Source organism: Nilaparvata lugens, chromosome X, assembly GCF_014356525.2.
Source record: "Nilaparvata lugens isolate BPH chromosome X, ASM1435652v1, whole genome shotgun sequence".
Lineage (NCBI taxonomy): Eukaryota > Metazoa > Arthropoda > Insecta > Hemiptera > Delphacidae > Nilaparvata > Nilaparvata lugens.
This window is the reverse complement of record NC_052518.1, coordinates 6,452,246-6,596,424: the sequence shown is the minus strand read 5'-3', so window position 1 is coordinate 6,596,424 and position 144,179 is coordinate 6,452,246. Positions and strand designations below refer to the sequence as shown.

Here is a 144,179-nt window from a genome sequence, read left to right as displayed (position 1 = left end):
TATCCTTCTGGTGTCATTCCATACCCGGAAGAGCATCCTTGGAAAACATCATCGCTGATAGCAACATTGGTAATGGATGATTGGGGATCGTCTGCTACGGCCACTGTGCTGTTTGTATCCATGTTAGAGGTGGAAGGTGCATCGTTATCACGCGCGTCCTGAGGAGTAGGCCTAGCGGTCTCTCCTCTTGCTGCCAAGAATGCGTTTAAAAGACTGATGATGCGAATATAGTAGGGAAGAATCATTCGCAGTGCATAGGTATGGGGGGATTCATAGATGGCTAGATCAGATTCAATTTGGATAGAAGTATCCTGCCCATTTCTGCCGGCCATATCGTACACCGTAAGATCTTCATATACCAGTTCTTCATCTTGTAGAGAGGAATCACTGACGGTACCTTGGGCTTGGGTAGCACTAGCACTGTCGTAAATAAGACGTTCGTAAGTACCATCATCGTAGGTAGAATTATCGTCTCTTTTACCGGCTGATTCAGTTCCATACTTTACTGATTGAGTTTCCGGATCGTCATGCTCTTCGATAATCACCTTGGATGAGGTGGTTTGTGTTTGAGCCTCAGCAGTCTTCAACTGGTTAGCAATTCTCACCATGGTCTCCTCTTCAATTTTCTCCATTTTTTTCATAACCTTCTTCCTTTTTCCCTGGATATCGTCTAAAACGTTATTTCCGATTTTTGAAAGAGACATCCTCCTCGGATTGAATTCGAAAGTGTTCGGTGAACTCGAAGATATTTTGCGACTGGCCGGTGAATGAAGTGCGGAGCAGAGCAGATGTGTTGCACGAACTGATAAGGAGTACCGGCTGATAAGCGCGTTGGAGTCACACTAGCGATATAAGAATTTAGCCTGCACTGAAACGGAAATCATAAAATTAATTATGTAGAGCAGTGATGCCAATTTTTAAAAATTCCCAATCCATGATTATCAATCCGTCAACGAATAATTTGTTTTCTGTTTAATCGTATGAATTGTTCTTCCATAAATGTTGGATCGATAAAATTTAATAAAAATATTTATTGTTAACGGTTGACAAGTTCTCATACTTCAATAATTTATGAAAGCAGCACAGTCGATATCCATTATCACCATTTCCGATGGCTTTTGAAGATTCATGCCTAACCTCTCTCAAATTTTATTCGTATTTCCAAGTTTTAATCTATTTCATAACAATCGATAAGACTTGTGATGAAATGTTTCTGAAATGTGAACTAATATATTTTTATATAATGTCACTTCAATCTCTTCATATGTTATTAAAAGTAATACAGTAATCGCAACCAAACGATTCTTAATTATTAGTAATACAAAATGCAATCAAATTCGAACGCCATTTTGATAATTATTTTCGTTAACGCGGGTTGATTGAAAGTGTTCGAATCTGAGCTTCAGGATTGTTGGAATCTATTAGTGATTGTAATGATTCTCTGCCATGTAACATAAGCTTTCAATTCAATGATAACTAACAATAGTGCTACTGTATCAACCAACAATAATTGTTACAGCTTTGATGAATCAGTATTCTTAACTTGAGATATCTTATTAGAGATGGAATTGGTTTCACCTGGACCAATCGGATCTCACCTCACGTTCATAAATCGACGTAGAATTTTAAATCTGCGTACTTTATTTATCTACCTAGTAGAATGTTTGCTGATTTATACATTTTTGAATTAGCCGAAACAAAAACTTATTCGATTGTCAGCGAGGATAGCCGAGACGAGAATGTGTTGCACCCTTCAGTCCCCTAGCAGTACATGGTCGCGGGTTCGAATCCCGTGGATAGGCATGGAAGTTTGATCATCTAATCAACTTACCCTTGCACTTTTCATTACTTATAAGCACAAGCAAGAAGCTCATGTGGACATCTGCCGCAATAAAAATATTATATCACAATGTTTTCCTCAATTGATTCTACAGATTAAGACGGGAGTTGCATTGTATTTGGAATCTTACTGATTTAATAATAATTATTATTTATAATAATTGACTAAATTATTTATAGGTTATTTAACTTAATTACAATTATTATTATTCATAATTATTATCAATTATTTATAATTACTCGGAGAAAGACTAGTGAACCCCTTGCGCTACAAAACTCGCTCATGAAGTATTGTACTGATTTTGTAATCCACAACTTGTAATTATTTATGTGGATATAATTCAATATATATAATAATATTATAATTTGATATTGAAAATAATGTTATAATTATAATAATTTATAAATTTAATTCAAGACGTTTGAAATCACGTATCTGCTCATAAAGGACAGACAATCTGTTTGATATCTCCCAAAAAACAAATGACCAGTCAGCTGGACGACAAGTCACTATTTTTTTTCTCATGCACTTTCAATGCTATCCTTTTTTATTCTCAATGAGGACAAAGGAATTTCGTTGGCCAATGATCTCGATCTGTGAACTAGTTCCAAGAATATGTGTTGAAAATTATAATTTGATTGATGAAACCAATAAAAAATTATCGTCGAACATACAAACCCACAAATAGACAACGACTTGAGTCTCTGATCATCAGTAAGAACACGCTACGCTCGTTCAATTATGAAGCTGTTGGGTCCGTGATTGCGCTGATAAGTTATCGCACCATGAATATTACATTCAAAGATTTAATACTATATGCTTCATTTTTCCTAGTTTAAATAGAAACAGTTGAAGTTTAATAAAAAAATATTCATTGTTAATAGTTATTCAATATGATTTAATACCAAATACAACCTATAAATATAAAATTTATAAAACAAAACTAACAGTAGTTAGAAGACAGCTCATTTATATAAGTACAAGATTCATAAATGAATTGCCATTTGATCTGGAAGCAAAAATTAATTACAAAATACTAAAAAATTGGATAAGAGAAAACTATTTCTTTTCAATTGAAGGCATAATCTATTTTTTTAAAGCATATTTTAAAGCGTGGATTATTTCTTTCTCTATTATTGTATAAAACTAGGAAACAACCAATGTAACTAGCTTGATTCCTTTTGCTGGTGATGCCGGATTACCATTAAGAATCTAATTATGATTTTGGTATTATTTATGCTTAATTTTTATTTTAATTATTTTATACTTTTGATTATAAAATTATGTATTTTCTTTTATTATGTTTTGAATATGTATTTATTGTATGGCAAATAAATTATTTGATTTGATTTGATTTGATTCACTAATATATTCATGAATATCTACGAGGATCATTTTTTTCATCCTCCAATCGTATACCATAATCCCTTTATACCATAGGCCCTTTGCACTCTGGGCCACCATGGAAGCGTTGTCTCTTATCTGTCACTGCACACTAGAGCCACCAGCCACCAGCCACCAGCCAAGCTTCCAGGAATGTGGTGGCTCGAGCCGCCGATTTTGTGTCGCCACCAGACTGTCGCGCCACCAAGTCATACCATTGAGTATCATCTGTCATTGCACACTAGAGCCACCAGAAAATAATCTCCAGTTCAGTTTCAATTCAAATCAGGTTCAGTATAGTTGTCTGTTGAAGTAGTCGTAATGAACAGTGAACAATTTGATACAGAAAGGTTCATTCTTGAAGTTGAAAGCAGACCAGCTGTATGGAACATGTCTTCAAAATTATATGCAGACCGGGATGTGAAGAAAAATTCTTGGAGGGAGCTGGTAAATCTGTTGATTGAAAAATAGAACCTCACAGAAAATGAACAAAATGAACTTGGTGAGTTATAAAACACTTTTCTTGAGCATTATTCATTATATTATTCAACATAAGCCAATAGTCCTGCTTCTTCCACTGATCATGAATTAACTAGTGAACTGAATTTATGATTAATGATGTTGTGCGTAGTGTCGGAAAATGAAGATGTCAGTCGAAATGACTAGAATCGTGATCCATGACAACTCGCCTCACAGACTGGTGCAATCAAACGGCTTCTCCAACAAATCAAATGAGATAGTTTCGATCACCTGCCATATAAACATGATTTTGCCACTATAGTGAGGTCCACGTTATAATGACAGTATTTGATCAACTTTGGTTTTACTATCCTTGTCTATCATTCGACAAAGCCGGTGGTACTATCCTTTTCTAGGTCCACAACCATGCCAATTATGTTTTTGACAGTGTAGAAATATAATTAATCAATGCAGAGAATCGGCATCGCTATTCTCCTATCTTTATCTACTGCCATTATAACGTGGACCTCACTATAGCTACTTATACCTTTTCCTCAAACTCACAACACGACTTTGAGGGCAGAGCTTCCAAACTAACGAGGAGATCCAATTCAGCATCATAGCCCATTTAAATATAAAGAAAATAAAAATCTCAGTACCCTTTTTTGAAATATTTTATCACAACATGTTTCGGACATTTATGCCATTTTCAAGTGGCATTTCAAGATTTATGCCATTTTCAAGTGATCTTGAAAATGGCATAAATGTCCGGAACATGTTGTGATAAAATATTTCAGAAAAGGGTACTGAGATTTTTCTTTATATTTATATTACAAGTAGCCCTATACAGAGAAAAAAGATAGCCCATTTAAACTGTTTTTTAGTCGGCAGCATTTTATGAAGAAGATTTTGGTAGGATTGTCCACTGATATTTCAAATCTTTCAATCTTCACGGCAGATATGTTAAAGAATAATCTGGAGTAACTTTCAGTGAAAAAGATATTCTCTCATATACATCCGTTTTCTATTATGACCAATCGGAGTTTGAAAAAATGACCCTCGCATATAATATTATCAAGGAAGGAATTGGCTCATATATGTACGGTATAGGAAATACACGTTTGACGCATCATTACTTCTGAACTACTGACCTGATTAACTTGAAATTCTGTATTAAGATTTTACAAACATTAACTCTATTAAAATTATATTAGGATGATTATAGGCTCATTTTCATTCTTATTGATAAATCTATTTTTATTATATAATTAAAACAAATTTATTCGATTTTTGGAGTTTACCCAATGAGGCAGAATTTTCTTCAAGTGATTTCGTGGATCCCATCGCCCAGTTGCTTCATGCAACTGCAGACACCCACTCCGGAGCCCTTCTTCCCAAATCCCTTCTTCTCTTCCTTTTGCTCTGGAGACCTTTCATCCTAGGGCGGCTGTTTTTCCATTGACTTTGCCTTTGAGCCGCCCTCTCCTATGTGCGTGACTTGTCGGATGGTGGGGGGCGCCCCGCGTTTTACCCACCATCCAAAGAGTCACGCACAAACTTTCTTTCCTATCTGTCTTCCTTGACAAACTCTTCGTTTTCCTAATTTTCTCTAAAAATTGCTGCCTTGCAGAAGGGTTCAGTGGAACACCAAAGGCTAAGGGAGCCAACCCTGAAAGAAAATCAGCCTGCTTGAAGGCTTTAGATAGCAGCCCTATCATTGAGATCGGAAGCCGAGGGCCAATAACCCGCACTTCTTAAACAACAATTATTAAAGAAACTGAAACGAATAGCAAATGGACGGAGTTACGGAACACGACTTTTGGCTTGAAACATAAAACGAGAATTGAAACAGGTTGCACAGGAAATGAGAAATTATAAGCTAGAAATATTGGGACTTAGTGAGGTGAGATGGTTTGATTTTGGAGAGTTGAAAACTAGTGATGGTATGATCTTTTTGTATTCTGGTTTGCCAGAGGAGAGTGAAGCGGTTCACAGGGATGGGGTGGGAATTCTTCTCACTGCAAAAGCAAAACAGAGTCTAATGGATTGAAAGCCTGTCTTTGAAAGGATTATTACTGCGCGATTCAATAGCAAAATTCGAAATATTACTGTTATACAATGCTATGCTCCGACAGAGGTATCTGAGATGGAGAAAAAAGAAGAGTTCTATGCTTTGCTAGTTGAAATTGTCAAAAAATCTCCCAAAAGAGATCTTATTATTATAATGGGTGATCTAAATGCTGAGGTTGGTTCAATCAATGAAGGTGTAAAGAATATCATGGAAATCCATGGTGAAGGTCAAGTAAATGATAATGGTGAAAGGCTTATCAACTTCTGTGATGAATATGATCTTGTCACTGGAGGTACAATTTTCCCTCACAGAAGATGCCATAAGGTCTCATGGGTTTTCCCAGATAACGCAACAGAGAACCAAATCGACCACATAGAAATTAGCAGAAAATTTAGAGGATGTCTTACAAATGTTTGTAACAAGCGAGGAGTAGATGCAGGAAGTGATCATCATCTGATGGTGGCAGAATTTTGCATGAAAACTATGACATGTGCTCAGAAATTTGCGAAAAGAGGAAGTAAGTTTGACCTTGGAAAGCTACGAGAGGACAGAAATAGAAATGATTTTCGACTACAACATCAAAATCGCTCTGAGGCCCTACAGATGACACCCGATGTAGATGCAGCATGAGGAGATATATAGGAGATATTCACCAAAACCAGTAAGAAGTTCTTGGTTTTAAGGACCCAACAAAAAAGGAATGGATGTCAGAAGATACTTGGAGGGAAATTGCAAGGCGAAAAGAACTGAAAGCAAAGATCAACCAAAGCAAAACCAGGTAGCAAAAGTCCCAGGCACAGAGAGACTATTCTATATCAATGAGGAATGTAAAGAGGAAAGCCAGGAGGGATCAGAGAGATTGGATAAACAAGCAAGCGCAGAAAGCAGAAATGCTGCCAGGAGAGAAGATCTAAAGGAGCTGTACAGTACCACCAGACAGCTGGGAAAGAATGGCTTTTGCAAGAAGAGACCCATTAAAGATAAGCAAGGTGTGTTACTTTCATCACAAGAGGAACAAATGAAAAGATGGGAGGAGCACTTTGAAGAAGTATTGAACAGAGGAAATGCAGGTGCGGAGCAGGGTTTTGCTCAAAATGAAAATATAGCTCTTGAGATAAGTGTAGATCCTCCAACAAGGAATCAGATCATTGAAGCAATTAAGGCATTGAAAGCTGGAAAAGCAGCTGGAATTGACAATCTCCCACCAGAAGTGTTCAAACTAGACCCAGAACTGACAGCAGAGATTTTGGAACCCCTTTTGAAGATGATTTGGGTAGGGGAAGTAATTCCCGAGCAGTGGAAAAAAGGTATAATTGTGAAAATTCCAAAAAAGGGAACATCACTAAATGTGACAACTGGAGAGGCATTACCCTACTGTCTATTGTGAGCAAGGTGCTGGCCAGAATAATCCTTGGTAGAATAAAACCTTCAATTGAACTACAGCTGAGAAAAGAACAGGCTGGATTTAGAGAAAACCGTAGCTGCATTGATCTCATTAACACTCTGAGAATCATCATTGAACAGAGTGCAGAATGGCAGAGCCCCCTATATTTAGCTTTTATCAACTTTGAGAAAGCATTTGATTCCATTGACAGAGAATGCATGTGGAGGATTTTGGAAATATATGGCATTCCACCAAAGATCTTGAATCTAATAAGGACTTATATGATGGTTACAGATGTCAAATAAATCATGATGGTGTGTTATCAAACCCAATTGATGTAACATCTGGTGTAAAGAATTTTGTCACCTATCCTCTTTGTTACTGTGCTAGACATGGTTATGAAAACATCACTGAACAGAAGGAAATGGGGGATGCAAAACAGACTTGACGACTTGGATTTTGCAGATGACCTTTGTCTTCTGGCACAAAGACACAGTGACATGAGAGAAAAGCTGCTGGCACTGAGTGAGGTTGCTAAAAATGTAGGCCTGAAGATTAATGAGGCGAAAACGAAGGAGATGGTAGTCAATGTTCATGGAGGGGAAAGTTTTGAAATAAATGGGAGGAGAATAGAGAGGGTGGAATCATTTGTTTATTTGGGCAGCATGGTAAATCCTGAGGGAGGTGCCAAGGATGATGTCAAAACTCGCATTAGAAAAGCAAATGGGGTCTTTTCACAGCTGTATACAGTATGGAGGAACAATAAAATCTCGAAACTGACGAAGCTACGAATTATCAATTCAAATGTGAAGTCGGTCCTCCTCTACGGTTGCGAGACATGGAAGGTAACAGCTGAAATCCGTAAAAGACTCCAAGTCTTCATCAATCGGTGCCTGCGAAAGATTGAGTGCATGTGGTGGCCAGATATGATTTCAAATGAAGAGCTCTGGCACAATACAGGACAGATGCCCATAGACATTGACATCAGGAAGACGAAATGGAGGTGGATAGGCCATACTTTGAGGAAAAGAGATGGAGCAATAGAAAAGGATGCTTTGCAGTGGAATCCTCAGGGGAGAAGAAAAAAAGGAAGGCCAAGGATTTCATGGAGGCGAACAGTGGAGAAAGAGCTTGACAAGGTGGGAAAGACATGGCGAGAGGTGAGAAGGATGGCAGATGATAGAGAGGGATGGCGGCTATTTGTGGATGCCCTATGCTCCAACTGGAGTTACAGGAATTAAGTCAAGTAAGATTTCGTGGCGTAATTGGTAACACGAGTGACTCATGAATAAGAAGTTCCAATTTCAAGACCAAACTCTTTATTTCATTTGCTGAGAATCTTGAACTCTTGAATCTTGAAGATTATCGAAGTAATTTCAACAAAATAATAAATAATTATTCTATTTTAATAAAAACAATATAAAAACTTTTAGAAACCTTTATTATTAGAAACTTTGAGATATTTTAATGACCAGTTTCGACCATAGGTCATTTTCAATTTAAAATGTAGAAAATTCTACATTTTGAAAGTAAAATTTGAACTACATTTTGAACTTGAAAATGACCTGTGGTCGAGAATAGTCGTTAAAATATTTTAATAATAATAAAAGGTACTACAAGTTCTTATTAATTTGTACAAAAGTAGCCCATATAAGTGAAGTGTTTTTATTCTTTTTTTATGTTTCCTGTACATAAGGATATTGCATTTTACAACCAACATTTTTCTCGGTGCAAGCACGGGTAACCTGCTACCCGTTGTATTATAAATAAATAGAGTGGCCTTAAAGTAATAGAGAAACTGTTCAGTTTATCAGAGATTGACAATGGTGTAATAACCGAAACCGGTCTTTCTAAGTATCATTAAATCTGTGGTTTAACAATGTGTTTTGACAATTTCTTAGTCTTTTTCATTCAATTAAAGTAATAACATTTTGAGCTAAGTAGTTCTTGAAGTTTTGTAACTGTAACAACGCATTGAAAACACGAAGGAAAGCTATAGAAACACCGATTCCTGACGTAATTTTTGAGTTAGAACTAGATATTATGAAATAATATACTTCTACTTGCGTTACAGTTGACTCGAGTCACGGAAGCGCTTCGAAGAATGATATTCATTATTCATCTCCAGCCATTCAGGTGATTCTTGACTATCATACATAGTATGATAGTATCATACATCATACCTAATTACAAATCACACTGTCGTGGGTCAATCGCCAAATAACCTAAAAGGTTTATTAATGTTTCAAGGGTAAAAGGATGGATTAGGGGATTGAGTTGTTCTTTTTTATGCTGAGGGTGCTTGTGCGTGGTTAATGAGGCGGATGATAATGAGAGATGAATCAACCTACAGTTTTAGGTGGGTTCTGAACAATATGTGGGCTTTAAAAGGCAATATACTGGTACAATATTATTTGTAATGTTTTGATAAATTTAGTTAATGAACACAGAGAACGAAAACTTAGACGTTAACTGCGCATGTGCATTTTTGTCGGTAAATTCGCTTGTAATCACACACCCTCCTCAACATCATACCCTGAGATCCACCTCCTATACAGCAGCCTTTCCCCTCTTCAAACTTGGAAGGGTTAAGGTGTAATTCCTTTCGAGGCGTCTCGAGACGCGCGGCTATGAGGAGATGTCATGAGAGGCGTCTGAGGAATTGGACCATAAAACATATATGTGTCGTGAATTCTCTACACCATGTCTATCTCAAATCTCAAAGTACTAGGCCCCCTGAGGGTTGGGGGAGCTTTGAGTCGAACATCGTACTCAAGAATGTGTTGAAAACCAGAGTTCACCCACAGTATCCCTGCTTGTCGTAGGAGGCGACTAAAAGGGACCCCAAGGGAACTCCAGAAGTTGCCTTGCCTTCAAACCCACGGGATCTGCCCCATCAGGGCAGTTTCGGTGGGGCAAAAAGAAAAACCTAAGAGACCAGAGATGGGTGAAACTCTAGGCACAAATGTACATCAAGAGGCTGCGTCGAGGGTAACCAGGTGCCCTAGAGGCAATTTGGCGACACCTCCTTCAGCGGAAGAACCTACAAAAAAGCCAGGAGTGGAACTCCTTGGGTGGAGAGGCCAAAACTCACCACTGCTCAAAGAAGGGCGGCCACAATAAGCTTCGGTTGACAGGGGTTCTTTGAACCTTTGGATCCTTGAATCCATCCCTTCAAAAATCATAATCATAATCATCATATGTGAGTTCCATCCCTGGTCTTTTTGTAGGTTCTTTCACTGAGGAATGGGACACCAAACTGCCTCTAGGGCGCCCGGTGCCCGGCCACCCTCGACTCAGCCTCTTGACTCACATTTGGGCCTGTAGTTTCACCCATCTCTGGTCTCTTGAGTTTTTCTTTTGCCCATCCAAAACTTTGCAGGCTTAAAGGCCTCACCTCTCTCAAGAGGTTTTGCCAGAATGCCGCCCTTCCCTGAGCAGTGGTGAGGTTTGGTCTCTCCACCCACAAACTCATGATCTACGTGAGTTCCAATCCTGGCCTTTTTTGTAGGTCCTTCCACTTAAGGAGGGGTTGCCAAATAACCTCTAGGGCACCTGGTCACCCTCGACTCAGCCTCTTGACGTACATTTGTGCCTGGAGTTTCACTCATCTCTGTTTTGGGTTTTTCTTTTTGCCCCTCCAAAACTTTGCAGGATCAAAAGCCTCACTCCTCCCAAGAAGTTTTGCCTGAATGGCCGTCCATCTGAGAGCAGTGGTCTGAGAAGCTCAACCTTCCTCTCTAGTTGGGATGATGTAATTGAGCTTACATCATACATGTCGTGATCGGTAGAAGCCTTCTCAATGTTGATAGCCTCTACATAAGAGTGCAACGGAACCTGCACTGATGGGGCAGATCCCGTGGGTTTGAATGCAAGGCAACTTCTGGAGGTGCCTTGCGGTTTGGTTTGTTCATGTGGTTGCCACGAACAGCTAGGGAAGTGGAGTCAACCCAGACAGAGCCCCTGTGGAGTCAACAGGGCCAATGAAGGCCAAGATTTAGAAAAAGAAAGAAAGGAAGAATGGCACAAAGTAGAACCAACTAGGCTAGGATCAAGGTTAGTATATAGCTGTATACTATCCTTGGGCTAGGAAGAGCTTGAAATTACAACATAGAACATTAGTTACAATTACTTAAATTGAACTGGAATTAATACCGTGATAATTGAAATTTAATTCTATGATGCCATCGATCCCACTAGTAGTGAGGGTAATGGATAAAGCAGAAGATAACATTATTGTTGAAGCATTTCAATTGATAGAAAATTCAATCCTTCTAATCCTCACTATTCACATAAATTAATATTGGATCCATACTGAAAACGATAGGGTTACAGGTTGAAATTGACATTTTTGTTTGTTTTTAATATTTTAGGTTAGGTTTGAAAGGTTACAGCTCGGTAATGAGGTCCACGTTATAATGGTAGTGTTTGATTAGCAATGGTATTGCTATCCTTGTCTATCATTCAACAAAGCGGATAGCGCCATCTCTCTCTGGCTTTGCTCTGTTGCTAGATCGTCTTTTAACAATGTAGAATGAATAATTAAATAACAAAATAATTCATCTCAATTATAAAAATTCATTATTAAATTATTGAAAAATATAATTTCTTGCTCAATAAAATATAATTGATTATTTTGAACGAGAATGAACAGTTAATATTACATTAATCAGTATCAGCTACCCTCCATAGAAGGCAAGACAGGATCGGCAACGTTTTTCTCCTATTTTTCTCCACTGCCGCTATAACGTGCACTTCACTATAGTTTAAGTTTGAAAGTTCAAGGTGTTGGTTGGTTTGTAGTGGGAATCCTTCAACAATATCAATATTTAGTTCTGGAGTGAATTTGACCTTATTCAACTAGCAGTCCAACAAAAATATTCTCAACTCCTATTTGGAACAATCTCTTCGAAATTATTAAAAAACGGCTACTCTCTTTTCGAGCAATTTTAAATTTTTAAAACGTTGCAATCAGAGGGGCTCGGAATATTCGAGCTCACAGTCTCATTTTTAGCATTTGAAGTACTTCAGTAAGTATTGAGAATTATCGTTTCCAATTTATTCTCATCAGATATACTATCAATCAATTATTTTTGGGCATTCTGAATGATTATTCCAGGTTGTTGAAAAAAATTCTTTGGAAACTTCTGGGTAATTTTATCCATAGCCATTGGCAACACTCTTGTGCTCTTGTATCCGTTCTTCCGACTTCCATTCGTGTGTTGCTGTTGCAGTGAGCAGTGTTTTGTGATTTGTTTAGAACACACATGTTTTACAAATGTTTTTCCCTTTTGCATGAGATAATTTTAGTAAGATTCATCTTTGAATTTTGTATAGCTCCTTTCCTTTTTATTTAATTAAAATTATTGTGATTGTAAAGTTCATTTTTGTAAAACTTTTAACAAGATTAGGCATTTTGTTATCAGTTTCAGCTCAGTGTTTAGCCTATAGCTACCGTTTATAGTCGAGTGCCCAGGTAAGCAATGTTACTTTTTAGTTTATATATATTCGATTGGATTTACATTTTAATTAGGGTATTTGGGTTTTATTGATAAAAAGAGGTAGTCAAGACTAGTTCTACATTATACCACATTGCTGATTCCGAAGTACGGTATAGAACAAAAATGGCGAAAATTTGAATTTTTCTATTCTTATTTTTAATATATTTTTTATTCACAATAGGTTTTTAAAATATCTTGGTAGGTAGTTAATCCTGTCGATCCTATGTAAAATTTGACAAGGAATCAATTGAAACCGGTTTCATGTTTGTATCTTCACTACCTAGTTCTTGAGATATTAAAAAAATTGTACATTTTTAAAAGAGGTTAATTCAATTACTTTGTGATTATTAGGTATTTAAAACTATTGCATTTTGTAGAATAATAAATTCTGAAGAAAAAATGACCAGTCACTTGATATTTGGACATAGAATAATGTAAAATAATTTTTATCAGCTTGATCATATTTTTTTCAAGCTTTGAATTTATATATTTGGGGAGAGAATGTTTTTATCTAATGAATGATAACGTTTCATTCATTTGAGAATAAAGAATATTTATCATGTCTACACGTGTTTTCCTAAAATGTGTTGGAGGTGAGTAGGCCAAATTTTCATACATGACCAGTGTCAACTTGCTAGATTCCATCAAGGCGTCTTCCTAAAATGTTGTAACCTCCATTACTTGGTCACCTCAAAAAACTGATCATAAGCTCTTATTGATGAGAAATGAATTCTACAGGATGAATTTCTGTTAAAACGATTACCAAGCAATGATCAAAGCTCATATTCAAAATTAAGATTATGATTGTGTGTATACATACCATTTAAGGCTTTGCGCCACACTTTTGGAAACTACATAGTATTTTGATTTAAATTCTATCAAGAGACCTAAATGAATCATATTTCCAAGGAAAAACTTTTTAATAATATTCACGTTTGATATGTTAGGCACTTTGAAAGCGCCTAATGTTCAAATCTCGGGGGAGATCCATCCTCAAATTTTCATAATAAATTTGCTATCATTTATGTCATGAATCTCCCCCAAGATCTGATCTTTAGACTTCCAAAGCGCCTAATATAGGAGATAAAGCACACACCAAAACCTACTTTAACTCATGTTGAAAATAGATACATATTTTTTTGTTAAATAATTGGCGTGGCTAGAGAAATGAATCCTGTGCTCTAATAAGGTTAAAAACATTAGTACAATAGGCCTAATAATGAAAGTACTTTGATTTAAAGGGAAAAGTCTTGGTCGTTTTTGTGAAATATTCATAAATGCAAATCCTGTCTTTTTTGTAACATACGGTAATTATTTTGTAATTTCAGAATTGGAGAAATTTTACTGTAGCCTACCTATCTATATATTATGGATTCATGAACAACTCTTTGAAATCATTCAAATCAATCTTTTACATCGAAGGTTTGAAAAATACAAAGGATTTCACATCTACTCCTGTATCAAATCCTGGATTACATCAAATTTTAATTTCACATGATTATCATTAGGATGACATCTATTCGTGTAGTGGTGTTGCAGGTAAGTAAGCCTAATTTTCTTATTTTATTAAAATTGTTTGTGAAAAAAATTTGTAAGTCGCGAATTAATGAGTTGGTTGTTACAGTCACAGATTCACCTTGCAATTTTATGGGGAGGGTTAATCTTTATTGTGCAGTAGGCCTATCTTATTATAGGAGTGAGTACAAGTTAATCATCTAGATTAGGTATTGATGTGAATGAGGCTTTACATTAATATTCTCAACAGAAGGGTGAATCACAAAAATTTCTGACATTGCACTAATTTGGGGGAATGTTTCAGGTTTTGGTTGGTGGTGGAACTATTATACCACTTGGGAACTGGTGATAATGATTATTTCAGGCTTGGCAACAATGATCGTTGATGTGATTACTATTGATAGTCGTTGTTAGGTTGGTGGCAGTGTTAGAGTTTTTTAATTGTAGCTTCTAGTTCTCGGCTAATACTGGAACCTTTGTTGATTATTCTCGTGAAGTATGAAGTATGGGTTTGCTTATACTGGCCACCCTTAGTGTTAGTGGATTATTCTGGTGAAGGATAGATGTCGACTGCTCATGCAGCCTGCTGCACACAGGGACAGTAGCGTCCACTAGTTCTACATTTCCGTACATATCAGCACATTCCTCGTTCCCGTAGCAGCTGTAGTAGCCGCTACTAATGTCCCTGTGTGCAGCGTCCTCAAGGCTGTAACACAAACAGAAAATAAATTGATAAGAAATAAAAGACAAAAAAAAAACAATCAAATAGTTCGGAACAAACATTTTGAATGGAAAGTTACACAAAAATAAGAATAAAAGAGAGCAGTTGGTTAGCCTACTTTGAGAAAAAGACAGAACATTTAGAATAGAATAGAAGTTTATTTCATCAAGACAATTTTAAAATACAATAGTTACCGTACACTTTTCATCAATTAAATGACAATAGAAAGTACCAAACAATAATTACAATATTTTTATTATGGCAATACTATATGATGGAAGTCTCTGTAAACAGTGAACCACAAAAAAAGTTACCTCATAGTACGTTTGTTGACTATAGTACAATAGTTCAACAAAACTTTCTAAATAAGCAAAATTCTAGCATTAGATTACATTAGATTATTATTAATCTTGATTTCCTATGATCAGTTCCACTTCAAACTGTCGCTTGTGAATAAAACCAGCTATGAAAGTTTAGAGTGAATATGACTTATTATAAAATAAACTTTTATATCCTTCTCTATAATATTTTATTTCGCTCTAATTTGAATAATTGCTACATTTACTTAATTCATTTTCATGATTTATTGATGTGATTACTTGAACCAAATGGAATATTCTCATTGTAGATTGTCAATCATGTTCAACTTTTGTCTTGTGTTTGCAGGATGCAAAAGTATGGCCAAAATTCAAAAAGTATGGTCAGGATTCAAAAGTTTGAAGAATATGTCGGGTTCTGCTGATATATGTGGATATGGATTCCACAAGTAATGCAGCTGCAGAGCTGCTTTTACACAAGCTGAAATCCAGGAGGACACACCTGGAAATGCCCAAAGATATTGGGCAAATAAAGATTGGTGAGCTAAAACAATTATATGACAAGCGCTATCACACAGGAGCAATGCTTATAAGATTTTGAAGAATATCAGTTAAAACTTTATACAAAGTGGTGCAAAGGAAACACATGTTTTTCGAACCGCTAGTACTCGGCGTCGAGAGGGGATATTGACCTTGAACGAATGTTGGCAGACGGCCCATACTATGCCGTTTTAGTCGCTAAGGAGCATTGGAACGTACAACAGCCTGTGTTTTCTGTCGAGCAGTTTTATAGAATCAATGAATCTGTAGTCACAGTGCAATTCTTTTACGTCAATATTTTAGAGTTGGGCGTTGAGGTGTAATGCCTGATCGAAATACTGTACTCTGATGGGTTTCAGCGTTTAGAAGTACTGATTCTGTGATGAAAAAGGAAACCACCTGGTCCTCCGCGTTCATTTCTTACTCCAGAAATTATTGACAGAGACAGAGTCTATTCCTTGTCGTCTAGTCTATCGTCTAGGACTAGTAACAACTGCCGTTCTGACTCGGTCTACATTTTCCGGGGTATAAACTGAACCGGGAAGACCAGGTGGTTTATTTTTTCATTACAGATCCACTACTTCTAAACGCTGCAACCCATCGGAGTGAAGTATTTTGATCAGGCACTGCACCCCGACGTCCACCTCTGAATTATTGACGAAAAAGCATTGTACTGTGTCAAAAGATCCATTGTTTCATAAAAAAAACTGGCCAACAGGGAACTCAAGATGTTGCACGTTCCAACGCTCCATAGGTGATGAAGATTTAAAAGATCTTATTGATTATACAATCAATAAACTCTTACAAATACCGTAGAGGACTCTTCAATTTTTGTACAGCCCCGACAGTTGAGGACTCTTTAATTTTTGCACAGCCCCGACAGTTGAGGACTGCGACCGTAGAGGACTGAAAATCAGTCCTCAAATGTCGCAGTCCTCGACTGTCGCATCCCCATCTTTTTCACTATAGTCTTGCCTGCAATAGTCATAATTAATTTTTTTGTATTTCTCCACAATTTCAACAAAATTTCACGTTGAATGATAACTTATCGGACATTTTAATTTGTCTGACAACCATCTGTGAATGGGGTATACTGATTCGTCAATTATATTTTTAGTTAACAAGCTTCAAGTCAATTTTTGTATTTCATAATGCAAAAAGAATTCGCTTCATAAACAAGATAATGTTTTAAATATTTTCAATAAGAAGCGATCGAGAACATATGAAGCAGGCGTTTAGGCAACATGGGTTAAATGTTACCTTTCAGCAAGTTTGTCATATCGCAAGAGACACTGTTCTCCACAGGTGACAGCGATGTCATCGATTGATCTAGTTTGTGATTGAAAAATCACGGTTAGAAGAAATGATGCCAGTTGAGTATTGTTGATTGCTTGTTGTGGTGAGCATTTTTTCACAAGGAGGAGAGCAGAGTCTCGGCGTCATGATAAGTATGACGTCATGGATACATATATCGATATCCATAGCTTAGAATCGATAATTTAGTTACATAATTCAATGTTTTTACAGAATACTGTATGTACTTCGTGGTTTAGTAGCCTAGTTGGCAGAGCGACTGTTATGAATTTCTGATATTTTAATTAAAAAGCTTGAAATCATATTCATTTAAATTAGCTTACTTTTTATAGTAAAGTCACTACCGTATCGATCTTTTAGTCTTGTACAACACTGACAGATCATTTAAAAGGACAATAATTATTTGAAGCTTTAAATCTTTGTTCTTTTAAAGTTAACTCACTAGTTTAGGCCCGGTTGCACAACAGCCGGTTACATTTAATCGTGATTAATCTCACGATAAAAATATCATTTTTACATAACCTTTATACTGTGTATTTCAAATGTAGGTTTAGAACAGTTTTGGCCGAATGCCAGTTGTTTCTACCTGGATTTTATTTGTATTTATGAATAAATAAATAAATGTTTCGAACCAAATGCCACTTCATGGTCTCTCAATTTAACAACTTCGTTGTTTAATGTTTTACAATTTACATAACGCATTATTATTATTAATACATTTTCAGCACCATAACATAAACATAACCAACTCTTGCAACATGCAACTGCCAATGTGCCAATCAACAATTATCAATGTATAGTTGTCAAATCAACAAACTATAGATTCTAAGCAACTTGGATATCGATATAAGTATCCATGACGTCATTTTATGATGACGTCGAGACTCTCCTCCTTGTTCACCGCTTGTTGCATTGAGAGTTGCCCTATCAATCACATTATGTAATAAATGACTGAACATGCAAAAACAACTTCATCCATACGTGAAAATCAGCTGTTGCATTCGCTGGTGAAAAAATGCTCGTGTAGTCGTGCACTAATGTTGCTTATTGCTTGCTGCGAGCCGCCTTCATAACACATACGAGTAATGTGAGAAAAGTAATGAGTATAATAAAGTATTTAGTGGATTTGAACGTATTAAGGAGGGAGAGAGTGATAGATTGATTGACAAGCGACTGAGAATACTGCTTGTTTTTGCTAGAGACTAGGCTTTTGCTCTTATCTGGCTGGTAATTTGATGAGCGGTCTTTCTGTTTCTATCTATAGATATAGACTCGCGTAAATTGTATACTTGGTAGCCGGAGTTTTTGGTTATTTTGACAACGGAATGTTAGTAACTTTTGATTCCGAAACAGCTAATCTGAACTGACCTACGCCAACGATAACTACGGTAAACCGGCCGCGCCAATACTTAAATATACGCACCGGGTCACTTTCTCTTCGTATTAATTTACTTAATCGGAAAAGAATTTCAATTTTGCTTATTTTTTGCGTGTGATTGTCTGCTACTATCCTTGGTCTTTTCCAACTCTTTCCTTCCACGGGCTTCCAAATTGTTTCCTGCCTTGAAGGCCCTCTTGGCGCTGTTAATCTCCTTTGACTCACTCTTCCTTGACTATTTTGATAAGCATAATCAAAATTCTATTGTTTTTCCTTGTATGCGAATTAGCTCTATACGATTGAAACAAATAAACAGTCAATGAATGTGAAATCGAGTAAGATTAATATGAAATCGACAATAGAAAAGAGCAAAACGTCAAAGGGCAACCCTGCTATTTTATATAATAATGTTAAATTTAGAAAAGGATCTTGCACAAGTAAAGGTGATATTACCTGGCGTTGCCTTGTCAAAAACTGTTCTGTATCGATAAAGACAAATAGCAGTGCATCTATTATTCGAGAAATTAATGGGTCGCATACACATGATAGTCTGGCTATATCATCTATTGAAACCGACGAGGAGTCGCTGCTATTATCTCCGTCTAATGTTGGCAAAGAGATCAATTTCAATGATTCTAATATTTGTGATAAGTCTCAAACAACCCATGAATCTGCCTTGGAGCTTGAGAATCTACAGTTGAGAGATAGGATAAAAGTTCTCGAGGAGCAATGGAGTGCGGCGATCAATCGTTCGATGGAGCTCGACTTTCGACTGATGGAGGTGTCGGCGAGTGAATCGCGAGTGCGGGCTGCGGGAGTTGAGAGTGAGGAGACGTCTTCTCGTGAGGCTACACTTATGGATCGGATTAGTCATTTTCTTAAAAATGAACTTCTGACTGATACGGATATGGACTGTTATTGTAACTATTTAATTGATTCTTTTTCAGGTAAAAATTATGTTGTTCTACCAGCGATAACTAGCATGATAATTAATGATAAAAACGCAGATTTTTTAAAACGAAGCTTTTTGAACTGGAGGCTATTATAAATAAAAGGGAAGTTGAGGTAATCTGCCTGAGTGAGCACTGGCTAAGAGAGGAGGAAATTTGCTTCTATGTTCATCAAAATTTTGTTTTGGCTAGCTTCTATTGTCGACGTTCTCCTTATGGGGGTTCTTCGATCTTAGTTAGAGAAGGGCTAGATTTTAAACACATTGACATATCATCTTATTGTTGTGAGACTAGTTGTGAGGCGTCAGCTATTAGGCTTAACAAATGGAATGCCCTAGTAATAAGTCTTTATCGTACTCCAAGCTCTAATTTTGAAGAGTTTATCACTAATTTAGAGCGGCTATTAACATTTGTTACCAATAGGATTAAAGGCTTCAAATACCTAATACTGGCAGGCGATTTCAATGTTGATATAATAAAAACCCTAGAACCTAGTACTCAACATTTCTTGAATTGTTGAGATCATTCGATTATATTGTGCAAACTCTTCTCCAACTAGGTTCAAATCATGTCTGGATAATGTAATTAGTAATGTTTCTGCTGCATACGTTCAAGTCTCTCAATTAGAACAGGGTTTGATATCGGACCATGCGGGTGTTTGTGTATCTTTTAATCTAGAAAATAAGCTACCATCTCCAAATAAGTGCAATGAAATTGATGAAAGCCCTGGAAAAACAATTTCTATCAGGTATTTTCGGAGAAAAAGTTGGATAATTTGAAACAGTCTCTTGTGAATGTTTGTTGGAAAAAAGTTTACAAATCCAATAATAATGTAAATGAGGCAGCTGAAGCTCTTTTAAGTATTGTAGTGGAGTGTTTGAATAGCAGCTGTCCTAGATTGTCATTCGAAAGTAGAAGCAAGAAAAAATCTGTGACAAACTGGTACACACCTGAACTTGGAAAATTACACATTTTACTGTTGACATCCTACAGTAAATTTAAAAATACTTTAAATGAAGATGATAGAAAAATTTATAAGAATGTAAGAAAGCTTTACCGAAAAAAGTTGATAGAAGCCAAAATAATAAATAATAGTAAATTTATCGAAAAAGCAAACAATAAATGTAAAGCTGCATGGTCGATTGTAAAAAAAGAAACTTATACTGAAACCTTCAAGAAGCCAATTACAATCCCTCCTGACGTTTTGAATGAGCATTTTTCTAATATATCGAATACAATGCAAAATGAGGTTCAGGAACAAAGTGAAGCATCATTTTTAGAATTTTTGATCAAAGCTCCTAAATCGAAATATAACTTTAAATTGAAGACAGTGGATATGATTTCTGTTAAAGCAATTGTGAATAGAATGAGTAACTCCCGTAGTGAAGATTTCTATGGAATTTCTAATTATTTAATTAAAGAGATAACTGACGTTATTCTGCTTCCCCTCACGTTTATTATAAACCTGATTATTGTCATGGGATGCTTCCTGATTGTCTGAAGTTGTCCAAAGTCACACCTGTTTTAAAGAAAGGAGATCATAATGACCCTTCGAACTACAGACCGATTTCTCTCATACCTATTATCAGTAAAATTATAGAATTTTGCCTGCTTATACAATTATATGAATATTTCATGAATAACAGCTTATTGTATCCCTACCAGTATGGTTTCCGACCTAATCACTCCACAATTGATGCGGTGAAAAAATTGTGGACCTAATCTTGCAATGCTTTGAGGAGAAATGTATGGTAGGATCCAGTCTAATAGACCTGAGCAAGGCCTTTGATTTGGTTTCGCATGAGATATTATGTAAAAAACTTGAATATTATGGTATTGTAGGCAAGGAGCTAAGTCTCCTAAGAAGTTATCTTCAGGGTAGGAAGCAAAGGGTTATCATAGATGGTAAATGTTCCAATTTCTTGAATATATATGCTGGTGTTCCACAAGGATCGGTACTTGGACCGTTTCTCTTTTTGGTATTTGTAAACGATTTTAGCTTCAATGTCTTTCTGTGATGTATGCTGATGACACCACCTTAATTCAGTCAGATGTGAGCATAGAAAATATCAATAAGAAGCTTGATGGATCTTTGGTACAAGCTAAAACATGGTATTCAACCAATAAGCTTAAGATAAATGAAGAGAAAACGGAGAAAATAATATTTCAATTGGGACACTCAGCAGGTCTTGACAAAGAAGTTTTGAAACCAGTGAAACTTTTGGGTATAATCTTGGATGCTAAACTCAATTGGGAGGAGCATGTTGATGGTCTATGTAAACGCTTAGCCAGAGTAGTATATCTTCTGAGGCGACTGAAAAATTCTGTAAGCTCTGATACAGTAATGATGACATATTATGGTCTTTTTCACTCTCATTTGGCTTATGGTGTTAGAATGTGGGGGAACTCGACAACACACAAGAGAGTCTTCATATGGCAAAAAAAAGCTATTAGGGCTATCCTAGACCTTCCCCAGAGAGAATCATGTAAGCCACACTTCATTAAACATGGTATTCTGACCTTGCCATCTTTATATATTCTATATAATGTTATGCATGTGAAAAAAAGATTACAGAACTTTCCCAGACACAGTGATTACCATACCTATAATACAAGGAATAAAGAAAACATTGTTACCCCTAAAATAAGACTGACCAAGAGTTTGAAAAGTCACATGTTTTTACAATTCGCTTTGTTTAATAAGTTGCCAGTAAATGTTAAAACCCTGCCTGTTAATAGATTTAAAAATGCAGTTAGTTTGATTTTAAAACAGAATGGTTACTATTCGGTCGACGAATATTTAAAATCATGATGATGTTTGGTGCTTTGAAATGTAGTAAATGTTAGTGTATAATCAGTAACAGTGTGGTTTTCCAGGTGTTTATCAAGTACCATACAAAAATAATAATAATACAATAGCCTGCTTTTTTATAATATTTTATTGAATTTTTAAATATTTTGATAGTATTGTATTATAATGTTTCCTGACTTATATTTATTATTAAGTATATTTGAATATGACTTTTTATGTGTATGTTTGTATTCTAAAGCTTTACTGCATATTGACACTGCCTATTGCGATTAATTTTGTTCAACGGCAATAAAGAATTCTTATTCTTATTCTTATTCTTATTCTTGCTTATTGCTTGCTGCGAGCCGCCTTCATAACACATACGAGTAATGTGAGAAAAGTAATGAGTATAATGAAGTATTTAGTGGATTTGAACGTATTTAGGGTAGGGCCACACGAGCGCACAAAGTGCGTCCGTTGCAACTTACTTTTTGACGTCCGTTGTAGAAATACAAGTGAATTGGTGACAACACACGAGGTACGAGCGTACCAGGTAAAGGAAGTCGTAACGGACGGTGATTTTTGAACTGCGCAGAAATGCTACAACGCACGTCGAGACATGCAAAAGTTATTGCTTCGTCTGGTTCAATTGCGTAAAGCCAACTGATGTTGACGCACCACACTCAACGCTCGTGTGGTGTCATTGGCGTCGGCCACAAAAAGTAAGTTGCAACGGACGCGCTATGTGCGCTCGTGTGGCCCTAGCCTTACTAGAATATTACATACAATAATAATGAAAGTACTTACATAAAAAGAGTGAAAATGGCTTTGTCGTTTTTGTGCAGTATTCATATGCGTATCATTTTCCTTTCTTTTTTGTAACATAATTCTTTTGTAATTTCAGAATTGGAGGAATTTTAGATTATGAATGAAAAACTTTATGACAAGGAATTCACTCAAAGATTTTGAAACATGTAGTGGTGGACACATGTCTACATGTGTGTTGGTGTTGGAGGTGAGTAGGACAAATTTTCATAGAATAGAATGCTCAGTAGTGACTATGTGACTATATGTATTTAATTATATAAAAACAAAGCCTCTATATGAGAATACAAAATAAAGTCCATGATTGAAAAGTCGAATTATTCATGCAAACCACTGGAAACACTCCTCCATGGTATAGGGTGCAGCTTGAACCAATATCTCCTTCAACTTCCACCTGAACCGTCTCACGTCAGCGATGTTTCTGAGCTCAGCCGGCAATGTATTGTAGACTGTCAATCCACTGTAGAGCGGTCTGCACCCTCTTCAGAGCGCTGGTTGTGTGATGTGGATATTGCAGAGCTCCTCGATGTCTTGTATTGTAACCATGCTGCAACTGATTATCCTGTAGTTTTTTCACATATTTCTTCGTAAACACGGCCAGTTTCACAAAATAGACAGCAAGTACAGTGAGAATGTTGTGCTTTGTGTCATACACGACAATTGTCAACTTGCTAGATTCCATCAAGGTGTCTATCTGTCGATTTGTAACCTCCTTTAAATGGTCACCTCAAAAACTGGGTTTTTACAGTGATAGTCTATTGGGGTGACCAGATTTTCGGGCAACACCTAGACTTCCTAAACCGATATTATGTCTTGGTTCTGTAGGTATTTATTACTGAGTATCTCTGGCTGCAGCTCAATCATAGGTGTGCGGCTTGAAAATGTCAGAACTAGACAATGTCAAAGAATGATTTGAAGATAGCTGAGTTACACATACTGTCATCATTGTTGACAGTGGTAGGTGTCACCACTGTCAACAATACCGAAAGACAGTCTCAAATGTGAAAATTTTTTTATAAATGCCAATGGAAGAAAGATGATCAAAATTGAAGCATCGTTTTCTTTTATTTTAGATGGGATCAAGTTTTAAGCTTGAACTTTCTTGTGATCTTCCAATCAGATTTCTTTGATTCTTACAAATTTCTTCATCCACAAAAAATAGTTGAAAATATATGCCAGCAAAAAATACCTACACATGCAACAGTTGAAGCTTTCCTCTACACTTGCTAGGACGCAGAGAATGTACAGCTATTTAGATGTAAAAATGTTCAATGCTCTATCATCTGAAGTTAGAAATATGAACAGTAGAAGATGTAACGAAATGATTGAAGGAGAGAGCATTCTACTCGGTTGAAGAAATTTTGTACTGCAATGCCTATCCATAATATTATTGTTCTCAATTGCTTCAACTCTGGTCTGTTTTCAGTTTATGGCAATAATAAGCGGGCTAGAAGTCCAGAACATGTAGCAGCCCACACTATCTGACCATTTATGAACTTCTTTGCATATGCAAGGAAGAAAAACTTCCTAAGTACAATTAAAAAATCATGTGAAGCCAGGCTGTGCGCCAACGAGGAAAAGGTTAGTACAATCTGATGTATGCCTATAGTGAGGTCCACGTTATAATGGCAGTGTTTGATTAGCAATGGTATTTTATTTTTTAAGTTTGTTATTTTAAGTTTGTGTACATGTGTTATTAATTTATGTATTTAAGTTATTAATTTATGTAGCATACAAATGTAAAAAACACATGTACACAAACTTAAAAAATAAAATACCATTGCTAATCAAACACTGCCATAATGGCAAACCACAACTTTCGTACAATCTAATCAAGGCAAGATTATCGAATAAATTGTTCAACAAATTGCATTTAGGGCGTAGTTGACGCATTGAACTTCTAGCCCCCGTTGAGATATCAATTTCTTCATAATCGCCCGTCCCAAAATGATAGATGAGAATTGAGTTTCCAACAAAAATATGTATCGTTTGTATCGAACACACAAAATATGTATCGAACACACTGTAGTCACCACTGTGATATGAGTAGATTAATTGTTTTAGATCATTCTTTCGATGCATTTGAATGAAAATGTTATAGTTTAGTTTAGTTTAATTTTTGTCATGTAACACTACATAATCAAGCAAAGCTTGGTAGTATATGACACGTCAAAAAGTATTGAGTATAATACTGAAAAAAAGTAAGAGAAAAAAAGAAGAAAATCAGAATATACAAAGTAGTTGAAAATATATGCCAGCAAAAAATACCTACACGCACCAACAGTTGAAGCTTTCCTCTACACTGTTTTGAGATGCATCGATCAATTTAGCTTTTATTGCATTCTTAAACCTTTTTGGGCACTCAATACATTTTATTTCAATAGGAAGAGTAAATAAAGAAATAAATAATCCCATCAATCTAAAAAATTCTATGAGTAGCTTAACATCAAATTACAAATATTCTCAAACTCATAACCATACTTACTACATACTTACATACCGTTACTATTTTACGAAAAAAAAACCCGTGAGGAGAAGTATGCAATTGCTATCAATAGAATTAGATTTAATTCAAGGGTGACCGCTGAAAGTATATCAATGATTCAAGAGCTGCGAGCAATGGATTTCAATATGAATGATTATAAGCACAAGAGAATATGCGAGGTTGAGTATGATAGAACTGGAACAAGATATTTTTCTATTGTATCTGAAAGAATTATTAATGACTTTAAAATCTCAATAGATGTAACATGTACAAATTCTGCTCAATCAATTGAACTTGGAGTCTCATTGAATTGTGACAATTCATTTATTAATAGCTTTTCTTGTACATATACAAAAGTTATAATTATAAACTCAAAATTCAGAGCACTTTCTGTGAGAAATTGCAATTATGTATTTCTCCAGAATCAGAATGAATGCGTTGAGCAAGTTCTAAATTTGCAATATGATTGGGATATCAAATTTAATAGCACCAATGTCATTCCCATTATATCTGTTTTTGTACAGAAACAGTAAGATACAGATAAAGTATTGCATCAGCTGATGAAAAGTGAAATGCGTGCGTTGAGACAAACGTATGACAATTTTGGATTCTATCTATAATCAAAGTGCTGGTTGCACAAAAGTCGGTTAAACTTTAACCGTGATTAATTCCACGAGAACCAATCAGAGAAGCCGTCTTTTTAAAAACGCCTTCTCTAATTGTTTCTCGTGGAATTAATCACGGTTAAAATTTAACTTGTGCAACCGGACCAAAGTGTTTAGATAGCATCCCCACTCTTTCGCCAGTGAGATACTGATATAATAAGTGTTGCATCAGCTGATGAAAAGTGAAATGCGCGCGCTGAGATAAACGCATGACAATCTTGGATTTCGATCTGTAATCAAAGTTGAGCATCTCCACTCTTTCTCCCTTCTCCTTCTCTTTTTTGGAGATAACAGCTGATAGGTAACAGTTTTGGATAATTGAAAGTTAGTAGGAGTGGAACTCCTCTTGTGACAGAAGACTTGTTTATCAAATCTACAATTATCAACTTCCCATAATTAACAACCGCCTAAATGTTGTGTAATCTGCAGTGAAGTACATAAATTATATTCATGTCCAATTTATACTACTTTGAGCAAATAATGGAGGCCATCCATGAAAGAAAAAGAGGAAGTGGTCGTCCAAGGACAGTGTTATTGCAGCAGGTTTGAAGAGAGGCAAAAATTAGAGTGAGATGAGAAGATTGGCCGGCGACAGGAGAGAATGAGAAGATGGTCCAAGCTACACCCGACGCTGTGAGGCACCAAGTGTTAGGGAAAGAAGAGGAAGATGTTTGTCTGAAACAGAAATTGGATCACTAGATCTAAGAGCAATATATTTTATCTCAACAATATTATGTTGTTTTATATTTTATCTGGAACCTGTTCTCAGCAATACTGAGATTACGTCGCTCTGTTTTTAGTCTAGGGAATTATAAATCTCATTATTATAATTCGGTTGACTTAAGCTCAACTCACACTTACGCGACTCAGGTCGAGAAGAGACTCGACTCTAGTCGAGAGCATGTGTTTTCAAATGGTGACGTCGCGGAAACTAGAATCGACTGGTCTAAGTGTCACCATTTGAATACACATGCTCTCGACTAGAGTCGAGTCTCTTCTCGACCTAAGTCGTGTAAGTGTGAGTTGAGCCTTATTCCAAAACTTGAGAATGTATGGAACACCACTTTTATTTATTATTTTTCACCCCATTAAATCATATATTGGGAATACTCATATTTGATAGGTGATTTGTCGAATAATTGCATCCTTAGAACTAAGTAAGATTTTTAACAAGTGTAATAAAACAGTATCAGTATATAAAAAATTATACAACAAAGTGTAGCCTATATTAAGTCTATCATTATTCCAACTCAAGTCCTAGAATAGAACAAATGTGAGAATTTTATAAATAAAAATATAAATCTTAGTACTCTTATAATAATTAAATAATTTAAAAGGGTACTGAGATTTATATTTTTATTTATATTAGAAAATGCCCTAAAGAAAAAAGACAATCAAGTGAGCATTTTTCTTTGTTAAGAGTGTCATTTAGTTTGCAGGATTTATGAAATAAATAATAAAGAATTGTGTATTGTTTGTGTTATCTAGGGCGTCCTTCAGGTAGATCAAGGATTCAGGAAGGATCAAGGATGACCTCTCTCCAGCTCAGAGCTAATCAAATAGAGATGGATGGCCTAAAAATGTTCTCTCCGAGATTGGTTGACTCACAAATTTTGGTATTTCATCTCAGTAACGACTGAAGCAACAATAATTGTTCACGTTATGCTGCTCTACTATGACGTATCAGTAGCCTCTTGTCAGTTGACAGGAACCATACAGGTCAAGTGTCAACTTGTTAGATTCCATCTAATTTTGGTATTCGATCTCAGTAACAACCGAATCAACAGTTATGGTGTGTGTATACTATCATTCCCAGGTACTGAAGCATGCGCGAATGTGCTCATTGAACCTAACAGAAAATGGAATTTCCTGTGAAGGCCTCAAATATTTGGCAGAGGGTCTCAGGTAGCATCACCCAATTTATCCTATAATTCTATTGAAGAAAAAGGCTTTGCATATTTGACAGAAAGTTGTAGTCTCTCCAACCATTGAAGTTGACCTGACAGGCAATCCAAGGGAGATCAGCTAGAAAGATTTATCAAAGAGCTGGCAAACATATTGTTCTAGTTACCATGAAAAATAGGCGCTCTTCTGCTATTACAATAGTCTACCTTCAAGAATAGAAATTGCGTTATCAGGATCACTATGTCACAGACCAGTTCAAAAAGAGAATCAGATGATGATTATCAGGACTTTGAAAGAAAATGTATTACAAAACTAATTTTTCTGATGGATTACGGAATGTTACTAATTTGAAAAATGTATTTCAAAACGTAAACATCACTGAAATAGAAATTTGTGGTGACGTAGTTTGTGCTCGAAAACAACAATTTTGCCAAAAGAGTCCTAAATGGATCATCTTTCCAAGGAAAAACTTTCTGCGTTTGTATTTGTTATCATTTACTATATACTTCATTTAGTGTAATTTTTTTTATTTGTTAGTTTGTGCTCGAAAACAACAATTTTGCCAAAAGAGTCTTAAATGGATCATCTTTCCAAGGAAAAACTTTTGTGTTTGTATTTGTTATTATTTACTATATACTTTATTTAGTGTAATTTTTTTTTATTTGTTAGTTGTAATTTTAAGTGTGAATTAATAAAAACAATATAAAAACTTGTAGTACCCTTTATTAAAATATTTCAACGACTAGTTTCGACCATAGGTCATTTTCAAGTTCATATAAGTGAAGTGATTTTAAGATTAAATATTCTACAGATGAAATTACTTGGATATTTCATTTAACGAATAACAATGGGATATTGCATTAACGAATTAATAATAATTAATTGATCGAAAATCCAAATTGAATGCTGCAAATCACTACGAAGACTTCTGCAACTGCAAGTAATGACAACAGCTATATGGAAATTCGACGCGCTACACGTCATTCCCGGGCTGACAAATAATTTTTGAATAGTAGCGCTCATCGAATTTCCATCTAGCTGTTTACCCTGTTGTCAATATTTGCCGTTGCAAATATTTTCTCACTATTAATATAGTCTGCAAGCATTTTGAAATGGATAGAGAATTTCAAGACAGTAAATAAGTGCTAGCTGAGGTTATTTTGAATAAAATCTGTGAATAATTCTGCTTTTTAGTGTTTTTTTTTTTCATATAATCATAAATTTCACAAGATTGGAATCTATAGTGAGGTCCATGTTGTAATGGTAGTATTTTTTGTGTCGACCTCACTATAGCTACGCATTTTGAGTGGTAAATGAGGTCTAGTCCGAGATGTAGAGGCAATGAATGCTTAAAAAATGAAAAGTTTGGAAGACAATTTTTGACCTCGCAGTTCTGTTAAGTGTAGTAAGGAGGTAAGCATAACATCAAAAGTTCAAGATTTCTATACGTTTCAAGGTCACCTAAGTAAAAAAGAAAGAAATGTTTTATAGTCTGTGTTCTCAATATCTTTTCATTCCTAATACTAACGGATTGGGTTGAAATTTTTAACTTCAAGTTCTTATAATTGTATATAGTGAATATAGACTTAAAACGTCAAAATTCCACTTCAATTAAATAAAAATTAATATTTAAGTCTATTCAATTATGGAAAAGTTCCACAACATCAACATTCACACTACAAACTTAATTCAAGTTCTTATACCATGAGGGCTCACTCGAAGAAATTCAATAAAATGGTAGATAATGAGTCAAAAATTATGTTTATTTTTAAACAATTTTTATTAATTACAGCTGTTGAAAAATCTTATACCAAATTTTTGAGAATGAATCCCTCTAATTCCCTTTGTAATTGTTAATCTATATAAATAAAAATCGAGCATCAAATTTTGACATTCAATAACATTTTTATGTGTGCACCGAATTTGATGATTTTTTTTCTTAGTTGTGTTTGTTATGTGTTCAGGAGCAGGTTTATGGCCTATAAAATTTATGATTCGACTTCAGGACTCTTTCCTACGGTCCTTCAAAGTTTATATGTAATCCTAATGGGAGAAAATGTGTTAGCTGGCCACACACAGAAATAAAAATCAGCTGGTACATGGAATGTGAGAACATTACTCCAGAGTGGAAAACTGAAAAACTTACTCATGGAAATGGAAAGAATGGAATTAGACGTGTTAGGCGTGGCAGAGATGAGGTGGCCCCAGCCTGGAGATTTCTGGAGTGGAAATTATAGGATAATTCATTCAGGCACAGCAGACGATCGGCCTGGCTATGGTGGGGTAGGCATAGTACTGAATAAAAAACTTGGAAATAGGGTAAAGGGATTTGTGCAATATAATGAACGATTGATCTCAGTACGGATTGAAACCAAACCAAGGGATACTGTGATAGTGCAGGTGTACATGCCAACAACTGATGAAGAAGACGAGGCTGTTGAGAAATGCTATGAGGACATAAACGAGTTGATTGGGAAACTGAAGAGTGAAGAAAATCTTATTGTACTTGGAGACTGGAATGCAACAGTTGGAGAAGGAGCTGAAGGAAACACAGTTGGGAAGTATGGTTTGGGACAAAGGAATGCAAGAGGAGAAAGACTGATAGAATTCTGTTCACAGTACAAGTTAGTGGTGACAAACACAATATTCCAGCACCATCCAAGGAGGAGATATACCTGGAAAGCCCCTGGGGATGTAAGAAGAGCTCAAATAGACTATATATTGGTGAGAGAAAGGTACAAAAACCAAGTAAAAAACAGTAGAAGTTACCCAGGAGCAGACGTTAACAGTGACCACAATCTTGTTATGATGCACTGTGAACTGAAATTCAAAGCTCTGAAGATGAGAAAAAGCAAACAATGGGATATGACCAGACTTAAAGATGATCTCACTCAAACGAAATACGTGGAGAAAACAAACAGGACCATGGAAGAAACAGAAAATCAGATGGGAGTGGAGCAGGAATGGAACAAAATAAAGAAGAGTATCAAACTTTCGGCAGAAGAGGTTTTAGGAAGGAAAAAGCAGGAGAACAGAAAGGAATGGATAAGCCAAGATATTGTTGAAATGATTAATGAAAGACGAAAGTACAAGAATTCTCAAGATGAAGAAGGATTAAGGAAATACAGGAGTCTGAGGAACAAGATTATTCGAAAGGCAAAGCAAGACAAAGAAGAATATTTAAGAGAAATTTGCAAGAACATAAACAATTGCATGAAAACAGGGCAGATGGATATAGCTTACAGAGAGGTGAAAAGATTCTTTGAAACAAGGAAAGTGAGAACAATGAGTATTGTAGACAAAAATGGAGAATTAAAGTATGATTCAGAGAGTATAGCAAAACATTGGAAAGAATATCTGGAGCAGCTGTACTGTGGAGAGGACAATGAGAATCTGCACTTGGAAAGAGAAGACGAGATAGAACTACAGGAATTGGGGGCACCAATGTTGATGGAAGAGTTTGAAAAAGCACTGCGAGACCTAAAAGAAAGGAAGGCACCAGGAATAGATGATATACAAGGAGAGCTCTTGAAAAAGTCTGGTGGAATGTTAAAGAGAGCACTGTATAATCTTGTAAATAGTATATATATGACTGGAGAGTTACCTGACGATTTTGTAAAGTGTATTATAGTACCTATACCAAAGAAATCAAATGCAAGATCATGTGAAGAGTACCGTACGCTGAGCTTAGTGAGTCATGCATCGAAAATAGTTACCAGAATTATCCTCAGGAGAATAGAAAAACGAATTGATGAACAATTGTCTGAAGATCAGTTTGGCTTTAGAAAGGGTGTAGGGACAAGAGAAGCAATTCTGGCGCTGAGACAGGTGATAGAGAAGCAGATGAAGATAGGGAAACGCACATGCATAGCCTTTATTGACATTGAAAAAGCATTTGACAATGTAAGTTGGAACATCCTATTCAACATTCTTCGCCAAATTGGGATAGACTACAGAGACCGAAGACTGATCTACAACATCTATAAACAAGAAATTGGAGTTATTAGGAGTGGAAATGAAGAGGAATCTGCACACATTCAAAAAGGGGTACGACAAGGATGCGCGCTATCCCCATACTTGTTCAATGTGTATATTCAAAAGGCAATCGACAGAGTGAGAGAAAAAGTTTGTACAGGAGTGAAAATTCATGGGGAAACGGTAGATATGCTTCGTTTTGCGGATGATATAGCAGTAATGGCAGAAAGTGAAGAGGAACTACAGAAAACACTGAATGAAATGGACAGAATAATGGAGGAAGAGTTTAGATTGAAAATAAACATCCGAAAGACCAAAGTGCTAATATGTTGCAGGACAGGAGAGAACAGCTCAGCAGTAAAGCTAAGGAATGAGGTAGTAAATGAAGTGAAGGAGTTCAATTACCTGGGTAGCAAAATCACAAGTGATGGAAGAAGCTGCAAGGACATTGCCAGCAGAATTGCCCAGGCTAAGATTGCCTTCAATAAGAAGAAAAATCTATTCACCTCAAAAAACATAAGTCTCGACGTAAGAAAAAACATGTTGAAAACGTATGTATGGAGTACTGCAACATATGGAAGTGAGGCGTGGACAATGGGGGTGAGAGAGGAAAGAAGATTGGCTGCATTCGAGGCATGGTGCTACAGAAGAATGATGAAGATCAGTTGGAGAGATATGATTACAAATGAGCAAGTTTTTGAAAGAGTGGGAGAGAACCGGAACTTCTTGAAGTGGATCAAGCAAAGAAGAGCACAGCTGATTGGCCACATCATCAGACGTGACACTCTACTGACAAGGATAATGGAGGGAATGGTTGAGGGAAGGAATATGAGAGGAAGACCTAGGCTGGAGTATATGAAACAATTGCTACGGGATATGAGATGTGGATCATACTACGAACTGAAGCGGAAAGCGGACGACAGAAAAGCATGGAGAGCTGCTGCCAACCAGCCCTACGGCTGTTAACCCAAGAGAGAGAGAGAGAATCAGCAGGAAGGAGATATACCATTCAATTTCCCAGCAAGCTGCATTCATCTATATCTAAAAATACAAACTGCTGCACAACTAACTAAGCACATAGGAAGTCCATATTGAGATATAAATACTAATTGGTGGATAATTTTCATAAAAATATAGTACATCACATTAAGCTAAGGTTAAGCACACCTGAGGAGGCGCGGCTTGGTTATCTTATGGAGATTGCCTTATCACACCGTTCCATGCAATGCCCGATTCAGTGTGTGTGAGTTCTTCCATTCAAACCAATAGCAAGAAGCACCTAGATGCAAAATGTCGCATCGCGCCCAGTGGCGGTTCTAGACATAAAAAACTGGGTAGGCAAAACTTATCATACTGTAGGTCTATTCATAGACCTAGGGTAGGGCTACTTAAGTAATTCATGTTAAAAAGACGTCAAAGCATATAGGTATTAAATGAAGATGTATTAATAAATATAAAAATTGTTAATACTCATATTTAATTGTTCAATTCGACACTATTTTGCTAAAAGGCCAACCATAATTTTGCTGTTTTAATCATTCTTTCAAATAATATTTCAATTTGATAGGCTGTTTATTTGGAATATCGAAGGAAATTTCTGAAATAAATACACATTTTAGTATTCATGAAATCAACGGTTTATTACACTTTAACATTATTTAGAACATAGAGTAATACATTTTATATTTACAACTGTAGTCTTCTTTGCCCAACATTGCTGAACGCCTCTAAGATTTTTTCAGGGTTCTTAATCAGCCTTTCACTTTCCTCTCGTTCAATAGATAAAATTGAAAGATTAGTTAGACGCTGTGTTGTCATTGTAGACCTGAGGTATGTTTTCCCCGTTTTAAGCATAGAAAGCCCTGCGTTCACGCACTGCAAATGTGGCATAGTAATAGAATAGAATAAAAACAATTTTCTGTTGAATCATCTAAAATATAACTCATGACTATAAACATTTAAATATACTTCCAAAATTTATTTTTCTATTTAACATTTTTAGGTTTACATGAAAAATTTTTAAAAAATCTCATAAAAACTGGGTAGGCGGCCTACTCAGCCTAGGCCTAGAACCGCCACTGATCGCGCCTCCTCAGGTGTGCATCCAGCTAAAGTTAGTCATAAGATGCATTAACTATTTGGTGGAAGTTCGCCGGGCCAGCTAGTTACTAATATTATTTATAACAAGAATTTAAAGTATTCTTTTTCAAAATTTAGGAGAGGGAGACTTTCGTGCTGAAACCCTTCAGGGTATTCAATGAGGGTAAAGCCTTCAATGAATAAGCTATCTATTATTGCAGTTTGAGAAAAATATAATCATGGCAAGTATGAGTGTGCCACACCAGATTTCTCAAATTATATGCTGGCATAATATGTGGTCACACCTCACATAAAGATCGCATCACACACAATAAAAAGTCTTGGGGCCGGTTTCCGAGCTCGAGATTTAGCTAAGTTCTAGACTATAAACAGCTGGAGTCAGAAAATTGGCTTTCCGAAACGGGGTGTAGTCGCAGTCCACGTTTAAATTAAATTTCAAAAAACTAGAAAATTGAACACAAGAGAAAATAGGTAGTGTAATGTTTCAACTATATTAAATTATTTAGAAATAATTCATTTCGTCAAGGAAAAACGTTTCCAATTATAGAAATGAAAAAATAAAGATTTATTTTGCTGCAACTACTTAGGGTGACACCCCGTTTTGAAAAGCCAATTTTCTGACTCCAGCTGTTTAATGTCTAGAATTACCTTAATCCCGAGCTCGGAAGCCAGCCCTTAATCTTCTCTTGATTCAACTGCCGAGTGTTGAGATTTTGTGAGGGAAATGTCACAAAGGTGATCTATGTGACCTATGCAGGGCTATACTATATTGCACTATTCAGTAGCGGCATAGTCCAAACTTTTGTCGAATTGAAACGACTTCCTTAAAATCTACTTGCAGGGATATGCGGAGCAGAGAAAAGTAGGGATACAGCGGCAGCGATGTTGCCATGCTATTGCAGCCAGCGTTCTGTAGTCTAGGTCTAGTGAGTGTTCAACACCTACGCATATCTATACTCTTTACAAAATAACTTCTAACTTGGGAGGTACATGCGCAGCAGAGAAGGGATACAAAGGCGGCGAAGTTGCCGTTCTGCACCGGCCAACATTCTCAATTTTTCTCATTGCATCTCTCTGAAATGCATCATTCATGACAAATTGTTATTTCGTTCTCTTATGAGAAAAAACAAACCTCAAACTGACAAGTTACAATAACAATGTGTGAGATTTTAATGTGTTTTAGTTCTAAATACCGCCAATTCAGCTACGATAATAAGCCAAAAAAGTTGCCACCTATTGAGTGCTAAATAAAAAAAAAACATTTCTTCATTTATTGTGCTGCTATGTTGTGATTTGGAAATATATTTATTTGGCAATACATAATATTGGTCAAAAATATCTACAGAAAGGAAGAATTACACGTTATTTCTGTTCTGGAGAAGACTAATATTTGAGGTAGGTAGATCAGAAATTCGGCGACCCGCCAACATTCAAATTTGATAATCGATTATAATCTTTTGTTATGAGTTAAATTAATGGTAGTATAGCTTATTTGAAACTAAGATCATTATTATATTACATAATAATTATCATACACTTCTAAACTTTTTATTTTTGTATGATTTCGTAGGATTTTCCGATCTATGAATTAGTAAACCAACCGTGAACTAGCAGCGTACAAACAAGCTATGCAATTATTTTTTCTAACAATTAAATGTTTTGATAAAAATATAGTCTGCAATTGTATATTAGTGAATTCCAAGCTAGTATGCTTATCTACTATTCTACTCTTATTTCTTTGAATGGTGTGCAAGTCCCTTTTATTCAAGACTGTCAATAAAATATAAACACTGAAAAAAGTTACAAAATTTGGGTGTTTTTAAGAAGGGTGAAGCCGCTCACTGGCGTGTCAGCGAATTTCATATTATTCGAATTCAGCGTCCCAATATAATAAAACCGATGAGAAAATTTAATTCGGGCTTGTTTCCCAAAAAAATGATCTGACTTTGAGCCTATGAAAAAAACTGGAAAGTTAGAGTGTTAGAGCCACAATGAGGCAAGGGGCATTGACAAACTGCAAATTATGTGTTTTCACTCCCATGAGAACCAACAATATTCATTTTGTGCCCAGAAGAACAGATATTCATTGAAATGAGCGCTGCTATCCAGAGATTGTTAGTGAGGGTGAACACACCTGACTAGCAATTTAGGGTTCGATTCCCGGACTGGCAAATAATTTCTGGATAGTAGCTCTTATAGAATGTCATGAGCTGTTCACCCTGTTGTCAATATTTGCAATGGAAGAAGTCTTCGGGTTATTTTACAGCATTTAGCTTGGGATTTTCGTTCAATAATGATTATTTTCTCATTAGCATTTGATCAAATGCAATTTCTCATAATTTCTTTCCGTCGGAAACGTTTGTAGGGCTTTAGATAGGTAACATTTCTCTCTGCATGGCTGTACAACAGATACTGCACTCTGTAGGCAGTACGTTCTACCAACTGAGTAGTAGTTGGTTGAGCTAGCCACCAGGATGATCCCAATCCCACATATTAGATACGCACGTGCATCCAGTTCTCCCTTAGTAGAATAGCTGCTCCCCTTCAACCTTCATTAACATATAGGCGTCGAAGGGAGGAGGGCAATAGCCAGCTTGTGTGTGAAGCCTTCAAGCGAAATGAACAGAATAAACAATATTCATTATTGATCCTTTTTTATCTTAATATTGTTCTATTATCCAATATTTTTTTAAATGGTGAAAACATTTTCCTGGTACCTATTAAACTATATAATTATAATATTATTACAATATTATTACCAGTCAACATCTCAAAAAAGCGATTGGGCCTACTGAGAACTAGGAGAAAAAAATGATCAAACAAGATACAAACTCAATAGATAATAATATAAAAATACATCAGGGGATGAAAAGCCCAATGACCAACACCCTCCTCCAATTCCAGCAGAATCATGTTAACCACTATCGTCTTTGACTTTTGAGACCCTTCCCTCCAAGATTTGTTTGGAACCCTCAAGAAGAATTTTTATTTTACAGTTGTAATATGTGTATGTAGCTTACTGTACTGTTTTTCAAAGAATAATCAATATAATTCAGTACTATAGTAAGCCGCCCGAGGCTGGATAACTAGCTGAAAATGTATCTGTCATCAAATTTATCTATTATTATAACTTGGTAACTCTTTTATCTTGATCACATTGCATGGAAGCTGGAATTGGATATGATACAGGGTATAAAGTAATTGATCTTTCTGAATTTTTTACTAAATTTTTGATAAACTATTTCTCTTGAAAAGTTCAATCAGGCTTTACTGAGTTCAATCAAGTTTTCTTGTAGAGAAAATAGTGGCTCCAAATCTACTAATTCAGTAGCTAAGAAAATAGACTAATAACAAATAAGGATGCGGTAAGGTTGTTTATCCAAGTATCTGTTATATAACTGCTCTTTTCTGTGTATTATTGAAGACATGCCATACATCGATTGATTTGTTGAAATAAGTATAAAATACTGTTAAATTTATTTTCTCAATTTACTCGATTCGAATCATGTATTATTTTAAATAATAAGAATTAATCCCATTGAATATGTTCTGTGCAGACCTTTCCACATTCAAAATCAAACATTTATAATTGAGAGCATGATTTCACTTTTTCAGGAATGAAATTCTTTTCAAATGAACTGGAAAAGGGTAGATATCATGACTAAAATCATTTTATTTGGAAGGAATGTATTTCGAAAATCACAATTTTCAGTCTTTAATTAATTATAATTTCAATTATATTACAATATAATCAGCCTCTAATGAGGATTTGCTTCCTTCCAATATGAATAAAAACAGATCATGAAAGGAATTGAACTAATGTACCGTAATACAACTAGGTATTGATCAATACTAACGAAAAGAGTTCAATAAAAGAGAATATAAAAAATTATTTACCATACTGAAATGATATTATTTAACGTGTGGAATGGGCTATACTGTAATACATCAAAGTTTTCATCATTATTAATGAAAAATGATCGATAATAAATTATATACTGAAATGTAAAAATTAATCAAGAAACAAGATACTTATACCTAGGAATCAGAACACAAATAAATATATATTATATAATTTTATTTATATAGCCTCCTTGGAGCCTGGATGAGTATGCAAAATAAAATTATCATATTGTAACAAATTTTACATAGGACGGCGTGGCCAATCCTTCAAACAAAGATTTACAGATCACATCCAGGCTTTAGAAACAACAGAATCATCTTTTGCAACCCATTTGGATGAAAATGGGAAGACCTATTTAAATATTAATGCCAATAAACTCATCATAATACATAGAGCAAGTGAACGATATGAACTGAATAATACATTAAACAAATGAACGAGATATGAACTTAATACAAAATACATTAAACAAGTGAACGATATGAACTTTATCTAATTTTTCTTCTGGTCCTCCTCCTTCTCTTTCTCTACTCCCTCCTTCTTCCCCTCCTCACAGACCTCGAAACTAACGCCGTCTGTAAAACAATAAATAAATCATTTACTTTTTCAAATAAATGACTGCAGTCTGCACATGAATGATTGGTATTTTAATAACAAAATATTGTGTTCATATTTATAATAGTAAATAATATAATAATAATGCAATATTATAGTATGTTATGGCGTGAATGATTTTAAATTCATATTTTCAATAAAAAAAATTACTTATATGGGCTACTTTTGAACCAATTAATAAAAACAATATGAAACTTGTAGTACCCTTTATTATTAAAAACTTTAAAATTTTAACTTAAAGTTTCTAATAATAAAGGGTAGTATACAAGTTTTATATTGTTGTTATTAATTTTTTTTCAATAACAAATAACCCAATACTGCATTTATGATGAAAACATTAATTACCGTATCTATTGTTGTAGTTGATAATTACTCTCTACCGTTCATTTTATTATTATCGTTTTTGAAATTTCTAATTACATTATTATTATTACAATTTAGTTGCGTAAAGCCACACATTATTGAGCAAGGCTCAAGTGGCATGCAACATGTCAAGTGTTGACATTACTTCACTTCTACATTATTTCACATATGTAGACCTATTGCAACATGTTTCTACATTGTCTTGGAATTATGTCACATAAACTTCAATATTTGATATGAATAACTGTCGTATGTTTGTTTTGTAGAATAAGGAAGAACTTTGATTGAATAAGTTACCTGGATTCCCAAAGACGTATAACAATTTCCCAAAATAACAGGGTAGCATAAATGTGCATGATATGTATAACGATAAAATAGCCATCTTGCATTTGCTGGCGAATGTATTTCGGGTTTGAAGAAATCGGATCCGCAAATGGCTGCAAACAGTACACACATTTCTTCATCAATCACATTTTATTCAATTTCAAATGCAATTAAAGAAAAAAAGAAATCTGAAGGAAATATACAATCATTGTACTTGGGCTAATGCCCAAGACTGTCCCTCTTATCTATTACTGCTGGAATAGTGAAGTAGGTCTAATGTTTTGTTGATATCAACCGTGTATGATATTACATATTGTATAGAAAAAAATTAACTAAGAAATGTTCTAATGAATAGAATAGAATTAGGGTGATGTCGTATAACACCATTCTATCCATTTATCTATTGGTAGAGGTATGAATAATAAATTAATCAGGAAAGAACAATAAGTTCTTCCAAAACTGTTCCTCTCCTGAATTTTTATATATTAACATAAATATATAAGAAAATCAGTGTTGTATTCCTCTTTTATGAATTAGAGTTCAATCTCAGTCCAAAAAAATCTGGTGTGGTACACTCACACAACTTTCCTTGCTCATTAAACTGTGAGCCTCATTCTTAAACATTCTTAAACGAGAATAATTTAGGGGAATAACATAATGACGATTGGCGGCAACATCTTTGCAACTACGATCAGACCACTGTATATGTGTATATATAATTGTTTTCAGAGTACTTTTTCATTGTGTAAATTGTGAAATTCGATGATTTTTTTTAAGTCGTCAAAACAGCTGTTCTACAGATGAAATATCTCGACTATGTGTTCTTTTTTAAACTGCTCTACCTACCTACCTACCTCATGCACGAGAAGGAGGTTACAAAGTCCATTTTTCAAGGATGGGGTGGACCCCCCATTAGTTTACCAGGAAAAAGACTCATGCCAGTTGATAGAGCTAGTAAATAGCTATACAGGGTATGAATTTGAAAAAAATCGGTCGAGTCATTTTTGAGAAAATCGTGAAAAACATGGTTTTTTGGTGATTATTTGCCATTTTTCTCAAAAATATTAAGGAGCTCCTGCAATTTTCCCAGAAATGAGACTCATGTCAGTTGATAGGGCTTATGAATAGCTATCCATGGTATAAATTTGAAGAAAATCGTTAGAGCCGTTTTTGAGAAAACCGTGAAAAACATGGTTTTTTAGTCATTATTCGCCATTTTTCTCAAGAATATTACGGAGCTCCTGAAATTTTCCCAGAAATGAGACTCATGTCAATTGATAGAGCTTATAAATAGCTATTCATGGTATAAATTTGAAGAAAATCGTTGGAGCCGTTTTCGAGAAAAACGTGATAAACATGGTTTTTTAGTAATTATCCACCATTTTTTCCAATGAAATTCAGTTGAATTTTATTGAATTTCTTGTTGTCAGATCCTCGTCGTATAAGGACCTTAAGTTTAACATTTCAAGTCAATCGGTTAATTAGGAATGGAGATATCGTGTTCACAGACATACACACATACACACAGACCAATACCCAAAAAACCATGTTTTTGGACTCAGGGGAAATGAATACTCCACTTTAAGTGAATGATTCTTATTAACTATATTTATTATAATAATTATTATTCGGTGTGAAAATTAATAAAGGCATAACCTACATTTGGACGAATTAAGACTAAATTAAGAAATAGAAGAAGTTCTGGGCTATAGCCTGTTTTTCATTTTCTGACTATATTGTACTGTTTGCTCTTTCCAATAGATAAATAAATTATTATTTTCGAAGTTACCCTGAATTCATATTTCTTTAAATTCATAGTTAAATTAATTTCATTTTAGATTTATGTAATAAAATTTCAAATTAAAGTTCATTTATTTGCCAAAAAGTAAGGTAATTACAAATTAATAAAAAAAGTATTATCAATTATTACAATACTGGCAAAGAACATTTTCTGCGCCGGCAATGAGGCCGAACAAGACTAATTTATTATTTATTTATCTATGAATACATGGAAGCAAACAAAACTATGATAGCCCAAACAAATACTTTATAATTCAATTCAATTCAATTCTTTATTGCCAGAATTCAACAATGCAACAAATAGAGGTTAATAAATCAACACTATAATATATGCATAATACTGATGATAATCATATAATTCACCCGACTAAATACCGTTTAAATTTGTTATACGGTATATTTTGTAGGGAAAATTAGACTACATTTTGGTGTGTAGTTGTGATTATTGAAACAGTTTTATATAGTTCCTATATCCTATCAGCTAGCTCTGAATAACAAAATGGATAAAACATAATTAGACTTTTGCAAACAATGTAGAAAACATTATTGTCGATGTATTATCGACAATTGGTCAGCAACATGATGCTTTGGAAGATATAGGTATAGCTGCTACAACACCATTACGTTGCAATATTTTAAATAATATAATAATTATATTAGCAATTTGTAGAGTACCGGTAATAAGTTTCAAAAATCATAGAATTATTTTATTTCAATGAAAATATTATTATAATATGGCTACTCACCAAATATTGATAGAAATGAATCGGCAGGACCACAATCGCATACATTAGCAACAATTCCTTATAGGTGACCAAATTATCCATTAATTGTAAGGAAGCATAGAACTGTAAATGAAAGAGTTTTGAATTTTGATGAGGATCAACATTTCTATGAACTTATTTTAATATAATGCATGGCCAAATTTTCAAGGATTTTGTCTAAAATTAAAGTACATTTTGATTTTGCAGGAATTTTGTTTGTTCGGAATACTTGATATAAGTATTATTCGTCTAAGATTGGTTTCCAGTTTATGTTATTAAATTTCGTAATGAAAATGAACATCACTTAAATTTCAGCTCTTCTGTAATATTTCATTGTTATGAAATGACAGTACAGAAATTGGAGTTGAATAAGTAGCCTATACACTTTTTCATGAATAAAATCTTTATAATAGTTTTACTTACTACTTAATTCCTGTAACTCCAGTTGAAGCATAGGGCATCCACAAATAGCCGCCATCCCTCTCTATCATCTGCCATCCTTCTCACCTCTCGCCATGTCTTTCCCACCTTGCCAAGCTCTTTATTCACTGTTTGCCTCCATGAAATCCTTGGCCTTCCCTTTTTTCTTCTCCCCTGAGGATTCCACTGCAAAGCATCCTTTTCTATTGCTCCATCTCTTTTCCTCAAAGTATGGCCTATCCACCTTCATTTCGTCTTCCTGATCTCAATGTCTATGGGCATCTGTCCTGTATTGTGCCAGAGCTCTTCATTTGAAATCATATCTGGCCACCACACGCACTCAATCTTTCGCAGGCACCGATCGATGAAGACTTGGAGTCTTTTACGGATTTCAGCTGTTACCTTCCATGTCTCACAACCGTAGAGGAGGACAGATTTTACATTTGAGTTGAAAATTCGTATCTTCGTCTGTTTCGATATTTTATTGTTCCTCCATACTGTATACAGCTGTGAAAAGACCCCATTTGCCTTTCTGATGCGAGTTTTTGACATCATCCTCGGCACCTCCCTCAGGATTTACCATGCTGCCCAAATAAACAAAAAATGAGTCTACCCTCTCTATTCTCATCCCATTTATTTCAAAACTTTCCCCTCAATGAACATTGACTACCATCTCTTTCATTTTTGCCTCATTAATCTTCAGGCCTACATTTTTAGCAATCTCACTCAGTGCCAGCAGCTTTTCTCTCATGTCACTGTGTCTTTGTGCCAGAAGACAAAGGTCATCTGCAAAATGCAAGTCTTCAAGTCTGTTTTGCAGAATACCCATTGAATACCTCTTCTCCTTCTGTTCAGTGATGTTTTCATAACCATGTCTAGCACAATAACAAATAGGTTAAGTGACAGAATGCAGCCCTGCTTTACACCATCATGAATTATTTGACATTTCTAACCATCATGCAAGCCCTCAATTAGATTCAAGATCTTTGGTGGAATGCCATATATTTCCAAAATCCTCCACATGCATTCTCTGTCAATGGAATCAAAAGCTTTCTCAAAGTCGATGAAAGCTAAATATATAGGGGGTTCTGCCATTCTGCACTCTGTTCAATGATGATTCTCAGAGTGTTAATGAGATCAATGCAGGCAGCTACGGTTTTCTCTAAATCCAGCCTGTTCTTTTCTCAGTTGCAGTTCAATTGAAGGTTTTATTCTACTAATAAAAACTTTATAATAGCATTGAAACATAATAAATTATGATTCAAAATGAAAGTCACAATTTCAAACAATTATATTTATTTTGAGAAACTGAGCATACAAACCAATTTCACATAAAATTACTCTCAGAGGCATCAAGTTTATGGTGTTATATGTGCTCTCCTTTTGTGACTCGCTGAAAATTAGGGTCCATAAACGATGGTTTGTGAAAATGCACAAAAAACGTTCAATTGGGCAAATTTCATTATTCATGCTCCATTGTTTGATTGAGGGTTTTTGCTTCCCCATACGCTGACTTATTATGTCAATTGAATTGACTTTATAAGTCAGAATTGACTGATTTTCAGCTTATATCGCTGTCAGCTTAAAATAGATATAATTTCTGGAAGTGAGAGATTCATTTTGAATCGTCCTGCATATGACTGTACAAGCTTGAAAGGCCTCAAAGTTTTATAAATATTGGCCTGTTATTATGTCTAATGAGTCGAGTTTACTTTCCGCTCCAGCTTTTAAAAATCAAATTTAATAATATGATGTTCATTAGAGCCTTGCTTTTTAGAGATATTCCACTTGAAAAATGGCTTCAATGAGTAGAAGTAGCATGATGTGAATAATATACGGTAAGTAAATAAGTAAGTACTGTGTAATAAGTGGGTAAGTTCGTATGGCTTTTTGAGTCCCTTACAGGAAGGTCCCACCTAGCCTGAATGAATATATAATATTTGAACCGTCAATGAGCATTACGATAGTCGATACTTCAGCCGGGACCGCAATTTTAACGTGGACAATAAAACATAGGAATGGTACTTCAGGGCTTTTATTCAATTTCAATTATTGTAGACGCCAAGGAAAAGTGACTAAAAGATAACAATTAGAATGAGCGCAATTACATGAAAAAGAGTGAGAGTGTACTATCACTCTCATAGGCTACCTACTCAAAACAGTATGAGAGATTTTTGTGAGTAAATTAACATGCACTTCTTCAACTAACTTATGAGAAAGAGTTAAAATTATACTAAATAAGTTTACAAAACGAGGCATTTTGAACTATAGATAGCACACCTTTGAGTTGATAGGTACCATGACATTGTGAAGTTGAACCTAACTTTGAATACGGTACCCGTACGATAATGATAAATTCAGTTGCGAAAATAAGAATAGCTAGGCTATATTCAAATGATTAGGTATTGTCAAGCATAGTTTATTACAACTAGGCCAATTTCAGTAGGGTACAGTTTGATCGTATAATGTTGTAAATTTGTCTACTTACGAAGCAGAAGATTTGTAATATATGCTTCAAAGCATCCTCTTCTCTAGGGTATGTTCCTACAAAGTAAACGAAGTAACCTAATAGCATTGAATAGTAGAATTTTCTACGGAAGAGCTTCATCAAATATTCATCCATGTTGATTATTTCTTTAATTCAATAAACAAATAAAATTCAGACCGAAATGTGTGATAATTTGTATCACTCTTGCTTGCGTTTGAGAGTTGAGTTCTGAAACCCGCCAATTCTGTTGTGGAAAAAATACAGAGACCATAGAGTGTGAGGACCTTAGAGTGTTGAAACCTTAGACCAGTTATAGAATAGACACGGCCTATTGTATATTTATACTGAAAGTCGATGAAGCCAACATCTACTGCCATATCTCCAAATCGTGACGTCAGCATCAGAAAACTTTTCTGTAGTTTGTTTACATTGTTTTCCATAGCAGATTGTTCTATTTCAGCGGGAGCGCAGCTGGAGTTTACCATTTTTATGAATAATAATTTACATCCTTCTGAAATAGCCACAATCTGAAAGTTTTCTATCCGATGATGACGTCACGATTTGGAGATATGGCAGTAGATGTCGGCTTCAAAGGCTAGACTTCCCAGCGTGTCTATTCTATAACTGGTCTAAGGTTGAAACAAAGTAATAATTTCTTTGGTGGCCGTAAAATTTCTCCGTCAAAAACTTTGACAGCTTTACCAGCTGCTCGAAACAGATAGTAGAACGGTATTGAATGAAGGCCAACAAATTTCATTATCTCATTTCGAATCAGTTGTCATTCTCTTATTATTATTCTTATCCCCTTATATCTCTTATTCTGGTGTTTCAGCTCATATCCCTTCTTGTCTTCACCAATGACTGCTTCATGTCACTGATGATATAAGGTTAGCTATGGACCAAAGAAAATGTACCATCCTCACCCTATTTGATTTTTCTAAAGCATTCGATACTGTTGATCATACAGTCCTTTTGAATAAGATGGCTATTCTTGGTTTCAGTCACAACTCGTTAGTTTGGTTCAAATCCTATCTGTTAGGTAGGAAACAATGTGTATCTGTCGGTGACAAAAAGTCAACTTGGAAAAACGTTATAAATGGAGTACCACAAGGTTCAATTTAGGCCCTCTCCTCTTCACTTTGTATGCTAATGACCTTTCTCCCATTATCAAATTCTCCAGTTTCCATACTTATGAAGACGACCTTCAAGTCTATTTAAGCTGTCCCATAACAAAAATTAATGAAACAGTTGGAATAATGAATCAGGATATCAATTCGATAGTGGAATGGACAAAGAAAAATGGCCTTAAGCCTAATCCCATCAAAACACAACCCATTATAATTGGATATTCTCGTCTTATAAACAATATTGACATTGAATCGATTCACAAAATTAGTGTATATAGTAATGACATTCCTTACTGTAGCTCAGTTAAAAATTTAGGCATTATTATGAATAATACTCTTGACTGTTCAGAACAAGTGAACAAAACTTGTAAAAAGGTATTCTCAGCCATGCATGCATTGAAGAAAATGCACGATATCCTTCCTAGAAACATTAAATTATTATTGGTTCAATCTCTCATCTTCCCACATTTAATGTATTGTAATTCTGTTATTAAAGATATGCAAGTCACTCTGAAATGATAAACTACAGCATTGCCAAAATTATTGTCTACGTTTCGTCTACTCTCTCCAACGCCATGATCATATCACCCCAGCCCACATTGCTAGTTAAGATTCTACTGTACACCTCTGAAATTTCGTATTTTAGTTCCGCCACTTCCCACTATGACAGATTCAGCGCTGGAGAGAGTTCGTTTGGAGGAGTAAAGACATATTGGAAGTCTAGAAGTGTCTCCCCCACCAATTGACCATTGCTACAAGTGAGCAACAAAAAGGAGGGAGAAAGAAAGACAAAAACCTCTGTCTCCATTCATGATTTCTGGTTCTGGAACAATGAGTCACGCTCCAACCAAGACACGACAAAGTATATTTGGCTACTACGTTATTGAATGCTAGAAAAGGGACAAAGCTATTCTCATGAGTGCTGCTCGTATCTTGAAATGCAACATTCCAACCTATTTCACACCAATTTGAACAAAATCATTGCTAGATTCTCTATTATATCAGTAGGCCTATAACTGTTATACAGTATGTATAAATCTGTTATACAAAAATAATTATTTATATTGATGACTCTTGGCCTTGTAAATGAGCGAGTAACGAAAAATCTTTCATAACAGGCATTTGTAAATTTAAAAATAAGCTAAGTTCTTGTCAGGTTCTGAATTGAAAAAAAACAAATTCAAATTCAAATAAAATTTATTTCCGTAAAATAATACATTGAAAAAATTATTAGTTTTGTAATCTACAATCAATTGTACAATTCAAGTCAAATCTAAATCGAATTTTTAGCATTATAGCATAGGCTACAGTTTACAATAAATCAAACTTGCATTAACAATAAATCAATAACAAATAAATATACAAATAAAATGAAATAATTGGAAATAACCCATAGGTTACAGAACCTGTTTGGGAAGAATGAAATTGTTCTTTTGAACAAGATGATTACAGTATGGAAAAGGTTAGAACAAAAAAGATTATAGTAATGGATAAATAAATAAAATTGAAAATATATAAATAAAATAAATAGAAAAAAGAATAAAAATAACAGTTAAACATTTTCTTGGAACATTAAAGCCTCTAGAAGTGCTGCATTCGCCAGCTATTTTTAATCAATTTAGACGGATTTGTTGGAAAAATTGTGTAGCTTCAAGTAAACATGCTAGATAATGTAAATTAGTTTTATAGAATAGGATTAATTATTAATTTACATTGATAAACTACAATAAGTCAGAAGATAATTGAATTATATCCTAAAGGTAGTCAGCCCAGGAATTCAATATCACATAAATATACACTATACTGTTACTAGAACTACTATTACACTAGAAACTGAAGCTACTATTATACCCTACAACTTCAAATTTATCAATATCAGAAGAAAACTTTTCTTTGTGAGTTTTCTCAAACACAAAATGTGTGCGAGAAGTACAAACTCATTACTTGTTTTAAAATGGAAAAATTAATCTAAAAAAGTATTATTAATAATAAAAAAATAATATAAAAGAAGTAATTGAAAATATATTTCTATGTATTTTAAATATATATTTCAGCGGAAGTTGAGACAGATAAGACGATAAAATATTTTGATGGTCTTCAAACAATATTACTTTAATTTTGAGAAATAATAAGCCTTACTTCTTCTTGTTCTCCTTCTTCACCTTCTCCTCTTTCTTCTCCTATTCCTCCTTCTTCACCTTCTCCTCCTTCTTTTTAATCTTTTTCTCATTCCTCCTTCACCTTCTCCTCCTTCTTTTCCCCTTATTCTTCTTCTCCCTCTTTTCCATCCACTTCTCCTCACTCTTTCCGTTCTAAATCTTCTCATTCTCCTCCTCGCTCTCACTCGTTTCTTTCTCTTTTTCTCTCTGCACAAATGCCCTTACCGGTGCAATGAACAATGAAAAATGACTTTGTTAAAAATGAAAATATTGAAATTTTGCAAAATTGAAGACACAAATATCGAATTGAACACAAACCATAACTACTACTATAAAAGGAGAAAAGGAAGAATAGTTATGTTTGTATAATTGATTGTGTTTGAGGAGATGTTGTGGTATTTCTCCATAATGGAAAATAAAAACAAATATTGTCACATACCACTTATTTATTATTAAAACTTACATTAAAGTAATGTAAGCCTAGGCCATTATGAAACCTAGGTACATTACTTTAATGTAAGTTTACTTTAATAAAGTATTACTTTAATAATACTTTAATGTAAGTTTTAATAATAAATAAGTGGTATGTGACAATATTTGTTTTTATTTTCCAGTTATGTTTGTGTCATCATTATTTCTTCTTACGTGCTTCTTGCGCCTCAATAATCCAATCTGGATTTCGAATTGGCATTGAACGCGTGTGTCGAGGATCAACAAGTTCCGGCAATACACAGTCCATATAAAATTTTTTCACTTGTTCAAGAATCTTCGAACTCCAGAACTGCTCATCTTTGTATACAGTAACAACTTCTGTCCCCTTTGGCGACCATATACAAAATAAGCAGTACTGACGTTTCGTAATGTGGAGTTGTCCCTGTATTTGATAGTAGTAGTTATGGTTTGTGTTCAATTCGATATTTGTATCTTCAATTTTGCAAAATTTCAATATTTTCAACTTTGCTGCTTCCCTTGGGAGTAGGTCCTTTATTGTCTGAGGGCATTTGACCTCCACAATACCATGCCCATCTTCTAATAATCCATCCGGCGATGCTGCCAGAAATGGAAAATCGGCATCAATGAATAGCCCACATTTCAAAATTTTTTGTCCAGCTATCTCACTAACTTTTTTTAGAGCAGCCTCCTCGTTAAACCTATTTTTCTCAATGACAAGTTCTTTTTCACTGATGTCAGGGCGTTGAGCATTCGGTCCGTAATCATGGTCAACTGTTGTTTTTTGGATGGCTGTAGAGAAAAGTGATTTTCTTGATGATATATTTTTCCTTCTTCTGTCCTGTTCTATCTTTTTTCTACGTTTAACCTGGACTGACTTATAGAATCTTCCAGGACTTGAAGAATTGCACATAGTTTTATGCAAGTTGTACAGGGCCATTCCCGTATTGTGCTGAACAACAGCTCCCTCACACCTTGCCTGGTAGCTTCCGCGAGATGTGAAATTTATTCTCTTTCCACCGACAAATTTAGCAACTGCGTGGTTGTAGTGCTCCACGTAGTTGCTGTCGACATCTTCGAGTAAACTAGAGGCATGTAGACTCAAAAAACGAGCAGCATTTTTGACTCGCTGAAAAAGCCAACTGCTTCTAGACTAGGCACTAAATTTGGTAAGTTGCGTAGGTCTGTACCACTGCAAAATAATTTTTGCAGTTTCCATGGTCCCCAAAAACGTGATTCGGTCCATTCAAAATGTCCTCTTTCAACATTTCGATCCTTTCAATTTTGTTAGGATTTTTCTGATGGTATATCACTGCTCTTGTAACTCCGTATCTTAGTGTTAGTAGCCTGTCACCTATCTTCTTGCGTAACGTAATAGGGCCTTGCCTTGTCCTTTATCGCTTGTCAGAGCAATCTCTCTGATTTTATTGCAGTAGTTTCGTAAAAGATGGTTTCTACACTCAATTTTAAGTATAGTAGTATTCTTATAGGGCCTCCGATCAAGCAACGTTTTATAGACTGTTCAAAATTATAAACGTTCAAATGACTGGATGAACTGTCACTGTCACGTTTCAACGAACTAATAAGTCACACATGGCATGGATATGGCAAAAGCTAGCTGGAATTGAGAGACAGAGAGAGTGTAACAGACTTCCCATCTATTCCCCTCCCATTCCCACTCTTTCTTGTGGTCATTCATTCAATTCATTCATTGATACACTGCTGGGCAGTCTTAGTATGTAAGTAGTAGGTGGTGGGGGTTACGTTTCAACAGTAGAGCTCTCTGGAGAATAACCCTCGAACTAGGTTGGCAATGTAACGGTTCATTTTTGGTTCAAATTTGCAATTAACGACTCAGTTTATTGCAAAACTATTAGGAATTTGAACAAAATTCAAACGGATTTAGATTTGTGTTGTTATTCTAAAGGTCACTGTATTTTCAAATTCGTTTCTCGATGCTTCTTTTCCAAAATAGCAAATTCATGTTTAAATAGCTAAAATAAGAAAAACTTGAAGAAATAATGAAATTATGAAAAGCGTATGCTCTCTGTAAAAGCATATAGTTGAGTCCTACGAACTTTCAAGGAAATAGTTCAATCCATTCTTGAGGTATGAGTGTAAGCAATATGCTTACTTTTCAGCTTGTTAGGTGGGTGTGCAGTAGAATCTTAAACATTAAAGCTTCCCGATCAAAGGCTTTTTCGAATAGTCAAGCTTGTTAGATATATATATATATATTAAATGTTCAATAAAAATGAAAAATAAATTCCATTCAAGTTCAATTCTACAATTCCTTTCTCCAATTTTAGTCTAATTCTTTTTTCATTTCTAATTTTAAATCTCCTCTTTTCCATCAATTCATAAGCTACACCTTTCCTTATTCATAACTCACTCAAATCTTAAATATCCCGTTTGTAACAGCCACCTAAATACCCCATAATGTCCCCTAAATCTGTACCCTTTTTCTCTCCATCCGTCTGCACCGCGTAATCTGTGGTCTCTGCTGCTACAATTGAGTCTACATGCATACTCTGTAGTCACACGACCGTTGGATTCAAAACTGCAGTCTTCTCGGTTGAGAAAGGAGACTCAGTCTTCCAAAATTTCCCCCATTTCTAATGTAAGTTTTTAAGTGTTTTCAATCTATTTATATCGTGTCTGCTGTTTTAATTTATAATATGTTATTTTAATTATCCACTGCATACTGCTGTATATTACTGAAGGTTGATTACCCTGATCTACTTTCAGCCTACTCCATTTTAATAATTAATGATTTGATCTTACTTACTTATAGAATTATTTTACTTTATTAATTCAGTTTTTTTCTCAAATCTTCATACTAATTAAAAATTTTACAATATTTTCATTTTTAAACAAATCCTTAGTTGAATTAATGAAATTAACGTTTTTGTAGAGAGTTAGTGGGAAGGATACTTTGAATATTCTTTCTGAAGAATGGACATTGATATGTCCAAAGCTCTGCCAATTTATGTAGATGCATAACAATATTATTCATTTTATCTATAGTTATTACAAATTGTTTTTTTTTATATCATATACAGCTCAATAATTATTTTCTTAATTTATATTTTGTAAATTCATCTATAATTTTGCTGTATTGTAAGCTATTGTATATAAGTGTATAAGCCAGTATATATTGTAATCTACATAAATAAAGTACTCAATCAATCAATCAACCAATGTTTTACTATGACATTTCATTTCCACCATTCTAGGCCCAGTTGATCGAAAGCCGGTTAAATTTCAACCATGGTTAATTCCACAAGAACCAATCAGAGAAGGCCTCCTTGATAAGATGGCTTATCAAAAAGGCCTTCTCTAATTGGTTCTTGTGAAACTAATCACGGTTGAAATTTAATTGGCTTTCGTGCAACCGGCACTTATTCTATTTTCATGGCATGATCTCATGGGCCAGCTTTCACTCCCGTACAGCAAGATATATTGGTCCAGTTATTGATCTGTATACTCGGTTCTTTATCCTCTTACTGATCAATTTTTTTCCAAATACACAGTACAGAATAGTAAACCAGTGAACCTTTCCTCACCCTGTTCAGCACATCCACATAAATGTTTCCATCTTCAGAGAACCCCGCACCCGAATACTAATTTTTCAACACTTGGACAAGCAGCTCTCACTCAACACTAATTTCCATATTTTCCCCTCATACCTTTGAGATCACCATCACTTTGCTCTTCCTTTCATTAAAAACCATTCCTTTCTCTTTCAGTTCTTCTGACCATTCTGTCCCAGCTTGCTATGGTAGAGTTTTTCTGAAGACTCAGAGATCAGGTCTATATCATCAGCATATAGGAGTGCTCTTGTTGCAATTGGTTTTATATTCCCAAATATTCCACTACCATGTTCTGTGTCCTCCTCTTGCACATCTTATGTACATTATCCATCACTAGGATGAATAGAAGAGGGCTGAGACTGTCTCCCTGTTTCACACCCTTCTCAATTGGAAATTCTTGACACATCTCCTCCAATTCTTACTTTGGCTTATATTCCCTCATCTACACTTCTGATGGCCTTCTCACAAGTCTGGAAGGAACTCTTATTGGTGGCATGCCAAATGACCATTTGGTCGAAATTATTATTTTGTTGCAAAAGATCGAAAATTGAAGAATCCCAAATGGTAGAATTGAAACTTGTACTTTCCCAAATGGTCGAATCCAAAATGATCAAAAAGTTTTGATAGTAATCCCATTTGGCCGAAAATCTCAGCTGTCGCAAAAGGTCGAAGATTTGATTTTCCCATCAGACCGATTTTCAAACAGTCAAATTCCATTTGATAGAAAAATGGTGTTCGAAAACTAGGGATGGGTATCGATACATCGATGTTTAAAAACATCGATGTTTCAACATCAAACATCGATGTTTTTAACATCGATGTTTACTGTTCGATGTTTTTCACTTATCGATGGTTTTACCTACACATCGGTCATCCGATGTTTTTCCCAACTAAAAAGTAAAAACAATTCTAATTTTTTAATTTGATTCAAGTTTTTTTTTATATTTTTGTTTGAAGAGGATTATCTTGAGAGCAATAAGCAATAGTAACAGAAATATAATAATTATCTTTATCATATTTAGTGTAGTATTCTGTTAAGTGTTTTTCGTGAATATAGATCACTCTTGTGAAAGATCTCGCATAAGTTTTGATTTCCTGCAGATTGCTATTCTTATTTTTCAATCAGGCTCTCTGTATTTTTATGTGAGACTGTTGGATACTCTTGAAGATTTACATTACTTCTGTGGTCCGTGTCAAGGTTAGATAGTTAGTTATTTAGAACTGAATAAGAGGTCGGATTCTTCGTTTCTTAGGACAACATGTGTTTAACACTAATTTATCTAGCTCTGGAAAAGAGGTCCTCGTATTGTAAGGAGTGCAGATATCAATATAAAAAAACTTAATCCATTTCCTAAAAAATCTATCATTTATTGAATGAATACGATATGAGTATCAATGATTGCTAAAATTAGCTTTGGGTGAAATTTCAAGACCGAATCCTCAAGGATATCCCGAGAGGTTTCAGACTAGACCATGAAAATGACAAATCTTGTGAACTAGAGTTGATGTATCTTTCTAGTCACAACCTGACTTCAATTATTCGAAAGACTGTTACTTGAATACCACAAGTCCAAAATTGCTGTGATTCCAGTTAGTAACTGTTGAAATATTGGAACAATAGCTCCAGATAAAATTGTAGTCACTTTAGAAGATCTTTTTTTGCTCTACAATCTGAGATCAGGTAGAGCGCTCTATCTCATATTCCAGATACACCTGACAACAATGCTCCTTGTATTGTGAAAAACACCTAGTTTTCAGCTTCAAGCATCATCACCAACTACATTGTCCTCACATTGGTATTTTGCACAACGACATAAGTTCTTGAGATTATGTTCTATGAGAATCACCCGTAAGATACACTTCATTTCAGTATTTCCTAGTGGAGAGGCGCGCTTAAGGACACCTCAAGGATCAAAATCTCAAACACATAACTATTGACACAATGCTCAGATTTCATCAGACTTCATCCTTCTCGGCTCGTCACGACGGTTCAAAATCATGCATAATAAGTCAAATTCGAAAAATGGAAAATTTATTGTTGAGTGTACTTAAGCCCATATTCCAATACACAAAAAATGACCAATTTCTATATTCAAAGTTGCATGTCTTGTGAAATACTTCTGATAAAATTTCCAAATCTAGTGAGAATGTAAAAATTGTCCCCCTCTACCCACTTCAATGAATAATACTTTCGATTCCAAAACAATTTGGAAGTTAAGATTTTTGAAATGGCGATTTCAGTTTTTACATTTTTTTTGTAATTTTACTGTTGATCAAAAGTTTCTAAAACGAGTCTGATAAATCATAAAAACTCACGATTGATTACAAATTGTAGATAAATATTCATCCTCTACGAGCTCAGTTGCCTAAAATCCATCTTGAATCACTTTTCGCTATCATAGAACTGCCAAAACCGTTAATATGAGAAAAATATCTACAATTTCCGGATTTTTTTCAACAATCAAATCTCACTTCAAGAACATATTTTTCCATGAATTGCTTATAGCAGATGAAATAGAAAATTCTATTGTACATTTCAAGATCATGTAATAATTTTTAATAAGGGGTTACCGAGATACATAGCTTTGAATATAGAAATTGGCCATTTCTTATTAATTGAATATGGGCTTAAGTACCTACACTCAACAATAAATTTTCTATTTTTTGACCGAATTTGACTGTTGATGCATGATTTTGAACCGCCTCGGCGAGCCGAGAAGAATGAAGTGTAGTACGATGAAATCTGAGCATTGTGTCAAAAGTAAATTATAAGTGTTTGAAATTTTGATTTTTGAGGTGTCCTTAACCGTGTCTCTGCTAGGAAATACTGAAATGAAGTGCATCTAATGGGTGATTCTTACCCATGAACTTATGTCATTGTGCGAAATATCAATGTGAGGACAAAGTAGATGGTGATGATGGTTGAAGCTGAAAATTAGGTGTTTTTCACAATACAAGGAGCATTGTTGTCAGGTGTACCTGGAAATCTATATGACATAGAGCGCTCTACCTGATCTCAGATTGTATAGCACAAAAATACGCCTAGAGGGATTTTGAAATATACATCTAAATTGTAACAATCGGAAGATATTGTTGATCAAAAACTAAAATTCATCAAAATTGATTTTTTCTTCAAATTTTAATCATTTTTGAAAAATAATAACTAAGTACTCATTGGAGATAGAGAGTTCCGAGTGATCTCATTTTTTCAGATTTTTATAATCTGGGAGAGATTTGGCAGAAATAGCTGAAAACTGGAAAATGAGCCAAAAATACGAGATTTTAGGGCTATCCTGTATCTAGCACAAGGAAATCTTGCATGAAGAAATTGGTTCTGGACTCCTCTTATGTACCCAAATAATATATTAAAAAATCAGAACTGCAATATAAATTGCAAGCACACCCCCTTTTTTATGTATCATCCATAAAAATGTAGGGCAATAAACGATGTTTAAAAACATCGATGTTCAAAAACATCGATGTTTACTGTTTGATGTTTTTCACTTATTGATGTTAGGATGAAAAAAACATTGATGTTCAAAACATCGATGTTTTATTTTTCGATACCCATCCCTATCGAAAACTATTGGGTGTTTTGGTCAGGTTCAGGGTGGGACGAAATCTGGGAATAGACAGGTTCTTGCTTCCGGGCTGCCTTTTCGTTGATTCTGCGTTCAACTTGCAGGTTATGCACTGTGTTCCGAACAAATCTCAAACTGGATTCTTTATAAATTCAAATCCGATTCAAATTAATTCAATTAAATACTATTTATGCTGTTATATTCATAATTCACACACATGACACTCAAACAATTTACAAGAAATTTCCGATCGAAAATTACATGACAGACAAACACAAATTTGGTCTTGCAAAAAAATGGGCCGACGAAACAAGACAGAGAAGACAAAAACATCCACAATGCCAAGCAGCAGGACGGTCTGCGCCGGCGCAAACACAAGCCTGCTATTGGCAGTACTACAGTCTGGCATTCTGGTGCTACAATCCGAGTTCTCTGGCCAGACCAAAAAAACTATTTTTCAGCCAAGTTACAAAACTGAAAAAACCAAGGAAAGGAAAAATCCAGACATGTCAAAAAGAACAAAACACCAACACCAAAAAACAACACAAAAGAAAAAATGCAACAATCACAACAACTATTGAGTTGGGAGTGGATATAATTTTGTTACTGGTCTTTTATAAATACCAGTTTTTAGGCGAACACTTGCCACTCGAACCTCGCCGTCACTTCCCAGAAACACTTGTTCAATGACACCCAGTGGCCACTGCAATGGAGGTGTGTTTGGTTGGTCAACTACCACAACCGTTCCCACACCGATAGAAGTGGGTGATTTCAACCATTTTTTACGACTTTGAAGTTCATGCAGGTACTCTCTTCTCTATCGGTTCCAGAACGATTGAATAAGTTGACTGACCAATTCATACCTGGTGAGACGATTCACAGGGACACTGTCCACGTCCCACATGGGAAATGATTTCAACGGTGTTAGAGTCAAAAAGTGCACTGGTGTTAAAGCCAGCGGTTCACACGGATCCTCACTCTGTACACACAGCGGGTGGGAATTCAGGACACCTTCAATCTGCACCAAAACAGTGTTCAGTTCCTCATAGGTGAGAAGTTGATTGCCAATTACTCGGAACAGATGCAACTTTACAGATTTGACATTTGCCTCCCACAGACCTCCAAAATGCGGCGAACCAGGGGGAATGAATTTCCAATCAATTTTGTGTTCGGCGAGTTGACTAGTCAATGTGGTTTAAAACTCGGACGAGTTCAAAAGTTGAGATATTTTTCGCAACTGTTCCTTGGCACCTACAAAATTAGTACCACAATCGGAATACATCACACGACAGGGTCCACAACGTGACAAAAAACGACGAAACGCAGCTAAAAACATGGGCGTTGATAGATCCGATACCAACTCAATATGTACCGCCTTTGTTGCCATACACACAAACAGACAAATGCAGGCTTTCAAAACACATGACAAGGATTACGACGTCTCGTCATAGTAATACGCAGAGGACCAGAGTAATCCACACCACAATTTTCAAATGGTTTGCATTTTGACACTCAACAAGCAGGCAGGTTACCCATTTTCGGAATAATTGCATTATTACTAGGTCGAATATGGAAACAACGATTACACTTAAAGACACAAATACAAATAATAGAGCGAGCAGACAGTATCCAGAATTTCTGTCTGATCAAGGACAACAATAACGAAGGTCCATCATGACAATTCTTCTTGTGATGATAATCAATTAACATTGATACAAAAGCGTCTGATTTTGGTAAGATCATCTGATGCAAGTCTCAAATTCAAGTCCAGCATGAGACAAACGATCGCCGACGCGAATCACACCTTTATCAATGAATGGAGACAGGCAACGTAGGTGCATAGAACAATCTTCTTCCTTCTCTAATTGCACAAATTCAGATGAAAAATGTATCTTCTGTACCACTTTACATAGAAACCTCTCAGCAACATCGAAATCTGATTCTTCTGATTGGGGTAAGATTCGTAAGAATTTGAGAACAAGAATTACAATTCTCAAAAGACGACCATAATCCCAACAACGACCAATCAATGAATATATTGCATTGCTGTTACAATCAGGAGATTTTGTGACTGTCAACACTGACGGTTTTTTCGCCTCCGGTGGATCCACTATCTCTTCCATTTGAGTTCAAATGGGCCAATCGCATTTGTCCTCTGCTATCCATGATGGACCTGAGAGCCACAACAGAAAGTTCACAAGCTCAACTGGTGATAAACCTCTAGACAAACAGTCAGCGGGATTTTCAATTCCGGCAACATGCATCCACCCCTGTATACAAGAATCCTGTATTTTTGCGACGCGATTACCAACAAAAGTTTGCCATTTCGCGGATGGAGCATTAATCCAACACAAGGTGACTGTAGAATCAGAGTGCGACAATATGAGACACATGACAACGTTCACTAATAATAGTGACTACTGAATTCATGAGTTCTGCCAACAAGAGTGCCGCACACAACTCCAAACGAGGTATTGAAACAACTTTAGATGGTGCTACCTTGGACTTTGAACACAATAATACGACTCTTGGCTCCTCGCTCTCATTCTGTGACTTCACATAGATTACTGCACCAAAACCAGACAATGATGCATCACAAAAACCAATCAAACTGATGTGAGAATCCTGAAACAAACCAACGTGATGTGGAACAGCAAATTTCAACAATAGAGGCAACTCTTTTTGACAATTCTCCCAAAGAGTGCATATAGACTCAGGCGGCTTCTCGTCCCAATCCACTCCTAATTTCCACAGTTTCTGGACAAGACACTTTAGAAATAATGTAAACGGTGACAAGAGACCAAGTGGATCATAGATACAAGCCATCACTGACAGAATAGAACGCTTAGTAGCGACGACCTCACCACTCTTGACAGAAAACTGAAACAGATCAGTACTAGGTTGCCAATTCAATCCCAAGATAGCCAAGGATTTGTCTGCTTTGAAATCCTTGTACGAAAACGATTTCTCTTCCTCCGAGAATTTCTCCAACATTGATGGTGAAATTGAAGTTCACTTTGTGAGTGAGAAACCTCCTCCCTCAAACAGCTGCTTGGACTGACGATACAGCTCCATGGCCTCTGACTCTGTTGCGACAGATGTGACAAAGTCGTCCATGAACATGTCTCCTGGTATTCTCACCTTGGCTGCTGGAAAACGATTTCCATCCTCCTCTACAAGCTGGTGGACAGTGCGAAGCACCAAATATGGAGAGCTTTAAACACCAAAAACAACACAATTGAGCTGATAAATTTCGATTGGATCCTCCAGCGAAAATCTCCACAATACACGCTGATAACGATGGCAGGAATCCTCCACTAATATCTGTCAATACATTTGTTTAATGTCGGCAGTTAGTGCGATTGGGAACAAACGAAAATTAACTAACAAAACAAAAATGTCAGTCTGCAATTTGGGACCAGCATGAAGAACCTGGTTCAATGACAAACCAGATGATGTTCTGGAACCAGCATCAAATACAATTCAGATGGGCGTGGTAGTGCTGCTTGCTTTCACGATGGTGTGATGCGGTATGTAGTAACCACCTCGGTCTGTCTGATCTGCTACAAACAACATGTGACCCTGACGTAGGTAATTGATCAATATTTCATGATATGAAATACGAATATTGCTGTCAAGCTCTAGTTGTCTCTTCAAAGTCAGCAGTCTGCGTTCGGCGACAGCATACGAATCTCCCAAGCTGCTGGGCGGCTCCGCAAATGACATGGCAACAACAAAACGACCAGAATTCACACGATGTACAGACTTCCAAAAATTTACCTCACACTCCAACTCTTCCGGTTTCAGTTGACAGCTTGGTGCAGGACACGATTCCAACTCCCAAAAACGTTGCACAAAACTATCCAACGATGGACTACTAACGAATGGACTACAGATGGCTGTAAAACAATTCAACACATTCGTTGTTGAAGTGAGAATCCGCGCTCTCCCCATCAGAATGTGACCAAAGACACTATAAATCAATTCGTGGGATTCACCTGTACTAGGACTCCCATGTAGCAAGTGAGGAACTAACTCCGCACCAATGATGCCATCTATTCTACTAGGAAGGTAGAATTTGTCGTCAGCCAGTGTGAGATTTTCAAGATGATGAAGTTTGGATCTGTCGATTTCACAAGAAGGCAACTTCTCGATGATTTTATCTACCACTGTGGCATCCATCGAAAACTTGACGGTAGGATCCAACTTCGACTGAATTGACACACAAGTACGACCTCGAACTTCACTAGTACCACCACCGAATCCATGAACAACAGTTTTCATGGGCTGGAATGGTAGTCTCAAACGCTGACACAATTTTGCTGTAACAAAATGACACTGACTCCCGGTGTCAACCAAGAGACGAACATCACAAAGCTGATCATTACAATCTCGAATATGTGCAGTGATGGTCGACAACACAACGGTCGAATTTTCTACATCGTTGGATGTAGAACAACAACTAATAGGTGATGTGCCACCTGCCTTGGAGTTCGACGAGGACGCAACACCTTCATTGGAACTTGATCTGGAAAAGTGCAATAAAGAATGATGAGATTCTCAACATTGAGCACACTGAGTTTTACTACGACAATTTCTACTCAAATGATCCACATCAAGACAATGAAAACAACAAAACTTTCCTTTAATCAAACAATAACGATCCCAAGGAGTCATTTTCAAGAAACTTGCACAATCTACTAACCGATGACCCGGTTTTGAGCACTTCAGACAATTGATTTTTACTAGATGCATCGTTAGATGAATCATTGGATTGAACCACAAACACCTTTGATTTATTATCCTTTTTGTGCTTCATATTAAACGATTCAGTCTGTTTCTCATCAGAAGGAAGAATCTTAATTTGCTTTTCAATGAATTTGACATAATATCAGTATAAGTTGGCATAGCCTTGTCATGGACAGCCAATTCAAAATTTCTACAAGAACTTGGATCCAGCAATCTCAAGCCATGATAGAGGAATATCGAGTCTGACAAATCAGTGAGTCGCAATCTCTTCAATGCATTGATTGAACTGCAAAACCCATCCAAAATCGCAATACAACCTGCCTTTGATTTTGATTTTATTGGACGAAATTCAAAAATTTGTTTGAAATAGGCATCGACTTGCGCCCATGTATCGTTATAGCGGGTCAATAATGCCTGCCAAATTATTTGATAATTGTTAGCCAATGGTGGCAAATGACAACAAATATTTGCTGCTTGTCCAGTAAGTCTACTTACAAGATATTGAACCTTCTGCTGATCGTTCAAATTCTTGTTGTCATATACCAATGCCTTAAATAGTTCATAAAACACCGACCATTGAGTCTGGTTCCCATCAAATTTTGGAAGGTCGATTTTAGGCAGTACTAACTCAGACACGACCGGCTGTGAACTAGCTGCTGTAGCTGCTGAAGATTGAGCAATAGCGACAGTCGCCTCTTTCTGTTTGAGACTGTTAGCCACTACTTCAATATACTGAAACAGATCAAGGTGTGAGTCATTGAATGCTACAACATGATCTTTATTCAACTCAAGTTCCAACTCATTAACCACTAATTCTGTCTTTTCATAATCCGAAATGGTCTGAGACACCCGAGGATACAAGATTGATAATTGCTCAGCAACTTTTGGATCAGAGACATTTTTAGACAGGTCATAAATTCTTTGCAATCTGGCATACAATTGTTCCAGTTTAACGCCATGCACCCTGATTTGTTTCTGTAATTTTTCCTCCATCTTGAACTCATACACAAAACAATTCAGCCCCGACAATACAAACAACAGACAATAAAACAAGAATGAGTTCAAAACTAGATGAAAGGAAGAATCACGAGTTAGTAAGTTATCAAAGTTAAACTTTGATTATCAATTCACAAGATAAGTTATTGCTGAAAACAAAACTATATGATTAGATAATGTTCTTCCAACAACTCACAAACAAACGATAACTTGTTGAATTGAACAAACAAAATCATGCTGGTGATTAACCTTCACCAACATGTATAAAAAATGGACAATACAAATTCCAACAAACAAACAAATTCCTGAAAAAGAGCACAATGAGCCTAGTTTTAGGAAATTATAATTTTAACTGAAATAAATTTAATTTCAGACAAATACAAATTGACAAGAAACCTTGCTCTTAGAACAAGGCTACAACAAACTTAAGTTGAGCATGGATCAGACCATTCTCAACATGCCAACATTGGACAAATACGAAACTGCTTAAATCCAATGTGTGTGAATTAATCAACAAATTACAAATTTAAATTTATCCCGGCTTGGCAGGATCATAAAATGTTCTGAACAAAGCTCAGGCTAGAGCTACCAGAGGACTGTAATTTAATATTTAAATAATCAAATACAAACAAGGGGCAAAATTTAATCTTCAATTTGAGCCAGGTTATTTGTACAGTTAAACTCTGCATTAATGAACTATAAAAAAGAGCAAAAACTCACCAAATTTATTCCAATCTTGACTACTTGCCCTTCGAAGCCTTTATTGGGTGTTTTGGTCAGGTTCAGGGTGGGACGAAATCTGGGAATAGACAGGTTCTTGCTTCCAGGCTGCCTTTTCGTTGATTCTGCGTTCAACTTGCAGGTTATGCACTGTGTTCCGAACAAATCTCAAACTGGATTCTTTATAAATTCAAATCCAATTCAAATTAATTCAATTCAATACTAGTTATGCTGTTATATTCATAATTCACACACACAACACTCAAACAATTTACAAGAAATTTCCGATTGAAAATTACATGACAGACAAACACAAATTTGGTCTTGCAAAAATATGGGCCGACGAAACAAGACAGAGAAGACTTACAAAAACATCCACAATGCCAAGCAGCAGGACTGTCTGTGCCGGCGCAAACACAAGCCTGCTATTGGCAGAACTACAGTCTGGCATTCTGGCGCTACAATTCACATTCTCTGGCCAGACCACTACATGTTCATCGCAAATGGTCAAATCCTATTAGGTAGAGGAGTTTTGTAGTTTGTCACAAATGATCGAATCCCAAAAAGTCAAAAGTATACTTTCCCATATGGTCGAATCCCATCTAGCTGATGAGATTTGATTATTTTGCAACAAACTGCAACATTTTTCTATTGACTTTTTGAGAATTGGTCAGATGGGAAAATCAAATCTCCGACCTTTTGTGACAGTTAAGATTTTCGGCCAAATGGGATTACTATTAAAACTTTTCGATCATTTGGGATTCGACCATTTGGGAAAGTACAAGTTTAGTGGCATGCCAAATGACCGATTCCCATATGGTCAAAATTATTATTTTGTCGCAAAAGATCAACAATTGAAGAATCCCAAATGATAGAATTGAAACTTGTACTTTCCCAAATGGTTGAATCCCAAATGATCGAAAAGTTTTAATAGTAATCCCATTTGGCCGAAAATCTCAACTGTTGCAAAAGGTCAAAGATTTGATTTTCCCATCTGACCGATTCTCGAACAGTCGAGTCCTATTTGATAGAAAAATGTTGTAGTTCATTGCAAATGGTCGAATCTCATCGGCTAGATGGGTTTCGACCATATGGGAAAGTATACTCTTCGACCTTTTGGGATTCGGTCAGATGAGACCCACGCTCTTATTTTACTCATCATCTTCCATATCTCCTTGGAATTGTGTCAAACGCAGCCTTCAGGCTCAGAAAAGCCAAGTAAACATTCTTCCCTCTCTCAATGAATTTAGGGCATATATTTCGGAGTGAGGAAATAAGTTCCTCGGTCTGCCTACCTCCTCTGAACGCCACTTTTTCCTCTTCCATATCCTGTTCCACCACCCTGGCTGAGCACTCCTCCAGAATCAATGTGTAAATCTTCATACTCAGCTGGGACAAACATACAGCTCTATAGTTTCTACAGTCTTGAATGCAGCCTTTTTTGTGAAGAGGAATGGTATTTTTTTCCTTCCTTTGTGAAGGAACTATTTCTAGCTGCCATATTAAATTCAACAAACTCAGCAGTTTCACTGTTAGAATATCTCCTCCCCATTTGATCAATCCTGGAGCAATCCCATCACCTCCTGCCATTTACCGACCTTTGAGAAAGGTGTGATTCTCAATTGGGAATTCTCTTGACCCATCTCCTTCAATTCGTACTTTGGCTGACATTCCTTCATTCACACTTCTGATGGCTTGCACAAGTTTGGAAGGAACTCTTTTATTACTCAACACCTTCCATAATCTACTTCCTTGGAGTGAGCATATGGCTGGAGATAATGCTCAGAATGAAGGTATGCCTATGCTGGATGAAATTGAGGGTACAACATCAGAAATTAACATGTATTACCTCAGAAATGAGGTTGAAGAATCAAAAGGTCGGTAAGACGGCAGGAGCAATGGGATTGCTCCAGAATTGATCAAATGGGGAGGGGATATTCTGACAGTGAAACTGCTGAGTTTGTTGAATTTAATATGGCAGCTAGAAATAGTTCCTTCACAATGGAAGGAAAACAATACCATTCCTCTTCACAAAAAAGGCTGCATTCAAGACTGTAAAAACTATAGAGCTGCATGTTTGTCCCAGCTGAGTATGAAGATTTACACATTGATTCTGGAGGAATGCTCAGCCAGGGTGATGGAACAGGATATGGAAGAGGAAAAACTGGCGTTCAGAGGAGGTAGGCAGACCGAGGAACTTATTTCCTCACTCCGAAATATATGCTCTAAATTCATTGAGAGAGGGAAGAATGTTTACTTGGCTATTCTGAGCCTGAGGGCTGCGTTTGACACAATTCCAAGGAAGTAGATATGGAAGGTGATGAGTAAAATAAGAGTTCCTCCCAGACTTGTGAAAACCATCAGAAGTGTAGATGAGGGAATATAAGCCAAAGTAAGAATTGGAGGAGATGTGTCAAGAATTTCCAATTGAGAAGGGTGTGAAACAGGGATACAGTCTCAGCCCTCTTCTATTCATCCTAGTGATGGATAATATACATAAGATGTGCAAGAGGTCGACACAGAACATGGTAGTGGATTATTTGGGAATATGAAACCAATTGCAACAAGAGCCCTCCTATATGCTGATGATATAGTCCTGATCTCTAAGTCTTCAGAAAAACTCTATCATAGCAAGCTGGGACAGAATGGTCAGAAGAACTGAAAGAAAAAGGAATGGTTTTTAATGAAAGGAAGAGCAAAGTGTTGGTGATCTTAAAGGTAGGAGGGGGAAATATGGAAATAAGTGTTGAGTGAGAGCTGCTTGACCAGGTGTCGAAATAGTTATTTGTGCAACCAGTGTGCAAAGTGACAGTTTGCTGCACCAAAAGAAACGTTTACACACGAGCCTCAGGTGAGGGCGGAATGGTTTCTTGAGTGCAGCAGAGGAACTTTGTGCATGTATTTCACATTAAAGTTTTCCTACAGTTACCATTGAATATGATAAGTGGTTGATTATTGTTAAAATGATGGCTGAAATCAATCAAATGTTTGTCTGTATAGTTTTGTTATTAATAATAACTATAATCTATTTTAAACTTGATAATCCAATTGAAAATTAATAATCGATAATTTATTCAAATTATAAATTAAATTGATCCCATTAATTTGAAAATTTGAATAATTCTGAGTAAATCTTAATTTCTAAATAATTTTTCAACCAATCAATATTTTATGAATGAAAAAAAATATTAGGCCTATTTGAAATACCTAATGAATAATTCATAATATTCAAAATGTATACCATACGGTAATTTGATGAGTTCTCATTTTTTTACTTGAAAATCAGAAAAAATATAGATAGAACAAATTTGCATTCAAAATACATGCCAATAATGTCAACAGCTGATTGGGATGGCTGCAAGATAATCCACAAAGTATTAAGAGTACGGTACGCAAAGTAATACTTTGCGCACTAGTGCGGAAAAGTGATTCTTTGCGTTCTGTAATCAGTGCAGGAATGGTCAACCTTTTCAAGGTTGATGTAGGAAAAATTAGTATTTGGGTGCGTGATTCTCTGAAGATGGAAAAATTGATGTGGATGTGCTGAACAGGGTGAGGAAAGGTTCACTGGTTAACTTGTCCATTAAGGACTGTATATTTGGTAAAAAAATTGATTGGTAAGAGGATAAAGAACCAAGTATACAGATCAATAACTGAACCAATCTTGCTGTACAAGAGTGAAAGCTGACCCATGTGATCATGCCTTGAAAATAGAATAAGAATGGTGGAAATGAAATGTCATAGAAAAGACAATTGAAATGTCATAGATTGGGGAAGACAATTCATCATTTATTTATTTTGCACATCAATACAAAAGTTATGACAAAAATAATTGTTTGTTTACGTAATTTACCTTATGTATAATTAAAGAAATAACTTCATTTGATTAATAGAATAACCATAAACTAAAAAATTAGGGACAAGAAGGGATAGAATCTGAAACACCAGAATAAGAGATGAAATTGTGATGAGAAATGTAAGAGGATTGAAAAGAGGCAGCTTAAATGGTATGAACATGTAGGCCTACAGCGGATGGATAACAGTGAAATAGTGAAACAATATGTGAACGAAACCTATAGTGAGGTCCACGCTATAATGACAGTATTTGATCAACTTTGGTTTTGCCATCCTTGTCTATCATTCGACAAAGCCGGTTGTACTATCATTTACTAGGTCCACAACGATGACAATTATGTTTTTGACGGTGTAGAAATATAATTAATCAATGCAGAAAATCGGCATCGCTATTCTTCTATCTTTATCCACTGCCATTATAACGTGGACCACACTATAAAAAGTTTTGTTCAAGAATGTTTCACACAAAGACCTTGAAGAGATATAGACCCACAATGCCTATGCCTTCCCAATGATAGCTCTTACTTGAAATTGAAGGCCGCCCCCTCAATGGCCGATTTCAATTCCAAGTACGACACTAGCGCTGCATGTGAATCTATGCATCTTTAAGGTATTTGGTTTCACAAGTAAAATATTTGTAGGTTAGGTTTTTGCTTTTAAATGACAATATAATGCTGGTCTTATTCCAAATGATTCGATAGTTTCCGATAATGAACACAAAAACAAAAACGTTGACAAAACAGCTGATGCGAGTTGAGATAAATGTAAGCCTGTTGAAATTTGTAGGCCTTTATTTTATTCACATCTGTTTCGAGCAACTGATTAAGCAGTCAAAGTTATCGACGGAGAAATCTTTCGGTCACCATTCTTTAGAAATTTCTTTTCGTACTGCCGGAACTCTGGAGATTGGAAAATTTTATAATTAAAAGAATTTTTATATATATCTATTTTTTGAGTATTTTAAAGTAATACATGAGTACTGGTACAATAAATTAAAAACTACAATAGAATTTTTAAAATAGATATTTCCAAATTTTAATAAAAAATCACGAAATAATATTTAAATTATTTGTTTGTTTCAACAATATGTTCCTCAAACTCCATGGTCACTGTATTTTACCACAACAGCAGAATTGGCGGGTTTCAGCGCTCTAACACAAGCAAGAGCAACAATCATTTCACACATTTCGGTCTGACCTTTACTTGTTTGTTGAATTAAAGTAATAATCAACATGGATGAATTTTTTCGAAAACTCTTCCGTAGAAAATTATTCTATTCAATTTTATTGGGCTACTTCATCTACTTTGTAGGAACGTACCCTAGAGAGCCGGTTCCGTTCAAGTATACGTTACAAGTCGCCTTGTTCGTAAGTAGACAAATTTTCTACATTACAGGCCTATTTGTAATTTTTATTTTTTATAATTTTAGACATTATAGGCCTACGATCAAACTGTGCGGTACTGAAATAGGCTTAGTTGTAATGGACCATGCTTGACAATAATCATTTGAATGAATAATTATTCTTATTTTCGTAACTGATTTTATCATTACCGGTACACAGTAGGCCTATTCAAAGTAAGTTAGTTTGTGTTCAATTTCACGGTGTCATGCTATGTCAACTCAAAGGTCTGCCATCTATAGTTCAACAAAATGTTTCGTTTTGTAAACAACTTATTTAGTATCATTACAAACTCAAAAACTTTGGAGAATTAGTAGGCATAAAATCATTTACAACCTTTTACATGATGTAGCATCTTATGATCAAGGACGTCTACGGTGAATAGTCATGATATGTAAAACATAACTAAACTTTTATAATTTTGGTGGTATATTGACTTGACCCTGCTTTTCAATGAATTTATGTTTTGTTGATTATGAATTATTGTAAAAAGCCATCGGTTCTCATGAGGGTTCACGTATAAGTTCACACGACTGTACGAAAAAACCAATGTTTTCTACTATTTCTACTCATGAGAAACTCATAAGTAAAGTTGTTCTAGAGTAAGTAAATGTTCTTAGAAAGCGGGGCATTAGGAATTTTTCATACAAATAACTGTTCTGTATTCAATCAGACATAGTTTCCAGATCGTACAAGTGATAGGCCTAACCATAACTCTACAAACATATTAAACTATTATAATAATTATATTATCTCTCCCTCTATCACAACCACTTTTTCATACTCTCTCTCTCTCCCCCCCCTCTCTTTGTTCAATTTTCTCTCCAACATTGTAAATGTCTGAAATGTCTAAAAATTTGATTTCCTATCTCTTTCTCACAATTTAATTGAAGAAGTACATGCTTCTTACTTCACTCACAAAAATCTCTCATGCTGTTTTGAGTATGTAGTCTATGAGAGTGATAGTACCATAGAGAAACAATAGCATAAGTAGATATCCCATGGTATAGGGCATTTATGTAGCAACTTTTACTGTTATCTCAAGCTGATAGTCCACGTAGTTCTTCCCCGTGAAGCTTTATGACGCTGGTAGTCTCTCATATTGTGCCATTCATACACTCTTCTCTTACCCGGTCAAAACAGTAAAAATCGGCAATAATCGACAGTAATCGGCTTGAGATAACAGTAAAAGTTGCGACATAAACGCCCTATACCGTGGGATATCTACTTAAGCTGTTGTTTCTCCATGATAGTACTCTGTTACTCTTATTACTTATTCAATAAATTGTTTTCAATTAATTATTATTGCTCTCATTCTAATATTATAATCTTTTAGACACTTTTCCTTGGCTTCTACAATCATTAAAATTGAATAAAAGCCCTGAAGTATTCTTCTTATGTTTTATTGTTCTTGATAAATTGCGGTCCTGGCTGAAGTATGGACTGTCGTAAGGCCCATTGACGGCTCAAATTATATATTCAAGCCAGGTGGGACCTTGCCGTTGGGGACGCAAAAAGCCATACGAACTTACTGACTTACTCCTCAGCTCTGTAGGTCTTTACAACCCTAGGCCTCCCTCACATAGCCTCTCCATCTGTCACGATCCTTGGCCTGCCTCCTTCAGTTACGAACTCCAAGCGTCCTTAGATTGCGGTCCACATCATCCGTCCACCTATTTCTCTGTCGACCTTTTCTTCTTTTGTTGTGTAGCCTATACTTTCCTTCTATATATTTATCTCTTATTCTCAACATGGATGTCCCATCCATCTTATTTTGACAGCTTTAATAAACTACCGCACAATGTCACCATTGTTTAAGAACTCCTCTATTTCAAAAATTTTTCTTTCTCATCAGAGACAATTATCAAAAACAGGGCCCACGGTTCTTCTCACCACCTTTCATTCAAATCTCTCAATCCGCAGACTCTCAAAATTTCCTCAAAATACAAACTCCTTGAGATATATTCCAGACTCTCAGTCTGTATTCTAACATACATGAATAAAGAAATCTAATCTGCATATCTCCAGCGTAACACACCACAGGCCTCACCAATGCTTTGTATAATTGTAATTTTGTAGCTCTTGATAGCATTCGAGATTTGAATAACTTGATAGCATCGTATGCACTGTTTCCCACCATCATCCGGTTGTTAATCTCTGCTGAGACTTTCCCACTACTACTGTCACAAATGTTCCCAGATAGACAAATTCGTCTACCTGTTGAAATATGTAAGGTCCGATCTTCATCTCTCCTACCTACTGGTGACACTCTCAGATATTTTTCTTGGCAAAAACTAGCTAATTACTTACTTATTTATAGATATTATTCACATAATGTTTCTACTCATTATAGCCATTCTTCAAGTGGAATATATCTCTCAATGTGTAAGGCTCTAAAAAACATTATCCCTATTATTAAATATGAAGCGAATATAAAAGTCGTCTCATTAGACACATTACAGGCCTATATTTATAAAACTTGAGGCACTTGTTTATGGTTTGTTTAGGCATATACAGAAAGATCAAAATGAATTTCCTAGATTCAATTATCTATTTAAAAAAAGTGAATAACACAGGCAAATTTCACGGTTCACAGCGATGTAAGCTGAAAAGTCAATTGACATAATATGTCAGCGTATGGGGAAGCAAAAAGCCTCATCAAACAGTGGAGCATGAATAACGAGATTCGCCCAATTGAACGTTTTTTTGTGCATTTTCACAAAACATCGTTTATGGACCCTACTTTTCAGCGAGTCACAAAAGGAGAGCAGATATAACCCCATAAACTTGATGCCTCTGAGAGTAATTTGATGTAAAATTGGTTTGTGTGCACCGTTTCACAAAATAAATAAAATTGTTTGAAGTTCGACTTTCATTTTGAATCACTCTTTATTATGTTTCAAAGCTATTAAGAAGTTTTTATTCATGAAAAATTGTAGAGGCTTCAATTCACATTTCTGCACTGATATTTTATAATCAATGTAAAATTACAGAAGAGCAGAAATTTAATTAATGTTGATTTCCATGACGGAATTTAATAACACAAAGTGCAAACTAATCTTAGACGAATAATACTTATATCAAGTATTCCGAACAGACAAAATTCCTGCAAAATTAAATTAGTACTGTATTGTAATGAAAATTTGGCCATGTATTTTATTAAAATAAGATTATTTAGAGAAATGTTGATCTTAATCAAAACTCTTTCATTTCCAGGTCTATGCTTGCATAAAATTGATGGATAATTTGTTCACCTATAAGGAAGTGTTGGTATTCTACGTGACTACGTTCCTGATTATTAATTACGGTCATTATTTGGTGAGTAACCATATTTTAATAATTTCATTAAAATAAAATAGGCTAATTCTATGATTTTTGAAACTTATTACCGGTACTCTACAAATTGCTAATATAATTATTATATTATTAAAAATATTGCAACTTAATGGTGTTGTAGCAGCTATACCCATATCTTCCAAAACATCGTGTTGCTGACCAATTGTCGATAATACATTGACAATGTTTTCTACATTGTTTGCAAAAGTCAAAAAATACTTTTTATCCATTTTGTGACTTGACTAGCATGAGTATAAACTTGTGCGCTACCCGATAGGATATAAGAACTATATAGAGCTGTTATATACTTTCAGTAATTACAACTGCTTACTAAAATGTAGTCTAATTCTTCCTACAAAATATACCATAATACAAATATGTTGGACCGTATTTTGTCCGTTGAATTATACAGTATGATAATCATCAATATCTACAGTATTATGCACATTTTAAAGTGATATGTTTATCAAAGTCTTGTTAGACGTTATGGAAATGTTCTTTCTCAGTATTGTAATTGATATTTATTTTATTAATCTGTAATTACCGTTCCTTTATGGCAAATAAATGAATTCTGATTTGAAATGTTATTACAAAAACTTGAAATGAAATTAATTTAACTATGCATTTAAAGAAATATGAATTCAGGGTAACTTGGGAAATAATAATTATAATGGAGTATAATTAAAGTGGAGTATTCATTTCATTCCTGGTAATAATTTTGATGGGGCGTTTTGACGAATCAATTGCACAAACACAATTATAATAAATATGTAAGCTATTGTAATTAGAAATAAATGTTACAGAAAAAAACTAACGTAGGCCTACCCAATCCAAGCAAGTGATAATAATATTGAAACTGGAGTAAAGTTGATAACGATTAAACAAAAATAGTTCAGTTGGGTGATTGATGAAGAAATGTGTGTTCTGTTTGCAGCCAAATGCGGATCCGATTACTACAAACCCGAAATACATTCGCCAGCAAATGCAAGATGGCTATTTTATCGTTACACAGACAATGGACATTTATGCCTTACTGGTATTTATGGAAATTTGTATGCGTCTTCGGGAAAACAGGTAACTTACTCAATCAATCAAAGTTCTTCCTTATTCTACAAAACAAACATACGACAGTTGATATTCATATCAAATATAATATCAGGGGACCAAGCTTCGCTCTGGGGAGTACAAAAGCTTAGAAAATTTTAACGAATGAGAAAATTATAATCTATTTATATAGATATAATAAACTTGATAGATAGAATAACAAATTTTGAATAGGTAGTTGTCAATTTTATTTGCGGATGATGCCCCACATGAGCCTTTAGCTTGTGAGTGGGTATTGAGTAATTGGTCTATTTATATAGATTTATATATTATATAATTCATTTATAGATTATTATAATCTATTTATAGAATGATACACTATGTTTAGATGACTTTATCAGATGAACAGAATGCCAGGACGATAAAATTGTATGAGAGACACTTAGTGCGATACCATATTAGGCGTTTTTTCAGGCGCCAACTCAATTAGCCAATCGGAGTGTTTCCTGCCCTGCCGACTCTGAAAACGCCTGATATGGTTTCGCTCTTACTGCCAATTTTTAAAATTATATATTACAAATCCCTGATGATTGCATACAAATCCGAACGAAACTTAGCCTACCAGTATTAATTTTGAATCGAATGAATCAGTTGAAAGTTTATCTTTAGGAGAATACAAATTTCAGATTCGATTGTTTTTTCCGGTTGCAAACAGTGATTTATAAGATTGTTCGAACGGGAAGAAAAAATCGTTTTCCTACAGTTACCTTGAAAAGTGGCCATTCCTGCACTGATTACAGAACGCAAAGAATCACTTTTCCGCTCTAGTGCGGGAATAGTTATTTGTGCAACTAGTGCGCAAAGTAACAGTTTGCTGCATCGAAAGAAACGTTTACGCCCGAGCCGTAGGCGAGGGCGGAATAGTTTCTTGAGTGCAGCAGAGGAACTTTGCGTACGTATTTCACATTAAATTTTTCCTACACTTACCATTGAATATGAAAAGTGGGTAATTATGGGTAAAATTCCCTGAAATCCATCAAATGTTTTTCTGTGTAATTTGATTATTAATAAAAACCTTAATTTCATTAAATTGAATAATAATGTAGTAAATGAATGAAGGCGGCACTCATGTAGTGGCTGTCGCAGTCATCATTGTCCACTGCCATAATTATAACGTGCACCACAGTCACAGTTACCAACTTAATTTTGATTTTGCTGCACTGGTGCTCCATTTAACCTACTAACTATTTCGCGTTGTCATGCTGCAAATCTGGAGTACGCAAAGTAATACTTTGCGGACTAGAGCGGAAAAGTGATTCTTTGCGGCCTACAATCAGTGCAGAAATGGTCACTTTTCAACGTATCTGTAGGAAATAGTTATTTGTGCAACTAGTGCGCAAAGTGACAGTTTGCTGCACCGAAAGTAACTTTTACTAAAAAAATATCTACTTAATGGAATGGTTTCTTGAGTGCAGCAGAGGAACTTTGCGCACGTATTTCACATTTAATTTTTCCTACAGTTACCATTGATATGAAAAGTGGGTAATTATGGGTGAAATTGCCTGAAATGCATCAAATGTTTTTCTGTATAATTTTGTTATTAATAACAACTTTAATAATTTAAAACTTGATAATCCAATTGAAAATTAATAATCGATATGCCAATATAAATTTGAAAATTTGAATAATTTTGAGTGAATCTTAATTTCTAAATAATTTTTCAACCAATCAATTCATGAATGAAAAAAATATCATTTGGAATAATGAATAATGAATAATTAATAATATTCAAAATGTATAATTCAATGAGTTCTCATTTTTATTTATTTGAAAATCAGAAAAAATATAGATAGAACAAATTCGCATTCAAAATACACGCCAACAATGTCAACAGCTGATTGGGATGGCTGCAAGATAATATGCAAAGTAATACTTTGCGCACTAGAGCGGAAAAGTGATTCTTTGCGGCCTGCAATCAGTGCAGAAATGGTCACTTTCCAAGGTACCTGTAGGAAATAGTTATTTGTGCAACTAGTGCACAAAGTAACAGTTTGCTACACCGAAAGAAACGTTTATGCACGATCCGTAGGCGAGTGTGGAATGATGGTTTCTTGAGTGCAGCAAACGAACTTTGTGCCTGTATTTCACATTAAATTTTTCCTACAGTTACCATTGAATATAAAAGTGGGTAATTTGGGTAAAGTTCCCTGAATTCCATCAATATTTTTCTGTGTAATTTTATTATTAATAAAACCTTAATTTATTTGAAATTGAATAATAATAATGATTAGTGATTCATTTGCAAATTTATCTGACTGCTTGAAGGGGGCTTATGTTATGTAAGCATTGAAATGACTATAATGAAGGCACATAATGGCAAGGGAACGCTGTTCTCCACTGCCATTATAACGTGCACCACAGTCACTGTTACCAACTTAATTTTGATTTTGCTGCACTGGTGCTCCATATAACCTAATAACTATTTTGTGTTGTCATGCTGCAAATCTGGGTACGCAAAGTAACTCACTTTGCGCACTAGTGCGGAAAACTGATTCTTTGCGGCCTGCAATCAGTGCAGAATGGTCACTTTCCGAGGTAGCGGTAGGAAAAAAAAATTGTTTGCACTCCAGATTTGCAACATGGCAACGCAAAATAGTTAGTAGGTTATATGGAGCACCAGTGCAGCAAAATCAAAATTAAGTTGGTAACAGTGACTGTGGTATAGTGAGGTGCACAGTGTTTATAATAATAACGATGGACAACGAGGACAGCGACATGAGTGACAGCCGCCCCTTCATTCATTTACTACTACATTATTATTCAATTTTATTTATTAATAATAAAATTACACAGAAAAATATTTGATGGATTTCAGGGAATTTTACCCATAATTACCCACTTTTCATATTCAATGGTAACTGTAGGAAAAAAATAATGTGAAATACGTGCGCAAAGTTCCTCTGCTGCACTCAAGAAACCATTCCGCCCTCGCCTACGGCTCGGGCGTAAACGTTTCTTTCGGTGCAGTAAACTGTCACTTTGCGCTCTAGTTGCACAAATAACTATTTCAAATTAAGTGTCTATTGGTCTAGAATGGACAAAGCACTCACACAATCCGGTAAGCTAAGGGTAGTTGAAACAACTTCGCCGGCCAGGATAGTAGAGACGACTAAGGTGTTGCACCTTGAGTCTGCTAGCGATACCAGGTCATGAGTTCGAATCCTGCCGATAGGCATAGACATTCATTCGATAAACTCAATTAGCCACGCACAAGCTAAAAGCTCACGTGGGCATCATCCGCAAATAAAATTTACACTACCTATGCAAGACGTTGTTATTCTATCTTTCAAGTTGATTGAAATAATATTTTCTTTTTCAACTCAAAAAGCTTCCAATGAAAAATCTTCAAATGCATTAAGGTATTTATTATTAAACACATGAATTTAATATCATTCACACCACAACATACTATAATAATGCAGTATCATGATATTTACTATTATAAATATGAACACATCATTTTCTTATTTAAATATCAACATGCAGTCATTTATTTGAAAAAGTAAATGATTTATTTATTGTTTTACAGGCAGCGTTAGTTTCGACGTCTGTGAGGAGAAGATGGAGGTAGAAGAGAAAGAGAAGGAGAAGGAAGAGAAGAAAAATTAGTTTAAGTTCATATAGTTCACTTGTTAAATGTATTTTGTATTAAGTTTATATCGTTTACTTGTTTTATAAATTATGATGAGGTTACCATCCATATTAAAATAGGTTTGCCCATTTTCATCCAAATGAGTTGCAAAAGATGATTGCAAAGTCTGTGAGGAGAAGAAGAACGGAGAAGATAAAGAGAAGGAGAAGGAAGAGAAGGAAAAATAGATTAAGTTTATGTCGTTCACTTGTTTAATGTATTTTGTAGTTCATATCTCGTTCATTTGTTTAATGTATTATTCAGTTCATATCGTTCACTTGTTTAATGTATTATGATGAGTTCATTGGCATTAATATTTAAATAGGTTTTCCCATTTTCATCCAAAATGGGTTGCAAAAGATGATTCTGTTGTTTCTAAAGCCTGGATGTGATCTGTGCGAAAAAAACAATGTTTTCTACTATTTCTACTCATGAGAAACTCATAAGTAAAGTTGTTCTAGAGTAAGTATATATGTTCTTAGAAAGCGGGGCGTTAGGAATTTTTCATACAAATAAAAGTTCTGTATTCAATCAGACATAGTTCCCAGATCGTACAAGTGATAGGCCTAACCATAACTCTACAAACATATTACCCTATTATAGTAATTATATTATCTCTCCCTCTATCATAACCACTTTCTCTAACTCTCTCTCTCTCTATCTATCTCTCTGTTCAGTTTTCTCTCCAACATTGTAAATGTATCCTTAATGAATATAGATTTCCTATCTCTTTCTCACAATTTAATTGAAGAAGTACATGTTTCTTACTTCACTCACAAAAATTTATTGATTGATTTATTGATAATGTGATCTGTAAATCTTTGTTTGAAGGATTGGCCACGCCGTCCTATGTAAAATGTGTTACAATATGATAATTTTATTTTGCATACTCATCCAGGCTCCAAGGAGGCTATATAAATAAAATTATATAATATATATTTATTTGTGTTGTTGGTTTTATTGTGTAATAAACTATAGTGAGGTCCACGTTATAATGACAGTGGATAAAGATAGGAGAATAGCGATGCCGATTCTCTGCATCAATTAATTATATTTCTACACTGTCAAAAACATAATTGGCATCGTTGTGGACCTAGAAAAGGATAGTACCACCGGCTTTGTCGAATGATAGAGAAGGATAGCAAAACCAAAGTTGATCAAATACTGTCATTATAACGTGGACCTCACTATAGTCTACGGTAACTATATTTGAAATGAGCTTGTCTCTCCATACCAATAAGATATTTTTAAAAATTAGATCCTCGTAAGAGAAGATCCTGTCTTTTAACAGCTTCATGGAAACATTCAGGTTTCCAGATGGTTTAATGTAGAGTTATACCGTAGAGAAAAGATAGTATAAGAATATATATCCCATGGTAAACGTTGTTCATGTCCCAAATTTCAAGGCGGTTTTTGTTAACTCAAACCGATTACTGCGTCGACTACTGTCTGTTTTGGCCGAGTGAGATGTAAGAACGGCATAGTATGATAACCTACCAGCATCATATAGCTTCCCAAAAAAAAACTACAAGGACTATAGGCTTGAGTTAACATTGAAAATTGGAACATAAACGCCCTATGCCATGGGATATCTTCGTATGCTATCTAAATGAATGTAAAAATTACAAGAATAGCGTGCAATTAATTCCAGCAGACTAAATGATAAAACACAACAAATTTTCAAACTTTAATTATAAATCATATTAATTTCATTGAATATGTTCTGTTCAGACATTTCCACAGTGAAAAATCAACACACTTATAATGATTGAAAAAACATCATTTAACTTTTTCAGGTCTGAAATTCTTTTTAAATCAAGAGAAGGGTCAAGAAATCACGACTAATTTTTTTTCCAGAAATGTATTTACAAAATTAGAAATTCAATTAGATTACAATACAATCAGCCTTTGATGCAGCCTTTGATGAAGATTTTTCCTTTCAATAATGAAAAAGAAGAGATCGTAAATTATACAATTTCATATATGAAACCAATATACTAATGTAATACAAAAAAGTTTTACTAACGTTATTCTAACGAAAAGAGATCAATAAGAAAGAGATAATAAAAATTAGATACTGAAATGAGATTATTAGATGTATGAAACTAATATACGTTCCTCATAAAAAACTCATACAATATAATACATAGTGAGAGATAATTATTATAATAAAGTGAGATATAAAAATGAGATACTGATACTGGTTTGAAATGTATCAAACTAATAAAAAGATAAGAAACAAGGTACTTATACCAGGTAATTAATCTTCAGATTGTGCATATATTTAGGCCTACTATGAATTCATCAAAGTAATGGAACATCAAACAATGATCATTTTGCTAATTGTGATAATTGTCACATCATTTGCCAATTATACATTTACTATTCTAGATTTTTTTTTGGAATAAATTTTCTGATTTTTACAGTAGAACTCATAGTATCAATGTCCTTCTTAGGACACGTTTTTCTGAACGGTAACTGATCATTAACGGTAACATCAGTTTACAACAGGAATGCAACAACATTTATCACAACATTCACTTATTTACAAAGTTCCATAAATCAATGAGATGCGTAATGCAAATGACACATAGATTTCAATTATAATACTTATATGATACAAGTATTCAAACATGCAAAATGTTCACCAGTTCGGTATTTCATTTGTAAAAATATTTACACATTATTACAACCTCTAAGTAGATAATACCATCATAGAAAAAATACACATATAATCTTCACTTTAAACCTTGCATAACTTCAAGTAGAAGATTGTCTAATACAACATCATAGAAATATAAATCCTTAATATCTCCGCTTCATTGATTACGTATGTAATACCGTGTATAAAGTAATAGGGCAGTAGAAAGTTAACAACTTAACATAGCTTTGGTTTAATAAACAAAAACAAAGATCAATTACGAGATTACAATAGGATATTATACTACAACTGATTATCACCAATATTCACTTTCTTGGTAAGGGCTATTCGTTTTTATGTAAAAATTAAAAAATCAAAGTACTGTTTTTCAACGTTATTTTATTTTTCACATGTTTCGACTTATAATGTAATTTTCAAGTGAATGAGTGAAATAAATAACGTTGAATGAATACTATCACTAACTTCTTGTTTATGATCATGTGATCAATTTGACATAAATAACCCATCAATTTTCGATAGAATCATTCAATTTTGAAAGAAAATTTATTCGTTTGTTGACATAATTGATTGGATAATTTGGAATGAATCAACAGGCATTCGCACAAAACTGTTTCAATACATAACTTAGGTAAATTTCATAATTATTTATATAATTTAATTCACTAATAATTGCAAGTCCAAAACAATTAATTTCACGACGAGAAGAACTTTTAACCCAATTATAGAAGCCCAGCTTTTAAATAATATTATCATTCAAAAACTGGATATGAATAACCAACCAAATTTTCAGTAATAGGAAATAAATGGTAGACATGATCATAAACAAGCTGGTGATAGATTCATTAAATTTTAAGGCTATTTATTTCACTCACTGAAAATAAAATAAAGTTGAAGAAAGGAGTTTTTGATTTTTAATTTTTACATGCATATCGCCATTATAGAAATATATACACGCAGAATCTTCACTTAAATAAGACAACTTCAAACACCTTCAAGTGGAAGATCATAGGAAGATAAACCCGTAAAATTATCACTTCACAACATAGAACTGCTTACGTGATTGGGAGGAAAAAACTTAACATAGCTTTGGTTTAATAAACAAAAACAAAAAAGAAACCTTTATAGCCGTATGCAAGTGTTCTATTATTGAATCCTTAAATGTATTAAAGTCTTTATAAATCCAACAGGTAAATATACATTCAAACTCGACCGATTATAAAATATTTGACATATAATTATCAAATATATTTTGTCATGATATAAAATATTTAAACAAAACATGATCGACGATATAGGAATTCATAGGCGTATGCAAGGGTTCTATAGTTGAACCCTTCATGTGAATCCTTTGATGTATTAATGACTAAAATCTACACAACTCCAATAGGTAAATATACATTCAAACTCGGCCGATTATAGAATATTTGACATATAATTATCAAATATATTTTGTCATGATATAAAATATTTAATAAACAAAACATGATCGATGATATAGGAATTCATAGGCGTATGCAAGGGTTCTATAGTTGAACCCTTCATGTGAATCCTTTGATGTATTAATGACTAAAATCTACACAACTCCAATAGGTAAATATACATTCAAACTCGGCCGATTATAGAATATTTGACATATAATTATCAAATATATTTTGTCATGATATAAAATATTTAATAAACAAAACATGATCGATGATATAGGCATTTATAGGCGTATGCAAGGGTTCTATAATTGAACCCTTCATGTGAAAACACCTGTATATTCAAACTCGACCAAAAATATTTGACTTTTATTTATCAAATATAATATTTTGTCATGATATAAAGTGTTTGAATAGTTGACATGAGGATAGCCAGATGTCTGATATTTACATTGATTCTAAATTAGATAAACCCGATGCTGATCTAGGATCAGATTCATTAGTATGAGCATGTACGTAGTTAGTCAGACATCTGCAAAATTTGAAAACTTTATTCGGTCAAAGAATGCAGAAGCCAAAACTCTTATTGTTCAAGTCCTATCGGAAAAAACACATATCTAACTCTTATTCCTAAGAACGGTAACATCAGTTTACAAGAGAAATGCAACAACATCTATCACAATGTTATGATACATATTAGGCAGCTATCAAATTGTTACAATTCAATTATTTACAAGGAGGTTTTATAATTCAATAATGTGCTTTATTATTCAAATAGCACTTTCATTTTCATAACAATATGGCATTTTTCCTAAGATGGAAGGTGAAGTTGTAAAAAGTCATGTGATGCAGATACCTTCCAAAAACTACACCGAAATTTGTCTGGTGGAAATTCCACATGCATCTATGTTGAAAGTATAAGTAGTGTTATACACATTGTGAAAATTGTTTATACACAAACTGAAAAATGTTTCTACATCGAAATAGATGGAATAATAGGCATGTAACATGTTCACCAAAGTTTGGTGTAATTTTTGTCAAAATGTCGGAAAATTTCTGTATGTTTACAGCATCACATAATTTATTACAACTTCAACGTAGATAAATCTTAGGAAAATAAATCTGTAAAATTTCCACTTCATAAACATTATCTACACTTCAACAAATATATACTTTTAGAATATTCACATCAAAAAAGTAAACTTCAAGTAGAAGATTGTCTTAATTCTAATGCATCATAGAAAGATAAACTCGTAAAATCTTCACAACATAGAATTGATTATGTATGTGATACTTTGTATCTAATGCTCGGGCGGCAACACGTCAATCACTAACATATATTCGATTCTATTTACAAAACATGATCAATGATACAGAAATATAACGTAGGCCCGATTGTAGAAAGTATGCCTATAGAAAGTAGGCGTATGCAGGGTTCTATAAATGGATCCATCATGTAAATCCTTATATGTATACGATTGTATAACTGACTAAAGTACATATAAATCCAATAGGTAAATATATTCTGATCAACTACTTCCCTGAACTGTTTATTATAGCAATTGAAAGAATTTCAAAGCTGAAAGATCTGAAATATGCTAGATGATAAAAATATTCAATACTTATCATATGTAAATCCTAATATTTACATTACAAATATAAAATGAGCCAGCTGCTTAATAAAGGTAAAATATTTGATCACTGAGAAATAGTAATTCACTTTGATACTTGGAAATGACAATGCTGAAAGTAGGTCTAGTTGTGTTTATATAAAAAGTACAAAGAGGGTATAAGTAATTTCTATTATAATAATATTCGTATGGCTTTTATTGGTAGGAAGTTCCTGCCGGAAGTTCCACCTCGCCTGAATATATCATTTGAGCCCTGAATGAGCCTTAAGACTCTCATAATTCAGCCAAGACCGACAATTTAACGTGCCCATCCGATGACACGGGAGTGACCTGTTCAAAAACTTTTGGTGATAAGCGGGTTTGAACCGTGGATCTCTAGGCTGCTACGCAAGCACTACCCACTAGACCACGGATCACTCCATTATAATTGAAGGTCAACTAGACCAATATTATAAAATAGTCGTCAAGAAATAAAATGATTTGAACAGTTGTCATAAGGAAGCCTGATGAAGTCAGGAAGTTGAAGTCTGATGAAATCCTGATGAAGTCTAATTCTGTCATACGGAAGTCTGATGTTCACATTTAATCTGAATCTGAGTCTGATTCTGAATGATATTCATATTCTGAATCAGATTCCACATTACGTGGTGCTGATTTTCGAGCAGATGCAGAATAAGAACATGATGCTTTTTGTCGATCAGATACAGAATAAGAACATGATGGTGTTTGTCGATCTGATACAGAATACGAACATGATGCTTTTTGTCGATCAGATACAGAATAAGAACATGATGCTTTTTGTCGATCAGATACAGAATAAGAACATGATGCTTTTTGTCGATCAGATACAGAATAAGAACATGATGCTTTTTGTCGATCAGATACAGAATAAGAACATGATGCTTTTTGTCGATCAGATACAGAATAAGAACATGATGCTTTTTGTCGATCAGATACAGAATAAGAAGATGATGCTGATTCTGATCGCGAATCAGATTCACATTCAGAACTTGATGATGATTCTGATTGATGATCTGGTTCATTTATAGATTCATCATAATGAGCATATTTGAAGTCAGTGAGGCATTTACAAATTTTGAAAACTGTGTTAGAACACAGTGAGTAGTGTCCGACATCCAAAATATGTTCAACAAAGTGAACCAGGTACATAAACGCCTCGGAGTCGCTTGTTATTATCGCCTTTCCATAAACGGTCAAACAGCATGTCGGTGCAAATAATACGAACTTGATAACTTCCTTAATATTGTGAAAGAATTGCTGACTCATGTAAGATTTCTGCTTCGCTTCTTTTAACAGACTCTTCATTCCTTGCTTTATGCAGTCACCTAATGGAAAAAAAGAATAGTTTGTTAAATATCCGTTTCAATAGGCCTAAAGATGCGTACAGACTTACGCTCTGCTCTGCAAACGAACGTTACACGAGCAGATCGCAAGATGATCGCAGGTCGAGCAAGAGCAGAGCGTTAGCTTGGCAAGTTCCTAGGGCGTAATAACCAAAAGTTGCGCATACGCGGTTAACACGCTCCGATCTCTATGAAATTATCAAAATTGATAATTAATTATTAAATCAAAAAAATTGAATAATATAAAATTATAAAAACATTTTTAATAATAGGTAGGCCAACCAGCAGAATTTAGAAGAAAGAAGCCGAACTCCCAACCAAGCCTTTCACCTTTCAAAATATTGACAGACATAAGCTTTTTTGTAATAAAACTTCAGCATAAATGCAATGAACTGAATATTTATCATCAATTAATTGTATAAACATAATGTATTATTAGGCTACCCAGCAATCCCCTGGTCAAAATATTTTATTTAGTTTTGTCACCCGATCAGCTCGATTGAACGTTTCACATTTGTAAGGTAAGATTGTAGCGAAGTCAACAATACGACAAGTGCGCCATCCCTCTAAAATATTGCGAACCTCTAGCGAACCCTTGCGTAACATCTCGCGTAACGTTCATGACCATAGCGTGTTCGAAGCGTGTACATCTGTACGCACCTTAAGATTGGTGACATTTAATACCTGATAAAAACACTTTGAAAACATTGGCTATTCAGCAAGTACAATAATACCACCGACATCAGGCATCATTTTTTCAAACAGGATAATTATTAATAAATCAAATATTAATACTGGAAGTTTCATACATAGAAAGAAGTGAATAAATTCATAAATACGAGTAGAATAACTTTCAAAGAAATGCCTACATCAACAACCCATCAGCTTTATATCATATTTTGACAATTTTAAAATTGTTACAGAACTGTTAATATCAGCTGCTATAGGCAAATCTAAAAAAAAAATGAAAGGGGCATCGAAGAATATTTATTGTGTACGTTCTGGGACCAGTAAATTGTTCCAGTTCTAATCGTAAATTGTTCCATCACGAGACTGGTGCCGATCACGTGACTGGTTGTTCCCATGGAACATCACTTCAGATCTTCAGTTCAAGTTTTTGGCGCACACTTTTGAAATCAATTTCCACAAAAAAGTGTCGTAGAGTAACTGAGTAAATTAACAAAGGCCGCTGTAGTGTATTATCATAATAATTATTTCAAATATTAAATTAATTTTATGATTTATAGCAATAGTACAAATTCAAATCAAGTAGCTGTTGCTGGTGCACGCAAATATTCTATAACATATTGGCTATAACAGATCGAGAATACTTTCTAGGTTCTAGGTTGGCTATGTTGTAAATGGAAACATTTTATTATTATCAGTGCCATTTAAATCATAATGTTGGTCGTCGTAAGTCGACATCTTCGAGTTGGCTCTAAAATTATGTAGAGAAAGCAGATAGGTTGTTTTGCCTGCACATGCGCAGAGAAGCAAGCAGACTACAATTCAGTCGACCAATGAGAGCTCTTCGAGTTGGAAGTGTTACAATTTACCAGGCTTCGCCTGTGGGGTAGGATTTTGTTACTGGAACAAGTTTCTGGTACAGAATCTGTCAAAATTGTTCCCATGGAACGCAGAACTTTTTACCGGATAAATTGTGAATCGGACAATTTACCACATTTCATGTACCCAGAACGGACCCTTTGTTTGTAAAAGTTGGTCGTTTTCTAATTCTCCTACGGAGACAAAAGAGATTTCTTAGAGCTCATATTACTTCAAGTCATTGAGTAACTTAGCTGAGATGTGACCAGATCAGTTCAATTTCAACTTCAGCACATGCACATCTTAAGAAAAACAGATTGATATATTCAAGCATGCAGTAGAACATAACTTGTATGAGATAAGTAGTACATACCTAATTGTGCATTCTGGCGAAAAAGGAATCTCATTCTCTTCACCCATTTTTCATAAGGATCCACCACGTCCAGGAGGTTTTTGAAAAGTTCATGCATCTGTTCCGCAGTATGCTTCAAGCTAAAAAATCATTTATTAATATTAATAACTGAAAAGCTGTATTATTTCAAGTTTGTACACTTAAATCATATAATGTTGACAAATTAATGAAATTTTCTCATTTATTCAAATCATGTCACTACATCAACACGTTCACATTCAGATCAACATTAATGCATTTTAGAAATGGATGAATATGTATTAAATAAAAATCTGGTGTGGTACACTCACACAACTTTCCTTGCTCATATTTGAAACTACGATCAGACTTTTGTATATGTGTATATATAATTGTTTTCAGAGTACTTTTTCCTTTGTGTAAATTGTGAAATTCCATGATTTTTTTTAGGCGTCATTGTTTTAAAGTCGTCAAAACAGCTGTTCTACAGATGAAATATCTCGACTATGTGTTCTTTTTATGAACTGCTCTACCTACCTACCTCATGCACGAGGAGGTTACAAAGTCCATTTCTCAAGGATGGGGTGGACCCCCCATTAGTTTTCCAGAAAGGAGACTCATGCCAGTTAATAGAGCTGATAAATAACTATACAGAGTATGAATTTGAAAAAAATCGGTCAAGTTATTTTGAGAAAATCGTGAAAAACATGGTTTTTTTTAGTAATTATCCGCCATTTTTCTCAAGTATATTACGGAGCTCCTGCAATTTTCTCAGAAATGGGACTCATGTCAGTTGATAGGGCTTATTAATAGCTATCCATGGTATGATTTTAAAGAAAATCGTTAGAGCCGTTTTCGAGAAAACCGTGAATAACATGGTTTTTTAGTGATTATCCGCCATTTTTTCCGCCATTTTGAATTCAATTTTATTGAATTTCTTATTGTCAGATCCTCATGGTATAAGGACCTTAAGTTTGAAATTTCAAGTCAATCGGTTGATTAGGAATGGAGTTATCGTGTTCACAGACATACACACATACATACATACATACACACACACACACACACACACACCACACACACACACACACACACACACACACACACAGACCAACACCCAAAAATCATGTTTTTGGACTCAGGGGACCTTGAAACGTATAGAAAACTTGAAATTAGGGTACCTTAATTTTTTTTGGAAAGCAATACTTTCCTTACCTATGGTAGTATGGCAATGAAAGTAAATAGTATGGCAATGAAAGTAAAAATAATGAGAAATTGTCAAAAATCAGATTTTATAAACTGAGAGTTCATCAGAGATTGACAATGGTGTAACAACCGAAACCGGTCTTTCAAACTATCAATAAAATCTGTAGTTTTTGACAATTTCTTAGTCTTTTTATTTAATATTATGAATAATTACCACAATATCAACTTCTCAACTACATAAAAAATAAAATAAATATGTATTTTAGAATAGGTAAACCTGATACTTACATGAGACAGTGTTCTTGAGGTTTGCATTTTGTGCACAATTTGTCATAATGTTTGATGCACACCATTCTCTGGACATCGGCACTACATTTGCAGATGACAGCTGACAAATAAACTGTTGTTTTACAGTGGACGCATTGCCTGTCGTCGTCCGGAAACCGTTCAAAGCGGAATCTCATACCAAGTTCCTCAGCGCCCTAAAAAAATCAAAACAATATTGAAATTATTCTTAAATTTTTAAAATAAAATCCATGAGGTTATACTAATAGTACGTAATTATAACGCCAACTAGCAGTGTCGATTGGAGTAGTGTATAGAGAGTCAAGTCACATACAGAATGGATAGTATCAATCCAACCCTTGGACCAGTTATAGAATAGACACGCTGGGAAGTCTATCCTCTGAAGCCAACATCTACTGCCAAATCCACCCATCTTGACGTCACAACAGTGACGTCACGCATCGTATGGAAAACTTTCAGATTGTGTCTATTTCAGATTCATGGTGTTTTTAATTTATTTCTAGCTATGGGCAAAAACGATATCGGTTGAGTTATAATGTGTTATGTATCATATCATATCATATCATAATTTCTTTATTCATACATTTGTACAGTGTATACAATGAATAGTGTCATTAATATATATCTTTGATTAGATAAAATTAAAAATAAAATGCATAACAAATAAAACATCTACAGAATACAACAATACCAACATACAATACAATTCAACTCAAAGGAGCTGATCTCATTCATTCAAATATTCATTTATATTATAAAGAGCTCTTCCAGTTAAATATCTCTTAAATTCCAATTTGAATTTATTGGGATTCAGCTCTTGTTGGATTCGCGTCGGAAGCTTGTTATAGAACTTGGCTCCTATGTATGTGGGCTTCTTCTTGTAGAACTCAAGTCTATGGCTTTGCAAATGTAAAAGTTTATCTCTGTTTCTAGTGCTGTACCTATGATTATGTCCTAACGTCAAAATATTAAGACTGATAATATAAGACTTAATATAAGACTTCTTAAATATTAAGACTTTAGTGTGAAAGATTTTCTTTCACACTCATTTTGTCTCAAAGATGTAAAGACTGTAAACTGTCATTATATTCAAGTGAGCGAAATGTTCTTTAACTGATGCTATGGGGTCTAGGTGTAAAATTATTCTTATAGCTTGTTTTTGTGATTTGAGAATTGAATCCATGTTCTGATTTGAAGTAGATCCATAAAGACTTATACCAAAGGATATTATAGAGTGTATGTAAGCAAAATAAATCATTTTCCGCGTTTCCATTTTACAAAAGGGAGACATTTTTCTAAGAGCATATATAATCCACTCGATACCCGTGACAAAACCCTTGTGACATGTTCTGTCCAATTCAAGTTTTGATCTACTGTTAATCCCAAGAACTTGGTAGAGGTGGACTGAGAAATGACTTTGTTGTCCAAATTTATTGAAGGAAAAAATTTTTTTACCTGCTGTGTAGTAAATGTCAATAGGTTCGTTTTACTCATATTAATTATTAATTTATTGTTCATCAGATGTTTTGCCAAAGTGGAGAGGTTTGATTTTGCTATTATCTCAATTTCATTCTGGGATTTGGCTGATATTATGTGATATCGGCTTCAAAGTTATAATGTGTTTTGAAAATAATAAGGTACGGTAGACAAAACTAATTTGTCATGCTGCAATGAGTTCACTTACATCATAACCACGGATAATATTACAGTTACAAGTTACAATATTTATGTGTATAAATTCCAACTTAGGCATGAAAAGATATTCCACTTTTTTTCCTAAAAATTTCAGTGCAATTATATGCTGCGCAGGAGATTACCATTTTCATAAATAATAATTACATAAATAAATAACAATCTGCTATGGAAAACAAGCTATGTTTAACAACAATGTAAGTTATGTAATATTACATTTTTTCTCGATTGGAATCGAATCTTCAATTCGAGATCTATAAAACTTTATAGTAAATATCAGAGTCATCGATATACGTACAACTTTTTTATTGAGAATTATCGTAAATGATTGTGTTGCATGTTCAATGGTATCACTGAAAAAACAAACTCTGTAAACAGAGTTAACAAAATTAACAGATAATATATAGAAATGATATATAAAATTTAAAATAACAGTTTCAAAATAAAGTTTTATTGAGAACAAATATAAGATGTGAATTCTAAACTTGTAATTTATAAATTTTGGTGACGTGTCCATGACGTAGACAATGATTTTGAGATGTGGTTTTTGTTCTGACGACGAGGCTTTCTTCTCTCTAAAAATATGGCTGGCTGTGTGTGTTGTAATTTTGTGCTCTCTGAATAATTTTCTGTTTAAGTGAATTTATTAATGTTTTAAATTGAGTTTTGAACAGTTTTATGGTGTTCTAAGTTTGTGTATTTTGTTTATTGTGTATACAAGCCTATAGCCATTGTGTTTTCAACTATATAAACTGGGATAAGTATTTAGCTCGTAGTGACTTTAGATGCTTGAGTGTGTAAGATATTGTTCTTTGTGTATTTGTGTAGTATATTGCCAAAATTCTTCTGAAGATTATAAGTTCATTTGCTCTGAAAACTGGATTTCTCATTCATAGGCAATAGATCCATTCATAGTTTATCAAGAATCTATTACGTTGGAGCCGATAACTATCCTTAGGTTAATAGGTGTGAAATGCTATCCAACCGATTTAGGAGAAATTGGTAGCACGGCAGTTAAACACCACAAACACTTACACAACAAACTCAAAAAAGTTTTCTATAAATTTATATACGATGCGTGACGTCACTGTTGTGACGTCAACATGGGTGGATTTGGCAGTAGATGTTGGCTTCATCGACTTTCAGTATGAATATACAATGGACCGTGTCTATTATATAACTGGTCTGATCCAACCAATGCATTTTACATGACGCCAAGATTTGGGTGCACCAAGACCACGTCACGTGACTGCGCCATCTTGTTAGAGATTAAAATTACCGCTACTATTACAATGCTAGACATTCTTTCAAGATGGCGGATTTTGGCGTCAGGATACTAGCCGACTTTCCATTCTGTATGCATTCTGTGGTCAAGTAATACAACAACATCTGACATATTCATCAGATATATGCTATGTACATTGTACAGTATGTGGAGTCATGTGTCAACTGTCCTGTTTTAATTCAAAGCCTCCCACATAAACTCCATTCTACAGAATTTTACAACAGAACTAAATATTTTATAGCAACCTTTAAAAACTCCAAGCCAACTTTGAAGATTTCTTAATTGGTTTAGTTGAATTTTAGGTTATTTCACATGATTTCCTATGATTTTGGATTGATTTAAAATGACGTATTGAATGACTTGAGAACAGTTTTAGTATGTTTTACTAGATGCAAGCTTATCTTACAAAATAGACAAAATGAGAATGTTTCAACTTGGTGTCATGTTACATCATACAAGTTTGACCAAACCTTAGCCAACTTCACATTAATTCAGTCACTGAAAAAATAGGACAACAATGGTGCCGATTCTCTGCATTTCTACTGCATTTAATAGTAGATAACTGATAATGGTATATCTGATATAATATTGACTGTTAACTGATATTAAATATTCAACTAATTATATTTCTAGATAGTTCAGAAACAATATGGCACGTTGCGGAGTAATAGTGAGGTCCACGTTATAATGGCAGTGTTTGATCGCCAATGGTATAGCTATCCTTGTCTATCAATCAACAAAGTGGATAGCACTATCTCTTTCTCGCTTTGCTCAGATGCCAGATCGTCTTTTAACAATGTAGAATTCATAATTAATTAACAAAATATTTCATCTTAATTATGAAAATTCATTATGAAATTATTAAAAAATATAATTTCTTGCTTAATAAAATATAATTGATCATTTTAAACGAGAATGAACAGTTAATATTACAACAATAAACCTGTTGCAGCTACCGTCAATGGAAGGCATTGACAAGACCAATATCGGCAATGTTGTTCTCCTATCTTTCTCCACTGCCATTATAACGTGGACCTGACTATAGAAAAGTATAGCACTATCTGCTTTCTTCAATGACAGACAAGGATATCAACACCAATGCTAATTAAGTGCTGACTTTATAATGAGGACCTCACTATATTATTTTGTGAGTCATCTAGTATGAAATTTGTTGATACTTTTTCACATAAATAATCTATCTGAAATTGGGACAATCATATTTAATTGAGAACTTTATATTCATATTTAACTGAGGCATTTAAATGATGGGTCAACATCGAGAGTGTGGGGCCAGGAGGGTTTGTCCGAAAAGTTTGAGACTGGCACAGGTGTTAAGCAGGGCAGATTGTTGAGTCCCCTATTGTTCTCAATCTTTTTAAACGACTTGGAGGATTGCTTGGAGGGTGGAGTCAGTGTTGGTGGGGTCTGCATAAAGCTTTTGGCCTATGCGGATGATATTTTTCTTCTTGCCCCAGACAGAATATTAATGAGAAGGATGGTATCAAACCTGGAGGTGTATTGTGAGAGATGGAATCTAAGTTAATCTGAGTAAGTCGAAGATTATGATTTTCAGGAGAGGAGGTAGAACCAGTCGTCATGATGTATGGTGCTACAACAACAATAATAATAATATCGAGTGACCTGGCTGGCTCAGGTCTGGTGTCAGAGTTTTCAGGTCGCAACTGATCAATTTCAGGGCCTCTGACATGACCTAACGACTGCTTTTTAGGCAGCCGGGACCGACAGCTTAACGTGTCCATCCGAAACACGGGAGTGGCCCGAGATAAATATCTTGCCCGGGCCGGGATTTGAACCCGGGCCTCTGAATCATAAAGCCAGCATCTGATCCACTCGACTACGGCCACTCCTACAACAATGAGCCAATTGAAGTTGTAGGGAGTTATAAGTATCTGGGAGTGAACTTAACACCAAAACTTTCACTGAATAATCATTTTAAAGAGAAAGCTTCTGTAGCAAAGATGACACAATATGTTCAACAGCCTTCTGATCCAGAAAAATATTCCATTCAAACCTAAGCTTGATGTATTTTAGGCAATGTCTAGATCCACAGTATGCTATGGAGCACAAGTCTGGGGAGGAAGAATGATAGATGAGTTTTCAGGTCGCAACTGATCAATTTCAGAACCTCTGAAAGTGCAACGCCTCTTCATTAAGAAAGTCTTCAACCTGCCAATGTGGTCCCCAGATTATTATTTGTACCTGGAAACTGGACTAAAACCGCTGCTGGTTTGTACATTGAGGCTACATATCAAATATATGCGTCGATGCCTAAAGCTTCCGGAACAAAGATACCCGCACATACTGCTGAAAAAAGTGATTGAGAAAAAAGTCTTTAAGCATAATGATTGGAGCAATCTAGAGAAGGTGTATGGGCACAGAATAGATACAGAATGGAAACTTGTAATCAAACGCCTATCTAACCAATGCTTTTTACATGACCCCAATACTAAACACGTCACGTGACCTTGGGAAGTTCCAATCCTGGTCTTCTGATTGGCTCGTGGCAGTGAACGAGATCAATTGATCCGGATCATCAAAGTGATCCGAACCTACCATCAATACTATTACAATGCGGCGCTTCCTAACAAGATGGCGGATTTTGGCGTCAGGGTATAGCCAAGTTTCTGTACTGTATGTATACTGTGGTATGGGGTCCCTGCTACAAGTCTCCTGACGGGCGATGTTCAAGCGATTCTGAACGGAGTTGACGAGAAACTACAGGAGAACTTCGGAAGAAGATTGGTGGTGAGCCAGAGGTGTTCAATCTGCCCACAGCTTGAACGTTTCACCGACTATGTTCATCAGCAGGACGACTTCACGCTGGTCAAATGGTTCCTGAAGGCAAGGACTGAGCTCATCCTGCTGAACAAGTACTCCTTCGATGGTGATGTCAAGACATGTTCCCTCTGCAATTTGAAAGAAGACGAGGATGTGCCTCACTTCATCGCCAGATGCCCTGTTCTCGCTGAGATCCGAACGAGACACCTGCGGAAGAGTATCCTGTCTGAAGAGGAGTTGCGGGCACACCTGAATGGACAGGACTGGCAGGCGTGAGCCGTTAGTGCAGGGAGGCATGGCAGTACACATTCTTTCTAGTCCAGCAGTACAATTTTTGATTATTGTTGTTCAAGTTATTGTCTTTAAACGTTTTACATTTCTTTAGAATCTGAACATATAAATTCCATCTACTCCTCCAGACGGCACTTTGCCATGGAGAAAAAATGCCGACGATAAAAAGTTATAATAGATTTCTTTTGTAATGCAATTATTGTGAAATTGAATAAAGGCCAATTTATTTATTATTATATATTATTTTTTTATTTAATTGAGAAAAATTGATGAATGAGATAAAAAAATAGAATCTACTAACCCATTGACTAACGACGAATTGTCGAAGTTTGAGTTCTGATTTGACTGCGTAGTAAAGGTCGTGATAGGCTGCAGCAGCTATGCGTACATCTGCATCTGCAGCATGTTCTGCAATTTTAAACATCAGTTCATCGTGCGAAAATACATTGTTCCTTTTCAATAAGGAATACTCTTCCACGCATCTACGGCCCATTTTAATCTGCAAAAAAACAAAACATTCAATGGATAACAGTGATTTAGCATATCATATTAGAATCAGTTAGCCTATAATTTAAATTATCTCTCAAGAGTTAATTCATCTATTAGATAGAATTTACATTTATCTTTGTCAGCCAACTCAAACCTATTGGTTAACTCATTTTCCATGTTTCTTTTCTGAATGCTTTCCCTAATTACGTTCGGATTTGTAAAACCAACTTAATAGAGTACTATCGTGTTTGCACCAAGAGAGATCAATTTCAAACTTGACTTAGATGAGCACTACTTGACCTACGATCAGCTGATTCAATATTTTTAATCAACGCTAGTGCAACCAGAACTTGATCCCATTACCCAGGATCCTTCTTGCACAGTATTTTACCAGTATTCAACGCCTCCAGTTTTCCCTGTGATGTTATCTCAAGTGTTTTGATAAATAGGACTTATACTCTTAATAAACCCAATAAGAAAAATTCGGAGGCGTTCTACACAGGTAAAATACTGTTCAAGAAGGAACGCTCATTGCTCTTGGATAAACGGCATACTTACATTATCGTACATAAATAGTATCTTACGTCAAAAGGACGGGGAAGGGGCCTTTTGCAGGCGAGAATGATGTTTCTAGTCGAGGCGTTAGCCGAGACTAGAATTTCATTCGAGCACTGCTAGAGACAGTCACGTCCAAGTAACGTACACAATTTTTTGTCATAATGATCTAAAGAAGAACAATTGAGAAATAGAAAACATTACGTGTCTATTCTATAACTGGTCAAGTAGGAAACATACTCGACTGTAAAGAAAACATATGGTTTCATTACAGTAGAGTATGCTGTAATGAGAATCATATGTTTATTTGTTCAGCAAACAGCTGTTTACCGGCTTGATTTCATGCATGGAAAACAGCTGAGATTTAATGACTATGACAAAAACAATATTGCAGATCTGTTGTAACCTGTACACATTGAATGACTTTACATATATTTCTTATAATCAATTGTGATGATCTTTTGCGGCAGCCATACGCCGAATATATAGACACCACTTTTTACAGACATGTTTATTTTGATGTGCGCGACATAATGATCACTCTGTAGATAGCATGATTATTCCCCATTGAATCAAAGCTGCCAGTTGAAAGTGAACTCACCCAATCAGCCGGAGCGAAGTTGACAGCTTCAGCCAGGTTGAAGCCTTGGTTGAAACCGCAATGGTAGGCTCTCGGAAATGTGATCATGAATTCGCCCGCTTTTTGGTCCATTCTGTATACCGGAACGCCTGCAAAATTCCATACCGTCTATTATTTCCAGAAACTATGTCAGTATGAAAGATTCGTGTTCCAATCAAAAGTGCAATTCAATTGATGATATTATATTGACAATATACTGTAGTATTCATATACTGTTCGATATAAGGTTATCTATCAAATGATTTCAAAATATACAAAGTAGTATACAATACACATATAGGCTCAACTCACATTTACGCGACTCAGGTCGAGAAGACACTCGACTCTATAGTAAGGTCCACGTTATAATGACAGTATTTGATCAACTTTGGTTTTGCTATACTTGTCTATCATTCGACAAAGCCGGTGGTACTATCGTTTTCTAGGTCCACAACGGTGCCAATTATGTTTTTGACAGTGAAGAAATATGATTAATTAATGCAGAGAATCGGCATCGCTATTCTTCTATCTTTATCCACTGTCATTATAACGTGGACCTCACTATAGTCTCTTCGACGCAGCATGTGTTTTCAAATTGTGACGTCGCGGAGACTAGAAGCGACTGGTCTGGTGTCACCATTTGGAAACACATGCTGCGTCGAGAAGAGACTAAAGTCGCAGTCTCTTCTCGAACTGAGTCACATAAGTGTGAGTTGAGCTTTTGAATAGTTAAAAAATTAAAATTCATCAAACTGATTTACTAGGTTGAGTTAACCTTATCCAAATATTGTTTGAAGAAAGGTTACCTCCCCATTATTCCAACAGAGTAATATCCTATTACGATTTGAAGTAAGGTAGCATTTAATATTGCTTTATTTCCTTAAAAGAAAAAAAAGATCAAAACAATCTACAATCTGAAAAATCTGAAAGTTTAAGGTGTAAATTGACTGACATGAAGCTCGAAGAAGCTTTTTTTTGCAATAAAATTGTATCAGAATTATGCGTGAAAAACTAACCTTATTTTACGAATGTGACATAACCTAAAAATGTTCAAGAAAAATAATACAAGGATTGGCTTGGAATTTATATTCCAATCTGAATGTTATTAATCAATGTCATATTCAACATATTAATATAACAATAATAAATTATTATTCCAGTTTTTTTCAAAAGAAATACGTTTTCAAACTCAATAGCCTAATGAAATTTTTATTACAAAATTACTGGTTAGGATCAATGATCAATAATATTATAAAGTAAAATAAAATGTTTATTCATTCATCTTTCTAAAGGTTAGGATTTGCTTTGAATAGGCCTACAAAGAAATCGAAACGTATTTTCACAAAATAGTTTGGAGAGCGTGCTCATTTGAATTATCCCGCTGCAATCAGCTGTTTTCGTTTTGCTATGATGCCAACAATATAACAGCAAATATTTGTGAATTTCCCTCATGTTTACTACATTAAAGTCCTGGAATCAAATAAGTCGAGAACTTTATAGACCCCGGAGTTTAGAAGATAAAATCGTGACTGAGAAAGACGATTTAGACCCGAGCGCTCATTTCAGTCCTGGATTTTGTAAGTCCAGAACTTATAGATCCCGAGTTTGGAAACCATCCCTCAATGTTTATATGTTGCGCATTTACGGCGAAACGCGGTAATAGATTTTCATGAAATTTGACAGGTATGTTCCTTTTTAAATTGCGCGTCGACGTATATACAAGGTTTTTGGAAATTTTGCATTTCAAGGATAATATAAAAGGAAAAGGAGTCTCCTTCATACGCCAATATTACCGTAAAAATCAGACTATAGAATTATTCATCATAAATCAGCTGTCTTGTGGACTATAATACTACCCGTTCAAAAACATCGAACATCTTGAAAATGTATCTTTCCATCAACGTTAGTAGACAGTTGTCTACTAACTTTGTCTTTCCATAAGCTGAGGCCATGATTCTAGTTTAGAGTTATTGATAGAAAACTTTCTTTACATTTTTCTTTTTCAATCTGATAATCAAAATTGCAACAAATGAAAAGTGAGAAATGAAGTTTGTAGGAAATCAGCATTATGGTAGTTTATTTTGTTAATTTCAACACAACGACTTTTCGCCAACACGTCAACACAGAATGTTCTCTGATGGGTTGCAGCGCTCACACTCACATTCCGGGACGACACGTCACGGTGCGATAGGACAGATAGCTCTATGTTTATTTAGGATTTTTTCTAGACATTTTAAATTGATAAATTATTTATCAATTTTTGAGAAAACAACAACAGGTCAATGTAACTTATTGAGCGCGAGGTCTACTGTTCACAGAACTACTAGTTATTGAAAGTATTGATAGGAAACTAACGAATGTGGAATCATCTCCACCAATTCCACTTGCTCTTTTAGAGCAGGATGTGCTACAGCAGAACTGAACACTGAGTTTACAAATAAGCCAGGGTTGAAGGTGGGCTTTATTAATGTTCAAGGCTTGGTTACTAAGGATCTTATTGTGAATGAATTTGCGAAAGATAGCAATATTGGTATTCTTTGTATCAGTGAGCATTGGTGCAGAGTGGATCAAAATATCTTTCACAAAACTGAGTGATTAAAATTTGATAAACAGTTCTTGTAGGACGCATCATAAGAGAGGTGACGTTGCAGTCTACAACCGCAATACAAATGACTCTTTTGTGTCATTGGATTTTGACAGTCTCTGCAGATTAGACTTTGAAGCTACAGGTGTGATAAACCGTACTGCCAGACTTGTAATTGTTTTTCTATATAGGTCTCCGAATGGAAATTCAAAAAGATTTCTAGAGCATTTGGAGAAACTTCTCGGCTATCTACATACACCTGAATATAAAAATTTTCAACTGTATATTGGTAGAGATGTTAATTCTGATTTTGATGTAAATAGAGACCAACGTAGTGTATTCGATTTGTAAAATTTATTGAGACAGTACTATATGATATTTACAAACTGTGAAAATACCAGAGATGAGAAAGAATACGTTATCTAATGCCTGCTTAGATCATGTATTCACAAATGCCAGGAATGCCGCCGTTTCAAATAAAGGTTTAATTTTTTCTCTCTCAGATCATAAATTCCTAATAGTTGAATGTGGCAACAGTACAGCTGAAATTGATAATCCTCTGCGGAAGGTAGTGGTGACGAGACCTATCAATGAGGACAAAATTCGTACATTTAATAAATGCCTAATGATGCATTCAAGAAATTTTTCCATCACTTTAATAGAATATTTAACCAGATTATCCCTCAAAGGAAATGTACAATTAATAATAATGGAAACAAAAGTATTAATGATTGGTACTCTCCTCGTCTCTCATCTCTTAAGGAGCACTAGTTGCTACTGTTGGCTGTACATGACAGATATAGAACAAAAGATACTAGACTAGCTTATGTTAAATGTAGAAACGAGTACAAATTGCTATCAGAGAGGCTAAGAAATCTCATAATGTGGACTTCATCGAGAAGTTGAAGAAGAAATGTAAAGCTGATTGGAAGACAATAATTAATAATGTAGTCAGAGAACCTAGACGGACAATTCAATCAGTTAACCTAGCGCCGCAGTGCAGGATGGTTTCTCACAGCTTGGCGTTGTTGTCATTTGAGATGGGAGTCTGGCTTGGAAGTGTTTCGGCCGCATTGCAGGATGTTAAAAGATCTTAACCTAGCTCCGCAGTGCAGGCTGGATGCTTGGCTGAATCGGACTAGGCGCTGAGACAGCAAATAATAGCAACGTTGGTGGGAATGCTAGCGGCCGCAGTAACATCTTCCACCCAGCAATGGTCGGCGTAGTTCCGCCTGGTGGACAGACGAAAGATCAATCCAGTCGGTAATTTGATCCCTCCAGCCAGGCTCAGCCAAGTAGCCGAGACAATATAACAATGGAGTGACGGTCTTATTCGTGTCCATCGGCAGTTTTCTTTCTCACGACTATTTTGATTTTTGTGCTACCAGTAAAAATTTTCCAGAAACGTGGTGTACTACCATATTAATGACTTTTCATGATAATTTTCAATTATTTAAAAACATTGTTGACATTCTGAGCTTTCAGGCTAAACTTGGGGTCGCTGAGAACGAATCTGCAATCAGAATTTCTCTATCACTAAAAATAACGAAAAAACCCAGCTGTTGATCTTCCGGCAACCGTTAACAGTCATCCTGCAATGCGGCCGAAACACTTCCAAGCCAGACACCCATCTCAAATGACAACAACGCCAAGCTGTGAGAAACCATCCTGCACTGCGGCGCTAGGTTTAGAGCCACTCTGAATGCACTGGGTGTAAACCTAGCGCCGCAGTGCAGGATGGTTTCTCACAGCTTGGCGTTGTTGTCATTTGAGATGGGTGTCTGGCTTGGAAGTATTTCGGCCGCATTGCAGGATGACTGTTAACGGTTGCCGGAAGATCAACAGCTGGGGTTTTTTCGTTATTTTTCGTGATAGAGAAATTCTGATTGCAGATTCGTTCTCAGCGACCCCAAGTTTAGCCTGAAGGCTCAGAATGTCAAAATTTTTTTTAAATAATTAAAAATCATCATGAAAAGTCATTAATATGGTAGTAAACCACGTTTCTGGAAACGTTTTACTAGTGACTGGAGTTTTTATTGACACACAAAAATCAAAATAATCGTGAGAAAGAAAACTGCTGATGAACGCGAATAAGACCGCCACTCCATTGTTCTATTGTCTCGGCTGCTTGGCTGAGCCTGGCTGGAGGGATCAAATTACCGACTGGGTTGATCTTTCGTCTGTCCGCTAAGCGGAACTACGCCGACCATTGCTGGGTGGAAGATGTTACTGCGGCCGCTCGCATTCCCACCAACGCTGCTATTATATGCTGTCTCAGCGCCTAGTCCGAGTAAGACAAGCATTTAGCCTGCACTGCGGAGCTAGGTTTACTTCTATAGATATGAAAGCCATCAATGGGCCTAGTCTGCCAAAATGCTACAAGTTTTGTCATGTTACGACTGAATTTGTCGCAAGAGTAGTTAAGGGTTTTAGGTCTTCAGATAACAGGGACGTTTATGGAATCTCAGTGAATGTATTGAAGGAAATTATAGGTAGTATTTGACGTTCTGTTCAAGTAAATACCTAGAGGAGGGAGTGCTCCCGGATGAACTTAAGAAGGCGAGAGTTGTTCCAGTATATAAGAAGGGTGACATAAATTGTCCAAATAGTTACAGACCCATCTCGACTATACCAATCCTAGCAAAAGTTCTGAGAACGATTATGTAGTATCTACAACTCTCCAAACATTTTTTCCTTGATGGAAGAGTATCAATACAGCTTTAGGAAAAATAGATCCACAGTAGATGCACTCCAAAGAATGGCAGGAGATATATTGAAGTCATTTGAGTTGGGCAGCTACACGCAGGCCACTTTCTGTGCCTTGAGCCGCGCATTCGATTGTGTAGATTTTGAGATTCTCCTAAAAAAATTAAGCTACTACGGAACTGGGCACTCTGCCCTGAAACTTTTAAGGTCTCATCTTTTTAATCGCTCTCAATTAGTGACAGTAACAAATCCTCCATGCTCGGTGTAGAATCCGGAGTGCCACAGGGCTCTATACTGGGTCCTTTCCTTTTTCTCGTAATGGTGAACGATCTGCCTGCCTATATGGGAGACGGACACTATGCTGTACGCGGATGACACCACATTCATGAATAGAAATCTGTCACATGGTTACACTTTATGGTTGCTATGGGCAACCAACTTAATTATTACCTTGTTTATAAGTTATTCAGTTTGTACTCAACTTTATAATAAAATGGATGTTAATTGAACATATAATATTCATTACTTTAGAACATAACATTGGCGACGAAGGTGAAAATTGGATAAATTGATAATGCCGAAGAGAAATACTACGGTGCCGACCAGGCACAAGGAAGGAAACGATACGGAACAGCAACTAAATGTACAAACAAACAACCTTCTCAAACCAAGAGAATTGGCGATAGACCCAGACTCTCCTACGGCTGAAAGGGATTGGAATCACTAGAGAAAGACTCTTGAACATTTTTTGCAGGTTACTGGAACGAAGCCTGAATACCAAATGATGATGCTGGCACATTTTCTTACACCTGCGCTATACGAAATAGTGGAAAACTATTCAACGTACAAGGAGATGATGTCCATGTTGGAAGAAATGTTTGTTAAACCCAAAAACGAAATTTATTCTCGATACTGTCTTGCTACAGCGAAACAACAAAATGGTGAGTCAATCGATCATTTTTACACTGAGTTAAAAAGGCTCAGCTTAGCATGTAATTTCTCTGTGCCAATGTGGACAAATTCAATCAATGAATCACCTAATATCTGAGTGTCCACAACACTCCTATCATGGAGGGCTGACACAAGTTCATGATGCTGGAGAAGAGGCATGTCAGTGGCTCCACAACTTACTAGATTCTATTAGTATTTAACATATTAAGGCCCGGTTGCACAGCAGCCGGTTAAATTTTAACCGTGATTAATTCCACGAGAACCAATCATAGAAGGCCTTTCTGATAAGACGGCTTCTCTGATTGGTTCTCGAGGAATTAATCACGGTTAAAATATAACCGGCTGCTGTGCAACCGGCACAAAGTGTAAAATTATGTTTTTTCTAACTTTGACCTATGAATGCATATGCATATATATATACTGGTGTAACTACCGAAGAGAATAGAAACGAACACATAAGAGATGCTTTTGTTTCGGGGAAATTCGACAGAAATCAAAGAAAAACTTTTTCAATTGGGGAATATGAGCCTGAAAGAAACTGTAGCTCAAGCACGTATTTTTGAAACCGCTAAAGCACATGCAGATTCATCCAAAAATGAATGTGAACATGAATTATATTGATGAAAATGGAGTGAATCAGATTAACAATGGAAATAATCGTTATAGGAATAATACTAAAAAGGAGTTTACAATGCAAAATGAAACTCGTAGCTCTAAATCACAAACATTAACATTTGAAAAACTAAAAGGGAAATGCTATCGCTGTGGCTCACCACATCATCAGGCATTTAGTTGCCGTCACAAAGAAACAATCTGTAGGAGATGTGAAAAAGTTGGTCACATAGCAAGTTTAAGTTTACACAATAAGTCTCAATTAAAAATGAACTACAAGCAACATCAAAACGAAAATGAGGCGAATGAAGAGAGCGAAAACGACTATGTAATTAATGATATGAATAACAAAAACAACGACAAAATAGTAATTATCATTGATATTAAAGGGAAAACAGTACCGATGGAATTCGATACGGGGGCAGCCCTCAGTACAATGTCTTATAGAGTTTAAAAAATTGTATAAATCAAAGAGATTTTTTTCAAATAATGTTGAACTTCGTACATAATAAAAGTTCTTACAACCAGTACTACATGCACTGCAGGAGAATCTGTATATTCTTATACAGTATGTATATTCTTATATCTTATACAGGAGAGCCTATCAAAACGAGAGGTGTAAAACTTGGTAATTGCAAGTATAAGACCCAAGAATTTGTAGAAAAACTTTATTTAATTGACCAGGATGTTGATACCATATTTGGAAGAGAGTGGCTGAGAGAAGTCAAATTAGATTGGGCTGAAATAAAAACTCTCCAAATAAATCATGCTTCAACTATAGAAAACATGTTTAACGAATACAGTGATGTCTTTGATGGGAAAATTGGAGTCATTCCAGATTATTTAGGACACTTCAGAATCACGGATGAGGCACAACCAATTTTCGTGGAACCAAGACAGGTACCATTTTCTCTCAAAAGTAAAGCTGAAAGTGAACTCACAAGATTAGAAGATTGTGGTATTCTAACCAAAGTTGATCACTCGGATTGGGGAACTCAAATTGTTCCAGTTGTTAAACCTAATGGACAAGTTCGCATCTGTGCTGATTACAAGGTCACTGTAAATAAACTAATCAAAGATGAGAACTACCCAATTCTAAGGATAGAGTACATTTCCTCACAAATGAATGGAGGCAAACTTTTTTGCACTCTGGATATCTCTAATGCTTACCTCCATATGCAAATGGATGATGAAAGTGCTAAAATGTAAACTCTAAGTACACATAAAGGCATGTATAGAGTTAACCGGTTAATGGTTGGAGTCAAAGTAGCACCTGCTCTTTGGCAGATTTTCATGGATAGAACTCTGCAAGGAATCCCTGGCGTACAATGAAACTTTGACGATATAATTATTCAGGGTAAATCAGCGGAAGAGTTGATGGCTAGACTGTGTATGGTACTAGAACGAATGCGATGTAACAATTTGAAACTGAACAGAGATAAATGTAAATTCTTTGAAACAAGTATAAAATACCTTGGACATATTATTGACGCTCAAGGACTTCACAAATCAGAAGACAAAGTTGACAAAGTTTATCTGGTCGAGTCAGATAATAGCTAAAAAGACTAAAGAAGACAAGTTCTTACAACCAGTACTACATGCACTGCAGACAGGAGAATCTGTTGAGAAATTGGGTTTCCATGACAATGAACTGTCACTTCAGGATGGATGTATATTCAAAGGTTGTAGGGTACTAATACCAGAAACACTTCAACGCGATCTACTCAAAGAACTATTGGTCTGTATGTATGTGAGTGTGTGTGTGTGTGTGTGTGTGTGTGTGTGTATGTGTGTGTGTGTGTGTGTGTGTGTGTGTGTGTGTGTGTATATGTGTATGTGTGTGTTTGTGTGTGTGTGTGTGTGTGTGTGTGGTGTGTGTGTGTGTGTGTGTGTGTGTGTGGTGTGTGTGTGTGTGTGTTGTGTGTGTGTGTGTGTGTTGTGTGTGTGTGTGTGTGTGTGGTGTGTGTGTGTGTGTGGTGTGTGTGTGAAAAATTAAGGTACCCCAATTTCCAAATTTCTATACGTTCAAGGTGCCCTGAGTCCAAAAAAGTGGTTTTTCGGTATTGGTCTGTATGTGTGTGTGTGTGTGTGTGTGTGTGTGTGTGTGTGTGTGTGTGTGTGTGTGTGTGTGTGTGTTGGACACTTTGGTATGGATAAGATGAAAGCTTTGGCTAGAAGTTATTGTACATGGAAGAACATAGACAAGGACATTGAAAATATGGTAAGGACTTGTAAACAAAGTTGTTTGAAACAGAACCAACCAAAGAAAGAACCAAGACATACATGGCTTGCTCCTCAAGGACCATGGGAGAGGATACATATCGACTTTGCAGGACCAACACAAGGACAGTACTATTTCATCATAGTGGATTCATTCACCGAATAGACTGAAGTAATTCCCACTAAAAACACGTCTTCAGAATGGTGTATCAAGGAACTACAAAAACTATTCCCCACATTTGGCCTTCCCTTGGTTTTTATCTCATACAATGGTAGTCAATTTATATAATTTACTTTCAATAAATTCTTATCTGCAAACGTAGTGATACACAAAACAACGGCACCTTACCACCCATCTTCCAATGGGCAAGCAGAAAGATATGTCCAGACCGCAAAGAATTCATTGAAGGCAATGGAAGATGAAGAAGGAAAACTGGAAGTTAAACTCTTCAGGTTTCTTATGCTGCTTATACAGTCACCCAATGCAACTGGATCGAACGCTTACAGCTTAATGTACGGAAGAGATATTAGGACACGCCTAGGACTGCTGCGGCCACGGTCTAATACAAGAGCAGGAGCACACCAAGGAACTAGAAGAGCCAGGCGAGAGTTTAGGGTGGGAGACAAAGTACAGGCACAAAATTATTCGAATCCACGACTGAAGTGGAGCTTTGGAGAAATAATTGCAACGCCTTAGTTTACAAAGCCTTATCCGGGAAGCTGAAAGTGTAAGGGAACGAGCTGCTACCTGGTTCCTAACAAATGGATTTGTTCTGAACGAAGATAAAACTGAACAAATTAATTAAAATTTGAAATATGGTGCTCCACACAATAATCCGTCTAGTGTGAAGTTCCTTGGCATCCACGTGGACCCTAAACTCACATGGGAACCTCATGTGAAATATATAAGCACCAAGCTATCCAGATTTATCTTCTTACTACGAGGTCTTGCCAATGAGGTATCGAGCAAATATTTAAGAACAGCATATTTCTCATTTTTCCACAGCATAATGTCGTACGGTTTACTTTTATGGGGAAATTCAGCACACATAGACGATATTCTACTTCAGCAAAAGAAGGCCCTTCGAATTATTACTGCCTCTTGATACTTAGAACACTGCAGGCCAGTGTTTATAAATAACAGAATTTTGACAGTAATTAATCTATATACATATTCTGTTTTAATACACGCAAAGAAAAATCTGCACAGGTATCAAACAAGAGATAATGTTCATTCCTATAGCACTAGAAACAATAGGTAGATTGTCAAAGTCATTGAACAGTTTTGAGATTGTTGGCCAAAACATGTTTAATAAGTTATTTTGACAGTAATTAATCTATATATTACTGTATTCTGTTTCAATGCACGCAAAGAAAAATCTGCACAGGTATCAAACAAGAGATAATGTTCATTCCTATAGCACTAGAAAAAATAGGCAGATTGTCAAAGTCATTGAACAGTTTTGAGATTGTTGGCCAAAACATTTTTAATAAGTTACCACCTGAACTCCGAACTGCACCTCTCAATATATTCAAGGCAAAGATGTATGATTGGCTGGTTCAAAACCCACTTTATAAGCTGTACGAATTCTCTGAGAGAAAAATGAGTGTTTCTTGATTCATCTTCTTGTCGGAGATTAGAGAGTTATGAATATTATAGTATCACTTAATGTAGCATGAAAAAAGTAGCATAAAATATCATCAAGACCTCTGCCACCCCGGCATCACAAGATTTTTTCACTGGACTAAAGCTCATAACCTCCCATACTCGGTAGATGACATCAGAGAAGTCTGCATGGAATGCAAGATCTGCTCAGAGCTGAAGCCAAGATTCAACTGTTTCAAAGGAAAATTGATAAAAGCAACTCGGCCTTTTGAAAGGATCAACATTGACTTCAAAGGACCCCTGCCATCATCAACTAGAAACAAGTACATCCTCACTATTGTGGATGAAAATTCGAGATTTCCCTTTGCCTATCCCTGTCGAGACATGTCATCAGAAACAGTAATTCAAAATCTCAATGACTTATTCACCACATACGGCTATCCTTCATACATACACACTGATAGAGGGACCAGTTTTCTATCAAAATATGTCAAAGATTACTTAATGTCCAAGGGTGTAGCTACCAGTTCCACAACACCTTACAACCCTCAAGGTAATGGACAGGTGGAACGCTACAATGGAATAATTTGGAAGACAATCCGTTTAGCCCTACGGTCCAGGAACATGGATACTTCTCACTGGGAAAAGGTACTCTTAGAATCACTAAGCAGCATTCGCTCGCTTCTCTGCACGACCATCAATTGCACACCTCACGAGCGAATGTTCATTCATCCTCGTAATCCCACGTCTATGACAAACTTGCCATCCTGGCTGATCAACGCCAAGGATGCATGGATGAAGACCTTTGTAAGACGCAGTAAGCAGTTGAAAAGGTAGAAATTATTCATTTGAACCCTCATGTCGCTCAAGTAAGACTTTCTGATGGAAGAGAAGTTTCTGTCAACATTCGTAGATTGGCCCCGGTAGGTTCCACCACTGGGAGGGAAGAATGATATGATAATCATATGTAATAAATCAGTTGTTTGAATTATTCTAAATCATCAGAAAGTTTGTTATTTTATCTCAGTTTATTTTAGGCAATAAAAGCCATTATTCCAGCTCTTCAATGGTCTCTATTACACTTAACAGTCAGGTACTGTTTATTTATTTTAATGTACATTCGTTGACGTTTTGTCTTGCCTTCGTGGCCTTCTGACAAGAAAATATTATTATTATTACCTTTTTTCATCAAGGCGTTCGGGTTGACTAGCGTGTCTAGAAGTTGCAGAGTGTCAGGTTGAGCTTCGAATAGTTCAGGAGCAAGTTCTTTCACAGTTTCTTCAAATTTTTCTGCGTACTGGCCAGGAACACTGTACCACGTTTTAACATCACCCCTGAAACAACATAAAATAAAATGGAATTGATCACAAAAAAATATGAAGAATCAGTATTTACAGCCGTATAATGAAACTTTGACCCAATCAAAACCCATTTTCTGATTCATGTCCAGCCTCGCATTGTGCTGAAACAGACAGGTACCAACGGTTCTTAGCAGGTTCGCATTGGAATTTTGCTTTTAAAAAAAAATTAATACCCAATTCCTGTAAAAGAGATATAAAATAGAATAAAAAATATTTTTGTTTGATCCACCTGTCATGCATATACCTTGATTTGGTTGTAATAGCTGCATCTTTGAATCTGGATGATATAATACTAACTTATCATGTGTTTTATAATATTACAATATTATAAATAACACCACAGTGGCGCAAGGAAACAGAATATTTTGAAATAATGCCAATTCCATGAAAAAAAATAATACTTGCAGATTACTAATGGCATGTATTCAAATTTCCTATTTTAGTTATAATAATGTGAAATTTTTCTTCTATGTTTGGTCCCTGATTGTCAGTCAGCCACTGTTCACAGTACTCAATTCCCTAGGAGAGAACCCTTCTCCATTACCACTTCTCCCAAAAAGTAGACTTGGCAGAAAAAAAAAATATTAAAAATGAAAAAAAAATATATATATATATTATATATATATATATTATATATATATATATATCTATATATATATATATATAATATATATTAATACATATTTCAACTTCGGAAATTAAATGGAAATTGAACTAGAATTAGTATATCAGATATTGATCAATATTAGAAAAATAAAAATTAGAGAATAATAAATAAATAAATATAAAATTGCCAAGCTCTACTGAAGGTCTTATATATCAGGAACCCCCAACTTCAGCACTGTTTTTACTTTGAGCAGTCATAGAGCTCCATAGCTCAAGACACTGCCGAGTTAGGGTGCAATGACTCACCCTAACATGTTCCACCAGTAGTAGTAGTAGCACTTGCTCACTAGCAGCCTTCCACTGAAGAGCCAGAAGAGACCACCAGCCGAGACCACTACCGAGACCAGGAGCAGAGCAGCGAGCAGGCCAATGAGGGAACCACGGCGAGACTAACCGCAACATGAGGTGTCTTTCTTGTCTACTACCCAGCCGATGCCTAGGAGGAACCGAGCCGGCCGCCGAATCCAGAAGAGGAGGGCCCTACGTCGGCTTCGCCAGGTGGAGGAGAGGCTGAGGCTGTACACCGCCGCGCCAGCTGCGCCCCAAGACTTCGCGCCCCAGCCTAACAACTGGCGCGCGGTCCTGGATGCGCGGGTTGGGTGCCGAACCGACATCGGAGTGTGTGCAGCGGAAGCCTACGACCCTGCCTGCCCCGGGGTTTGACCGAAGGCCCCTTCTAAACGAGGAAGTGGTCGAGGAGGTCCTCCCGGCGGAGACGACTACTAAACATCTAGCCTGCCTTGGTCCCTTTTTAGGGCCACCAGCAACAATCTTGGTCCCTTTTTAGGGCCACCAGCAACAATCTTGGTCCCTTTTAGGGCCACCAGCAACAATCTTGGTCCCTTTTCAGGGCCACCAGCAACAAACTTGGCCCTTTGCAGGGCCACCAAAAGCCATTTTTTCAGACAGTGGTAACAAACCCCTCGCTCGACCCGACTGACTAGCCCAATTGATGAACGAGCCACACCTTCCGCCATATCAATTATTGGCGCCTGCCAACATGGGGCCACTCACTGTATGGGGATACAGTAACCCGTTACCACTGTCAAAACTTTTTTTTCAAACAAAATGTCAACCTAAAATTTTCAACTAAATGTATGTCTTTAATTTTTCATCTAAATGTATGTCTTGAATTTTTCACACAAAAAAAAAATTCAAACTTATTTTCTTTCAACAAAATGTGTCTCTGAATCTTTCAATTCAGAATACCTGTCTGGGAACAGGCAATTTCCCAGTGGCGCCCATAACACCTGAACATGGTAGCGACTAGAACCGGAGCCGGAGACAGTGGAGATACGACCACCAAAGATTCGATGTAGTCAACCAGCCAGCACACCGAGTCTACATTCGCCGGCTGGCCTGCACAGACCACCGGTCAAACCGACAGCAGCAACGCAGCCACCCGCCTTCACCAGCGAGCCCGCTCGACCAACCACCCTGCAACCCAGCGCGCTGACCGTCAACCTGCCTGCTCCACCGTCAACCTCTAGTCACGCCACTACCGCAACCAGCAACATGGCCAACTTACCGGCTCCAGCCGTCAGCTACACCGGCAACCTCAGCCAGCTGACCAGCATAGCGACCCTGCTACCGTTCTTCCGCGGCAAGCTCCATGAAGACCCCATCACCTTCATGCGACAGTGCACCGAGCTGCTACAGGGTCACCACATTCCCAGCTATACCTGGGTCATGCTTCTAAAAGCACAACTACAAGACGACGCCGCCGCCTGGTGGAGAGACTACGGAGAATTCGTCACCACCTGGGAACAGTTCCGTGACCGACTTCAGGCCCGTTTCTCGGGAGCCCATAAAATCGCAGCCGCTCACACGGAATTTTATGGCACCACCCACAAACCGAACCAGCCAGTGGAGCGATTCATCCGTCAGAAGCTCCAACTACAGCAGCGCTTAGGAACCAACCTGGCTGCAGACGAGGTGATCGCCCTGCTCATCGGTCAGCTGAGTTCCGAGCTTCGTACCCTAGTTCGAGCTGCTCGTCCCACGAACTATGAAGAGCTGATCATGATCGCCAACGACCTGGAAACCGACCTCAACAGTCGACCAAAATATAAGCCGCCTCAACCTACGGCATCCGCAGGGCCACCCCATCGAGAGCCGCCGCCGAGGTTCAACTACAACCAGCTTCCTCAGTGTCATTACTGCCCGGCCAAGCATTTTCATCGCGACTGCCCAGAACTCGCGAAGAAACGGCAGGGAAAACGGCGATACTGGAGAGACTCGGACTCCACCCCTCCAGCACGGAAAGTAGGAGTCCACTACACTAACGATGAGGTGCAAGACCCGCAGCGCCAGCCTCGCAGGTCACCACCCCAACTACAAGCGATAACCGTCACCGAACCGGCCAGCCAGTCATTCCTTGGTCACGCCACCGTGGATCCTGCCAGCGTGGATCCTGCCAGCGTCACCAAGCCTCCTTCCAACGTCACCGAAGACCCCTCGCTCTTCTCGGCTGACGGAGACTCTCCACGGTACCTAGCAGCCGCACCTCCACGGGCTATCAAGAATGACCCAGTACCAGTCATCAGCCGGGTCACCGTCTCACAACAGCAACCGCGTCCGGCACACCCTTGCGCGTCAACCACCCAGCCGTCACTCATGACCGTCTCACTCACAACGGATCGATCGCCTACCCGTCACGCCACCGTAGACCCTGCTAGCGTCGCTAAGTCTCCTTCCAATGTCACCGAAGACCCCTTGCTCTTCCCGGCTGACAGAGACTCTCCACAGCACCCAGCAGCCGCGCCTCTACTGGCCCGCGAGAGGACAGCATCACCAGCCGACGATGAGCGCGTCATCGACCACCAGCCTGGGGAGGAACATGCAACTGTGACCCACACGCACCCGCCACCTACCGGGATCGCTGTCATGGACGGAGTCACCAACACTGCCCTCGCCGCAGTCGACGACCAGGTCACCAACACTGACCCAGCCGCCGTCAACCAGCCGGTCACCAACACTGCCCCAGCCACAGTCAGCCACCAGGTCACCAACACTGCCCTGGCCGCAGTCACCGACAAGGTCACCAACACTGCCGCCCCAGTAGTCAACAACCACATCACCAGCCCTCCGCCCAGCCAAGCACCGAACCTAGCCGTGATCCAGATAGACGGACAGACTCTACCCCGGATCCCTGTCATCCTCGCGGGTAAACAACTACACGCTCTACTCGATTCAGCCGCAACGCACAACTTCGTGAGAGCTGCCCACCTCGACCACGGTACACGGATCCAACCGCTGAAGCTACCTGTACTGCTGGCCAACCGTCCCACTAGCTGCGAAACGGCCATACAAGGACATCTGGAACTCCAGATCCAACAGCACATTCAAAATATTCCCTTCCTAGGTCTACCTGACCTACGCGAAGACATCATCTTGGGACGACCATGGTTTCGGGAGAATAAGGCAGTGCTTGACTTTGAGCAAGACAGGCTAATCTACGGCAAGACGCAGCGAGATACGATCTTCTGGATAGCGCAACCACCAGTCTCAGTAGAGATGGACACTCACCTGGTTGACAAGTTACTAGAAGACACGCCCAGCGACCAGCACCGACGGTTAACAGTATTACTGCAACAACACGCAAAATTGTTCATGGAGCAGATGCCACCCTCCATCACCACGGCCGCCACCATGACAATTCAACTCAACAGCTCAGAAATACGCAGCCAGCGGCCTTACCGATACTCACGGGAGAAACTGCAAATTATCGAGTCCGAAGTTGCCGCCCTCAAGGAACGCAACCTGGTAGAAGCCTTACAACTCTCCAATCGTCGTTGTCCCCAAGAAGGACGGCACATCACGGTTCTACCATAGGTGGCCGCCACCTTCCTGCGACCACCTTCCGCGGGTTACCAGATCGGCGACCAGGTGCTCACACGGAATCATCAACTCTCAAATAAGGCTCAGAAATTCCACGCGGGCCTAGCACCCAGATGGAGGGGACCATATACGGTCGCCCACAACCAAGGAGCTGTCTACTGGATCACCCGTGACAACGAGACCATCAAGGTGTACGAGACTCAACTACGCCCGGCTCCAACCACCGACCAGCAACATCTCTTGGAATAACAACCCACCTGTTGGGGGAGACCCTTCTGGTCTTATTTCTGTAATTATTGACCCCAACCCACCTGTTGGGGGAGACCCTTCTGGTCTCACTTCTGTAAAATTATCGCCCAATGGCACTTTTGTATATTTTGTAAACATTGTATCTTGTTTTTTTGCAATCAATAAATTCTCGCCGTGGCTACCTCAAACGAGGGGGGGGGAATTGATACCTCCCTCGCGTTCGCTACCTTTCAGCCTGCCGCTCTGCTCTGCTCCCCACGCCACGCATCAACCAAATGAGTGGTTGACCCACCCGCCACCAGGGTGCGCCTCAGTCGCCGCCACCCGTTCCTGCGTTTCTATTGGCCGAGCATCCGCCGGCCAATAGCAGCGCAGGTGAACTCGGGGACTGTGAATAAAAGGGGGCTACTCAGCTACCCTCGACAGCAAACTCTTCAGCTCTCACCCCAGCAACAGCAGGTGTCCCCCAAGGATCTTCATCAATGACATGCCATCTCTACCTTCAGTTCAAACAAGTTTATTTGCTGATGACACCACATTCCACTCGAGCAGCATGAATCTGAATAGGGCGGCCAGGAATGTTCAAGAGCAATTAAACCTGCTTACATCCTGGTGTTCATCCTGGAAGGTAGAGATTAATCCAACTAAATGTGTGGCTGTCGCCTTTTCCCGAAAACTTAAACTTCCTCCCACTCTCAAAATCCATGGCCACGTCCTGCCATGGTCCCATACCGTCAAGTACCTAGGTGTAACTCTGGATAGAACACTCACTTTCAAACAACACATTAAAGTGAAAATTCAACACTGTCGTGTGCTGTTTGTACAACTATTCCCCCTACTTGTCACCCCTTCACTCCCCCTGAAATTTCGGCTGCTCATATTCACAGCCATCATCAGGGCATACCTGACCTATGCCGCCCCAGTCTGGTTTCCATATCTATCGAAGACCAATAGAAAACGTCTATTTGGCCTTCAAAACAGACTCATAAGAACCATCTGCAACTTTCACTACACAGTGAATAATAGGTTACTCTATGAATATGCCAGTACCCCTCAATTACTCAACTTCATTCAGCTCACATCTCGAAAGCTTCATGATACAGCTTCTATCTCGTGGCGTACATCAATAAGGCAGATGTACGAAATACCACGATCACCTCAAACCCACAAGCCACTCCCATTTCAACAATGGTGGCCTGATTGACAGTTAGCAGTTGGGCTGTAAAGGTGCCAGCAGCTGATTGTCAGTCAGCCACTGTTCACAGTATTCCATTCCCTAGGAGAGAACCCTTCTCCATTACCACTTCTCCCAAAAAAGTAGACTTGGCAGAAAAAAAAAAAAAATCATACATATATATATACCTATATATACATATTTTATACATATTTTAACTTTGAAAATTAAATGAAAATTGAACTAGAATTAGAATACCAGATATAAATTAATATTAGGAAAATTAAATGAAAATTGAACTAGAATTAGAATACCAGATATAAATTAATATTAGAAGAAAAAAAAAAAAAAAATTGAGAATAATAAATAAATAAAGATAAAATTGCCAAGCTCTACTGAAGGTCTTATATATCAGGAACCCCCAACTTCAGCACTGTTATTACTTTGAGCAGTCATAGAGCTCCATAGCTCAAGACACTGCCGAGTTAGGGTGCAATGACTCACCCTAACATGTTCCACCAGTAGTAGTAGTAGCACTTGCTCACTAGCAGCCTTCCACTGAAGAGCCAGAAGAGACCACCAGCCGAGACCACTACCGAGACCAGGAGCAGAGCAGCGAGCAGGCCAATGAGGGAACCACGGCGAGACTAACCGCAACATGAGGTGTCTTTCTTGTCTACTACCCAGCCGATGCCTAGGAGGAACCGAGCCGGCCGCCGAATCCAGAAGAGGAGGGCCCTACGTCGGCTTCGCCAGGTGGAGGAGAGGCTGAGGCTGTACACCGCCGCGCCAGCTGCGCCCCAAGACTTCGCGCCCCAGCCTAACAACTGGCGCGCGGTCCTGGATGCGCGGGTTGGGTGCCGAACCGACATCGGAGTGTGTGCAGCGGAAGCCTACGACCCTGCCTGCCCGGGGTTTGACCGAAGGCCCCTTCTAAACGAGGAAGTGGTCGAGGAGGTCCTCCCGGCGGAGACGACTACTAAACATCTAGCCTGCCTTGGTCCCTTTTTAGGGCCACCAGCAACAATCTTGGTCCCTTTTTAGGGCCACCAGCAACAATCTTGGTCCCTTTTTAGGGCCACCAGCAACAATCTTGGTCCCTTTTCAGGGCCACCAGCAACAAACTTGGCCCTTTGCAGGGCCACCAAAAGCCATTTTTTCAGACAGTGGTAACAAACCCCTCGCTCGACCCGACTGACTAGCCCAATTGATGAACGAGCCACACCTTCCGCCATATCACAGATATTAAAGCCAGTATGGACGTATGGTATACAACTTTGGGGGTGTACCAAAGAAAGCAACATCAATATCATTCAACGTTTTCAAAACAAAGTGCTAAGGAACATTGTGGATGCTCCTTGGTATGTCAGGAACAGCGATCTTCATAGAGACCTTCACGTCGATCTGGTGTCCACCGAGATCCAGAGGCATGCGGAGAGGCACGAGGGGCGACTGCACCAACATGACAACGTCGAGGCGATCCAGCTGCTAGACAATGGAGGGTTGGTGCGGAGGCTCAAAAGGAGGAAACCGTTTGAACTAGTGTAGTGCTTGTTCAAGTAGTGTCCAGTGAAAGAGCAGAGCAGTGATTGAGTGAATCTAGCTTCTATAGTGCAGTCAATAAGTGTACATATTAATTAAACAATAGCAGTGAGAGTTTCTAATGAGAAATTCACTGTTCAATTTTTCAAGTAGTAATTTAGGATAGAAAAAATTAGCTCATTAGTCTTTAGACTAGATGGCTATAGTATTGACCAATAGAAAAAAAAAATTTGACGGGCAACAAAATCGCGTCCAGTCAATTCTCGAACAACAGCCAATTTATAGGGATGAAGTTGAAGGTCTTCATGGAAAATTCATCGAACAGTGGAGTCAGAAATTGCCATAGCAGCTGCGTGTTTGCGAGCTGAACACCTGGGAGAACGCACAACTGACAGCCTCACTCTTTCGATATTTTCTGGAGTTCTGATGGTAGGTTGAAGTCCATTTCTGGGTTTAGCGACACTTCCACACTCTTGAAATGAGTTAACCCACGACAGAATCGAATTATGGCCAGGAACGAGCCTGCGGGGAGGAATTTCAAATCGAGCGCGGTGATCGACCATTAGAAAAGAAGCTCTCAACTGTGAAGGCCCGCTGCTCTCTAAACCGGAGCATGATGGCTATTTACTTGAGTGAGGATAAATTTGAGAACTTACCCCTCCGGATGCGCCCCCTATTGCCCCTCTACACGGCCAATTCAACGCACGGGAGTTTTTTTTTCAAATATGTGAGTTTCTCTGGCGCACCTTGTACAAGTACCACATACGACGATTTGGCATGTGTAAAGAAAACGATTGCACTCTTGGAACCATGAAACCATACCGATATTCGCTTTTACGATCAATTGGACTGTTAGACTGATAAGAATGCCTGTAGGGAGGACGTGACAGTCGAGGACTGCGACACTTGAGGACCGATTTTTAGTCCTATACGGTCGCAGTCCTCAACTGTCGGGCCTGTGCAAAAATTTAAGAGTCCTCAACTGTTGAACTGCGCCTGGCGCAGGCGACATTTGAGGACACTTTACCAGGAGTCCTCTACGGTCGCAGTCCTCAACTGTCGGAGGCCTCCACTGTCGCTTTTGTACTTTTAGAAGAATCCTCTTCTGTCGGTGGCCTCGTTTGACATCGACCCCTCTTAGGAACTTATGTGTGGAAATGTTAAATCGAGTGGATGATGATGAACATTTCTTGGATAACAATCTCTTCTGACGAGGACACTTTTCACTTGAGTGGCAAGGTAAACACACATAACTGTAGGACTTGGGGAAGTGAAATTCACATGAAACATTACAACATGTTCGTGATAGCCATAAATTGAGCGGTTTTTGTGCATTGTGCAAGAGGAAAAGTGTACGGCCCCTTTTTCCAAGAGAGAACCAACAATGAAATAGTGTACCTTGAAATGTTACAGCAATTTTTAATACCACAGATGGAGGATGACCGAGAACGAAATGTTTTCTTTTATGCAAGATGACGCACCACCACACTATTTGACTGACGTCCGGGATTTTCAAAATGAATGCTTCCCAGGTCAATGGATTGGCTGTGATGCGCCAATCAAAGCGCATCTGTGATGCCCTCTCCCCCCGTTCCCCAGACCTGACACCACTCGATTACTTTCTTCTTGGATTTCATAAAAGATATGGTTTACGTATCTCCTTTGCCGGCCACTCTAGCTGAACTAGGAGCAAGCATTTACTCTGCTGCTGAGCAATTTACACCTGAAATGCTAGAAAGAGCCTGGGAGAAAATCGACTACCGATGGGATGTCTGCAGAATAACCACATAGAACATATTTAGTTCAAGGTAGAAAAACTTGAAGTTTTTTCCTTTAGAATAACATTTTCCTTAAGAAAGTAAGACAAAGAACTCAAAAAGCTATGCAGGCATAATATTCACTCAGTAGAAGCATTTTTGGAAAGGCTGAGGTGAGTAGGAGAGTAAAATCAAAAGTTTATGTTTCAATCATTGAGCCCATCCTATTGTATGGAAGTGAAAGTTGGATAGTCAGTACAAGGGGAAAAGCCAAATAAATGCGGTACAAATGAAATGTCTCCGAAGAATAGTTGGAAAAACAAGAAGAGACAGAGTGAGAAATGACCGTATAAGAGAAGAATTGCACATTGAAGCGGTTGAAACAACAATCGATGAACGGATATTCTCCTGGTATGGACATCTCCTGAGAATTGATGAAAACAGAAAGTCTCGCCAATACATGGAGGCCAGGGCACTAGGCAGACGACCGACAGGAAGACCACGGGTGACATGGGAGGCAGCTGTTTCACGGATAGCAGCAGAAAGAGGCAAGACCGTGAATCAGTTGAAGAGAATGGCTACGGACAGAGAGCAGTGGAATAGAATAAAATTCTTTATTGGCATTAAACACATAGTGCAATAGACATAGTCATCAAGAAACAAAATACATACAATATTCATACAATAGTCACACTGGCAAATACAGAATAAATGGAGAAGATGGATCCGAGGGACCACCCACCGCTGTGAAAACGGCACATTATTATTATTATTATTATTATTATTATTATTATTATTATTATTATTATTATTATTATTGTCATTTGTTACGTGAAGCCACATATCTGAGCAGAGCTCAAGTGGCATGTAACATGTCATGAACATTTTTCTATGCAAAGTGTATGCATCTGCATAAACTCAAAGTATGAAGGCACCACAACATTCCTCCATGGTATAGGGACACGCTTCCACAAGTATATTAGTAATTGAAGACAAGAAAAGCCTATGACTACCACATAACCGTATTCTTTCAGGTAGACAATTGAAGAGCTTCAGTCCCGAATAATATGGTCCTTTTTCCAAAAGTGTCAGTCTGTGAGCGGGGTACTGATATACAGCTGAACTCTTTGCTCTTGTGCTATAGCCATGGCAAACTACATTTCCTTCAAATCTCTCTGAATTTCTGAAGACAAAATTTACAGTCTCAAGGAAGTGCAATGCTGGGACCGTGAGAACCTGTATTTTCTAAAAATGGGCCTACATGAATTGGATGGCCGCAAGCCCTCCAAAACACGAACAGCTTTCTTTTGCATCTTAAATATTTTATATAAATTATTTTTACTATTCCCCCAAAAGAAGATGCTGTAGCGTATTAGGGCTAAAAAATATCCATGATACACTTTCTGAGCTGTCTTTATAGTGGATGCAGTCCTCACAGTTCTCAGTGCAAAAAGTGCATGATAGAGCTGTTTTATAAGTTTTTCCAAGTGTTTATCCCATTTCATATTTTTTTGCAATTCCACTCCAAGAAAACTAGTCACTTCAACAGACAAGCACTCCCTCCCATTTGAAGCATTCAGGTTTAAAGGTTCAGCATGATGTCCCGTCACGGCAAACTGATATAGTTGGATTTAGTCATATTCAACTTCAATGCATTATGACCAAACCAATTGTTGGGTTGATGCATAGCCGTTTCAGCCCTAATCATAACTTCACTATCATCCTTCCCAGTAACCAGAACCGTTGTATCGTCAGCATATAAAATGAGCTTGCCATCTACATTATTTGGCAGGTCGTTTATAAATAAATTGAAAAGAGTCGGTCCAAGCACAGAGCCCTGTGGCACACCTTGTTCTACTCTTTCCCATGCTGAAAATACCAGTGAACTCCCATTACTCAATTTAACTGACTGATATCTATTTTCCAAATAGGACACGAAAAATTTCCCTGCACTACCAATAAATCCATAGAATCCAAGCTTATTCAACAACAGCTCATGGTCTACCATATCAAACGCCCTGGATAAATCGCAGAAAAGCCCTAAAGCCTTCCGCGATCCATCCAGAGCATCCAACACATCTGATACAACTTCAAATATAGCAGACTTTGTTGACAATCCCCTCCTGAATCCAAATTGTTTGTTATGAAAAATTTTATTCTCATCTAAGTGAACCATCATCTGCTCAAACACAATCTTCTCAAATATCTTGGAGAATACAGTTAAGAGTGCAATTGGTCGATAATTTTTAATATCCTTCCTATCTCCCTTCTTGTGAATTGGTTTGATCAGAGCATACTTTAATTTTTGGGGAAAGATTCCTTCCTGCAAACACCTATTAATAATAAATGTTAGAGGCTCCAAGATAATGTGACTAACCTTCTTTATCACTCGTGATGAAATCTCGTCCCACCCAGTTGAGCCAGAATTTCTCAAGCTATTTATGGCTTTCCTAACTACACTTATTGAGACACTTCTGAACTTGAAAGGAGGATACTGCCTATTTATTTGCTTGAGGTACTCTCTGCTCTCACATGTTCTAGCAGAGCCGGACATTTCAGATGCACATTCAACAAAATACTCATTGAACAAGGAAGCTATGCATTGTGGATTAGAGTACCTCCTATTGTCAGCTGTAGTCAACTCTATCTTCTGCTCATCCCTATTTAATAGCCCCAGTTCATTTCTGACGATTGTCCAAGTGCCTCTATTAATATTGTTGGACTGTGCAATGAACATTTCATTGGTTTTTTGCTTAGCTAGTAGTATTGTCTTCTTTAAAGTTCTCTTATATTTGGCAAAATAGGACAGAAATTCAGGATGTCTGTTAGTCTTACTCTCAATGTGTAACTCTCTTTTCCTTCTACACGAAATCTTGATGCCAGTGGTCAACCAGTTTTTCACCGAATCATTCTCTGTAACCTTAAACTTTCTGAGGGGAAGCAACTGGAGAAACAATTGTAAAAGAATGAGTGAAAAGTATTAAATAATTTCTCGCCACCATCATTAGTCATACATAGGGACCAATCCACAGAGCTCAATGTGTCACAAAAGAATTTCAAGGACTCTTCATTAATACATCTTCCTAATCTGCAACTATTATTGTGTTCAACGTTGGGATTATTGGCTAATTCTATTGTTAGGGCTTCGTGGTCTGATAATCCTGGGTCAAAAATCTGTGCAAGAATACTATCCACATTATAATTGGTCACAATATTGTCAATGCAGGTTGAAGACAATGAGGTTATTCTAGTTGGCCTGTCAAAGATTAATGAAAAACAGCTGGATTCAGTGATATTCCGGAAAGTACTGCTATTAGAGTTCCTCTTAAGAAGATCAATATTATAATCACCACATAGAAATATAACTTTTCTCCTATAATCTCGTTTAAGCAGACATAAGAGCTTGTCATAAATATTGAAAAAATCTTCAAAACAACTATCTGGGGCTCTATAAACCGACACTACCAAAATTGTCTTATCTCTACCCTCCATTGAGACACTGAACTCAACCGCTGCACACTCAAATACACTTTCAATTGACAACCCCACAATATCCTCTCTATTCACTATCCATAATCTATTTCTATCCATAATCTAATTATAATCTAGCAAATCTCTATTCAATATCCTCTCTTATCGCACATTGGGTTAGATAAAGAAGAAGAAGAATAACACCAAAACCAGCTCTCTACTTGTTTAATAAAATCTATATGAATTTTCAAAGTTGTAAAGTCCTTTTTGACACACTCTGTAATGTGGTAATTCTGGCAAAATATTCTCTGTTCGGCAGTTATATAACTATATTTCTATAAAATAATCCCACTCTTAGTTCCTCATCATTTCAATGGTCCATAATATACCAATCATGATTACACATCAATTGTGCAGTTCCAAACAACTATCAACTCTACAGTGCTGCAAATTATTGCATTAAAAATTTCCCGTTGCCTTGCACCACTCTATTTCATAAATAGTATATTTCGCACCTAGAGCAGAAAATGAGATTTTTCCGGCTCGAAATCGGTTTTCAAGTCCGAGGCCGTAGGCCGGGGACTGGAAAAGATTGAGAGCCGGAAAAACATTTTTGCCCGTGGTGCGAACGCTATTTTTCGCCACACACAAAAATAAACAATATACATATGAGAATAGTTTACTAAGCACTTCCGAAAGCAGAAGTGGAAGGTGATAGCTCTAGCAAATCTGAGGTAATCTGAATATCAGGAAATTGTCCAAGTATTTTTATTTTTTATTCTGATTTGTCTAAATAACCTAAAAGATGATGTTCAATTATGTGGGAGGTTGAGTTTATACTTTTTTATTCTTTCAAATGACAATAAGATGATATTATTATAAATGTTTTAATTATTGAATAATGAACACAAATAATGAAAAGTTTTTTGATCAGCTGTTTTTTGATCACCTTTCTAAGTTCCATGTTGGCGGCTGGAAAGGGTACTCTTTCCGGCCTAGGCCGGAAAGAAACCTGTTCTGACGTCAGACGAGAGTCGTCTGCAAACAATGTCTTTCAGATCTACGTAGGGACTGGAAAACAGCTGCTTTCTGTGCAGTGTGGCGAAAAAATTGTTTTGGATATAATATAATAGTTGTTGATCGGTTAAGTTTTACTTACAAGTGCAAATGGTTGATTGAGTAGCACCAATGATCCTCATTATGCCAACAGAATGTAGAGAAAATCATCCCGATATACATCCATGGAATCTGCATGCCAGAAATCGGTTCGTCTATGTATTTCAATGCAGATGTGGCGCAAGCCGCTATGTTATTCAAATTCCACGGATGCTCGACGAATCTTTCGTACACTGCACGCTTCTAAAAACGCAAACAAAATATAAGCATTAATAATTAATATCTACAGTTCAGAATGCTATTTAGTCTGAACTCCATGGATTAATGATTTGGTAATTGTAAATTCTAGCGATACTAGTTCAGTTCCTAGGAAGAATATACCCTATACTAATAATAATCTACCATTTCTCTTTCCAACTTCAATATACTACACGGAGATTAACTTCAAACTGTCACAATTTCTTACAACTATTAACTATTCAGACCAGAGGAAGGAGACGCATCCAGCACTCCGGTGAACGGATGAATTTTTCCCAACGAGTTGGAGATTTGTGGCTAGAAGCTGGAGAGGGGGGAAGATGTGCAAAAATTATTGTCAGAATGAATCTAAAATTGAAAAATGTTAAAATTTAAATAATGTGAAATATTGTATTCGTTGTGGGTTATGAATTGATCAGAGGCACTGTAAAAGTTGGACCACTGGGAAAGAGAATGCAGGAGACAAGGATGAGGTGGTTTGGGCATGTGCAGCGACGGGAGGAGGATTATGTTGGACGAAGAGTGCAGGATTTGGTTTTGGATGGTGTGAGAGGACGAGGTAGACCTAGGATGAGGTGGGGAGATAGAATAGCGGCTGATTTGCGAGAGTGGTTGGAGGAGAGAGGAGCATTGGATAGGGCTTTGTGGAGAGGCAGACTAAGAGAAAGGAATGCCGACCCCATTTAGATGGGATAAGGCACAGTCAAAGAAGAAGATTGTATTCGTTGCCAACCACATATATCTCATAGGAGAGGCTTTTGTTCTTTTAAGAATGTAAATAAAGATAGTAAATTGATAGTCTTTGTCATTTAATATGAATAATTACCACAATATCAACTTCTCAACTACACAAAAAGCTATATTATTATTAACTATTCCTGGACCGAAAATTGAGTGGCGAAGCAGCGGTGAGTGATTTCATAACCTAATAATACTTCAAGAGCATCAACTTCTTATCAAAATTTGGGAGAGAAATGGTACGGAACAGGATCAACTTGTTTTTCCTCCATGGTCATAATTATATTGATTATAGTGTTTTGTATAATAAATATAACATCAACTGAATCTACTAAGTATACCAATTGTCTGTGAAACTAATCACAAATAACTAAATACAACTTCAGTAAAAAAACTTGTCAAATATTGTACTGCCGAGGAAGTTTTATGCTTGTCGAAACATCTGCTTAGCTAATTTACCCAGAAGGCATAGCAACTCAACTATTTTTGAGTCGAGATGAGCTCTTTTTAAACCCTGAAACTGAAATAGCTTTTTGCTATCTTCAGATATATACATAATACAATACAGGATACTGTACAGGTCAGAAAGAGGATACCATTGGAGGTATTTACACATTTGCAGTCTGTGAACATTCTCATAACAGCTGATGCTATGTCTATTATATCTATATCTTACTGTTTCTGTACAAATATAGATATATTAAACATATCATTAGCTGTTAAAAACTTAAATGCGCGTCTTCGTGGCACTTAATTCTGTACTTAGCTTAAGACTGCCCTAATAAAATGTTTCCGTAAAATGAAGATGTTATTAACATGAGGATTAGTTCCTCCCCATGCCAGAATATCAGGAAGTTATCGGAAGCACGTGCTTAGTATAATGAATTGAACACTTTGCCGAAAAAAATGGTGTATTAACAAATTGACTGACCTTAGGTTTTGCCTCCGTTCGAGCAGAGGCGTGTGAGGGGAAGCCAGTGCCGTGTTCCGAAGTCAAGTCGGCTCCATACTCGACCACCGTGTCAACCATTGTATTTTCTGAACCAACAATTTCCCAAAATCTTTGCTCCACCATTTCTGATGTAGGATACTCCTGGAAATAAAACATAATTGGAATAATAAACTAACAAATTTCCAAAATAGTGACTACTATTAAACAGCTGCCAGTAACAATATATTGGACTAGTGCCTGTTTTTCATCCCTTCTACTGTAATTGTAATTCGATGTACGAATAAATAGATCATTTTTTCATTTCTTTGGGTGGGTTCTGAAACAATTTTAAAACTCATCATTGATAAGTATCACAGAGTCGGCTTCTAAAGTGGTCGCTCGTCCAACGTGAGTATCAGGCGTACCTTAACACCAAGATAATCAAATTATAAAATAATTAATTTATAAATCTAAAAGGAATGACAACATTTTTCATAAGTCTATTGAAGCTGGTCACTTGTACTAATATATGTTTTGTTCTTATTTCTTGAAACTACATCAATTTCTTACAAAAAGTACAGAGACTATATTTTCAAGTTCTATTAACTCACCGCAATTTATTTTCTCATTTATGAATATATTATACTCCATGAGCACTTTATTCACTTCAATATCCTTGTGAGTTCGGTGTTCAAAATTGACAAAAAAAGTTTGGTTCTTAGATACGAATTGATTCTTGTTGGATCATTTGTTGAATCTTGAAAGTGGGCAGAAGTACAAAAGTAAAAAAGAGTTGAAAAATCACACCATGAGAATTGAAGACTGTAAACTATCAACAGAAAACATTGAATCTTGAAAGTGAGCAAAAGTGCAGTAAAAAAGAGTTGAAAAATCACACCATGAGAATTGAAGACTGTAAACTATCAACAGAAAAGAACAAAAAAACTAACTTCTAAGTTCGTTAACTTACTCCATTCATTAGGGGGAAGAACTTTTTCTTGGCGGTTTCAGCCATTTCTTGGAACTCGTTTATATGGTACTGTTTTTCACAATGATCAAATGCTTGTTTAAATGTATCTGGAGTATGTTTCAGTTCCATTGCAATGCATGGAGTACAATGCCACTTTCCTATAAAAAAGTCAAACAATTAAAATTCAAATAACTGCAAGTTCAGGAATGTTCCAAAAGCTATCTATACATAGAATATGTAATTTGTATACACTAATTAGGTACTAGTGTAAGAGTGATAATATTGAAAATAAATGTATTATGGGTTGTAATTTTTCCTCATTTATTTATTGAAGGGATTTATTGAAAAAGTGTAGAATTAGGACTTTTATCATTGAGACTTGAGTCATCATGTAGTTGTATTTCTGTGTCAATTATTATCGTGAGAGATTTATTGTTCAATTGAAAAATAATTCTCTCACATTAAGATTTTGCTAACTCGCGACCAGGAAGATAGTCGGTTTTCAATAATTTTTTGCAGGGTTGAGGTATTCTCACGTAACTGTATTTCGGTTAGCGATGAAAATACACAAGTTTTTGGGAATATTTCAAACTTTGATTTCCTTTTCCCACGGAATTATTCTCTGACTCTACGTGAAACGTCTTGTTGGAGAGGAAACATAATTTGCGTGGAAAACTATAGTTAGCCTCGGGCCTTCCAAGTGGGGGCTTTGCCCAATTAGAACGTGTGATTGAGAATAAGTATTGATTGAAAGTAATAAGTTAGTAAAAAATTGCTCGATCTAAAAATTAATTCGCGCGATTCTAATATTTTTTTGTTAAATTGAAATGAATGTGTGAATAAAGCTTATTGAAAATATTAGTGATAGCATCATAGGGTAGTGCAAAATTTCGATTATAATGAGCGGATTAGTAGGTTTATGACTGTGATTTTCTTGCTCATGTTTAAAGACCTCCGATTGACCGAGTTCCTAATTATTTATTTGTAATAGTAAAATGAGTCCATGATACCTTCGTTAACAGATCTCCAGATCAGTTGGTAAAATCTTACCGCGTTCTTTACTTAGAATGTGCAAAAAAATGTGGCCCAAACATTTGTTGTTGAAATTTCTAGTGGATTAATTCACTCAATACAATTTTACAGTTAAATAGAAGACAAAAGTTCATTCTTTATTAAACATGTCCCATGACTCGCTTTCTAGTATTAGAGATTTTCTACGCCATTCTGGCGGTTACACTGGATTGACATTAACTTGATGAAATTTGACATTCAACATTAACAACAATGTAATGATAATGATCATCCTGATTCAACATCCTTTTAATTGAAATGTTTGAAATTCAAGATTCGAATGAGGAATAAATGAATGATTTGATTATGGATACTTTACCTTTAGGAACTTGATACATTTCTGGAATGATGCACTTTATATGAAAACTTTTCTTGCAGTACGCGCAGTCCAGTAAAATTTGATTAATTTGTTGTTTACATGCTTCGCATTCCTGTCAAAAAGAAGTATTCAAGATAACTATTTATGTATTAAGAGTGTGAAATGCGACTTTATTGCTTATCACGCAACACTAAGGGCCGTTTGCACAGTGTAAGTTTAAGCTAAAGCTTAAACCAAATCTGGATTTTTTTTTTTTGTTTAAACTAAAATTCTGTTTGCACAGTATCAGTTTAAACTCTGTATTGAGTTTAAACTCTGGGAAAGTTTAAACCTTGATACCTCCCTCGCGTTCGCTACCCTTCAGCCTGCCGCTCTGCTCTGCTCCCCACGCCACGCATCAACCAAATGAGTGGTTGACCCACCCGCCACCAGGGTGCGCCTCAGTCGCCGCCACCCGTTCCTGCGTTTCTATTGGCCGAGCACCGCCGGCCAATAGCAGCGCAGGTGAACTCGGGGACTGTGAATAAAAGGGGGCTACTCAGCTACCCTCGATAGCACTTGCTCACTAGCAGCCTTCCACTGAAGAGCCAGAAGAGACCACCAGCCGAGACCACTACCCTACCAGCCGAGACCACTACTGAGACCAGGAGCAGAGCAGCGAGCAGGCCAATGAGGGAACCACGGCGAGACTAACCGCAAACCTGAGGTGTCTTCCTTGTCTACTACCCAGCCGATGCCTAGGAGGAACCGAGCCGGCCGCGGAACCCAGAAGAGGAGGGCCCTACGTCGGCTTCGCCAGGTGGAGGAGAGGCTGAGGCTGTACACCGCCGCGCCCCAAGACTTAGCGCCCCAGCCTAACAACTGGCGCGCGGTTCTGGATGCGCGGGTTGGGTGCCGAACCGACATCGGAGTGTGTGCAGCGGAAGCCTACGACCCTGCCTGCCCGGGGTTTGACCGAAGGCCCCTTCTAAACGAGGAAGTGGTCGAGGAGGTCCTCCCGGCGGAGATTCGGCACGACCTCTGGCTAGTAGATCACCCGGTCAGCCCTCTCCGTAGCCCGGGTAAACCAGAGTGGAGACTGCGAACCATTGGCTTGAGCCCCTGCCGGCCTGCTCTCGCACCAGACGGACCTGCCCGGGACCCTCGCGCGGCGTGGTATTGCGCCAGTCGACGACTACTAAACATCTAGCCTGCCTTGGTCCCTTTTAGGGCCACCAGCAACAATCTTGGTCCCTTTTCAGGGCCACCAGCAACAAACTTGGCCCTTTTTCAGGGCCACCAAAAGCCATTTTTTTCAGACAGTGGTAACAAACCCCTCGCTCGACCCGACTGACTAGCCCAATTGATGAACGAGCCACACCTTCCGCCATATCAACCTCCAAAGCAGAAGGTTTAAACAAAATAATTTGGATTAACTTGACATCTGTAAAGATTTGATGAGGAAACAGCTGATAGTAAATTATTTTTCGACGGTCGTTTTTAATGCTTCTGTAGACGATAATATTAATTTAGGTTATAGTGAATCATTATTTGAATGTAAAAATAATTATAATGGAGGAATTGATAGAAGTTTTTAATGTGATTTATAAAGATGACTGCGAAGAAATTTTAAAACTGAGAAAAATTGGGCAAAAACGAATGATTCAAATTTCTGGGATGATAGAGAATTTTCTTAACGGTTTTGCTTGAGTAAAGCAACTGCCAATCCAGTATTTGATTAAATAAACCACTTGATAGAAAATAAGACAACTTTTAACAGTGGTCTTTGATTAAGAAACATATTTTTAATAACACATAACTGAGATATTTTGCTTTCGAGAGATTTCTAATAAACGAGGAAGACCGTAGTAGATTTAAGAGTAACAAAATCGCTTTTTTAAAAACATATTTTCTAGACTATATTTTTTGAAGAATATCTTGATCGCTTTTCACTTTTATTACCGTACAGCTTAACAGCTCTGTGGATTTTGAACAAGTAAATAGCTACATAACAAATAGTTTGTAAACAAATAACAAATTTCCTGTAAAAATAAGCCTTCCTGATATTATAAACGACGACATTCTATTACCAACTTGACGCTAAACTAGTTTAACTTTAACTGGATTAGTAAATACACTGAGAAAACCGATTCAAGTTTAAACTTACAGATTAACTTAAACTCGATGAACTTAATCGAGTTTAGCAATCTATACTGTGCAAACAGCCCTAGTGGAGCGCGATAATTTTGCGAAAGCAATAAATAATTTTTACGCTCGAATTACATACAAAAAATTTCTACAACTGAAGAATGAGACTACAAAACAATGAATACAATACCGTAAAACATATTATATTGTCACCATTGTTAAGGTTATTTATTTATTTATACATACAATATCAATCCTTGATTATGAATGATTGGGAAAGGAACAATTTTGGACTTTAGGCCTGTTAGATAGAAATTGTCCAAAAATAGGTTATGTTTACACTTCACGATTTTGGTCCAGCATGGTTATCAGCTGACGATTTTAATTATAGCAAGCGAGAAAGTAAAAAGCGTACTGCGCATGCGATGCGAGGGTAGAATAGATTATAGGTTAACTACCAAAAAAAAAACCCAGCTGTTTTACGATGAGTTTTCGATGACTTAAAGAGGTGTTTTACGTTCAGTTGTAGGAAAATTATCTACAACGAAACATCTATTGACGGTAATTAGAAATAGAAATATTTTTTTAGCCGATAAATACTTGAAATAGTTCAGTGGACCATGTCACATCATATGTGGATTACAATACGGAATACGGTACATTCACATATATTCATCTCAATATAACAAATACAGGTTACAACACACTTTTAAACATTCAAATTCAAATTTATTCATTCTCAAAAAAATATACAACACTTTCAAGACAAAAAAAATATATATATAAGAATCTACACCTGCAAAGAAACCCTGTGCGCAGGTGTGAGTTGCAATATAAATGTTTTTCAAAAATATTTAACAAAAATGATCCAAAACAAATTTCTTGAAAAAAATACAGAATAAAAACTAGTACTTAATAATAAAGAGGATACTAAAAATAAAGGGACGGAAGGAGAAAAGACGGAAAAGGCCAAGAAGAAAGAAGAAGACGAAGAAGAAGGAGAATGAAGAAGAAGAGAACGGTAAGAGGTAACATAATAATTCTAGTGATTATATAAATATATCAGTCAGCTTGGAAGAAACTATTTACAATATCACAAGGGAGATCAAAGAACTCTCCAACACTGTACAGTGGGTTCTCTAAAAGCATCCTAGACATCCTTAAGGCTGTGCAAAGTCTAGAAACAAACTTACTACTCGTGATATTTTTCAAAGTTTTTCGATTTGTATATCATCAAGCTATCAAAATGAAAAAGTTTTCTCAGGAAAACATTTTTTTCTGATCATTACTTTCTGAGATATGAGCGCCTAAAGTTTGAATTTTTGGGACAGAACATTTCAAATTCGGTAAGATATAAATCCATGAGATTCAGAGGATGGATTCTTCATGGTATTGTTGATCAAGTATAACAAACATTTTCTGAAAATATTAATTTTTAAGATAGTTATTCAATTACTAAAAATAGCCAAAAATAAAATTTTAGTTGAGTTACTTTTGGTAAATTTGAAAAACTTTTTCAAAAATTTATATTTTCAGAAAATTTGTGTTTTACTAGATCAACAATACCATGAAGAATCCATCCTCTACATCTTATGGATTTATATCTTACCGAATTTGAAATGTTCTGTCCCAAAAATTTAAACTTCAGGCGCTCATATCTCAAAAAGTAATGATCAAAAAAATGTTTTCCTGAGAAAACTTTTTCATTTTGATAGCTTGATGATATACAAATCGAAAAACTTTGAAAAATATCACGAGTAGAAAGTTTATTCTTAGCCTTTGCACAGCCTTATACTTCCATGACTATTGTTGAATTCCATTTTCGAGTCAGATTAGGCTACATATGTGTTTTACATATCATGCTGATCATTGTATGACTCTAACCTTTCTGAGCGCTGCCTTCCTTTGTTTTTTATTCATTCTAAACTTCAATTTGTCACGCATTCTCTTAGCTTTTCTTTCCTTTTCTAAAGACTTTCTCAACAGTTTCTTCAGTCTCTTCAGTCGGTTTTTCGCTTGTATTTTCAGTTTGAGTGTAGAAATTGGAAGACCAGGAATTTTAAATAGAAAATCATCGTTGGTTGTGCCATCTGCTTTGGACATTTTGCTCTTAGATTCATGTTGAGTTGAATGAGTACTGTTACGTTTGGTCCCACGTCTCGTCAGTAAATCTTTGGGATTTTTGAACAAATTCTGATCAATATCAAGTTCCTCAAATTCAGCATGGTAACCAGTAGTCAAATACATTTCTTCTAATTCTTTCACTTTATCGTTAGTCTCCTGTAATGGGGTAGATGTTATTAGAGTGAGAAAAACATTGAGAAATACAGAAATAAATAATGAAGAGAATCGACCCTGAGATCGAAACAAGGAAGAACAACTGTGAGATGATTTTAAATCTGAGTTTGAAGATATTTGAACACCTCATCAGTCTTTACTTGGCTCTGACGAATTCTCAACAACAAAATCTTTTTTGAAGAATTCTTCCTCAAATAGGAATAGAATAGAATAAATTTCGTATTTAATGACCTGGCGAAGTTTGGACAGGAATGCCCACTCTACCACTCAACAACGTCGTTAGAGAAATAATTCAGAACACCAAATTGACAGAAATAAGTAAGCAATCAAGTAGAAAATAATCATTCTTATATTGTAGTAAGAGTCCACAAATATAAATCAAGATTGAAAAGTCTTCCTTGCAATCAACTAAATCACTCAACTACTGGAGAGGAAAACAGTATATAAATGTTGATTTAAGAAGTTGAATTAGAAAATTGCGAGTCAGATCAGTGAGAATTACTCTTGCTCTTGGATTGGTATTGATTGAAATGAAATAAAAAAGGCAGTCCAATGAATTAAGACAAGCGAGAACAAACTCTATTAGGAAATCGACTTATCATTTCTTATGAAACACTCAGTCTAATTACGAAAATCTACAGATCTTCATAATATTACATTTATTTTACAAAACTAATGAAAACAACTGAGGTCATGTAAATTTACAGTATATTCAGTTTGGATCAAAACAAAGGTTAGCGTTCCTATACGTGCACGATCATCTGTATTTTGAAAATCACATAAATTCAGAACATCTGTTCTGTAACTATTTATGGTTAAAATAAATCTATCTATCTATCTATTGGGTAGACAGTGAATGGTGGTTCTTGAAGTGCCTTGGATTTGTGTGATTATTGAGCGGACCGCAGTATTGAATAACATTTAGAAACAATTATTGGGTTATTGTTGAAAAATTAAGGTTATTGTTGATTAAAAAATATTTTTCTTGTTTCGTTTTTTTAAATATTGGTACAAATGTTTAAAATATTCATAACACAATTGATTCAGTTTATTTTAGTTTTGTTGGAGGATTTTTTAGTTTATTTTGTTGTAGTTAGTTTTTTGTTTAGTTGAATGATATTCCGGTTTGTTTGAATGTGATCTGGTTTATAGTACTGTAGTCCAAGATAAAATTATTATGTTAAGCGACTCATCCCTCAGCACAAGCATTATGCTTAAAGAGGGATGAACCATTAATATTTCTTCAAGGGCACTTACCTTTCATTGTTATTATCATTCATTATTATATCCTATTTTATTTTATTTTTCAAATATTGTATTATTTTATTTATTTTATCTACACATAGGGTTCTGTTTATTTATTATTTCATTATTGAATGTTTAATGATTGTGAAATGCGTTTGTGTTCTTGAATGTGATTGTAATGTAATTTATTTATTTTTATTGGTTGAATAAAGCATTCATTTATTTTTATTTGTAATTAATAAATCTCTACTACTGGCGAACAAGTGTTCACTTATGCCAGTAGTTCTTCACGTCCAGCAGTATTTTACAGATAGTTGATATTAGAATAATAATTATTGTTTTTTCTAATTGTCACATCTTTGTATTGTTTTTGGTGGAATGAATTGAATAGAGCGGCGGCTAATTTGAACCGAGCAAGCGACGCTTTGCGCTGGGGTTTCGACAAGAATAATTAAATTCAAGAATAGTTGAAAGTATAATTACAAGTATAATTAAAACCTGTTCTTGAGCAGGCAATTCCTCAACGTTGTGCAATTCCTCAACGTTGCGTCGTTCTTCTCCCAATTTAATCGAAGCTTCCAGGATCTGTAAATCTACGCACTTGATGCGTTCTTTATCATAGCTACTCATATTAACAGCGTGTATCTCAGCCTTGGGTTCCTGGGTCATACCTTCCACGATTAACTGCAAATAAAAATGACAGTAATACATTTTCCAAGTGTTGAGAACAAATATATTATTTTATTTCTATTGCGAGTGATTTTGTGGTATTTCTCCATAATAATAATATTCGTATGGCTTCTATTGGTTGTGAGTTCCTGACGGAAGTTCCACCTCGTCTGAAAATATAATTCAAGCCGTCAATGTGCCTTACGACTGTCATACTTCACTATGACATGTTCTCCATAATGAATAAAGTACTAAGCTATGTCAACCACTTTTTAATCGGTAAACTTTTCTAACAGAAACTGGTTCCATGGCATAACCAGCCATATCTGTTACACCAATACAAAATGACGAATAACCTTTAAGGTTATGTTCATATAATTTCATAGGTGAACTGAGATCCTCCCACCTCATCCAACATTATCCTTGGGCGTAGAATCTTCTCCAGAGTACGTCTACTAGCAAATTCAAATTTGAACACAAATAGCAGTACATGAACTGCCTCCAACTAGAATAGCAGAATAACAACAATAACATCTATGGACTTTTTCAGATTATTATTAATTTCATATAACTTGGATTTTTGATTCCGTATGTTAAAACTATTAATTTTTAACAGACCATATAAATCCACTTCAAGTGAGACGTGAAACTTATTATTCATCTGACAATCGATAATTTGAATATCATAATTTAAAGTAATATTAACATCATTTATCTACAGAGTGTCTGATAAGTCACTCCCTATTTTTATACAGCTATAATTTCTTTATCTATGAACCAATTTTGTTAGAACTACTTTTGTTAGATAGAGCACTCCTTGGGTTGTGTTTAACACAAATTTTCATTTGTTTCAGTTTAAAAATGCTCCCTCTCTTGACGGTGGAAGAACTGGAATTATGAGGTCTGGGGATCTGTGGTGCGAGTACAAAGGTGTTGGAGGGCTGAACGAGGGATCCATGCAACGCTCGATGCAAAAACTGTTAAAAGTTCCTATTCCAAATTATCAACAACAGGGAGTGTCGCAGATGCAAGACGATCAGGAAGACCATCAACGTCAAGGTCAGCAGAGAATGTTGACAGAGTTCATGAAATGTTCATGAGGAGCCCTAAGAAATCATTGCGTCAAGGATCTCCTGAAAGTGGTCTTTCACATTACTCTGTTGCAACGATTCTAAAGAAAGATCTCAGTGTTTTTGCATCGAGTGTTGCATGGATCCCTCGTTCAGCCCTTCATCACCTTTGTACTCGCACCACAGATCCTAGACCTCATAATTCCAGTTCTTCCACAGTCAAGAAAGGGAGCATTTTTAAACTGAAACAAATGAAAATTTGTGTTAAACACAACCTCAAGGAGTGCTCTATCTAACAAAAGTGGTTCTAACAAAATTGATTCATGGATAAAAAAATTATAGCTGTATAAAAATAGGGAGTGACTTATCAGATACTCTGTACATCATTATTTTTTGAACACTCACTAGCATGTGGAATTCACGCTGCTCCATTATAAACGTTTTAAATTAATACTTTAAGAAAAGTGTCATTTCTTGTGCGTTGAAGTACTTGGAGTGATTCTTATTAAATCAAACGAATTATTTAACCATTATTCTGTATATAATTCTTGTTCATATTGAAATACAAAAATAAGTGTTTGGCGTAACTGGAAAAAGAAGCCTTGAGCTACAACTACGAGTTCTAAAAATAAGAAATACTTTTTTTAATCTAATAACAGCAGTACAAATGAAACAATTCTGAATCAATTATTAATCAATCATTTACTTACGGAATGGAATGCATCTGATGCTTTTACAACCATCACATATGGGTGTATGATTGTGTAGTAAACTTCTAGCAGGGCCAAGGCGATAGTCTCGAAATGCTTGTAATCCAACTCCTTGGCCACCTCCTCCCATTTGTATTTTTTACAGACTTCGTTGTACCCTCCTAAACGAGAAGAAAAATATACATAAATTACACCAATAATTCATCATTAAGTAGTCGTTGATGAACATGTTCATTTTTGTCGATAAACGCGTTCATAGAATTTCACTTGCACACTATTATTACTAGTATCGTTGAGAAAGTGTAATTAAGTACTAGAGTGAGATCCAAGTTCAAAGGTTTGAATCTGATTGCTATCTTTGTCTTCCTTAGCCAAAGCAGATAGTGCCATCCTTTTCGCACTGTTGCCAAACTGTTGTTGGGCTATCTAGAAATATAATGAACTTCCATAATACAGCATTCAATCTCAAGTAAGAAACTTCCTCAATGGATATATATTTTCTCAAAGAATATTTTTGATATAATTGGTCATGAACAACAATAATCATCAATCAATATCAAATTAGATACAAGGGGATGACTTGAATCATAGCTATCTACTATAAAAGGCGGTGGAAAAATCACAATAATGCTCGCTTATGATATTCACTGTCTTGAAAAGTAAATCTTAATATGGACTAGAAATTTTACTCAAAATTTCAATTTTACAACCAAACTAGTACTATTCAACTTGAAAATATTGTACAGACAGAACAGAGCTAGTACTATGCAGTTTTATATTTTACTAGTCTACTATTCATCCATACAATAATAAAGGAAAGAACTGCTTTGGGATAGGAAAATTATGTTTGACGCATCATCACGTCTGAACTAATGGACAGATTAACTTGAAACTTTGCAAATAGATTCTTATTCAACCGGGGATGAAATAAAACTCTTCAAGATTTCATTACGTCGAGTGGACCCTTGTGGAGCACGGGTTACCTGCTAGTTTAAAATATAGTGCAGATAGAAATTCTGTACTTATTAGATTATTGACACAACATTTCAAGTTAGGTTGAAATTATATTCAACTCGTTGAGTTGAATATTTTATTTTAGAAAAACTTGATAATAGATTCAACACTCCGAAACTAGTTGTTATTGTATTTTATATTACAAAAAAAATATTTAAAAAAGTGGAATTATTTTTCAACTAGAAAAAATAGCCCTGATGAATACGCTATTACAGAATAAATATGATTCGATTGAGCAGACATGAGGTGAAGTATAAACTATATAAAATAAAACAGAAAAGAACATTAGACCTCAACTATTTCGAAGACAAAATAAGCCATCTGATTTCCACTTCATTATTTTTTATGATAAGAATCTATTTTTAAAACTCACAATTGCTTCAAAATTATTTTTTACAAATACCTTTTCAAACAGGAAACTCAAATATTTTCTTATAATCTTGTATTATTTATGCATATAAGAGCTGAGTTAATCATCATTGCAGAGGCAGAGGTCTGATGATGGAGTCATCATCAATTAATGCAGGGTAGCATTAATTCATTTGAAATTTTAATATATAGTATCAGTCCAGTTGACCAGCTAAACTCAATAAATATGTTCATAGCCTTTCTTATGTCATTTGTCTTAGCCATCACGTTTTGAACAAATGAAGATACTGAGAATTCAAACTGTTTATGCCTTCAAATGTTATTGTACATTAAGAAGGTTAATAATACATTAACGTTTCAAGAAAAAAAACAATCTTTTCATGTGGGAACCATAAAGTAGGAACAAATTATCATGCATGTGATATTTTATGAAAGATGTTTTAATAATATTATACCTTTGTAAAAATGTTTTGTTTGAAATTTGAATTTTGTGAAATGTTACAACACTAAATGAAAAGGGGATAAATATTCAAAACTATCTCAACTGGTGCATCATTGATCCGATCGTTGAGATGTATCAATGTGCCATGTGTCAAATTAAACGTTGACACCAACATTGTATTTAAGTATATAGGCTGGGCTGAGATAGCACTTACCTTCTTTTTCTACGGCGTGGTGAAGTGAATATAAATCCACTTTTCGAAATTCTAGAGTAGGTGTCTCCAATGCAAAGCCTCTCAGTTGGTAAAACTTAGACAGTCTACCCAAGAAAATCGATCTGCTTTTTGCAACGGCCTGACACATGCAACATTTTTCTAATAACAACCAGTTGCAAATTTCAATCTATTAAAATACATATACAGAGTGAGTCATATGTATGGGAACCTTTCAATAAGTCGGAGACAGCAGTAGATATAATACTGTAACTTTCAGGATAAGTTATTGGTCGAATACTCTACCTTTTGACGTACTACTGAATTTGAACCCCTCATAAGGGGGTGACTTGAGGTTTGTAGCTCGAATATTTTAAATGTAAACACCCATTGTGTGGTACATCATTTTTAACGCCTTTTTGAAACAAGAAAGATAGCATCAATAAAATTGTTCTGATATCTGTATCCACAATGGCGGCTGATTGAATTATCAAGTAAAAACTAAATATATATTTCATACAGATGAAATTAATAGGATAGTTCATACAGATGAAATTAATAGGATATTACAATAAATATAACTACTGTATCCAACGATTGAATGAGGGAGGTCCTTGTAAACTAAGTTCCTCATTTCTCATGAAAAATTTTACTTGGATGACATTCATGTGATATTAACTAATTTATTACTCTTTTGGCATACTATCTTCAAAAATATAAAGTCACTCTTCTGTTATGTGAGGTCCTCACACAATCATAAAACTAAGAACAGCTGATAAGTATTAATACCTATTCAACCTGGCTAAACCAGACTTTTTCTAAAATGTCTGCCAGCGCTTTTTTTCTCCATCAATGAGTCAATATTATAGCCTACTTTAAATTTCATTCTACGATTATAAGAATGAAGATGATTTTATAATTTATAATTATATTCTTCATTCCATATGATTAAGACAGTTATTTTGATACAAATGATTGATCTCTAATTATGCCTAATCCTAATCAATCCCTAACATATGGTATCAATAACAAGACAGTTGAAAATTACCAATCACATTGACATATTACGTTAAAACGTCAAGATTGACTAGAAAAGGATGAATAAATTTAAGATAAGCCCGAAATAAGTTGGACGAATACATAAATGATGAACTCACGTCAATCCTGTTTAAGTGTTGCAATCTGGTGGAGAAATTGTAGGTGTCAACGGGTAGCGATAGAGGAAAAGTAACTCCCTGAAAGAGTTAATAAAATGTATAAATAAGAGTACTGTACTACATTTTATGACTGAATCTTTGGATATGATTCAAAACACATAATTCAAGTTTAATTGAAAGGATGCTGTAAAAAATGCTTCAAAGTTGTGATAGGAAGCGATACAGGAAAAGTAGTTCCCCGAAAAAAGTTAATACAATATATTACAGACGATACCCTAGTCACCAACTTTTTCTGGAATTTGGAGTTATGACAGTCAGACAGCTATATATAAGAAATCTAATTAAATATATCAGCAATCATACAGATATCTTTACACTGCATCAAACTAATTATATTTTCAGATCTGCAAACAGATATATTGTTCCTCGAACTGACTTAACTATATGCAGAAGACAATTCAACTACATAGTAAATAAACTAATAAATATTATTCCAGAACATTTTATAAAAATAAAACCCTCTAAAGCACTTAAAACAAAAATTGAGAACTGGATCAAGACCGAAAATGTTGTAGTCAAACTATTTCAACTCTAGGCATTCATCAACTCTTTATTATCATGTTTTATTCAAATTATTTCCCCCTTTACTATCTGAAAGTTGTCTATCAAACTATGATTTTGTTACTTTGTCTTATCGTTTGTAAGTATTGAGATGTGACCTGGTTTCCATAGTTTTATTTATTCTAGTGGTTTGAATTAGCTCTTTTTTTCTATTGACATGTTTGCTGTACCTAGTTGCTCAAACTCACTGCCGGCGCACAAGTTTTCTTTGCCGGTAGTGCCATTTTGTAAGTTAAAATATTTATTTTATCAATCTGTATTATTTTATGGCGAATAAATGAATTTGAAATAAATGAATAAATTGTATAAATACGAGTCTGTACTGTGCTACATTTTATAACTGAATCATATCCAAAGATTCATTTTTCATCATAGATTTTCTTGTCGATCTATCTTTAAATTATCAGGAATCATGATAGTTCCCGCTCTCTATATTTATCTTTGCTTACAAGTCACATGACAGTTGCACCTCAGGTTCCTACAATCACAATCATTTTACTAGGTCAAGGAATAATAAGAAAACAAAGATATTTTCAAATTTCACTAAAAATTTATTAAAAACTTTAAAACAGAACCATGGTTTCACGTAGTTAACCAACGCATCATCAGCTGTACTGAGGAATGAGGATACAGAAACATTCTTAACCTAATCTTAGTATCTTAGTAGTCTAGAGCTCCTAAATAATTGGGTGGCAATAACTAAAGTAATGAAAGTAATGAATGTTATACATGATATCAAAATATATATACACCTTTGTAATCATTTTCTAGGTAAAATTAAATTTTCTTTCAGTAAAAGGGATGATTTTTTTTATGACCACTCTATACAGCTGGTCTGTTACTCTGTCTCTGAGTTGGAGACTGTCTATCATGTCTTTGGTATTTGGCTTGACAATCTATAGGCTATTTGAGAAAAAATTTACTTGAAAGGTTATATTTCAAACCTTTCAAAAATTACAGCAAAATAAAGTTTAACACAAATTTCAATGATAATAATGAGTTGAATTCCAATGTCCTAAATTCAATACAACAGTCCTATATTGGTTACATTATATTATGTACCAGAAAACCTTGAGAAATAAGATGGAAAATATACAAAATGGCCATATAGGCATATAGGCTACAATAGCTCATTATTTACAAAAATGAGGAACTTGAGAATAAAATGGAAGTATACAATTCAAACAAGGTTTGTTTGATCAAGACTACTCTAATCTGTTAAACTTTTATCGAGTTTTTGGCTAATGGTTATGTGTGCCTATTCATACTAACCTACAATGAGCAGAAATATTGGAAATATAATATAAAGTTGGGCTGCAGCGAAAACCTAAATTAAGTCTCATGAAATTGATGTTGAAATGTGTTGGTGCTCATTATACTTTACACATTTCAACATTTCATCCCTTTTACTGAAAGAAAATTTAATTTTACCTAGAAAATAATTACAAAGGTGTATATATTTTGATATCATGTATAACATTCATAACTTTAGTTATTGCCACCCAATTATTTAGGAGCTCTAGACTACTAAGATTAGGTTAAGAATGTTTCTGTATCCTCATTCCTCAGTACAGCTGATGATGCGTTGGTTAACTACGTGAAACCATGGTTCTGTTTTAAAGTTTTTAATAAATTTTTAGTGAAATTTGACAATATCTTTGTTTTCTTATTATGGAGAGATTTCACAACATCACCATCAATTCTACTAATTTTATTAAAGGTCAAGGAATGTTGTAAGAGTTGAGCATCACCGAACAAGATTTTTAAAGTTGAGTACTGAGCATATAAGTAGTAAGGTTTACAATTCGTTGCCACCCCAGTTGAAGGAAGCGCAGTCACTTGGCCTATTCAAAAAGAGGACCAAGGACTGGCTTATTAATAAATGTCCATGTAGTTGGCAAGCAATAGTAAGATAGAGCTACTTTTTATTTTGAAAATTTTTGACTGTATAAGGCTCAACTCACACTACCTCGACTCAAATCGTACGACTACAGTCGAGGATACTCCAGTCTCTCGACCTTACGACTTTCTTGGTCATTGTCACTACTTCAGTTCCATGCTACTCCATTTCTAACCTCACATTATTAAAAATATGAGATCCAATTCGTCACTTCTGCGCATGTAAAAATTTTATAATAATTATAATGAATATATTGTCTTATCTAAACTGATAAAACATCACTTTCATAAAACATAACCTCACTTTCATTAAAAATGCACGGTACTAACTCAAGTCGAGGCTCGACCAACATGTCGACGCTCGACTCAAGTCTCACAGTCATGAGGTCGCGGAGACTAAAATCGGCTGGTTTGAGAGTCACCATTTGAAAACACATGCTGCGTCGAGAAGAGACAATAGAGAGATCCACATAATAATGGCAGTAGTGGAAGATAGCAGAACAACGTTGCTGATTATCTGTCTTGTCAATGCCTTCGATAGACGGTAGCTGATAAAGGTTTATTGATGTAATATTAACTGTTATCGTTTAAAATAATCAATTATATTTTATTAAGCAAGAAATTAATTATATTTTCAATAATTTCATAATGAATTTTCATAATTAGGATGAAATATTTTGCTAATTAATTAATACATTGTTAAGACGATATGGCAACAGAGCAAAGCGAGAAAGAGATAGCGCTATCAGCTTTGTAGAATGATAGATAAGGATAGCAATACCATTGCTTATCAAACACTGCCATTATAACGTGGACCTCACTATAGAGTCAAGTCTCTTCTCGACCTGAGTCGCATAAGTGTGAGTTGAGCCTAAGTGTGTTGGAGGGCTTTGCATTTTCTTCTTTCTATCGTTTTATTATTTTTGCTCTTACACAGTATAATAATAATGCTAAATTTAGCATAGTTTCAAACTATTAATTCATATTGTTTGCATAATTATGTTTGTGTATTTAACTGTATGACAATTGTTAATGTTATTTTATAATAATCAATTACATGTATGAATGAATAAATTCAATGCCATCTAGTTATACATATAATATTAATAGAAGGCACTGCTGAGCTTGTAAACTTGTTCCTACTTTTCTTAAGGTACAATTCCTTGAAGGCAGCTCGAGCAGCGCAGCTATAAGCAGGAAGCTCTTTACGCAGTCAAGCCTGCTTATAGCTGAGAGCTTCCTGTTTATAGCTGCGCTGCTCGAGCTGCTAAAGCGCGGATCACATTGCCAGCTGCTGGTTAAAGAAGCCGTTACTGTCAGCTTGATGTGACCACAAAATTCGCGGCTGACTCGAGCAGCCGGCGATGATTTGCCAGCGGCTGGCGATGATAAACATGTTCAACTTTGGTAGCCAGGAAACCGCGACTATAGTGAGGTCCACGTTATAATGGCAGTGTGTGATTTGCAATGGTGTTGCTATCCTTGTCTATCATTCAACAAATCAGATGGCGCTATCTCTTTCACGCTTTGCGATGTAGCCACATCGTTTATCAACAATTGAAAATTACAACTAATTGACAAAATATCTTATCTCAATCATGAAAATTTATTATTACATCTTCAAAAGATATATTTTCTTGACAAATAAAATATGATTAACTATTTTCAACAATAATGAACAGTTAAATTCATTAGATATACCAGTATCAGCTGTTTGGGTGGCAAGGCTGAGATCTGGCAACCCTTTTCTCCTATCTACCTACACTGTCATTATAACGTGGACCTCACAATAGCAGATGCACTTGATCACTTTTGCAGGTCACGTGATCACTCGCGCTCGCTGGTGCCAGCTAGTCTAACCACTACTGGTGCGTGCCAGCGTCGTGTAATCAAGCATGGGGCTTGTTGTTGTTGTGGCTAGACAAGCATATGTTGAAGTTTAGTTCAAGGTTTTGTGTACTGTCGAAAATTACGTTTCAAAATGACGGACTTGAAGTGGTCGGGAAAACAGATAATTGACATTTCAAACATATTCCAGAATTGTCCGTTTTTGTGGGACGTTTCCTCAACAGACTAACTTAATAGGAGCATAAAAGATGAAGCATTCAACAATTTACTACAAAACATAGATGATGCAGGGACGTCCGCTTCACTTGAAGCAGTGAAAAAGAAAATCAAAATTTGAGAGACATATAGAAAAAAGGTATTTAAATTTTACCTCACAATCGAGTGACGCGACGCGAATACCACCCGAAAGACAAATGCAACCGGGTTCCTGCCATCTGCTGGTTGCCAGCCTAATGTGTTCCACGCTTAAGGAATTGCACCTTTAGGGTACAAACATACTGAAAGCGGAGCGGAGCGTCATGATACACACAAGAAGCGTCTGAGCATCTGAGCGTCAAGCGTCTAGAAAATGGCGTTATGTTTGCAGGGACATTACTTTGTGAAAAGAATTACTTAAAGTATTGGATTTTAGCTAAGCCTGCAAGGACAGAGAGGGTTAATGGAATTAACTTGAATCGTAGACCATTTGGTTAATATCACCATCTGTTTAATTTTTTAAGAAAGCACGAGTCCCGATTTTTTGAGTAGCCAACTACATGCAATGTCAACTTCAACCTTTGATTATATTTTGACGAGTGTGAAGCCAGATTTGAAAAAACGAGTCACTAATTTGAGGAATCCAATATCTGCTGAAGAAAGACTTGTAATTAAAAATTAATTGCAAAGTTTAAAAATGTGTGTTTCTTCAATGGTTCCAATTTTTTTCAAATAACTCAATATTATTTGTTACAAATAGTAATTGAGTGGAATATTTCCAATAAATTTATTAATTCAAGCCATCTAAATTCAAAATTTATAGTTTTCATGTTTATTTTGAACTAAAATCTTATAAAAATTGTACACGTGTAATTCTAACCTTATCTTGGACTTTGTCACCTTTAAATTTGGAAGAAAAATAGCATATAAACCAACTTATTATTCTAACTAGCAATGTTATTACATAAGTGTCATTTTTATTGTAAATAAATAACACTAAGGTAACAATCTTTCATAGAAATTTGAATGAAATGGACTAGAATAGCCTTACTTTTGATTTCAAAGTGTAGATGAATGTTCTCTTTTGAATAATCAAAAAATACACATTACAGGGGAATTTGGGCAAACATTAAAGTTAATATACTAGTGTACTAGATGGTGGGAAATTGTAGTAGAACAAGTGCATTATTATGTACAAGAGTAGACCACTAGTATATGTACATTAGTAGGGCACTCACACGTTGACGCTCCGCTCGTAGAGCGTAGACCAAAAAACAAACCAGCTTGTTCCAAAGTTTGACGCCACGCTCCGTTCCGCGAGAAGACGCTTGCAGTGTGTTTTAGCTCATTACTTAACATCTTATTGTTCACGACGCTCCTTGACGCCACGCTCCGCTTTCAGTGTGGTTGTACCCTTAGTGAAACGCATGTAAAGTACTACTCTTGTCCAAGCACTTGTCCTGGGTTGTCCATAACCATGGCATATGGTTGGTAACAATGCTTGCAGCTTTGTGAAACAGGCCTCAGTTGGTTTTTTACTAACCAGTTGATTTTGTGAGGTTAGTAAAATCACTAAAATTAAATTATTAAAAAAAATTGATGAATGGCCGACGGCTAATTTAAGTGATATTGTGATTAAAATAACATACTAAATCGATTGCAACCAAAATTTTTATGACAGGTATGGTGGCTCACAGTCTTGACTTTTGCCCGTTTTTCCTATGATTTGTTCTCGTTGCATTAAAATCTTTTAATCTACAAATCACCATCAAACTTCAAGTTGACACGTTTCTGCAACCGGGCCTCATAGCCTCAAATAATAAAAAGGTTATTACTCACCGGTGGAGGTACTACTTTGCAGATCCCAAATTGCTCAGCTAGTGGCCTGACAGAATTAATGTAGGCTATTGGATCCGAGAATTCATCTTTCGTGGGATGAAATGTCGGCGCTTCAATAGGTTTAATGAAACTGGAAGGATTCTCAGGAGGATTCAAGTCAGGAACCTGGTTCTGGGCCTTCAAACAATACTCAACGCACGTTCTCGCAAAAAATGCTCTGGAATCACCTTTCTCCATAATTATTGTAGGTGAAAAATAACAATTTCTTGATTATGATAACGCATCAAAACGATCGACGTTCATTGACGGAGACCGGGTGTTTGTGAATTTGGTACTGAAAAAACAACACAACTTGTGCAATAATGTTCAGAGTCGAAGACGGGTATTTAGCCTCAAGATCTCGAAATATTCAAGTAAAAGTCTAACACTGATATGAAAAATACAAATGAATTTCAAAATACAATGGATAAAATTCATCTTTGCAATGCAAAAGCAAAAAACCGAAAACAGGAAATCACTGGTTGCAACTGTTGCATTGTGAAATAATAGAGCCTGGGCCAAGCTAATTCCGAGAAAAACACTCAGTTTACACACGTTGACCAACGATGCAACAAAATAATTGTAAAATAAATAAACGTTTTCTATGGAACCTTGTTTTTTATCATTAGTTCTATTGTATGATTATTTAAAGATTTGATTCATGCGAAATATAATTAGAATCTATTGATCAAATACAACATTTCTTCCAGTTCTCAAATAAATAAACTTTATTTCCACTTCCAGTGCACTACGACGACGCATTCCAGCTGATTCCAGCAGAAAGGTCACGGTAAAACATAACCTTAAAAAGCTTAAGAAAGTAAACAAACTGCAACTGTATTTCTGCAGGATACATAACCTAAGAATTTAAAAAAAATTATACAGTTAATGAGTCAAAAAATAACATTAAAAACTATTTGAAACATTGAAACAGTCTCATCAAGTATGGGAATAAGAAAACTATATAGCGTAGTAAATTTAATCATTGTTTTAGTTCTAAAAGCAATGTTTCTAACGCCTTATATCGTTCAATACTGTGCCGGTAGCCTACTCTGTGTATGTAAATAATTATTAGTATTGAATATTTTTAGTGACATAAGGAAGCTTCCATATTATTCGACGATCTTATTAGCCAGTGATTCCATTTCTTAAGAGTTCCTACTGTAATTTTCGTTATCCTCAGATAATCAATTTTATGACATTGATTTTCAATGAAACTCGGAATTAATACTAACACACCTTCCAATATAACATACTAACCAATAAATCAGGTTCATGAGCATTGAATAATGCGATGTAAAGGGTCTCAATTTAAAACATTCAACACTAATAGGATAAGGTTTCAAACAATTTTTTAGATGCCATAAGGTGCCTGGATGACAGAGCATCATGAGAATAAAACCCAAGTCCTGGCTCACAGATAGAGCATATAATCCATAATGACAACTTTGAAGATAATGTAGACATCTTCTAGTTCACCCTTGAAGCAATAAATCAAGCTCTGTTGGTCAAAGATGAAGTATTAATATTTTAAACTGATAACTTAGCAACAGCCAAATTTATTAGAGAAAGTTTATCCTAAAAGCAACTGGAACTAAAATATTAGTTCGTGTTCCTATGCCAATTTTACCCAGGCAATACAATTATTGTTATTTGCAAATACCATAGACTTATTTCTCACTTGGTATCATATATTTGTATTTGTAATTGAAATATTTATATAAATGACATCCATATCCAATCTCTCTACAGAAATCCTCACTTCATTAACTACAACTTATAATGTTTTCTATTTTTTCTAAATTTTTTAATATTCATTTGAAATATTAGGTATCAATGTGTTGATACAAAAACGGTTATGTATCAAACTATGGTTTGATAATGAATTCGTTAATATTATTGTTTACGAAATTATTTAAATGATTACATAAATGGTAATTTGTCAATTTGAAATGAAAAAATATTTGGATGAAGAATGAATGAACTTTTAATCCATCAACAATAGTTCATCAATCATTGGTTTTGAATACATTAAGACTCAAGGTTAGTCGATTTCTATTTTTTTTTATAAGTGAATAATTTTGATTTTGAGCATGCCCTTATCAGCTCAACCCTTTTGAAACTTCAATACAATCCTAACTATATAATAATAATATTTTTTCAATTTTTTGATTCTTTTGAAACTGAAATATTTCAGTTATCATCATTATGAGTTATACAGTATTATTGAGTAATTAGCTATTTTTTTCTTTTATTGTTTAATTCATGCTAGTCCTCTGTAAATTTTCAAATTATTTTGATTTCTTAGTTCATTTAGAATTTATCAATAATAAAATAAATTATTGATGAATTTTTTTCTAATTAAACGAAAAGTCAGTCTCAATTTTAAGATCTTTTAATACTGGAATCTATATTTATTATACTGTATCATGCAATTGATTTCATCTTTGGAATTTCCCAAATGATAATAAAAGATCACTCCATTAATCAATCATTTGCTTCTCATTATATTATTTTCGAAAATATATCATTGAATTCATTTTAACAAAAA

At 36.0% G+C, this 144,179-nt stretch overlaps 2 protein-coding genes across 6 annotated transcripts; one reads left to right on the top strand and one right to left on the bottom strand.

Annotated features, from left to right (window-relative positions):
• Positions 1-67,214: 67,214 nt before the first annotated feature.
• LOC120354756 lies at positions 67,215-75,610 on the top strand. Its single transcript, XM_039442318.1, has 4 exons — positions 67,215-67,394; positions 70,644-70,745; positions 71,698-71,837; positions 75,397-75,610. The coding sequence occupies exons 1-4, from the start codon at positions 67,260-67,262 to the stop codon at positions 75,404-75,406; spliced, it is 387 nt and encodes a 128-aa protein (XP_039298252.1). The 5' UTR covers positions 67,215-67,259; the 3' UTR covers positions 75,407-75,610.
• Positions 75,611-77,915: 2,305 nt separating this feature from the next.
• On the bottom strand, positions 77,916-142,310 carry LOC111050833 (lysine-specific demethylase lid). 5 transcript variants are annotated; one of them, XM_039442317.1, is made up of 17 exons: positions 141,590-142,310; positions 135,188-135,265; positions 134,034-134,172; positions 131,995-132,155; positions 130,029-130,229; positions 127,887-128,282; positions 123,876-123,987; positions 122,486-122,643; positions 121,516-121,677; positions 119,632-119,831; positions 105,592-105,746; positions 93,716-93,843; positions 92,372-92,569; positions 85,986-86,179; positions 84,495-84,613; positions 82,145-82,558; positions 77,916-82,108 (listed from the first exon to the last, which is right to left on the bottom strand). In XM_039442317.1, exons 1-17 carry the CDS (start codon positions 141,824-141,826, stop codon positions 81,795-81,797), a joined length of 3,366 nt encoding a protein of 1,121 aa, XP_039298251.1. In that variant the 5' UTR covers positions 141,827-142,310; the 3' UTR covers positions 77,916-81,794. The 5 variants fall into 5 exon arrangements, with proteins under 5 accessions (XP_039298251.1, XP_022192885.2, XP_022192886.2 ...); XM_022337193.2 differs by having other exon boundaries at positions 77,916-82,558; positions 141,590-142,307; XM_022337194.2 differs by having other exon boundaries at positions 77,916-82,558; positions 130,044-130,229; positions 141,590-142,307.
• Positions 142,311-144,179: the final 1,869 nt, after the last annotated feature.

Excerpts from the sequence above, each read along its gene's own strand:
- LOC111050833 (XM_022337193.2), bottom strand. The coding sequence starts at position 141,826 with ATGGAGAAAGGTGATTCCAGAGCATTTTTTGCGAGAACGTGCGTTGAG. Across the intron at positions 132,156-134,033 it reads CCACGCCGTAGAAAAAGAAG|GAGGGTACAACGAAGTCTGT; the intron begins GTAAGTGCTATC and ends CTTCTCGTTTAG. Across the intron at positions 128,283-130,028 it reads AACAGGTTTTAATTATACTT|GAGACTAACGATAAAGTGAA; the intron begins GTAATTATACTT and ends ACCCCATTACAG.
- LOC120354756 (XM_039442318.1), top strand. The coding sequence starts at position 67,260 with ATGGATGAATTTTTTCGAAAACTCTTCCGTAGAAAATTATTCTATTCA. Across the intron at positions 67,395-70,643 it reads CGTTACAAGTCGCCTTGTTC|GTCTATGCTTGCATAAAATT; the intron begins GTAAGTAGACAA and ends TTTCATTTCCAG. Across the intron at positions 70,746-71,697 it reads TTAATTACGGTCATTATTTG|CCAAATGCGGATCCGATTAC; the intron begins GTGAGTAACCAT and ends TTCTGTTTGCAG.